The following is a 138,153-nucleotide window of genomic DNA, read 5'->3' as shown; positions in this document are numbered from 1 at the left end:
GACTCTGAACCTTCACCTGAGTTCCCCTTCATGCTTATAAGCCCTGGAGAGATGCTACCATGGCTAAGCCAGAATAAAAATGGAAACTCAAGGTCTCACAGCATTGGAGCAACCTGCAGCCTTCCCCACAGCCCCTTGCAGTAGCACTGCTCACCCTGAGGCGTAGCACTCTCCCTAGACGTCCCCCTTCCCAACATGGACCTGAGGCTGGTGTCCACTGTCTGGGTTCTGCTGTGAGGCATGGGGAGGGGGCCACGTGGCAGAGCTCTCTAACAAGGGGTATCCAGTGCCTGCTGGGCAGGTGTCCAGGCAGCTGGACGGGGCTTGATGGCATCAGCTCTGGTGCTCAGAGGAACAGATGGGATCCATTAGAGAAATTATTTAGATATCTCCAAAAGGCTCCGTCACAACCCATTAAACTTAGACAAGCAGACATAATGAGGGCTTAACACGGCTGTCTTGGCAACATGCCTGGCACAGCTTGCTACTGGTGGAGATGTTCAAGGACAGTGGTGTGCATGGAGAGCCCCTTCGGACCCTGGGGTCTTGGCACATCTGGACAGCGGTGAGCAACCAGCCCCAGCCCTGGGCTGCGTGTCTTGTTCTGTTCCCCAACATGCACCTCTGTTCCCCATGCAGCTTGGGTGCCTGGCAGCACTGAGGATGGGGGGACATGAGCTCTGGATATGCTTTCCTGCCCCATCCTCCACCCTTCCTCCCTTCTGGCATCACCCTTCTGTAGAGAAATGGGAGAATACTGCTGTCCCAGTACTCTGGGACACTGGTACACTGGTCTTGTTCTTGGGCCCCATACTGGGCTGACACACACACACAAGGTGTGTGTGATCCCTGTGCTGGACCTGGGAGCTGCCAGCCACCCTGATAGCTCAGCCTCTGGTTTGCCCAGGCTGGCTCTCAGAAACACAGTGGCTGGACAGGATCCCTCCACCCTCCGCCATGGCCCGGGAGACCCCCTCCCCATCACCTCCTTGACAAGCCCAGACACCTCTGACTGATGGGCAAAGGAAGAAGCAGCCAGGAAAAGCAGCTGCCTCCAGCATGTCACCACGTGGTACCATTTCACAACACCTCTAGCCCAGTGGGGTGGCTGGAGCCTGCCCTGCTCCTGCTGGGCTTCCCAGCATAGCCAGGATGGTGCTGCAGCATGCCAAACCCTTGCAGCCCCAGTGCTGCTCAGCTGCACCCTCGCCAGGTCCCTGCTGCCGCTGTCCCTGTTTAAGGGACTACTTTTTCCCTATTCTTTGCTTTCTTAGAGCATGCCCTGTGCTCTGGGAATGCTGTACTTCAGAGGGAGGTCTCCATGGCAGAGAGGGCTCATTGCTGTCCTTCATGGGGGGTTTGGGGAATGTGTTGTCCCAGGAGACTGGAAGGAGGGCAGGACATTCCCCAGGGATCTCTGCAGAGGAGTGGACATGTCTCTTCATTAACAGCTGCCCTGCACTGGATCTTAGGCAGTCTTTAATCTAACAGCAGTTAGCAAACATTAGAGGGAAAAGGCTGGGAGGGGTTGGCTGGAGATCCACCACACCACCAGGAAAATTTCCGATGAGCAATGTATCCTTTGAACCAGGATGCTACATGATTTGGTGCATGCTTAGTCCATCCTCATGGCTTTCCTAGTCCTAGGGGTGCAGCAGAAAGTCCTGGGATACCCTGACCCATGAGGACCCATGATCATGTCTCCCAAGTGTTGTAGGGAGTCAGCTCCACAATGTCCTGCCTGTTTCTTCCCATCGTGTCTGCAAAGCCTGAGGGAGCTGTCTCCCATGAGCATGTGCCTTCTTCTGGCTTTCCCCATGGGGTGCATGAGGCTCCCTGGGTTTCAGCTGTGTTGGTTTTTGTAACCAGATCATCTGTTTCTCAGCCTCTGTGGATGATGGCTGCAGTTTCAAGCCAGTTCTCCAGGAATTTAGCAACACTGAATGGGATCCGGATGGGATGGCTCAGGTATCTGAAGGTACATCAAGCCTCCACTCAAGCATTTGACAGTGTTTTCCATGACCTCATTAGGCTGAGGGCCATTAGCCTGGTCTCTACAGAAACTTGAGCTCCTAACAGGGAATTATGGTTCATTATTTGTCGCCAGCACAGTAAGTATGTCATGTCTAGTGAGTGCAGCTTTTATATATGCCATTACATGACTGGGCGCCGTAGTCTCTAATAATGCTATTTCTGGATTGCAATAATGATAATTGAGAACTAGTGTGTCATTAATTATACAAATGACTTGATGCCAGTGCTGGATTATGTCTAATTTCTGGAACTACTGTCCTAATTTGTTTTGTTTGACAGCTTCTGGCATTTGGTGTCTTGCATTATCTGATGTTTTATTCTACAGCTACAGTGAGCTCAGGCCAGTGGGTCCCTGGACGTTCCTGTCCTTCCCAAGGGTCATCCTGCTTCCAGGCAGAGACAATCTAGGATCTCAGCAAGAACTCTTGCCTGTTAAGTGCTCTCCTCCCACGCTGCCATACATATGCTGCCAGGACATGCAGTGTTAACAGGTTGGAGTTTCACCTCATGCACGGTCTCTGCTGCAACAGGGCATCTCTGCCCATGCCAGGGAATGTGCCCTACTCTGTGTTTGCAGTTCCTTTCTCTCTTGTCTCTCCTTACAGCTCTGAAGAGAGGGTCAGCCAGCAGAGACTTTCCCAGGTCTCTCTCTTAGCCTGAAAGGACAGCCTGTGCCCTCTGGCTAGCTTAAGTAGCCCAAAGCTCAAAGCTGCCAGTGTGGCTCCAGGCAGAGGGGGTGGGAAGGATGGCTGTGCCACTTGTGCACAGAGCCCTGGTTCTCTTGCAGAGGTGCACCCCAGAACTGTGCTGGCGACATGTCCCCAGTGAGTGACATCATCCATTTTTGTACATTTCCCAATGAGAATGAGCTGAATTTGGTCTGGGAATAGCCAGCTGGTTCAGAAAGCATTGCTGGCTTGGACGGTGCGCGGGTGGGAGACTAAGCGAAGCCACGTGCATGAACACTGGGGCAGCAGGCATGGTCTGTGTGGGCAGCTCAGGCAGCTCCTGGGGTGGCTGAGGGCTAACCTTTGTTCAACCACTTTTTGTCATATTATTTCTTTAACCTGTAGTATTTTCCTGTTTTAAGTCTCTTCCAGGCTTTTCAGGACTCTGGTTCTGTTCTGGCATTTTTCCCTGTAGTATAATACAACTCCTGTGAACTCCACTGCTTTCAGTATCTCAAATATTTGCAGTATCTTTTTGTGAAATATTTTGGATGGACAGCATAGTCCCAGGGAGTCCCGGGAAGCACCTCCCAGATAAGGCATTAAGAGCACACATGCAGGAAGGCTTGGGCTTCGTTCAGGGGAACCGGTGAGGATCCAGATGAAACATCCCCCTACATGGGAACATCTGACCCCTGCCACTTGCTCCAAATTGTCTCCCCTGCCAGGCATAGCAGAGCATGCCATTTTCACACCAAATGTAATCACAGACTAAAGAGCTGCTTCTTTTTCCATGTTGCACAGACCTGCTCTGCAGTGCTTTGCTATCTAGAGTCTCCCTTTTGCCAGCTGGTTGCTCTGTCGGATAGCCTGGAGTGCCAGAGCGACATTTTTAGATGCTTTTATGAAAGGACAATGTTGTTTTCTAAAATTACATGTTACAGATAATTTCCTAAGCTTCTACAGGCCTGTCTCTCTCCTCCCAAAGAGGACACTGAAGACAGGTCCAGGCATCGCCCCCAATCCTCCTCTCTCCCTGAGGGCCAGCAGGGAGGCTGGGTGCCCAGCACAGATGTGCGGGGCCCTGCTGTACCCATCTGAAGGTCAGCATGGTCCCACGCTGCCATCTGGCATATTCCACTCTGAAAAATGTTTCCCAAAACAACCTCCAGCATGATCTTTTCCGTGCTCCCTCTGTCTTCCATGCCGCCGCTGCAGGATCACCCCCCCATCCAGCTGTGATGTGGTTGTGTTCAATGTGATGTGTTTTTTCCAACAAGCTCCTCTCCGCAGCTTTACAAAATCTGACTTACAGGCAGGCAGTTCACTGGTGACCAAGGGGATTTTCCAGTCCCTACATGTACCATCGCTCGACAGTGCCCACAATAAATCCCTCACTGTGAGATTTTCCTCTCTCCAAGGAGTCCTTGTTTGGGGGTTTATTTTTCCCCTTCCCTTCCCCTTCCCCTTCCCCTTCCCCTTCCCCTTCCCCTTCCCCTTCCCCTTCCCCTTTTTCTTTTTCTTTTTTTTTTCTTTTTCTTTTTCTTTTTCTTTTTCTTTTTCTTTTTCTTTTTCTTTTTCTTTTTCTTTTTCTTTTTCTTTTTCTTTTTCTTTTTCTTTTTCTTTTTCTTTTTCTTTTTCTTTTTCTTTTTCTTTTTCTTTTTTTTTTTCTTCTTTCCATTCCTTGCCTTGCCTTGCCTTGCCTTGCCTTCCCTTCCCTTCTCTTTCTCTCTTTACTATCTTTTTATTTTGTTTTATTTTCCCCCTGTTTTTCACAATTCAGCCTTGAGAGATGGCTGTCTCGTACAAGCAGAGCAGCAATGTCCAAGAGCAAAGCAGTGCATTTAGGTTTGCGTGTGCTGCCAGATACACACAATCCTTCACACTGCATCCTGCATTTGCTGCACAAACACACTTGGCTGGATGCCTGCACTCCTGATGCTGCTGCCTGACATTCACCAGCCTGCTCTGCTGTGCCATGGTTGTGTTTTACCCAAGACTGGCAGTGCCAACCAGATGCATTCTCCAGACTGGCAAAATCAAATTGGTTTTGTAAGTGTAAGCTGGGATTCCCCAGCTGTCTCTCTCAGCTTTGGTTTTGGGATCCTCATTAATTTCTGGACTCAGCCAGAGACTGAATACCCTCCAGTACTCCCTTTGATCACTCAAGGGATCAAGCTTCCAGTTTGCAGTACATGTATCTAAAATTCCATCCTCTCTGGGCTATTTCTCCCTCACTCCCAGCACCCCAGTACTCTCTGGATTCCTGTGGTGCTGCCTCAGCGTCTTCCTCTTCCCCCTCTTCCCCTTCCAGCAGAGGCAGGCAAACAGCTCTGTGACTCCATCTTCACACAGTTAGCCTGGCAGAGGGACCAGTGAAGGGGTCTCAGGAGACCCATGGGTGCGTGTCCGGAGTGGTGGGACCTTGCCTGGAGGCTGCAGTCTCTGCTCCATCTCAAGACCTCGCTGCACTTTCTACCCACATGCAGGATGCACAGGGGTGATGAGCAGGAGCTGATAACTACCAGTCTGTAATAAAACACCAAGGACACTGAGAAACACCAGTGAGTAGGGTTTAGGAGTGAGTTAGCTCTCCCTCTGCCCAAAGCTGATCCCAAATCTCCAGCCAAAGCCTCATGCACAACTGGCCTAGGAGGTCTATAGTATCAGGGGCATCTCACTGGGAAGGGACAGTCCCCTTTGCTGAGAAGGAAAGCCACCTCTGTGCCCAGAGGGAAGATGAGGAGCCTGCTGTGCCTTCTGGAAAGCACATCAGGATGCTGGCATGATCCGTAGGGAAATTTTAGAGCTCTCGCTTGCAGGTTAGCAAGCTCTTACAAGGTCCAGCTTAAAGATCAACATGAAGATTGTGCATGCTTGAGGCTTCTACCCATCAGAGAGTTTCGAAGTCTAAATATTGTATGGACTTCAGTCTTGCTGAGAAATTTTAAGGGCATGGACTGAAGACAGTGATGGATTTGAACAAGGTGCTCAGAAATCTTAGGCTGTCTTGTTGGATCTCGCCTTACAGGCAATGCTGTTTCTGAGTCAGAGGACCTCAGCAGTCAGCTCCAAGTGCCATGACCTTTGGTGACAACTCTTCAGGCATCCAGAAAATATAAGGTAAGAGAAAGAAGTGGTTTCCATTGCATTTTCTTGGGATATGGACTATGAATCAGAAATAACTGTGCTGATGCAATACCAGTTGACTGTCTAGGCTGGGTCTTTGGTGGCTACAGATGTCCTCAGAGGGTGGTATTGTGTCCCCACCTCAGATGGATGATATGAAAGGTATCACCCACCTCTCCAACCTCTACACCTTTCTGTAACCTCTACATAACTATGCCAGTGATCCCGTTTTTACTGTGAAGTGCTGTCTCTTACTGTATTGACTCAAGTACCAGCACTGCTTTCATGGACTTGGTGCAGTATAATTCAAAATCCTTAGTCCAAGAAATCTGTTTGCTGTCCCAGTGGGATACCCATAATCCAACAGTTTTAAACTCTAGGCTAGTCATGATCAGGACCACCACTGTTTTGAAACTAGTTTGTGCAACATCTGTCCAGAACAGTTTGAGATTGCACTGAAATACTCTCAAAAGCCTTACAGCTGAGGCTTAAGCAGGAATAAAATGTGCATACCCATGATGTAAGATGAAAGAGAAAGCCCTTCTTCTATGGAAGGGAGGTGTGTAATTGCAGAGACGTGAACTGGATCTGGTTTTAATCCCATTGGACAGATTGAACACTGTCAAGTGCAATTTCTAATCTCAGTTGTGCTCTGCTGTGTTGGAGTATGGCTGAAGGTGTTTTTCAAGTGTTTAGGAGCCTTTCCAAAGACAACAGTATCATCTAGATAACATCAGCCTCCAGGCTGGTTACTTCGAATGGGACGTTCTTTGAAAAGCCCTCAGTGCTGATGCAAGCCCATATGGCGCATGTTTAACCTGGGACGTGTCCATCTGTAGTACATGCCATGAGGTTCCTGTGGCTCTCGCGCCCTGGCTCGACCACATTCAGCCTGTAAGTGCAGCACAGAAGTACTGTCCCCTTTCCAAAGTCCCACAGGACTTCTCTGACCTGTGGATGTGGCCAATGTGTCGCAGAGGTCTCCTGCTGTGCTGAGTCTCCAGGTGCAGCCTGCACCCCTCCAGGTCTCCCCAACTCTATGTGCAAATGGACCTACTCAGCTTTTCTGTGTGTGCAGCACAGGGCTGGTCTCTGCCCTGTAGCACAGCACCAGCACCCCCAGGAAGGAAGAGGCACTGTGGGCATGGGCTAGCCCTGGCTCAGCACAGGAACGGGCTCCTCCGGGGACACCCTTGAGGGAGCCTGGTCTCGAGGGGTGGCAGAGTGTGGATTCAGGGAGTGCCAAGGTGGTGCTCGGTGTCAACTCAGAGCCCAGGGAAGATGGGCAGTGCTCTCTGTCCACTTCACCTTTTCAGTCTTCAGTTTCAGGCATGCAGAGGCTCTCCCTGCCTCTCCCTCCACCTTCACCCCCATGACACTACAGTGTCAGCCTGGAGTGGATCTTATCCATCCCCAAGCAGGTTCTTCTCCTCAGGCAGCACTGTTCCTGTCCATACCAGTCCTGATGGGTACATGGCTGGGAATCTCTTCCTTGGGATGGACTCAGCAGTCACTCCTTCATCCCCTAAAAAACAGTGGATGATACCACTGAAGCAAAGGCACAGGCAGGTCAGCATCCTCAAGCTGTGGGGCCAAGGGCTTGATCTGGCTGCAAGTCAGAACCACACAGCTGATTCTTGTGGGGAAGAGTATCTACTTCTCTCCAAACAACTCTGAAGGGGCTTTTTCCTCTGTCCTGCTGACACTTTGAAAGTCCTCAGGTTTGGCACAGCTGCACAGTGGTGCGTTCCTGGGTTTCAGTTTTCCTTTTGCTGCTTCTGTAGCTCTTCCAAAGGTGAAGAGGCTTGGAAAAGCTGTGAGTAGAAATGGAAAAATGCAATGAATATATATCCTAGACAGTCCTGATTTTTATGGCCATGAGCAGTAGAGGAAGAAGAAAAGAAGAATAGGTGTACGTTCCTGGCTGGAAACTTCCTTTCAAGCTGCAAGTAAAAAGGAGGTGTTTGAGGAGACCAGGAAAATCACCATGGTGGTTTGCAAAGTTGTTTTCTGACTTGCTCTAGTGCACAGCCTATCACTTCAGACAGCTCAGCCTCTGGGTCTCACCAAGAGCAAACAGGATCAGCTATACAGTGCCTGGCATTAACCATGGAGGAGCAGAGTTTTGCTTTCCAACCAAGAATGAGCATTTGAAGCACAGTGTGCTGGGGGAGGTATAGAATGGGGCTTAGATCAAACATTCAGACTTCCCTGTACTGTGCTGGGCTGGATATTGGCACACCAGCAATGTTTGGTGGCAGTGCAACAAGCCTCCAGCTAGGATTAACTACGTGTCATCAGAATATCAACCCACATTTAGGCACCTGAAATAAATCACATCCCTATAGAGCAGCTGAGTGAGAGACAGATCTTTGCAGCTTTTCTTCATGTTCATATTTATTCTGGTGTCTCTCCTTTACAGGTGTCTGATCCACATTTGCAGAGGGAGGACAAGCCTTAGAGGAGCACACACATGGGCAGCAAATGCTGCAGCTGCACAATGGATGGTCAAGCTCCTGTGGAAAGGGCTTTCCACATGCAGGTGCCAGCATTGCTGTCCCAGGGAAAGGCAGAAAGAGGGTGCTCTGGAGCCTTTGACCTTTCTGATCTACCCAGGCTGGGTGCACAAAGCTGGGCTGGGATCCCCAGCACCCCTACTGAATCCCATCAGCCTCAGGAAGGGATGTTTCCCTTGAGGCCTCCCAGGAGCAGCACTGGGAAGGGACCATTGCCAGCGGCTGGCCAGGAAGCTCCCCCCTCCCCAGACCTGCTCCTGCACCCGGGTATGGGTATGACTAGCGGTCCTGGCAGCCAACATTCACTGCCTCCAAGCAGCACGCAGAGCTCCCTGTACCCATCCTCATGCCATGGCACCATTGCTGGGAGGGAAATGCTTGGCCATTGCCATTGCACTTCAGGTTGCTCCAGCTCCCTCTCCCAGCAGAGAAGATCTGGCTGTATCCAAATCCAGCCATTCCTGCAGGCTTGCAGCAGCAGTGGGTGGAGGAGCTGGATGCAAGGACATACAGAACAGGCAAAGGCAGGGTTGCTCATGCACTGGCAGCTCAGTGGCCTCTGATCATTTGTTTGAGTCTGGGCTGAAACAGATTCTGCTTTTGGAGAAATCAGTCTGACAGCATCTCTTTAGGGATCTGAACTCTTCTCAACTCCTTTCTTTTATTTTAATATCTTGATAGAAATTAATTTAATGAGAAAAAAACTTATATTGCCTTGGCAAAGTTAAGATATTCGGGCTTTTTCCTAATGAAACAAATATTTCTGACAAAGCTAATGAATGATTTTCTAAGTTGCACAGGCTCTTCCTGGCACAGCCACTCTGCCCAGGGGCTGCAACTGGGTCCCCACTGGCATCATGCTGCTCCTGCCTCTACCAAGCTCTGGGCAACCCAGAGCTGTCTCATACAGGTAGCAGGTGTAGGAATGAAGTGCAGAGAGGTTTCATCTTCCCTGGTGCCCACTGCAGCTTCTGTACCATGTACCATAGCGGTACCCGGATGCTGCTCCATGGCCCAGCTGGGTGTGGGCGAGCTGACTCTCCACCACATCCCCAGGGTTGGGGTCTTTGCTAGTTTTCCTTCCAGAATATGGTGCTGAGAGCTAAAAATTTATCTTTTCCCCTCTGGCACAGGATGTCAGTTTGCTGTATTTGTGTCTTCACTCACAGATTAGTCTGCTCCCTTTGGGTGATGTTGCACCTGCACACCCATCGCACCAGTGTCAGGGATCTCCCTGCCATGGTGGGGCTGGGCTGTCTACAAAAGTGACACCAGGTGGCTGCCAAGTGTCCCTGGGAACAGATGAGCTCTGCTGGGAACTGCTTGGCCAGGTGGGACACGCTGGGCAGTCCTGGTCCAGTGCTGTGCTGTCCCAGAGCTGTCCCTGCTCAAGCTGCCTGCGGGGCCCTAGTCTCTGGGGGCTCTCCAGAAGGTGGGGGCTGTGCAAACGGGAGCACAGACAGACCATGCAGATGAGAAAAGATGATGGCAAAACACAAGAGAAAACATCCCCTGCTGTGGCTGTTTCTCCTAATGAAGAGCAGGGCTTTGCTTGAGCCTGGGGGCATGGAAGAAGGGCTGAGCAAAACTCCACTGGGGAAGCACTCTCTGTGACACAGAGCTAGTTCCAGTGCAGAAAGCAGGGAAGGGGGTCCACTGACAATTTTAGTGAGCCTGGGGGCAAAGACCTGCTGGCTGTTGCTCCTCTGAGCCATTTTTCCTAGAAAGCAGACAGCGATCCAGATGGGCACCATCTGAGGAGAGCTGCCAAGGTCTCTGGCCAGCAGAGAGAGGGATGTGCTGCCAGTCCAGGGAGGTCTGATGGGTCTCGCAGTTGTTCGAGCTCTGCACCACTGCCTCCGGCCAACATTTGGGCTCTTCGGAAAGTATTTCTGAATGATTCCCAGCCATGGTTCCCATTTTGTTCTGTTTAAATTTTTCCTCCAAGGCAATCTTGCTCGTAATTGTTCTCAGATTTAGGAAACTGGCTCTTCCTGAGACCCAGCAAAGACAGTTGCTTGTTGGGACAGTATTCCTCCCTCTCACAGTGAGCTCCCTTGAGCCAGGCTTGTGCCTTGGGCTACTGCAGCATCTCAGGCCAGACAGTGACCTTGTTTTTTGCTGTCGGTGTGAAGTCCATGCTACCACCACCCTATACTGGGCAGAAACATTTTGGCTTCAGAAATCAGCTCTGGATTTTGGAGAGCCACAGACATTTTGTAGTAGCGGGGAGACCCTCCAGTGCACTTCTGAACATGGCACGATGGTGCTCCAGCCTGTGCTTTGGGGCTGTCTGTCCCTCTCCCTGGGGACAATAAGATCTCTGCCATGTGGCTTCCCTGGCAGGAGAGCAAAGCAGTAGCGTGCGATATCCTGAACCTTCAGCAGTGACAAACTAAGCTTCCTGGACTCTAATTATTGTCAGGAGCATCTTTCCTTTAAACATGCATCATGCTGCTATCTGGCTTGAGGATCTGGGCTAGAACAGCTGATAAATGCACTGCCTAAGCCCTGAGGAGTATTTTACCACTGCCTATGGTCTCTGCTTCACCATACCAAACCAGCCCACTCTTCCCTTGGCAGCACCCACGCTCGAGGATGGGGACTGCTGCGAGGGGAAGTTGGACCAGAGGCATCAGTCTCCTTCCAGGCAACACTTGCCACTGGATACTGGGAATCAGTCCCCCACTGTTGGGATCTCAGTGTCTGCATTAGTGACCGGGAGTTAGACCTCTCTCATGAGGCAAGACACAGGCCTGCTCTGCCTTTGAGCCTCCAGGACAGCCCAATCCAGGAGGCTGCCCAGGCTCCCATGTAGTGCTGCAGCGACATGGTTGCTGCATCTGCCTGAGGTTGCTGCTGATTTGTCCATCTGCCCTTCATTTGGCAAAGTGCATGGGAAAGAGCTGCATGGAAATAGAGCAGAGAGGTGGGGAAATGGGGATAGACATTGGACTGTTGAATGGGGAGGAACCAAATGAGGGAGGGTGGCAAGAGGGTGTGCTGGAAGATGATCTATGGCTTGAAGGCAGATGCTGGAGCTGGTCCTGACAGTATGTCCTTGTGAATGAAGTTTGCTGGGGTGCCAAATGGAAAAGCATCATGGACACAAAGAAGAAGCAAAATAGCTTTCTGGAAAGGCTGGGCTGGGAGAAATGTGAGGGGGAAGGTCAAGTGTCTGCACAGCACCCTCAAAATTGTCCATGAAAATTGAAACAAAAATGGAAGAGCAGTCTGAGAACACGGGAGCCACCAGTGTGGCCTTGGAAAGAACAAATCCTGTTGGCAGGGTGCTCGCAGCAGGCACTGGCTTGTGCCCATGCCGTCGAGTGGGCACTGCTGACAGATGCCCCCAGTCCTGGCTCTGCTTCCCCACAAGTGTGATGAAGGGCTCAGCATGGGAAGAGGTGCGCCAGCTGGGTGGAAGGAAAGCTGGTTTTATGAGAGAATCCTGAAAGCGCTTGGCTTGTTTAGTCTAGGAAAATGAAGGCCTGGAGAGAGTTGGTCTATAAATACATCTGGGAGTAAACAGCAGGAGGGTAAGAGCTATTTAGGCTAGAGGACAGTGCTGGCAGAGAAGCAGATGGCTATCAGCTGGCCGTGAACATGGTTACGCTGTGAGGGAGAGGAACAATTCCCTCTTTGCAAAAGGCAACCCTCCAACAGCCTCTCCTGGGGTCAAGTAGGGGCAAACCCACAGCTCAGCAGAAACCTTCAGCCCAACAGCCTTGTCAAAAATCACATTGCATCTTCATAGCCTCAAATGTCTCCATGCCATCAGGGCAGCGATGGAAGGGGAACCCCTTGACAGGGTACCTAGGAGCATCACTGGGATGATGCTCAGAGCCCCAGATGCCATCACAGCTGAGATCTCACCACACTTGTCACTGATGTGAGCCGTGAAGCTGACAGGCATGACAATTCACTGAGCAGCTGTGGGGCTGGGAAGCTTGTGGTTCACCGGAAACTTCAAAAAAACCCCAGGCTGGTGCGGATCCAGTTTGGCCCTGGCCCAGATTAAAAAAACAAACACGACATTTCTGGTGAACTAGAAACCCTGGCACCTGGCCAGTGCTGCAAATAGCCTGACTAGTTTCAAGATGGAGCTTGAAAAATTTATGAGCAGGATTACCCGAGAGGTTGCCTGTGGTAGCAGGGGATGGGAATGGGTCCCTCAGGAGTGCTTCACGGGCCAGTGTTTGACCTGCAGCTGCAGTCCAGTGCATGAGGACATGGACACCCTGCCACAGCCGGGCCTGGCCACTCTCCTATAGGATCACTCTCCTCCCTCCTGTGCCGCCTAGCCCTGCTCCATGGCCACCGAGACTGCCCTTGGGAAATCACCCTTTGGAAAGCAGAGAGCAAAAGTACAGGTGTGTGAGTCCCGACTGCACTGCCTGGGAAGGTGATGCTGCAGGCGGATGTCATAGCTGACGTAGCTGATGCTCAGGAGAGGCTCAAGGCTGGTATCTGCAGAGCCATGTGAGCATGATGCTCAAGGGACCTCACACATCGCTCCTACTCTCCTTGGTCCTGTTTTGTCCTCCAGCTCCCTCCTCCCATCATTGTTTTGCTGTGACCAGAACCTCTGCTACCCCATTTCCCTTTCCCCATGTGATCTGGGATCAAATCTCCCTTCACCATTCCTTGACATGCTGACTCAGGGGCTTCCACAGCCTTTTGCCACCTGATACCCCCTTGCCACGGCACTGCCTGCATGCTGGGGGTGCACGGCGCTACCCACTCACTCCCACCCTGTATCCCCCCCCCTCCAAGCCCTTTTCCCAGGACTGCTGTTCCTTTTTTCCACATGCTCCTTTCCTGTCCTCCCACCACAGCCATGTTCTGGTGGGACATTGATAAAAGCCTCAGAGTGAGGGCAGCCCCCGCCAAGTTCCACTGCTCCCATGCTGGGCTGCCTCGTAGCCATTCCCTGTCTATGGTGCAGTTCAGGGTGGTGGGTGTTGCACTGCATTCATGGCTCCCAGCAGGTTTTTGGTGGGGATGCCACAGTCCCAGGTACTGATTTGTCCTCAAGGGGGTCAGTACCAGCACTGCTGTCTTTCTCAGCCAGCATCAGTGATGCAGAGGTGGGGTGAGAGTCATGCATGCTGACAGAGAGACCCTGCACCCGTTCCTCACCCTGCCTGTCTTGGGTCAGGCTCATGGAGCTACCACTCACTTATTCTGGGCCATCATTACCCCCTTCCAGCTTTTTGATGCTTTTCGAACTTCCCATAATCACTCTTCCCCATTGCAAGAGCTCCCCAGGCACAGCGGGTAGACATCTCACTTTGGTCGCTGCTGCTCACCCCCTCCAGATGTGTGGTGGGAGTGGAGAGCAGGTCATTACTGCCTGTGGCGGCTGATGCATGATGTGTAACATGACATGTGTGCCCAGTGCAACTGCAGCCAGCTTTCACCTGCAAGCCCCAAGGAAGGAGCTGCACATTCCCAGGTGCTGCCAGTTGCACCCTCTCCTGTCACTGAGGGGATTCCCACCCAGCTTTGCCATTCACAGCTTTCTCCATGTGACCCTGTTGATTCACATTTCTTATCAATTTCCTCTTTCCTCCCAGCTGATTCAGATGCTTTGTTTTATTTTAATGTCTTGCCCTTTCCCCATCCCTTGAAACCCAGGGGAAGCAGGAACAAGTTCCGCCAATGCTCTCAGCTGGGCAGTTGCAATGGCTGTAGTAAAGTGTTTTAAAAGAGATTAGAAGTATTGCTCACACTTGGGGAACTCAGGGCCTCCTTCCAGCTGGTAGGGCTTAAAGCAGGTTACAGTTCTGGGAAATGAGGCCTTTTTAAAGTGTCAAATATATGGTGCTTTGGCATTCCCAGAACACAGAAGATGTAAACCTGCTACCCTAGCACAGCACACTCACGTGCCCATAACGTCATTGCTTGCAGGTGCCCCAGGGACCCCTCTTTAGGATGGGCTCTGCTTGTCTTGCATTCACTGCTCTGCAGAGTTCCCAGGCACAGTGACACACAGGCAGATTTAATGTCCTATGTGAAAATAAAGATTTTACCTCCTGCCAGTGCTCAAGCTGCCAGCAACCTGTGACTGTGTCCTTCCTTCCCTGGAGGACCTTCAAACATCCCTGTCCCATGCCTACATGAGGTACTACAGCTCACGTCCATCCCAGGCAGTGGAGAACAGGGTGGGAGAGGCTCGCAGTTGGATTTTTGAGTCACCAGCCACTCCTGTCCCTTGCACCAGCCTGCCAGTGGGTTCCACAAGCCCTGTCAGGGTGCAGGAGTCCTGACCCTCCAAGCAGCGGGACACAGTCACCCTTGAGGGCATCCAACCATCCTGCCGCAGGCTGCTCAGGCACCCTTGGCTTCATGGCCCAGGTTCAAGCCTGTGCTGGCTTTGTGCAGCACTGTGCACCATGTGGCTTTGGCAACTTGTGGGTGTCTTGCTCCACAGCACCTGTTGCCCAAGTGCTAAGTAGCTAAGTAGCACCCCCAGCTTCCTCAAGCTCCTGTACACCCAAAAGAACCCTGGACATCCCAGGCCCAGGGCTTGCCCCAACAGTTCTTGCACACAAGGGTCCTCTATCCTCCACGGCCTGAGGGCCCATGGGGAAGTATTTGGCTGGGTGACCCCCCACCCCAGGGTGCTAGCCCATCTCCCTGGGTGCTGGGAGGGTTGTGTCTGCACAGACTGGTGCTCTGAGTCACTGCTGTGTTTTGTCTGTCTGAGGCAGCTCTGCTGGATTCAATTAGGGGGCTGTGCTGCCTCTCACCTGCTTGTGAAAGCAGCTGGGTCTTGGCCCACTTGGTGTCTGCTGCTTCACCTCAGTGCTTTGCTGCCAGGCTTTCTGCACTGGGGCTGAGCAAGTGGTTTAAACTGCCCTCGAAGCCATGCAGCCATGGAAAACACTGGCCAGGGCACTGCTAGGGGAAGCTCGTGATGCTGGGGCCAGGTGTGGTCTGTGCAGTGGGTCACCTCAGGCAAGGTCAAGGGTGCAGCCCTACCCCTGCCCCAGCAGCACCCTGCTCTCCTACAACAGCCTCAGCCTTGCTCTTGGGTCAACATCTAACCCCGTGAACCGCTGCTGGCCTGTACTGCTGCCCCAAGCACTGGTGGACTGTGCAATGGGGACGTGAAAGGCAGTAAGTAGTGCTCAGTGCTTGTCTTTGTGCGCACTCGAGGACTGTGTCATCCCCTGCCACAGCTCTCACCCTGGAGCAGGGCAGCTGCTGTTCTCACACCCTGCGGTCGGCCATGGGTGCCAATGAGGTGCCAGCTCTCACAGCACCTGAACCTGCTGGTGCCTGGGCTGGCAATGCAACACCTCTCCACTCGGGGAAGTCGTCTGGCTGCTCAGTGCCAACCCCACTTTGTTAATGTGCTAAGATGCAAAATATTTTAATCCACGTTTCTCTTTTGTGTTTCTTTTCTTTCCCATGCTAGATTCCTAGAAGACAGGGAATTTATGGAGTAAGTCTGCTCCAGCCACAGAGAAAGCCCAGCCAAGGTCAACACCACGAGACAGGCAGCTCCTGCCAAGGGGGGAAAGAGCGATCGCTTAGTGCTTGGCAGAGGAGGAAATCAAACCAAAACCCTTCCAAAAAATCTAGATACAAAACACCCCCCGCCCCAAAACCCTTTGGTGGAAAAAGACCAAAAGCCTTAAGGACTGTGCCTGCACAGTTCCCCCTGCCTGGCCCTAGCTGGCCCTGCTTTGCCTCCACCCCAGCCCTCTCCCCTGGCACCATGGCAGGGAAGCCAGTGAGCAGGGATGCAGCCGGTGGCACTGGGTTGTCCCTGCTACTGTGCCCAGCTCCACCACTTGCCTGGGGGTCAGCTTTTGACACCCAGTTTCCAGGCTACCTTTTTTATTTAGGGGCCATTCCTGCATGGCTGTTGGGTTTAGCATTGCTCTCTAGAATCCTTCCCTGCATCCCACTGCAGTGGCACTGCCTGGCACCACCAGATGCCACTCTGAGACCTGACCTGTGTGCAGGGGACAGAGATTTTGACTTCTCATGGCAAGCATGCTTCCAGCCTGGTCTTGGCAGCTGTGGGGAATTCAAGCCATTTCATCGCATTAGATGACGTGCTTTGGGGTGTTCTCCAGCAAATGCCCTCTGTGCCCTTCCTGGAGTGTGTGTGCGTCTGTGAGCACCCATGCCAACCTCTGTTGCATGGATCCGAGCGCGTGTCTGTGAGGCTGCATGGCAGGACAGATGCCAGGGCACAGCCTGTGCTGGCTGTGCTGCCCGCTGCCAGCTGCTCGTGGTGTGCCGAGGAAGAGAGGGGAGAGAGCATCGTTCTGTGGGGTGAGCAACTCTGGGGACTGGGATGGGGCTCACAGAGCCTTGGCAAGGGCAGATGTGCTGGTTTGTTCAAAGACATAAAACAGCTACAGAGGGGAATGGAACAGTCTGTTCTCCCTGCTCGTGGCAGACAGGATATCAAATGGGCTTAATTCATAGCGGGGGAAAGTCAGGTTAAACGCCGGGAAAAGCTATCGGAGCAAAGAGGCCGGCTCAGCTCTGCCAGTGTGGAAGTGTCCAGCCCCAGAGCTGGGGCAGGGTGGGATGGCAGAGCACCCAGGGGCCCTCCTGAACCCTGTGCCTGTTAGATCCCATGGGAATCCCTGCGCATTGGCATGAACACCAGCTCTGACCCCTTCCCAACCTGGGCTAGGCTGCCTGTTCCCCCTTCTTCTCCTCTGCTCTGTCCACACTTTTCTTCTGTCACCCCTTCTGCTCTCCCTGGGAGCTGTGACGGCACCCCTGTCCCAGATAGGGAGCTGTTGGAGATGCTATTGCCCATAGGAGGGGAGGGGGTGTGGGATGAGGTGGGCTGGGAAAGCAGAGAGGTCCCATGGCCAGACAAGCAGTGGCTGATTCTGTGTGGTAAGGGTCACTCCCTGGCATCGCACACCATTCCCAGCTCCCCTGCCTGCCTTCCTGCCTTTACCCCTTTGCTGATGGCAAAGCCTGGATTTCCATCCTGGTCCCAGGCATGACCTATGCAGTGGCCAAGGCCATGCTCCAGCTCATGGGAGCTTGTTGGGAAGGCAAAGCTTTGCCAAGGCATGGTCAGCCCCAGCTGAGCCCCGTGTGCTGTGGTGTCTGGGACATTTCTGTGCCACCCACATCTGCTCACTCAGGACCCTTATCATAACCAGGAGGGACTTGGCCAGGAAGTGTCCATAGCTGGCTGGCCCCCTGTGTGTCCCCAGCCCTCCGAGGCTGTCCCTCCAGGGCAGAGGGGCTGAAGAGCCCTGATAAGCAGCATGTCCTGCTCTCCTTCCACATCAAAACTGCCTGTGTGCCATTCTCCAGGACTTCTTTGAAGACAAGCCTCGGGTGACCCACTTGGCAGGATTTCCACAACCTGCTCTGAGACACTAGCTCCATCATTTTCTAGATGTTTTCTGGAAGTCAGAAGACGCTGTCCTTTCCCCATCTCTGTTGGGACATCACCATAGCCTTCCTGCCTGCCCAAAGCAGGCTCACATGGGAAGAGCCCTGGGCTGCCTAGACTCCTTGTGTGCAAGCTGCACCAGGTCAATGACTGGTGCTGGAAGTGTCCTCTGGCCATGGGTCTGTTGGGAACTTTGGGGATGCTGTGCGGACATCTGCACACATATAAGCAGATGAAGTTTCAGAAGATGAGCAAAGCCATGGTCTGGGCCAGCACTCATGGTGCCAGGTGTACTGGCCTTCTGTGTGAGTCTTGCAGGGAGGAGGAGGAGTAGGATTCCCATCATCTTGCCTGGGGTGGTGGGGTTGGTGGACCAGCCGTGATATATTCCTTCCAAATGGGCAGCTGAGCAGTGCACCAAATCCAGCTCAGCACAAGATGTCTGTTGTAAGAGGGGTCCCATGGCAGAGGGGAACCCACAACCTCTGGTGGAGCACATCAGGACCAACGGTGCTGGGCAAAAATCTGCCACCTTCTCCATCAGCTCTGCCAATCTTACATGTGTCCTGCACCCAGCAGTGCCAGGACAACTTGTGCCCACGGGCTGGTGCCACCTTGTCCTCTGCACCTTATCCAGGGGAAAAGGCATTTCCTGCCCATCAGCTGCCGGCCACTGTGGTGACTCATGCAGCTGGTTTCCTCTCCCACCCCCTTGCACCTCCTGGCTTCCTCCTCCCACTTCTACCCTTCCATGTCAGGGAAGGGTGTGAAATACCCATCTTATCATGGTCCTGCTCCCTAGTGATTGCTGTGATTCTCTTGTGCAGGCACCTTCCTGCTCCACACCACCCATACCACAGAGCTGGGGGGACCGCAAGCAGGCAATGGTTCTCCAGCTTGGACACAGCCCTCCTGATGCTCCCTGAGCAGTACCTGAGCACCCTGGGCACCCTGAGCACTGGCATTTGCCTCCAGAGAATGACCTCTTGGAAAATCCTTGATCCTAGAGTTTCCCTTGGCCATCCCCTTAGAGAAAGCCCCCTGGCACAGCCCCACATCTGGAGGTGTTCCATGCCCCTGGGGTGGGGATGGAGACTGACCCCCACAGCTAACAGCTTGGGTACAAAAGAGCAGGTCTGGTGGCAACCACACACCACCCATATGGACAGGCGTGCTCATTTGTCCCAGGAGCTACCCTTGGTGTCTTGCATTAACTGCTCATCCCATGCCCAGCAACTGCCTTGGAGAGCTGAGGAGGGGAAGACAGAAATTTCCAGCAGCAAGATTCATGTGGTCTTGACACAATTCATTAAGGGAAGAAAGAAGGGTTTTGTGGTTAAAAGTTTGGTGTCTAAGACATTGGCTTCTGTTCCTTCCTCTGCCACGCTTCAGTCCTGGGCAAGTCAAGCAAAACCCTTGGGGCTGCCCTGGAGCAAATGCCACAGAGCAAACTGCTCTCCACTGCCTTGGTCTGCAATGGGAATCGTTAGACCAACGCCGTCCAAGCTGCTTGGCTGTTTGGGGTGACAGAATTCCCCTACATTTGTCCTAGACCAAGGAAGGGACTATCGTCTGTGTTTACTCCATTTGACTTCTGAAGCTAACTGATGTCTCCCTGTTCGAGGCCCCCTCAGCTCGGCTCCATTTAAGGGGCTTAGGAAGAATTGAACATTGCTGGAATTCTTCACTTGCTAACTTTAAACATTCATTACTTTAAATGTTAATCCCCTGGGATTATCCCATTGGAGAAAGCAATGTAAAGCAAGGGGCAGGGGGGGGCGAGGAGAGAACGGCGTGTCTTCTTGCCCATTGCACACCAGTTGATGGCTCTTTTGGGGAGGGAAGTCTGAAAATGCCAATATGAGTTTCTCCAACTCTGGCTTGATTTTTACACCTCAGTGTGGACTCTCAAACAAGCCAAGTCTGAAGTCTCTTGCTCCAGCTGGTTTTGAGTTGTACATGTCCAAAGTGTCTCCGTGGAGCATGAGAGGGAAATGTGTATTTTTCCATGTGTGTGACTCAGAAATGACTGAACCCAGTCGGTTCCAATTTCTTGAAAAATCCACTTTTGGCTTGAGCCCAAGAGTGGAAACTTTCAACCAAAAAAGAGTTGATTTGAGCTCTAAATAACATTAAAACAAGCTTAGAAGGGAAACTAGGTTTCAACCATCATTATGGCAATCACTTCTCATGGCCTTCTGACAGCAACAGCAGAGCAAGTAGTGAAAGTAATTCCCAAGGAAAATTCACTTGGATTCCATGGGCAGATCAGGGTTCGGCTGCAGACGCTTTGTACCGGCCTTTCATGAGCAGGAGAGCGATCAGCCCTTGGAACAGCAAAGGAACAGGAGTGCTCAGCTCCAAAGCGCACAGAGAATGGAGGTCAGCCCCAGGCCTTGGCACTGACCGAGAGCCCGGCAAGTGCTTTCGGACAAAGAGACAACCCTGCCCAGGGAGACGTTTCTCTCCCCCTCTGGGTTGTGCCTTTGCTGCAGTACGCCCTGTTCATCAGGGAAGATTTATTTCCTGAGAAGTGCCTGAATAATTTCAAGCCACAATTAATTAAAGACTGCTGCAATCTGCTTGCAAACAGGATGCGAGGCAGAGAAAAAGACACAATCTCTAGAAACCCGGTGTGTTGTGAATTAGCTCTAATCAGGCTAACAATGATGGATGCACTCCCCCAGTGGCTTTCATCTGAAAGCTTATTATGCTGAGCATTGCAAAGGCCCTGTGCTGGATTAGGATGAGATGGACCAGCTGATAGACTGGGTTTCTCCTGCATTTCAAGGATGCTGGATCTCGGCACAGAGATGCTGTCCAACTTGGCCGTAGTCACACAGTAAATCAATGGCCAGGCTATAACCAGCAATGTGGCTCCCTGGCTCTGAAGAGAGGCCGGCAGATTTTCCTGAAAAGAGCAGACTGTTTATATTTGGGGAAAAAAGCTCCATTAATTGGAATGAAAGCTGAGACTGTGCGTTGTTCACCAAAGTATGCAGGACACCATAGTATGGCACAGAGCTGCAGGCAGGGAGAGATCTCTGGTGCCTTCTGTCCAGCCTCCTCCTCAAAGCAGGTCTAGCTCTGAGGAGAGACCAGGTGGCTTTGGGCTTCATCCAGGCCAGTTGTGATCATCTCCAAGGAGGATTTTCACCCCTGCTATGAAAAGCTTTTTCTTCATGTCATGCTGGATTTTCCCTTGCCACAACTTGTGCCTGTTGCCCCTGGATCCTTCAGCACACACCTCTGAGAAGCTCTGTCTGTCTTCATAACTCATTAGGCAGTTGAAGGCAGCAATTAGATAGTCCCTTACCTGAAGAAACCCACTTCCCTCAGCCTCCCCTCATGCACCGCATGCTCCAGCCCCTTACAATCTTGGTGAGCACTGGACTCACTCCAACATGTCACTTTTTTATAGTCTTCCTAACCCAAATCCAACCCTAAGCCCCACCAAGAGCTAATCTGGACATGGCACAAATTAGTGAAGGTACAAAACACTGTGACTCTGTCCCACTGGTGTCACCATCTGATGCCCACAGGTTTCTGCTCACAGCAAGCGTGGTCAACCAAGCACCCAGATCAAGGGGAGGAGAGGCTGGGCAGGCACTCAGGTTAAGAGGAAGACAATGCTGGGCTCATCAAGCAATATGACTGAGGCCAAAACCATGGAGAGATGCGTGTGCTGTGACAGTAGCCCATGTAGCTTATCACAGGACATCTGGTGTGGGACATGGCTATGGTGAAGGAAGAGGTGAGGGGGGCACAGGGGATGAGTGAGGGACACGGGATGATCCCCATGATGGGGAATGCCATGCAGAAACGTAATACATCAGTGTGAATATGCCAGAAACCTGCTCAGATGAAAGGGCTTTGAGGGTTGATGTGATTGAGGTTTGACTGGCTTTGGCTGCAGGCTCCGCTTTGGGGGAAGGAGAAATATCTCCAGGACTGTGTAGAGAAACAGGCACCTCCAGAGCACTATGGCTGCCTCCAGACTGGGATCTACAGCTCATAAAAGGGAGGCTGAGGACCAAAGCATTGTATGATCATGGTGGTGCTCAGGTATTTCTGCATTAACTCGGAGGCTTCCTGTGCTGGAGTCACTGCAATCACCGTGGAGGAAACATCATGGGTGGAATGCAGTCCTTGTGTCCATCTCCTGGGGAGCTGGGGCAGAGATGCCCTGTGGAGGCTGAGCTGTGCTTCTCCTAACATGGGTCCGTGGAGCAGGAGCCCAGCGTGGCCTGGGGGGCTATTCACATCGATTGTGCTCAAGTCCTTTTTAGGCACCGGAGCAAGCAGTCTGCATATGTCCCTTAATAATGACTGCTCATAAATCCTTCTGTCACAGTGGGAGCCTTTCACTTCCAGATATAGATTGGAAAGCAAATGCTACCAACTATTCTGGGACGTGGCAGCTGATAGATGGCTCCAGAATTTACTATTTTAGACTTGGTCTTTGCTGTTAAGGAGACACAATAAAAAAGCTGGTTTCAGAACATGCACGTTGACCACATAGGTTTCATCTAAAACAAGCTGAAGAATAACTTTTGCCAGATTAGCGGTTTGGGTGGAGTATTTCTCCTTTCTGTACTGGGAGAAGTTTAGAGACCCAGCCACTGAACCCAACTGAACTGAAGAGTTCAGAGAACAACAGGGTTTTCAAGGCAAAGGTACAAAACTGTTTGATACCCCTTCCAATAGTGGCTTGCCCACCAAAATCACGGTGAGAATGAACAGAGCTTAAAAAGAGCAGGCAGATCTTCAGGGAAAAGTGGGTCTGAGCACCTGGAAATGCCCAACATAAATGAGAATTGCCAGAAGTCAGGCTGAGCTGGACCTTGCAAAGGCAGTTCAAACAAATAGCGACAGAGTGTCTAGCTAAGTCAATAAAGAGAAGGGGTCAGTATGTAGGGAGAAGAGTGGAGATGAAAGGCAGTCTCAGGATGGCCCCCATCCTAAGTGCATTGCATTTCTTGTGAGGTCAATGGTGCACCCGTCATAAAGTGGCTCATGGCAATGGCCCCAGGAAACACAACCCAGTGGTGTCTCAGCCCAGGAGAAAGAAGAATTGGCTCCAGCTCAATGCAGCACCCATGGGAATAGGTCAGTGTGGGCTGCGGAGGGTCAGCAAGGGCAGGAGGATTACCAGCCACCCCCAGTCCTGAGACAGGTCTCCCTGGAGCCCTGGGAGCCTTCCATCCCTGTCCCTGTGAGAAGGCTTTCTCAAGGCAGCAGCTTCTGGAGGTGGAGTGGTACTACATGGTGCAAAGGACAAAATCCTGTGCTGTGGGACTAGCAGGGAGGATTCTGAATATAGGCTATTTTCTCAGTTGTAAAAAAATTAAAGGAAAGGCTGGGAGCAGCATCATGGGATGTTGGCTAAGTGCACATGACTATGAGACAGCAAGAGGTACAGGAAGAGTCAGGACAGAGGGAAACAGCTATGAATTGTACCAGGGGGTTGTGTGAGCTCTTCAAGAAGGTGTTATGTCTGACTTAAGACAACAGTTCTGTACTCCAGAAGACATGGATGAGGCCACCAGGAAGGAGATTGCTCCCCTCCAAGACTCAGGGGAGTGGAGGAGCCTGGCTTATTGAAGAGGCTGGAGGGCTCTGCAGCAGCTGGAGGATGCTGCTGGAAGGGGCACAGAAGGATTCAAACTGGTGCAGGACACCTCTCTGCTGCCTCAGGCCTAGGTGAAGGTAAAGCTGGAACAGACTTTCCAGGAGAGCAATAGGAACAGGGAGGACCATAAGACAGAGCGTGCTTGGTTTAATGAGATACTGATGCTGCTGGGAGGCAGCAAGGTCTGGTCCATGAGATTGTGGTCTTTATAGTGTGAATACTAAATTCATAGATACTATAGATACTAGTAGTGTAGATTTTCCCCATGGCACTCATGGAGCACATGGAAACACTGACCTGGAGGAGCCATTCTGGAGGAGCCACCAGTAATGATTTTAATTGTTAAGGCAATAAACAGGGATACTTGCACATCCTTGGGAAACTCAGGCACTGCCAGGAGTTAGCATTTTATAGATGCTGTGAGGAGGAAATTTCTTTTCAGTGTGCAGCAGGAGGCTGAATTCTTGTTCTAGTTATAAAGGAGGAGGACTAGGACATGCAATCTGCCCCCTCTCCCCTTGGACCAGGCTCAGCTTAGCTGTGTCCCCTGTGCTCAGCTCGATCCCTTCCAGCACCCCAGCAGGGCCCTGCAGTTTAACAAGACCCTCACTACTCTCCCACCACAGCTCTGTTGTGAGACTGGGCCCTGCAGCCTCTACCCCTTCATGAAGCGGAGCTTGCACCAGGGTCCAGGCTTGGTCCCATGTGGCCCCTGTGCACATGCACATCGCCTCCAAGGAATGTGCTTTCTGGGTGGAAACTGTGTCATCGGAGAAATATTTCATATCTTTGTTCGTTCACATTCCCCAAATGAAAAATGAATCGTGAAGCCTCATAAATAAGGGGCTGAGTTTCCCATTTACATATTTCTGTGGTTGTTGGAGCAGGGGTGGCCGCAGCCCTGCCAACCATGTCCTAAGCCTTCCCCTTGTGCACCTTCGCTCCTGCTGGCAGCTGCCTGCACTCTCTGGAACATGCTGACCTGCGACCTGTGTGCTCAGATGGGTTCTGCATCTCTTAGGTCACCCTGCCTCCTGCCAAGCATTTCATGCAGTCACAGGCTGCTGGCACAAGCATGGCAGGGAAAGCATGGATAGCTGGGAATCTCAGAGAAATCCCAGCTCCAAGAAGGTTTTTGTGATTCTAAGAGAGGTTTCACAAACCAAGCGGGTATGCTGGAGAGGAACCCCATGGCGTGGTCCCAGCTTGGCTCTGGAGACAGGGCATTGGGGTGATGACATGTGGTATCTGGGGAAGGGGTGACTGGAGAAGCATATGAGAGATGGAGCAAGAGGAATGGAAGAGGGGAGGGAACCATAGGGAAGGAGGTGAGTGAAGCGGAGAAGGAAGGAAGCACAGGCAGGCACAGCCCAAGGCAGCAGGCAGATGTGTACAGGCTGATATGGCTCTGCCTTTGCACTGGAAACACTTGGTTGTCCCATGGCTCCCTTCTTAGCCTCAGCCAACCACTCTGCCCTTGCTCACCACAGCCCAGCTGCACCACTTCTCCATCTCCCCTCCTCCCCCCAACCCGCTCCCCTTGCTCCATGGCCAGGACTGCTTTGCCTTGTCCATCCTGCTCCCCCTCCCTGTGGGGACTCTGCATTCTTGGGGTTGAATGCATCACTGCCGCTGAGTGCCTCCTCTGACATCCAGTACGTAACACCAGCAGTTTGGAGAGAGGAGCAGGGTCTCTGGGCATCCCCTGTGGATCCCCCAAAAGTGTCAGTAGCAAGGCCTGTCAGGACTTCTACCTGGGGCATATGTTTTCCTCCCAGTTTCCCCAAAGAGGTCTGTGGGACTCCAGTGGGTGCAGGGCAGCTGTGGGCCCTTCTGGGTGCACAGCAACACCATCCCAAGGCATGCACAGGGCTGGGGAATACATCTCCCTTTTGGGACGCTGCTGAGCCCAAGCTGTGCACACCAGCAGCCTGACCTTGTTCTGGTGCACGCCTGGATTTGGTCACAGGGCTTGGCAGGTGGAGGTGCAGCACGGGTGCCAACTGTGGCCACAGATGGCCTCTGGACATTCTTCTCCCCGAACCATACTTGGAGTTTCAGGTGGGCCACCTTTCCTTGGCATTGCAGGGAGGTCCAGTTTGTGTCACCCAAGAGTTAATGGCTATAAACTGTGCTGCTAAAGCCATCTTCTGGTTTCAATTTAACTTTGCATTTATGTGTGGATTAGATGCAAGGACGTTCATATTCACTTAATAATCTCCCCACTTAGGCACCGCAGAGATGAGCGCTCAGCTGCCAGAGCCAGAGGAGGAAGGGGAACATTTAGTACTTGTCTCCCTGAAAGGTGACCCCGCTTGCCCAGACCTCAGCAAGCAAGGAGAGCCAGATACCTGTCTGTGAAGCATTAATGATGTTCAAGGGGCAGACGTGAGCTTAGCCCAGCCCCCCATGCAAGGGCTTGGGAAGAGATGCACTTCTGAGTTCTCCACCTTACTCTTCCAAGGGTGCACTAAGGGCAAGGGATGCAGGTGGCCAGGGTATCCCTGCCCTCCTGCACAGCTCCATCCAGCAGATCATGATAGGATACCCTGAGCCTTGGCAATGCCATGTGTGAGATGATTATCCACCCAAATCCACTGAGAGAGGATCAAGCCAATCCTGCTAAGCCCAGGGAAGCCCAATGCCAGCATCGCTCATGCTGTCTGCCTGACCCAGGCACACAGGCCCCAGGACCTTGCCTTGGCTTTCGCCTGCTCCTCTCTTGTCAAGCTTCAGAGCTGTGCAGAAAAAAAGGTGGTTTTGGAGCAGAAGCAAGTGTGTACTGCAAAGTTCTCTAAACATAGCACAAGGAAACAAGAATGCGGGGCAAGGCTCCGAGCACAGCAAAAATAACAAAGGGTTCACTGCTCACAGCTCAGCATCCTTGCCATCTCTACAGCCAGGTCCCAGGGATGCTGGCAGGCAGAGCAAGCCAGGGCTGTCCTGGAGCCAAGGAGCATGCCAGGTGCCTGACTGGGCAGGATCATAGTGTACAGCTCTCCCCAAGCCTCCCTTGCTGTGCCGGGGCTGGGAACACCACTGCCCCTGAGGATTCTGAAATCCTTGTCAAAAGGGGTTGCAACAGCACCAGAAGTGTACTGGGGCTCTGCTTGGCTATTCGTCTCTCTCCACATCTTCCCAGCAGGACTGGTGCTGTCATTCACCCTGTCCCTGGAGGAGGGCAAGGGGTGAGGCCCTCCCAGAGTCCTCCCCAGCATACCAGTACTGGGGATGTTCTTCTAGACAATGATCATGGTCTTGGTGCTACAGCAAAGGGAAGTCACAGTGCCATGGGCTTGCAGGCAAGAAAACTACTGGGAGGACCACACCGGAGCAGGAGGATTAACTCCACCAGAGAATGTTGTCCTGGATTTTCTGAAGTGTCCCAGGCTACAGCTGCTTTTCATTATTCATCTTAGCAATGGGACCTGGACATGTTCCAAGTCATCAACGCAGTCCAATGGACATGGTCTGCAGGCAACTTGCTCTAGGTGATCCTGCTTGAGCAGTGGGTTGGACAAGATGACAGGGACAGAGGCCCCTGCCAACCTCAACCAGCCTGTGATTCAGTGACTTTCCCTCTCTTCAGCCACTGACCATGCTCTTCTCAGTGCTATCTCCATCCTCCAAGTGCGGATTCCTGGTGTATAGACCAGCAGGTAGTTCCTATCTCCCCATCCCTCAGTTCTTGCTCAGAGGACACAGGGGCCACATGGTCTGTGGTGGACCCTTGCCAAGGTGGCCCCGCTGTTCAGCCTGGTGCAACTGGGCTGGCACACACGTTTCCTTAGGGAGCAGCAGACACACCACTGGGAAGATTTTTCCCAATTCAGAACCCTGTGCAGGTCTCCATCCCCAGTGACCTCTTTGGGTCTCACAGCCTCACAGTACCAGTGATTCTCCACAAGTTTGGGCTTCTTGGGGCAGCCACATTGGCTTGCAGGATGCTGCAGGCTCTCTGCAGTTCTATAGCTCTGCTGCACATCAGACATGTACAGCCCCCACAGTTCTTTACTGAGGAATGTACCCCATCTCAGATTCAAATTTTGGGTTGATGGCAGCCTGGATATGCCTTGTGCCAAAATGGACCTGATCAGATTAGGTGGTCCTCACCTCCCCATCCGAGACTCTTTAAAGGAAGTGGAAAGGAGAAAAAGGGAACTTTTAACATAAAACATCTGGCATGTTATTCTGCCTTGCACACTAGGATGGGAGAGAAATGTCTCTCCAGGCAGAGGGAAGGAAAAAGGAGATCTCTGGATATATACAGTGACTGGCCCAAGAGCAACTGGACCAGCTGTCTCCATGTGCTTGCTGCCCCATGCTCCCACATCCCCCCAGGATGTGCTCAAACCCATGGCTCAGGGACATGCCCCGCACCCTGTGTGCGCCAGGGGAGAGCAGGGTGCAGGGTCCACAGCCATCTGGAAGAGCCTGAAGCCATCTGAAGACCAAAACCGGGGACAAGCTGATGTCAGGTGAGGTCCCAAGTTTCCTTTGGGAGATGGAAACTCAGCACCCGGAGTGGGAGGGAGCCAGGAGAGTTAAGCAGGGACAGGCAGGCTGTAAGAGGAGGGTATTAGAGAACAAATCGTGCCTGGGAGAGAGTTGTAAAATACTTGGTAGTCTCTCAAGCAAGCTGGCAGGAAAGTGAGTTCAGATGGACTCAAACATTGTTTCCACCTGGTCTGAGAGCAGTCCAGAAGAGCAAGGCAGTGTGCGGAGCCGAGCTGAGATCAGAGCCTTGCAGTGACCCAGACTAATGCTCCCTTTTATCACCCGGCTTTAAACATGTGCTTTTATGATGTGCGAGAAAGGGGCATATGGTTCTCTAATTAACTCAAGAGTGCTGAGTTGTGAAGTGCTGCAAGGAAAAGCAGCTACAGCAGAGATGGCAGGGCACTTCATCAGCGCAGCCCGCTCCCGCTGCCAAGCAGCCCCCACTCAGCATGGGGGGAAGGGGGGAAGGTGCCTTTGCCCGAGGGCACTGCCTGCTCCTGGCACTGCGTCTGCAGGTGCTTGGCCAGCCATTCCCTGTGTGAAATATTTGCCCTCAAAAGTGCCACCTGAAAGCCTCTATCTGATGAAAATGATGTTACGGAGGATGTTCTCATGCAGTAGTCCCCAGGGAAGTTAGCAGTGTGGCTGTTGCTTTAGTCTCATTTTGCTGGGACTTTGCTCTTCACTTTTGAATTTGGATGCTCTTTGCATTCAACTGGATTAACCCACAGCAGCACTGGGGTGGCCTTGGCCCTGAGGTGTCTGCTGTGAGTGGCCTCTCACTCATCACATCTGCACATATGGGGCTGGCGGCGACCTTCCTGAACCCACCACAGAACTTACCATCCTTTTACCTGCTCAGGCTGGGGCTCCCCAGACCCAGCACTGGGGCACCTCTGGGACTGGGAAACACCTTCGGCATTTCCAATGGAACTAAAAGCCTGATGTTTATCTGTTTTTCCTAAACCCAGTATTTCTGTGATTTCTATCCCTGAAATCAAAACTAAATCCCTAATAATTTGTATTCAAAGTGAAACACCTGTTTCAGTCTGAAGTGCAATGGCTGAGTTTGCTTTATTTGCTCAGCTATAAAATATAACCCAGTCCCATGCCAGAATGAAAAATCCCCCCAGTTTTACTTTGAAATGGTGAAATATTTCATCAATAATCTTTTTGTCTGAAGCCTTTTCAGTGAGCAGCTCACCTGGCCCAAGGCAACATTCTGCAGTAAAAGAAGTATTAATTAAATTGAAATACTTATCCATGTGCTAGTCACAAATAACATCTTAATTGGCTGAGTCAAGCCAAAGCATTACTGTGGGCAATAGGATCTGGGTGGCAGAGCAAACTTTAAAGCCATTCAAGAGCTTCGTCCATGCATGTCCCCAAGGCAAATGTCTCCTGTTTTCAGCACATGGCTGATGCCAGGGGACTCACACCATGGGGAGCAGGAGTTTCAACCACCAGCTTACAGGAGCACGTGGAAGGAAGAATTATCTCTGTTCAGACCATGCTCCTGGGAATAAAAGAGACAAGGACAATGAAACCTCTGTTATCTCAGCAGGAATAAAGGTCTTGAGGGGTGAGGACACCATTGCTTGTAGTGACAGGTGAAACTTTGAGGCTGGGAGGAAAATTTAGTGATGGTTGTGACCCTGAGCAGCGGGAGAACTTGGAGGCAATAGGTGATTTCTATCTGAAAGTGAGGAAGTTCTGGCCCTAGAGAAAAGCCCCAAGTACCAGGGGCTGCTGATAGACCCTAGAGAAGGATTGAACCAGAGACATCACAAAACCTGGAGGAGAAGATGAGCCATGCAGCTGGCAATAGGACCCACCGGTATCAATTCCCACTCCTGTTTGTTGAGGCTTATCCCTGGCACTGTCCACTCGTCAAATCCAGCCCAGTGCCCTTTGTTACCCCCAGCTTCCCCTACACTGCCTGCACTCCCAGCTCCTCTCATGTCCTCATCTGACTCCTTTTGGCCAGCCTGCCGGGAGGAAACAGCGTGCGTTGGTGGAGGGCCAGGGCTTCGCTTGTGCTGGAGCTCACTGCCAGATTGCACGGCAAACGGCTGATCCCTCCTGGGGGGCTGTGTTTTGGGGCTCGCTTCTTGGCCCAGACAGGCCGATGGGAACCAGAGGACAATGAGACCTGCCAGGTTTGGGCAGCAGCTTGCAGGGCTTTTTGGGAGGGGAGCCAAACTCCAACAGATGCACAAAGTCATGGTTTCCCCTGGGAAGCTGAGACCTATAGTGGGGCTTGGTGGAAAGAGAGAAGCAATTCAATTAAACAGGCCCAAAAATGCATTGTGTGCTTCCCAAGGGCTCTTGCCATCCTTCCTACCCATCACCCCAAATGGGGGGTCTAGCAGTGTTTCTTGCCTCCATCTCCAGGAGAAGGTAGCAAGAAGAGGCCCTGAATTAGCCCTCACACATCCCTCAGGGGTAGGTCCTCAACATGATCCCACATGACTGTGCCAGGCACTGGCAGTGGTCTGGAGATGTGGGGGTCTGCAGGCTGATGGTAAACTGGCTGGGGTCCCCCTTCCCTTGCCATCCCACAGAGGACACTCAGGGAAACATGGGTTGGGGATGTGTTGGGAGAGATGTTTCCAGCATGGTCACTGGCAGGAGAAGAGCAGGACCATTGCTGGCCAACTGCCCCACAGCAATGGGGAAAGGCAACCAGGCTGGGCTGAGCAGAGCCTGTTTGCAGGAGGATCTGGTGGCTGCTGCTGCTGCTCCTCAGGGAAAAAGACTGAAGAACTGCATTAACTCTAGAAGAATGGGCCAGAGATGGCCAGCAACGCTCTGGAAGAGTCTTGCAGGGACATAGCTTTGGAGGAGCCCCAGGAGGTGTGGGGAAGTCCTGGAAGGTGCTGGGATGAAGCTTGCCCCTGATCCCACCAGGGACCTCCATGCCTTCTCTGCCCTGTCACAGTTCCCATCCCTGATGTCTCTAACCCCAGGTCAGCTCATGCAGGAACTTGTGGGCTCCCTTCCCACCATCATCTCTGCTTTGGTGTCACCAGGCCTCACCTTGACCCCTCTGCTGTCTTTGGTGCAGTCTCCCTGTCACAAGGCCTCAGCCCTTCTTGTTCCCTCAGCTCTCGGCTCCGAGAGCTGGACGCTTTCACCCTGCATAGTGTTTGACTTTTCTTCTTTCCCATCTTGGACCAGACCAGTATCTCTTTGGTCACTGGCCTGCAACACTGGGCCTCCCGTGTCTCTCCTCATCCCTCCATGGTGCTCTCCTTTTCCATCTTTCCCCTGATTTTGGTGCCTGGTTCCCCCACCCTCCTTGGCTCCCTAAATCTCTCCTGCATCAATGATCTCTTTGCTGCTGCAGACACCCCAACTGGCAGTGCTGGCTGGGTCCCCCTCGCTGCAGGTCATGCCAGTTGGCTGCCAGCTGCAAGCCCTGCTCCAGCTCCCCTTGCCTTGGTCCAGCCACCTTAGCCCACCCTTGGTCCCCTCTGCCTTTTCCTCCTGTCCCCACACCAGCATCACTGTGGAAACTCCCCCAACACAGCTGTCCCACAAAACCACGACCTCTGCCATCACTTCTCTATGTTCCTCACCATGTTACTTTGTTAGAACCATTAAACCTCGCAGTCACATTTCCAGTTTCCTGGGCGGAGCTGGACCAGCTGTGGGCAACCACCCTGCACAGCAGTGGGTGCTTTCCCAAGAGGAAAAATAAGGGAGAAACCTTCCTCAGGGGAACTGCAGGTCCCTGGGCAGCCCAGGGAGGATGGGAGAGGGACCGAGCCACCAGTCTACCACATATGTAGCCAGCTGCAGCCCTGCTGTAAAGCACATTTTTAGCTTTTTGGAGGATTTCTGTCCTTTCTCAGCAAGGAGATCACAAAATGCCAGATCTCAGGTTTGCAGAGTTTTTAATCACACATGTGGTGCCTCTTTGGGAGTCAGGCAAGAATGCTGGAGATTACTGCTGAATCAAGTCCTCCCCTTGACAACCATTTTGGCATGGGGAATTTATCTTAAGGTCACCCCACAGCTGAGACGGTCCCTCCCAGCCTCCAGGTCACCTCAAAACAGGACAGGCTAGTGTCCTGCAGCCTCTCTGAGGAGTTACAGTTCCCTGCCAGGGACTTTTGGGGAAAGATGTTGTCCCCAGGGCACTGCTTCTGCAGATCCACATCCCTGTGGCCATTAGCAAATGCATCACTTGCTTTGCAGGTTTTTTAATCCCCATCTCCTGGAGTCATGTGCCTGGGGGAGACTCAGATTTTACTTGGCTGAGAGGAAAACTTTAAGCCCTTCTGGATGCATAGAAAAGCTGGAGGCATAAACCTTATGGCTGAAAAAGCAGAACAAAAAACCATACCCAGTATATGCTTTTTTTTTTTTTTAAATAATTCTTAATTTGAAGCTCTGCTCTTGATTGTTAGGCTCTGACTCATGCTTGGGATTATCAGGGCTCTGGGAGCCATCGACTGGCATTTGCAGGGTGCATTGGGAGGGGATGGAGGCAGCCCAGCCCTGCCTGCTATATATTTCCCCTCAACACCACAAGGACCTGGCTGTGAGATAATAGAGCTCCACCGCCTTTTCCTTAGGGCCCCTCTGTGCTACAGACACAAACTGGAGCACAGGCAGTGTCTAAAGTTCATGTTCTGGCTGAGTGTTACCAGCTACATCTCTGTGCTCAGTTGCCCACAACTCGCTTCAGTTTTCCCCTTCTGGGTTGATATTTTCCAGCCTCGGTCTCTGCATAAAGGCAATTTGAAAGTCTCTTTGAACATGCTTTGGCCATTTCAGAGTATGCAGGCAGTGAAAAGAAATATCTCCATAATAAACATACCCTTTTTTTTTTGCTTTTGAGAATACAAAACAATCTTCCAATTTTTAAGCGGCTCTACTGCTGAAACTGCTGGGGGTCGGAGCTGACATCTGGCAAGGAATCAGTCCTGACTGAGAACGACTGTGGTGCGTTCCAGTAAACACTGTGTTTCAGTTGCTGAAAGCTATATCCACCCAGGCACAGCACGTTTTGCAGTGATGGTACCTTTTAATCAACACTTGGAAAGCTCACAAGCAGTCCAGAGGATGAAAACAGCCACTTGAAAGGTCTGACTGAAGGTCTGCAGCAGTAGGGATGGAGGCAGGCAAGCAGAAGTCTCATGTCTGAGCTGGGAGCCGGGCTACACCATGGCCTGGAGTTACCTATCGGCAGCAGATGTTCCAATGTCCTTGAGAAGGACAATGTGAATGAGATGTATGGATCCAGGACCACTAAATCCCTCCTTGGCCAGCATCGGATTATAACGGTTCAATGATACATCACTGAAGGCTTCCCAGAACTACATAATTACAAAAGAGAATTTGATATAAATCATGGAAGGATTTAGGTTGGAAGGGATGTCTGGAGGTCTCCAGCCCAGCCCATGAGCAAGTTAACACTCCAAAGCTGGGTCAGGCTGCTCAGGGCCTTGTCCAGGCATGTTTTGAACATGTCCAAGGATGGAGATCCCACCACCACTGTCCCAGGGCTGCACCACTCACAACACAATCCGAGCCTCACAGGTGCTGCACATCCACTTCTCCACACAAGAAGAGCTGTTTACCCACAGAGGAAATGAAGAGGAGAGGATGAGAAAGGGAGGCAAAGCCCTCAGAGAAGGCACCGTTACAAACATCACCTGGTTTTTCATGGATGGCAGAAAACAGGAACATGGGTTACACATCCAGACTAGGGGCTGGGGATGGTGTCTCCCCTTCTCTCCTCAATGGGACTCTGATGACAAACATTCCTGAGAAATCTCGAAGTCCCTCTGTGGCCGTGGGAGAACAATGCTGTTTCTGGTGGTCATGCCAAGGAAAAGCATCCCACCACCGCATGTGGCTGCAGCTCCAGCACTGGTCCCACTGAGCAGCATCCTTGTGTTGGCAAAACCTCTTCCTATAACAACTGTGGGAAGTGACTGCCAGAGAAAGAAAAGCTAGTAGAAAATTAAGATTGGGAGGGGTACAGTTGGACTCACACAAGCCTCATTAGTAACTCAATCAAACCCAACAGTGTTATGTACAGCAGGACATGCCAGTGGTTGGCCGTTAGCAGGGAGAGGCTGCCTAAGCCCCTGTGGTCCCCAGACAGCCCCTGCAGTGCTGGCAATGCCTCTTGTGCTTTGGGAAACACCCCAGCACAGAGGGTACACAGGGATAGCTGAGAAGATCCTACCTGTAATGCTGAAACAGGTCTCTGCAGTGGCTTCCAGCCTTGTACTGGGGATGGGATGGCTTCCTTGGCTGCACTGGGCAGGTGCCAGGTGGATGCCCTGTGGTGGTGTGGTGTGGGCTGCATGAGCAGTAGTTGAATTTTCTCCCCTCAGAGAACATGCAGGGCTGATGCAATGGGGTGCACAGGGGAGGGAGAGATGGAGACCCCATCCCCAAAACACGCTTGGAGTATCCAGTGGTCCTCAAAAGGGGTGTCAATGTCTTAACAGCCATCCATCTGACCTGGTCTCAAGACCAAAGCTGTGACTCTTGGATGGCTGATGCAAGTGGGGGGATGATGTTCCCCTGCTCCAGAACCCCCACCATGCACCAACCCAAGCACATGCTCCACCCTGGCCTCCCATGGGTGCCCTCCTGCCTGGCTGCCCCCAGCGTGCTCACCGATGGGCAGAGTGTATCCAGGTTTCTGGCCACAAAACACTGGAGCTACAGCCGCAAGCACATGCTGGGGTGTTGGCTGGTCACATCCCTACAGACCACCACTGGGACCTGGCTGCAAATGTCAGAGCTGGTTCAGGAGAGAGCCATGGAGATAACTGTGGGCTGGTGAAAATACCTCTGAATGTGGGACTTGACAAGCCTGTAGGTTTCCCCTGCCAAAAATAAGACTGAGCAGAGACTTGTCTTGATTCCCAGGTACTACAGATCCCTGTCTGTGCCTCATAACCTGCCTCCCCCTCCTGCCCTGATCCCTGGGAGGCATTTCTCTAGGATGCTGTAGCAGGCAGATTTACAGAGATCTCCAGAAGGCAGCCTCTTTAGTTTGAAGCTTTCTTTCTGCAGTATCTACAGGAGTGATAATCTGTTAGTTAACAATTAACAGCTGGTGAACCAAGGCAGGAAAACATAAGGATGCTCAGCCATGGGAAGAGGCAGCTTCCCTGTCCCCTGGTGCTTTAGATGAAGATTTCACCACCTTTCTGAAGACACAGTGTGGCCAAACAGGAGGCACTTGCTCAGCAGAGCGGTGGGCAGGTGAAACGAAAATTTTGGCCCACATGATGCCAGTCAGGTCATCAGTGTCAGTGTCTGTGCATAGCAGCAGTGAGGACCTGCAGTGGCTCCGCTGCATCCCCAACCTCTCCCTGTCCCTCATCCCCTGCAGCTGCATCTCTCCCAGCACCGGCTGCCATGGCTGCTTCCTTGCAGAAATGCAGCTGCTGGACACAAGTGTGATGTGTCCTGCTCACAGCCATCCACTCTGGGGAGAGCAATCCTCTCTTTTCCAGCTCACCAGGATATCTGCATCCAAATGCAGAGCACAGGGCCCATTCTCCATGATCACTCTCATGCCATGTCTCCCCTCCACCTCTTCCCCCAAGAGCTGATGCAGGGCAGGGCTTCCCATGGGTGCTGCCCTGGTCATTGCAGGATATCTCCAGCAGCTATCTTGTGTCTATATCAGGAAAATTTCTTCCCTAAGGGGGTGGTGCAGGCCCATGACAGGTCCCCGGAGAGCTGGGGTATCCCCATCCTTGGAGGATTTGCAGCTGAGACTGAAGACTGCTGCTGGGAGCCAGCACTGGGGCTGGACACCTCAGAGGGCCTCTTCCACTGGTGTTTCTGTGATCTGCCCCTCACACATACCTTTCCTTTGAGCGCATCCCGTGGGCTCCCGCACAGGCACCATAAAGCCCCGTCACACCCCGTTAGTGAGTGCTGTTTCCTATGACAACGCTGTCAACAGCACGTGGAGCAGGATTGGGGTCCCAGGGCAGGCAGGTGCGGGGCTCCTCCGTAGCTATGGCAAAGGGGTGTTTACTTCTGTGTTTTGCCTGTCAGTGTTACCCCTGGGACAGCTCTCTGTGTGTGCAACAGCAGGGTAAGGCTCTTTGGCATCTCCCCCAACAACCATGTCAGCATTTAGGGGAACCATGTGTGATGTACACCTGCCACTCACAGCGATGGGACCTGCACCAGGGACCGGCCACAGGAAGCATCCTCCCCGGGGCTGCCACAGCTCCCAGCAGAACCCCCCAGCACTCCACCTGCCTCCACGCTGGTACAGGCAGGCCCTGGATGTGGTCTCAGGTACTCTTGCTCCAGTCGTTGCATTGGCTTTTCTCACCCAGATATTGCACTACGCAGCAGACCCCTTTTTTCCATGTGGGCCCCCCCCGGAAGAAACATTTTCTGCCTTCCTCCTTTCTCGTCAGACCATACCCATATCCATGCCTTCCTGGCGTGTGCCAAATTACACAGCTTTTCCCTGACACTTTGAAAACTTTGGGGAATACTCCCAACCATTCCCTGTGGGCAGCTTGTGAAGCGCTCAGCTCTGCCCTGGCCAAATCACAAAGGGCTTGGATCCTGTTCCCTGGTGCGAGTGCCAGGGGCGGGGAGATCTTGCCTCACATCTATTCTTTCTAGGTACAAATCACGCTTTCAAAAATCAGAGCTGTTTCACTGGCAAGGGATGGAAGCTGCTAGAGACAGCCAGCTGCCCCAGTTATGATTCCTAGCAAGGCCATTTTCCCAGCCCTGCTCTCTGCATGTTTTGCAGACACACGCATTGACAATGTGCTGCCCAGAGCCCTGGCCAGCCCTGACCAGGAATCTGCATCCCATGGGCCACATTGCAGCCCTGAGGCCACTGGAACCACTGCAAAGCTGCTTATTCCCGCATCCATCCACTTCTGTGTCACTCCTCTGGAGTAGACAGCTAGTGTTTAACGACTGCGTGTGTTTTTGCTCAACCATTATGTCATTCGGCAATGCCAGCTTGGCAGATGGTGCTCACCTCTTCTCCGCGTTGTGGGGTGTTCTGTGTCCACCAGCCCTCAACCTTTTGCAAGGATGCAGATGAACAGAAAATCATCATCCATGCAAAGCCCCCTGAATGGCCAGTGACTCATGCACGGTCGCCCCCCCCCGCTGTGTCCCCGTCCCATCCCGTCTCCCCCCCCTCCTCGCCCCCCCCTCCCCGTTCCCCCCGATCTCCTTGACGTGTTCCAATGCTGGGTGTGGAGGGCAAAATGCTCAGTAATTTCCACCCCCTGGATTTCCTGCAGCCACAGCCATCAGCTCTTTCTCTAAAATAAAGTGGGAACTGAGATAAGCCAGACAGCCAGGCTCCAGAGGGGCCGTCCAGTGCATAGATTTAGCTCACACTTCTTTAAGTGGGCGTCCAGGTTTGGGGCTTCGTACCTCTCACAGGCGAAGAGGAACTGGGTGGATTTGCTGATAATTTGCTGCCAATTTCCACAGCCACGGAAGGAGCATGGGGAATGGGGGGGGGGGGGCTGCTCACGGGGGCCCCGTGGGAAGGGGGTGCAGACAGGGCATTTCCTTGCACGTGCTCTCACTCCCTGGGAAGTGGATTGGGGCTCACGGGGGGGTCAGGTACTGGGATGAGCAGCATCTCAGCACCTGGCAAAGAGAAGAAGACCCTGTGTTGGACCTGCAGCGACGGCATCCCACGCTTGAGTGTGGCCAGTGCTGCAGGCTGTAGGGAGAGGGGGATTTTGCGCTCCTTGCTTTTCATCCCTTCTCCAAATTTAACTCGCTGCCTGCCCCGGCTGCTCCCCGACACTTGCCCAGAGACACCCCGTGAGAAGGCTGGGCGAGGTGGCCAGCACGGACACTCAGTGCCTAGGTTCGCAGGAGCATCTCAGAGCTGGTGGGGGGGTCGGAGCCCGGGTGGCCGCGAATGAACCGGGGCTGGAGAGAGGGGGGAGCAGCCCAACTCAGCGGCAAGAGCCGCCCCGTGGCACCGGGCTCTGGAGGTGGCTGGGGGGACGCGGTGGCCACCACTTGCCACGGCCGGGCTGGGCGCGGCGTGTCCCCAGGCTACCCCGGGGCCAGGGTACCGCTCCGGGGCTGCCAGGTGCCCCGGTTCCCGCTGCTGCCGGCGGCCGGACACCCCGCGCCCGCCACCTAACGGCCACCTCCGGTGGTGCCCCGCCGCAGCCCGGCACAGGCACCGGGCCCGGGCCCCCCACCCCGCACCCCGCGCCTGGGGGCGGCTCCTCGCACGACACCCCCCGGACCCTCCATCCCTTCACCCAGCCGGCTCTCGCCTCTGCCCGGTGCCACCCGGGATGCCAGCCCCCTCCCCGTGCCAGCCTGGGCACCGACCCCCTCCCCGCTGCCAGGCGGGGGGTGGGGGGTGGGAGCGGCCCATTCGCGGGGGCGCCGCCCGCCCCTGCACCCGCCGCAGCCCGCCTTGGCAGCTCCCCTGCTCCCGGCTGCTTTGGCAGGGGCGCGCCCGGATTGGAAAGAGCAGCAAAGGAGAGGAATTAAAAAAAAAAAAAAAAGCAAAAAAAAGCGGGGGATTGGGGGTGGGAAGGGGAAAAAAAAAATAACCACTGAGCCAGCCCAATCGGCTGGAGAGGCTTGTGTGTGCTTGCCCTTTCCTCATGACGTAGTGTCCTGAGCCTCTCTCCCCGCTTCTCCCTCCTCTTTTCCCCTCCCTCCTTCCAACGCCCCCCGCCCCCCCCCCCCCCCCCCCTTCCCCTCGCATCCTTGGAAGCAACAATTAAGCAGCTCTGGGATAAAACACACTGCCTGCAGGAGCACGGGGGCATTGCTTCAAGAGATGGCAAGGCAGGCAGCTGCACCCCTCCTTCCCGGAGTCCTCCTCCTCTTCTCCATCCTCCCGGCTACTCAGCAAGGAGGTAAGGAAAGAAAAGGCTCCTTCCCCCTTAGCCCCGGCCCGTGCTTTCCCCCTGCTTGCGAGGACCCTCCACGAGCGCCACGGATCGGCCGCTGCCCCCCTCGCAGCCCCCCGGGCAGCCCCACGCCTGCCGCGGCTGTATGTCCCCGAGTAGGGACAGGCAACCCCCCTGCCCTGCCTTGGGGACGTCCCTGAGGGTGGGAGGGCAGTCCCCAGGGTGCCACCACCCCGGAGGGTTCTTTGCCCCCCAGCCGCGTGTACCGTGCCCGGGTGGGAGGGAATGTCACCGAGGAGGGTGACACTGGGCAGCCCGGGACTGGCACCGCTTGCATGAAGCACTTGTCAGGGGGAGGCTAATGAGGTGCTGCATCCTGGCGAGAGGCTCGGGGACGTGCAGGACTCTAGGGGCTTGGGGATATGAGAGGCTCAGGGACACGCAAAGCTTGAGGACACAAGAGGGTCAGGGCCATGAGAAGCTCAGGGACACAAGGGGCTTGGGGACATGCAGGCAGAGCACATGCAGCTGGGGGTAGCTGCCAAGCTGCCATGGGGAACATAAGTGTGAGGGGCCAGGGGACCTGACACCTGTCACCCCCTCTCTGTGATGGCGGTGTGAGCTGGAGGGGCAGTGGGGGGGTGTGTGCGTCCCGCAGTCAATGTGTGCAAGCTGCTGCGCAGTGTGTGGCCAAGACACAGCCTGCCGGGCTGGTGCAGCTGCAGAGCAGCTCGACCCACCCAAATCGCTCTGGGTGCCTGGGGTGGCCCCTGCACCATCCTCCCTGCACTGATGTCACCATTGTCAGGTCCATCCACCAGTGCATGGCACAGGTCATGGCTCACTGGCGGGCAGTGACAGGGGCTGTGTCACACCCCAGCACATGCACATGCAGCAAACTCGCTGCTGGGGCGGGGAGGCAAAAGCCAGCACAGTGGTGCACATCCCACGGCACCGCGTGACAAAGCTGGAGCCGCCAGCGCAGCAGGTGCCTGCCCACCAGACGGCTTGCGTCTTGTGGTCAGGACATGAGCATGCACAGAGGTGGGGAGAGCAGCTCTGAGAACAGATTTATGGCCTGCTGCGCTGGCCAAACAGGGCAAGGGTCTGCGAGATGGGGACAGCATGGTCAGGGATGGGACAGCCACCTCCAGAGAGCCAGGCAGTGCTCGCCCTGTGTCATGCCGTGGAGAGTGTGTGATGGGCAGAGCCACCATCAGTGATGGGGTCGGTGCCAGAGCTGTTGTGTGAGGCTTGTCAGCCAGAGAGGACCAAGGACCAGAGGAGGGGAGGGGGCAGGACCCTGTGGACAGGGGAGGGCAGTGCCAGGGCTGCGTGTGGCATCAGGCAGCTTCAGGCTGGGCTACTCCTTGCCCAGGGCAGAGCCCTTAGGGCTCTGCAGCCAGCAGCTCCATCTGCCAGTGCCCTGCAGCTCCCTGCTCTGTCCTGCTGTGGTGGGCTCCAATGACCCTTACCACGGGCTGGTCTGACCCTGGCTGTGCAGGCAGTGTGACCTCAGAGTGGTGCCAGGCCAGGCAGCTGCCTGTAAAGCCAAGCTGCTGTTCAGTGCCTGATCTTGGGTAGCTACAGCTCAGGGTCAAGGTGCTTGGTGGAGTGCATCTTAGTCCTGGGCACTCTCCATCTCAGGCAGTGATGTTCTCTGTTGGCTTCCTGAACCACGGTGGCTTTGCTCCCCAGCACTCAAGCAGCGGCCAGCTGGGACAGTCTCATGAGGACTTCGGCCTCTGGGCGAGATCCTGCAGCAGTTTTTGAGCAGTTTGGGACTGGCGGCCCCACTCCATTCCCTGGCTCAGTCTCCAGGGGTGTTTGCTGGTTTGGGAAGCGGCTCACAGAGGAGGTGGCCCTGGCCCTGGAAATGCTGCCAGTGCTGATGGGGACACCAGAAAATGCTTCCCCAATGGAGAAATGACTAGTATCTCTTCAGCCTGATGTATTGCACGGCATTGGGCAGGCTGAGCCATGCTCCTTGCCCTGCCAACCCTCAGGGACTGAGATGGGACAGAGGCACAGCCAGGGGCACAGTGTGTGGGGGATGCCAAGGTGCTGTGGGGTGCACCCAACCTGGAGAGGGCTCAGGGCAGCATCCTCCGGCACCTGCTGCCAGTGCAGCTGCAAACCAGCCTGGCAGGAAGGGGACCCTTGAGACATCCCAGGGTCGAAGGGGAAAAAGGACCCCTGCACACACAGACTGTCCCCCTGAGAGCAGTGTCAAGGGGCTGAGCCCCAGACTTGCAGCAGTTGGCAGTAGTCGGTAAGCTCCCAGCAGCAAGTCAGGATCATCCCATGCTGCTCAGCAGAGTTGTACTGGGCACTGTGGGATGTGCATGGCTGGATCCAGGCTGCTGCCTGGGAAAGCTGCTGTGTGTTTCTAAGTGCAGCATGTCCCCGCATTTGTAGCGGGACATCTGTCCCTCAGTGCTTCCATCCATCCCTCAGTGCTTCCTGTGCTGGAGCACAGGGGTTCCTGCAGGAGCAACACTCCCAGGGGGTACAAGAGGGACACAGGTCCCAGCCCTGCAGGCTCTGGGACCACAGCAGGCAGCTTGAGTGGGTGCAAAGAGGCTGGCACCAGGTGTGCTGGCATCCCAGCCTGGGTACCGTGAAGACCCTCTGAGGACACCCAGAGTCCCCTGTGTGCCCCAGGGCCAGTAGTGCCAGTTGTGGGGCTGGGATGGCATCTCCCCTTCCCAGCTGAGTACCTCCCCACGGCACTGGCCTGCTGGGGTTGCTCCCTCTGCAAACAACTTGCAGGGTGCAGCTTGTCCGCCAGCACTCAGAGATGAAAGCTGAATGCTTGAGGGGGCTGGAGAGGAGCCAGGCTCTCGACAGCAGCCCCTCCTGCTTCCCCCTGAGCTGCTACCAGAGAGCTCGGGCTGGGATGCAACACAGCTTCAAAGTTGCTTGGAGACTGCTGTTTCCAGAACTGATTCTCCCAAGAAAGAAAAACACCAGTGGTGTGAGGGAAGAGGGGAAATATCTGTGGTGGTTACATAATAAACCTCCTCCAGGAGTGGTTGCCCACAAGTGCAGGGAGGATGGTGAGGTACAAGGTTTGGCTGCCTGGTGAGGGTGTGAGCTCATGTCCTGCAGTGGATTCTCCAGCCTGGTCTTCGTCTTGAAAGCTGTTGAATAGAGAAAACATGTATTTCTGGCTTGTAAAGGAAGCTGCAAGCAGTGGTGCAGGTAGAAATGATGCTGATGATGCAAACAGTGGTCAATCTGAAGCAGCACAAGTAGTGCAGACACAACAGTGCAGAGTGACCTGTGGTACAGAGCTATGTGAAAAAAAGTCTAGTTCCTATAAACACCGGATCCTATTCCACACCAGGACCTGAGTATCTCCAAGTGCCAAACTCTACCACAGCTGGCACACCCTACCACATATGGGTTGCAAATTCTCCTGCCTCTGGCTTGAGAAGACATCCCCAGGGGGGGGTGCTGGGGTGCTGGGGGCCAGCCCTGTGCTCTGCAGTCTTACAGCCCAGGAGAAAAGCTGGGAGACAGGAGAAACCCCCCTTCCTGGAGTCCTGCAGGCTTGGAGCAGGGACAGAGGCAGCACAGAGCTCCTTCAGTGCTGGGAGGCTCGTGGCTCAGTTTCCCCTTCCTTGATGTGCCAAAGGAATGCGAGATGGAGAGGCTGAAGGGGGTATGCCTCACCGGGTAGCAGAGCGGAGCTAGGCTATGGGCTCCGGCCCCAAGGAAGGAGAGGGCTGGGTGATGAATGATGAGGCTGAGGAAGGACAGGGACTGGCTGGAGAGCAATGGCCACAGCCCAGTGTGACCTCAGGGAGCTCGTGGTGTAGCTGCTGCCGAGTGCGTGGGCTGCTGTCAGCACCTGAGCTGTGGTGGTGCTGCCGATGGGTGGGACTGGTGGTGCTGGGGTGAATTTGGCTGCTGGTCCTCAGCTGGAGAGCAGAGCAGGTCAGAGAGCCCTGTGCCCCCTGGCAGTGCCCACACCGGGGAGCAGACCCCAAGGTGAGATACGGGCACTCCCTCCCCACTGGGATGAGTCCGGCTTTGCCAGCACCACAGCAGTTTGTAAAAGAGCTTCAAGGGAAGTCCAGAGCTGGCCATGTTTGGCAGCAGAGCTGGTCAGGGAGAGTGGCAAGGGAGGGAACAGCCTCCTGCAATGCTCCTGAGAGAAAACCTCAGCTCCCCAGAGACGCATGGCATCTGCAGCCCAGCTATCCCGCTGCCCCCAGCCATCCCGGCTCCTGCCAGGACTTGCTGACCGCCTCTGCCTCCTGATCTGGGCATGGAGATGGTTGATGAACCAGCACATCCCCTGTGATCCTCCAAAAGGTGCAGATGAGCACAGCACCTTGGCCCTGGGATGGTGTTTGAGGGATGCCGAGGGAGGGGGAAGTAACAGTGGCACCACAGGGGGAGCCCCCTGCCAGGGTCTACAGTGTCCAGGAGGGTGACAACAATGAAGGGCAGCTGTGGCTGCAGGCATATGTCACCTGGAGTGTCACTTGGACCTTTCTAGGGTCCCCACACAGCCCAGGAAGGCTAAAAGCCATCATGCCTTGTCCCAGCTTCCCCAGGGGTCTCTGCCAGGCAGCACTGGCACAGCAGGACAGAGGGATAGGGGACCTCAGCCTGGGTCCCCAGCTGCCTGGTGTCACCCCAGCACTAGGGACCTGGCCTGGCTAAGCACAGCAGGGGCCCTCCTGCTCGGTGGGGGAAAGTCACTGGCCCTGGGCATGGGGGTTCCTAGCCGGATCCTGGCCATCCTGCCGGCTCTCACTCCGAGCAGCAGTGGGGCATCCCCTCCCAGCAGGGTGGGTTGGGGAGGGCAGGCGATATGTGGACGCTTGCTCAGAGTTTGTTTGGAAACAGGCAAGAAGTTGGGATTTGTGTTTCCAAGCTGGGGGTGGTGGGGTGGGTGTGGGGTGGGTGGGGGAATGTGCGGGGAAAATGAGCTGCTCCATAAACCCCTGGCTGGCAGCCGGGCTGGGCTGTGCTGTGCCAGAGGGGTGAGCTGGCTGGCCTGAGTGATGACCGAGCACATGTCCCCTCCACTGCAGGGGATATCAGCTGCTTCAGGGCTGGATTCGACCTCCAGCCCCAACAAGGCCCCGGGAGGTGTTTTTTTGGGGCACAGGGCTGAGCCCCACTCTTTGGCATCACTGGGGCATATGGGGGCTGTGTGATGTGTCCCGGCATAGGTCCTCTGCCGATGGGTTTGTGGGTGTGTGTCCTGCCAATGCATGTGTCCCAACTTCTCCTGTGCATGCAGAGCCAGACATCCCCCTTGTATGTGTCCTGACACACGTGTGGGTGCATCCTGGCACTGAGTCTTCTGTGCGGCTGGGCTGGGGGTCCGTCACAGGTGCCCTGGGTGGTGGGGGACACAGGTGAGCAGGGCTGAGGGGACAGCCTCATCCCTGGCATGTTGCAGCGGGCAAATGTTGGGGTGAAGCAGGGTGCTAAGGAGCACAGCAAGAGGGGACTCCAGAGTTTGCACCACATCTGAGATGGAGATGTGCAGCACAATGTGCCCCCCTCCCTGGCATGCCAGCTCTGCCACCTGTCTGGCACCTGCCTGCACTGGCTGCCCTGCTCAGTCCCAGGGCACCACACAGGCTGTGATGGTGTGGCCAGGGCTGTGCCACTGCACGCACCCAGCTCTTGGGGGTGTGTTGGGTCCCCCAACCCTCACTGAGGTGCTAAGCCTCAGAGCAGGGCAGCAGGTTCTCAGGTCCCAGCCATGTCACCACAGGGTCCCCAGTGCCTGTCCACCCTGAACTCCATCCCCTCTGCCCAGAGCAGGCAGGAGAGCTGGGTGCAGCTTGCCTTGGGGTTGCTGGCTATGGCAGTGCTGCACTTGCCTCTGGCAACCCCCAAATCTACTTGCCAGCCTCACTGCCAGCTGTCCTGCAAATCCCACTGCAAACCCCATGGCAACTCCCCCAGTGTCAAAAACATGCTCCAGCGGGGATTGGAGCATCCCTCTGCCTTGCAGCCTCCTTGTGCTGCCAACCCTCCTGTAAGCTGCCACCCCATCCATAGCCCTGATGGAGCAGGGGCGACCACTGAGGAGATGGCTGCCTGGTGGTCTGCAGAAGACATACCTTTGCCAGGGTCCAAATGAGCCAAAAAACATTGCTGTGGTGTCTGAGCATGAGCTCCAGATGTCCTGGAAATTGGTGGGATCTGGGCAGTTAGCTTTGCAGAGATGGGCAGAGGCATGCAGGTGGTTGGGTGTCAGCACTGTCCTCCCAGTCCAACAGCAGTCCTGCTGGCCTGATCTGGCTCTTCCAGCTGGCAGCTCAGCAGGTAAGGCAAGGCAGGGCAGGCAGCATGGGCATGGGGCAGCCACAGCCAAGCATGCTCAGGATTGACTGGGACCAGTGAGGTCTGTGGGCATGAACTGGGACAGCCTCACCCTGTCATGCATGACCATGCCTGGACCTGTCCCTCCAGAGCCATGTGAAGCTGGAGGTGATGGAGATGGCACTGGTGGTACAGGACAGGTTTTGGGAAGCAGAGCTGGACACCAGCTAGCCTCACTCCATACCAGCCCTGTGTCCCTCTGTCCCATGCAGGACCAAATCCTGCTGACATCTCCACCAAGATGTCCTCTCCGGCTCCCAGTTGGGGCACCTCTAAGCCCTGTCACCACTGTCATACTGGGAAAACTGTGGTGTGCAAGAAAAGGCAGGAACCTGCCTTTGAGCCCTGCCCAGGGCTCTGCATCCCACCCCCACCTGCAGAGAGCAGCTCCCTATCCCAGGGAACGTTCCCCCACCCTGACCTGCTGGATAGACTTGGATCCCTGGGGAGATTTTAATGATTATTGTCTCTTCTTGCAGGGGTCCCTGGTGCTATCCCTGGAGGGGGAGTGCCAGGAGCAGGCTTTTTCCCAGGTAAAGGGGTCCAGGCAGTGTTGGGGGGACATCACCTGGCTTGCGGGGATGGGGCAGATGCCTGGGTGGTCCCTGGGTGCCTCTGAGCCAGCATGGAGGGCTGGGGACCTGCCAGCCAGGATCAGGGGCCATGGGGACACACTGTTTGGCTGCTCAGCCCTGGGTGGCTGCACTAATGCCAGCCTCATGGCATGGGGACAGAACTGGTGGCAGTGCCAGGCTTACACTGGGTGTCACTAGCCCAGGGCTGGCACCTACACCTTTCCCAGCCCTCGCCATGGGAGGTGCTCAGAGGTCACAGCCTGTCCCCGATGTTTCAGCCAAAAGCTTGGGGGCATCCTGGGGCGGGGAGGTGCCCCATCCCCTTGTGACCCTCTCTGCCTCCCCATGGACCCCTGGGAGCCTGGCATGGGTGGTGGGTGCTCACGGGGATGGGTGCTAAGACTGTGCTGTTGCTTGCAGGTGCTGGGGTTGGAGGTTTGGGAGCAGGTGAGTGCTGATACCCCTTTGCCCAAGGTGTGCAAGGATGGGGAGGGGGGCAGCACCCCCCGAAGAGCTGCCTTGTGGTGAGCAGGGGGTCTGCCACGAGGCTGGCCCCATCTTGCGGGATGCTCAGAGGAAGGGTGGCTCTGACCCCTCTCCACATGTTCTCCCTTAGGACTTGGGGCTGGAGGAAAACCTCTCAAACCAGGTAAAAAGCCTTTCCTTGGTGCTCTTGCCATCTCTGGCCATGCCAGTGGACAGGATATTTCCTGACCCCTGTTGCCCTCATGTTTCTCCCACACGGCCAAGGGGTACCCCCCACCACTTTCTGCACTGCCTGGCCACACTAACCCCTGCCAAGCCCCCATAGCCACAGGGGAGCCTTCCTCCCTCATGCCCTGCTTTGGCGCACTCCCTTCTTCCCTTCAGCCCCCACAGACTTCCCTTTTGGGGTGCTTGCTGCCTGCAAACCTGTGCCAAAGCTCCTCAGGACGATGCAAAGCCAGGCAACACTCACTCAGCCCCACTGGGAGCCCATGTCTGTGGGAAGCTGGCAGCACCTCTGCCTGCCTGTGTTCGTGGCTGAGCAGCTTTTGCTGGGGCTCCTGCAGCCGACGCTGGGGTTTGTCTGGCCTAGAAATGAGGGGGTGAGAGGGGCCGTCACCGGGAGAGAGACGAGATGCTTAGCAGGAGGATGCACAGCCCAAGGGCACTGAGCCTGGGGCATGGTGGGGAGGTGCTGGGGCAGCAGGGACTGAATGTACAGGGGGGCAAATCTGATACCAACAGAGATGCCTCATGCCTACCAAGGCCCAGGGACAGATGCTCTTTTAGGTGGAGACCAGGGTCTCCCCTCCCTGCCCAGCCCAGGGGTACCCGCGGCGCCCCAGGGTAGGGGCACGCTGCATCCCCCCGGCCCCCCGAGCCGGCTTGTCTGCGCGGCGGGAGCGCCAGCCCGAGGCGGGGGCCGGCAACCTCCGTTTACTCAGATTTCAGCTCGTGGAAAGAAAAACAAGGCCCTTTATTTCGGCATAATTAAAACCAACCGCGGCGCGGCTGTGAAGCCCCAGCCGGAGCAGTGTCTGTGCCCCGAGCCAAAGGCACTGGAATTTGCGCCTGGAGGGAGCCAGGACTGATTAGCCCCAGATGTTGGAAGGCAGCGCTGGCCCGAGCCAGAGGGGCTCATTCCTCAGCCATAAACATTTCGGCTCGTCCCCTCGTGGCCAGGCAGGGTGGGGGGATGGGTGAGGCAGAAAGGGATGGGATGGGGGACCTGGATGCTGGCACCGGATGCTGGCAGGCATGTTTGTCACCCTTCCCGGTGCCCAGCCCGGAGGCATGCTCCTGTCCCAGGGGGACCTGGTGCAACAGGATGCTCCTGCTCGTCTGGCCCTGGCTGTCCCCCCCACCGTACCTCATCCCACTTCTCTTTCCAGGGGTCGGAGGCCTCGGGGGACTCGGCCCACTTGGCCTGCAGCCAGGTGAGCACAGACCACTGGCTGCCCCTGCTCTGGGCTGTCCTCAGGGTGATGTCCCCAGAGAAATACCTTGGGGACAGCATGTGGCTTGTCTCCATTGGGTGCTCTTTGTAGCCTGCCTGGTGGGTCCCTTCTGGGCTGGGCACCCTTCCCAGACCCGAGGGACTGGCAGCTGCCAACAGGAAGCCCTGTGGTCTCCCACCATCATGTCAACTGTGGCTGGGTGACCCCAACCAGCAATAGGCAAGGAGGGACCTGGGGTCCCCGCGGGGTCTGCAAGCAGAGGGACAGTGCCTGCACACAGCTGGTCAGCCTGCCACGTGAACCAGTTGGCAGGGACCCGGGAGTCTGCAGCAGCTGATGACACCACAGGGTGCCCTGGGTGGTGCTAGCACAGCTGGTGACGGGTAGGATGTGGATCAGAGCAGGTATTTGAGGGGATGCAGGGAGAAGCTGGTGCAGGACAGGGCAGTGCCTGCTAACCCCTGCCTTGCCCAGCTCAATGCCAGCCCTGGCACTGCCGCGCAGCCCCCCATGGCTCACCATTCCCTGCACCCACTATGGCCAGCATGGAGGGCAGGTTACCTTCTTGCCAGCTGCTTTTTGGGGATGCTCATGCTGGTTATTCTTCCCACAGGTGCTGCGGGTCTCTTTCCTGGAGGTGCCTTTCCTGGGGGCGTCTTCCCAGGCGCTGCCTCTGCTGCTGCGCTCAAGGCTGCTGCAAAAGCTGGTGAGTGCTGGGGGTGTCTGATGCAATGCTGGGCCAGGCAACGCTGGGGCTCGGGCAGCCCCCAGGGAATCCTGGTGTTTCCTGGAAGCCTGGTTTAGGAGAGCTTTCCCCATGGAACTGGGGGGCTGTAAGTGGGAGGGTCTGCTTTTGTGGGGATTCCCACCAATTTAGAGGGACCCTAGCACATCTTGGTATGCCAGGAAAGTGACATTGGCCAAACCTGAGCCCTCAGGAGCAGAGAGCACCGAGCTGCCTGGTCTCTGTGCCCAGGTCTGGGGGACTTATCCTTGGTACTGCCTCAGGGTGTCCCCTTTGCCCCCAAGAGCTGCCCTGAGCTTGTCCCTTCCTTTGGCATCACTCCGGCCACCCATAGCCCAGCAGTGGCATCTCACACTGGTGCACTCCTCTTCCCAATGCCTCCAGGTGCTGGCATTGGTGGCGTGGGTGGAGTTGGTGGTCCTGGTGGCCTCGGGGTCTCCACAGGTAGGAAATACCCCTTGTCCAGCATAGCCAGTCCTGGGGCAGACTTGTCCCCATGCCTGCCAGGGTGGGCAGGAGCCGGTGCCTGGGGCTCAGGGGGTCTCTGCTGCCTGCAGGTGCAGTGGTACCGGGCGGGGTGCAGCCCGGGGTTGGTGCAGCAGGGAAACCCCCCAAAGTACCAGGTAGGTGCACGGCCCCAAAGCTGGGGCCAGGGCGGGGAATGGCTCTGGCTGGGTGCTCATCCCTGTCTTTCTCTTGCCTGGCAGGTGCTGGGATTCCTGGAGCTTTCCCAGGTGGCGTGCTCCCTGGTGCAGGTGAGCTGGGGGTCCCCACCCCACTGGCAGCACCTCGACCTCTGAGGGTGTCCTCATCTGGTGCCAGCACCCCGGTTTGAGTTTGATAGCCTCGTGGCCAGCTGCACCCTGGGCATTAAAACACCACTCCTGCCTGCCCTGCCCACACAGGCAGAGCACCCTGTCCTGCAGAAGGCTGCAAGCAGCCCCATGCTGCCCGCCTGCCTAACGCCCTGCCTGCCCCATCACTGCTGCACCCTGCAGTTTCCAAACCCCTTCCCTGGGGCCATAGTGACATTTCCACCACGCCAAAGGCAGGGGGACCCGGCATCTCTAGGGGCCTTATGCCAAGCTCCACGGGAGCAGGCGGCATCAGCTCTGGGAGAGGAGCTGGCACAGACCAGTGGGGCTGGCTTGCCCAGCCAAAGGCAGCATGGGAAGGAGGGGGAGGAGGTGGCAGAGGGGGGAGAGGAATTCCTCACTGCAAAGTAATTTGGGGGAGGAAAACTTGTGAAAAAAAGATGTTTCGACATCGTCAGAAGGAGAAGTGTGTTGCTGGTCAGGAATGTCTTTTCCGTGTCTGAAAACATGTGAGTTATAATGAAAGACATTTGTAAAAAGTAAAAAAAAAAAAACCCAAACAAAAAAACCCCACCCCAAACTCAAAAACCCAACCCAAATGACTGCAAGGCCAAAGCACTGCCTGTTGCCCCTGGAGGGTCAGGGCTCAGCGGACAGGACCCTCCCACTCCCCAAAGAGCCCCAGCATGCACGAAGCAGTGCACATCACTGGGGCAGAGAGCAATGCCTGGGCTTGGCTATACCATGGCATGGGCTGGTGCTTTGTGGTCACGAGTGGGACTCACTCATGGGTGCCGTATACCCTGCAGGCACCTTGGGCTCCTGTGTCGGCAGCCTGCCCCCTGTCTTGTAAAGCACAGGCAGTCCCAGGAGCAAACCCTTCTCCAGCAGCTCTGCCCGGGGAGTGCGGGGAGGCTGGCATAGGGGGGACCCAGCAAGCCCCTGGGGGATGAGGGTACCTTGTCCCAGGGTACAAGGGTTAGTGCTGAGCCAGAGATGGGTGACAAGGGTTTGGGAGCTGGGTGCAGGGGGCTTGGGTACCAGCAACCCCACAATGTCCCACTGTGCTCACCTGGCCTCTCCGGTCTCTGCTGCAGGTGTCCGCTTCCCTGGTGTAGGGGTGCTGCCTGGAGTACCCACAGGTGCTGGAGTCAAGCCAAAAGGTCCAGGTAGGTCCCCTCGATCGCCTGGAGACACTGGGGTGGAGGGCACATGCAGGACTGGCTCCAGCTCTGCCCTCATCCCCATCCTGCTGGGGCTGGCCCCAGCCCATCCTTTGGGGTTGCAGCCCCACAGGGCACATGGGTGAGCAAAGCTGACCTCCAGCTGAGCCCATGCAGCCCACTCAGATTAGTTTGGACCCCAGAAACCAGCCTTGGCTCATGTGGGTGCCTTTGTGTTTCTGCCTAGGAGCAGGAGCCTTCGCAGGAATCCCTGGTGAGTGTCCTGTCTCTCTTGCCCGTCCTTCTCTTCCTTTCCAAGCCTGTTCATCACAGCCATGGCCTCCACACACCAGAAGATGCCTCAGGGCTTCCCAAGCCACCTGCTGTCCTCTCCCGGGGTGCCCTGGGGCGCTCCCCTCTCGCAAGGACTGGTGGCAGCCTGGGTGCGGGCTCCAGGTGAGAGTCTGCTGTTGGCTTTGCAGGACTGGGAGGTTTTGGAGGTCAGCAGCCTGGTGTCCCTCTGGGGTATCCCATCAAAGCTCCTAAGCTCCCAGGTAAGCTGCCACAGCCAACGGGGCTAGGGGTGAAGGACCCCCAGCAATGCCAGGAGATGGACCTGCTGTTCCCCAGGGCTAAGACGTGGTGCCCCCGGGTCCCCTGGACCTGGCAGTGCCAGTGCTTGCCCTGGGACCACAGGACAGGGCAAGGGACACTGGGCAGGTGTGTTCAGCAGCAGCCCTGCCTATCGCAGCCCTGTGGGCAGCTGCCTGGATGCTGCTGCTGGCCTTGCTCCCAGCCTGTGAGGATGATGCTATGCCTCTCTCCAGCTGTTGTAAGGTAGGAAAGAGTGTGTTCTGGGGACATGCTTTGGGCCAGGCAACCCCAGGCTGTCCCTGCCAGCTCCACCTGGCATGAGGCACAGCCCTTGCAGGGACTGTTTGCTTTCTGTGGCTCCAGAAGTTGTGCCAGGCATTGCTGGGCATTCACCTGGGCCAAAAGTCCTGGCTCAGGGAGGTCTAGCCAAGGCTACCAACAGCAGGCAGGCAGTGGGGATGAAGATCCAGACAGGTGTCTCTCCCCACCGCCTGCCCAGGGAAGCCTGGGGGTGCTCAGCACCCTTTCCTAGGCTGGGCTGCTCCAGGGACATCCATCTCCCAGCCCTGTGCTGGATGCCAGCTCTGCCCATTCCCCAGCCAGCCGTGCCCACACAGGGACAGTGCCAGGATGGACAGTGCCAGGCAGCCAGAACCGGGTGCTGTGCCCTCCAAGGGCCATGCTGCCAGCTTGCTGGTCCCAAGAGCATCCCCAAAGAGGAGGGCAGCCAGGTCTCGGCAGGGGCCTCCATCCCACACTCCTGGGGTGCTGGGAAGTGATTAGATCCACGAGTATTTTCCCACTTGCCGAAACAAATTGCTGCAGGCAGAAAAGCCTTGGCAGTGGGAGCCCACCCCCAGGGAGCAGGTCCCACGCCGTCATGGGCGCTGGCCCCAGCAGCTCTGCTGGCTTCCCCCTGCCGGGGCCCGTGGCCACAAATGACAGCAGAAATGCTTGGCCCACATCAGCTTCCTTCCATGGAGGCAGAGTTGCACTCGTTAGGGCGACTCAGCCCCGCTGCCATCGGATACTGTCTGGCCTCCCTGCTGCAGCCTAACCCCAGACTGCCTTTCATGCGGTGCCTGGTGCGGAGAGCTAACTGCCGGCACATGGCACGGCCGTGCCTGGCTTCATCCCGTGGCGGCCCCACCAGTGGCCTGCAGCCCGGACAGGACGCTGCTGCTGGCTGACCCACTTTATGGGGAACCTTCGTTAAATAAATCCCTTGGCCAGGGACCACCATCGGTACGTTACAGCTCTTGTGGGGAACAGCAGGACAGTGGTATCTCCAGCTGTGGTTTCAGCTGCTGGGTGCTTCCTGGCACCCTGGTTCTTCCCAGGGTGCTGGGAGATGGCAGTTTGTCACCTCTGAGGGCTTGGAGCTGGCAGTGTGGGGACATACTGGGCTGGCTTTGATGCTGTGGATGGACCCAGGGGCTGTCACACAGTCCTGCATCCTCTGCACTGTAGCCACAGTAAGACTGGGCTGAGAGGGGACGAGGGGACAGCAGGGAAAATAACATTTTCAGGAAAGTCTCCTTTTTGGATGATTTGCTCCAGATGCCCCAGCCATCTCCTGCTCTGTGCTCAGGAGGTGGCCCTGGGGCCACCCCAGTTGCTGGGGCCACAGCCTGAAGCTGTGGCTGAAATCAGGGTCCCACCCAATGCCATGGGGATGGGGACTGCTCCCCACTGCCTGGCTGTGCTGGGTGGCATCAGTCTGTGTGAAGCCCTTTCCACGCCAGCCAGTGTCCCCATCAGCCCTGAGCCCCTCCAGGAGTGCTGGTGGCATCCTGTGCCAGCGCAGGATGGTGGCACAGCCCTGGGGCGGAGGCTGCTCTCTCCTCCATCTGGAGCTGCTGGGGAGCTGGGCTTGGACTTGGCAGAACCCTTGGAGACCCAAGGGCTTGGCTTTTGACCCCTGGAGTCACCTCCACAGTGTCACCCAGTGCTGCAGCTTTGGGGTGAGCAAGGAGCTGATGAGGTGCTGCAACAAGGGGGGTCCCCAAGGCAGGGGATACCCGGCACAGTTCAAGGCTACTGCAGCCTGGAAAGCCCCCATCTTCCAGCAATGCTGTGCTGGTGTGGGACATGGTGGGTCAGGCTGGCAGGGTGAAGGGAAATCTGGTCCCCACGTGCTGGCTGGTGGGTGGGGATAGTGTCCCTTGCCCAAAGAGATGCTTTGCCATGAGCAATCCCGTCCTGGCCACAGGCAGTTGCATCCCTGCCCTGCGTGCAACCCCCTCCAGTGGGAGGGCTTGCTCTACGTGCTGCTCAAGCTGTCCCCATCAGGGATGTGGCAGCCCATCACTCCTCCTCATACTACTGCCAGCAGTGATGGGAGCTCGATGCTGCTGGCTCCCAAGTGCATGGTCCCTGCCATGTCATGAGCATCTCCATGTTGTCCTGAGTGGTGGGATCCTGCTCTTTCACAAGGAGACATTTATTTCCCTGGCTGCGATGTTCCCACTTGTAATCCCTCCCCGTCCCTTCGTGCAGACCTCCTAATGAGGTCACGTTTCAGCAGAGGCTCCCAAGCCCTGATTCCAATTAAAACCTTTAATTTGGAGCTGGCGATGGTGCAGACAGCTGGGTACAGCTCTTGCCGCAGGGCTCCCAGGGGACCCCCTGCTGAAGCAGGGTCACGAGAGGCTGCTGCAAAACTGGCTTTGGGCACCACAGCCCTCGGCACGGGGCTGGGAGTGTGTAGCTCTTTATGGAGACGCTGCTTCCGAGGTGATGGAGAAGAGCACCCCCTGGCTTGGCTCCATCATGGGGGTTTGTATCTGGGAGCATTTACTATCCCAACGGAAGGAGCCTTGAGGGCTGGTGCTGCACAGACAGCTGGCAGAGAGGGGCTACACCGCAGGGCAGAGGGGGCACGACCACCGGCAGCCAAGTGCTAACCCGCCACCTTCTCTCCTCTCCAGGTGGCTATGGATTGCCCTACAGCACTGGTAAGCTGCCCTACGGTGAGTGCTTGTAGCCCTTGCTCCACGGTTGTAGCTCCTCATGGCTCTGCTGACTGCTGCCGTGTATGAGGGGCATCCCGCTCCTAGGGTGAGGTGGTCCCTCAGGGATGCCTGTGATGCCTGTGGACCTGGCTGGGAGCGATTGGCTCTGCCGGCACCCTGCGCCAGGGGGCTGGGAGCTGTTAACCCGCAGGCATGCTGTGGCACCAGCAGCAGCTGGCTGGCTGGCTGGCTTTCTGCTGGGACACGTCCTGAGCTGTGGCCAACTCCAGGCAGGGATGTTTGAACTGACATCTCAACTAGGGGGGAGCTGGCATCCCCCTCCACACCTCTTGATGCCAGAGACAGAGGAGATCCTTTTGGGCTGAGAGTGGCTCCATCTGCCTCATCCCCCTGCCTCAGGCCAGTGCCTGACCTGTCTTTGCCTTTCTGTTTGTGATTGCAGGCTTCGGGCCCGGTGGGATAGGAGCCGGCATCGGGGCAGGAGGAAAGGCAGGGTACCCCACTGGAACAGGTACGCTCCTAGGGAGGAGACTGGCACAGGCGTGGCGGGGGGACTGAGCACCATTGGTCACTTTGCCAGTCCTTGGATGGGATGTTGGGCACTGCCCAGCTGTCTGGTGGCCCAGGGTGGCAGTGTCACCCCAGGGACAGCCTGGAGGGGGCATCACCTCCTAAAGGAAAGGGGGTGGATGCTGACAGGAGGGGCCAGGCCCCAGGGTCCCTGTGGGATGGGGGAGCTGAGGTGGGAACGGTCTCAGGACCTCAGTGGCTGCCCATATCCCTCCCCAGGAGTCGGAGCACAGGCAGCAGCAGCAAAAGCAGCAGCGAAGTATGGTAAGTCACCCTCCGTGGGCACATCCATCCCCCATCTCTCCAGAAGGGCATCTGCTCCCTCCCTCCCTCCCAGGCTGTGGGGATGCTGCTCATGTCCCCACATCACCGAGCTGATGATTATGATTTCCACTGCTGCAGGAGCCGGTGTCCTACCTGGGGCTGGCATCCCGGGAGTCGGTGGAGTGGTACCTGGTGTCGGTGTGGTCCCAGGAGCTGGAGGTGAGGCGATAGCAGGGCTTGACCCTTGACCCTGGGGATGAGGGAGGGTCATCTCCCCCTTCCCACACCTCTGACTCTCTCCCACTACCCTGGCAGTTGGAGGGCCAGCAGCAGCAGCAGCAGCGGCAAAGGCAGCAGCAAAGGCAGGAGCGTTTGGTGAGTTCCCTGCTGTCTCAGATACATGCTGCAGCTGCCTGAGGGGCCAAGCTTGCTTTCAGGGCACGGAAGAGCTGTACATTGGTGCTGGGCCTGCACAGCTTCGCCACCTGCCCCTCTACCCTCTGCCCTATCTCCTGGGCTGCTGTCCCAGTCCCAGCCCTCAGCCCCAGCATCATCAGCTACTTGCTGGAGCTTGGGGCAATGGAAAGCCACTCTTCTGGAAGGCAGCAAGGTGCAAAACCTCTCCAGGACTGCAGAGAGGCTTTAACCCCTTGGGGGCAGCTTCCAGCAGCCTGTTGGAAGAGCAAAAGCCTGGTTTGCAAAAAGCAGTTTTTTCAGTGATGTCTGTGGGGCTGGCTGGGCCACCTTGCAATGCAGCAGCCTGACACGGGGGCAGTACGTCCCCATCGTGCATGGTTTCTCCATAAGAGATGTGATTTTTCTGTGCTGGGCTCTGGCAGGGAGTCCAGGGAAATGGCCTCTGTGACGACCCATCATTTGTTAGTGGAGGGATGCACTTGGTGATGCAGACCTTGCATTTGCTGCTCCCCTCATTGGCTGTTTTGCAGGAGGAAAACAAATATCAAATAACCACTTATTGGAGCATCGAAAGGAAATGTGTCAGTCGCAGGAGCAGCTGGGATTTACAACCATGGCCTTGGGAGACCTTGGGGTCCTCAAGCTCCTGGGTGACTGGGTGGGCTCCAGACCCCTGGGTTGGGTGTAGGGAGCTGAGAAGCCCAATCCTGGGCACATCCCAGGTCCCCTGCACAGCTGGTTTGGGAGGTGTGGGGAGCCCACCTCAAAGCCAGATGCCTGGGAGCCTCCCATGACACCAGGGGAGACCATGTCCTCACCAGTGGCATGGGGTGTTCTGGGGTGTGTGTGTCTCACTGCTCTGCTTCCCTCCAGGACCAGGGGTGGTGCCTGGGGTTGGCGGTGTCCCAGGCCTCATACCCGGCGTTGGCGGTGTCCCCGGCTTGGTGCCTGGTGTTGGAGGTGTCCCTGGGGTGGCAGGTAACTGTTCCCAGGAGCCCTGTCCCCACTGCCTGGCTTTGCAACAGGCACAGGGACTGGTGGCTGAGGGTCTGTCTCTCCCTTGTCCATAGGAGTCGGAACGCCGGCAGCAGCGGCAGCAGCAGCAAAGGCAGCTAAGTACGGTATGTGCTGTGCTCAGGGAGCTCCCAAACAGCTCCCCAGGGACCCTTGCTGACCCTCTCCACCCGTGGCACCCAGGGTGCCCCAGGCAGGCAGGTGTCCCCTGGGGATCACTCCTGATGGCTCATTATGGGGAGGTATCTGGGGACTGGGTGCACACAGCCCAGCTCCCAGCTGCTGCACCCAGGCTTGGCTTCACCCCCAGAGCAGTACCTTCTCCCTCCATGGGGTTTTTGCAGGCTGCTTCATGGAGGTGAATGGACGAGACCAAACTTGTGTCTTGGGACTTTGTCTGAATTCTTGGGTTTTGTATGAAATCCCTTTTCCTGGCAGCACACCTGACCCAGGGTCTGGTACTTGCAGGCTCAGCCTTGCTGCCCAAGTGGGCAGAGATCCCTGGCAGAGGGATCCCTGCCCAGGGTCACTGCCTTCCAAAAACCTGGTGGGATCCACGAAGTGCATCTGACTTGGGTCTAGCAAGACCCAGATGCCCAGCAGGCATAAGCACACCCAAGGGAGCTCCAGTATCCAGCAGAGTGAGGGATGTGGCCAAGCAGAAACGAAGCTGGGAGCCCTGGCACAGAGAGGAGGAAGGGCCCTGAGGCTCCATGCAGGGCTGGAGGATCCATGTGCTGCTCCAAAAGGCAGTGCCAGAGGTTACATGCCAGGTTCCAGGCATGTATGATGATATTGCATCAATACTGCAGAGGCTTGAGAGTCCCCTGGGAGCAGCCATGCTTGATGGCTACTTTCCTTCGGGGGCTAAGCTGTTGCCGGCCATTTCTTCTATTTCTCTTATACATCATGTATAAAAAACCCCCACTACGTGCCCAGGAAAGGATGGGATTTAGGGAGAAACTTGGCAGTGACAAGTTAATGAGTGTGTGTCTGTGGTGGGGTGCCAGGCACCTGCTGAGCAGGAGGCCATGAGGACAATGCCTCTGGCACTCAGCCCTTCCAAAAGTGACCTGATGCTTGTCCCTGTGGCAATAACAAGTGCCAGCAGGTCAAGGCTGTCACTTCCTGGGCAGCTTCCCAGTCTGGCCAGTACCCAGGGCACTCAGCTGTTCCAGGCAGCTACTGGAGACCATCAGCCATTTCTTCTCTATGGCCTGTCTGGCTGCAAGGCTTGATGTCCCCATGATAAGGACCATCTGGAGCCCTCTGTGATGATGAGGATCATCATGGTCCACTGTGCTGGTGACTTCCCAGCCTCTCTTTTACAACAGCAGATTTCCCATCCTTGCTGGGGCCTCTTGGGAGACGTGGGACCAGTCCCTCCCTTGCACCACTGTGCATTTCTCCTGTGATAAGGTGGTGGGGTGCTCTTCTCACCATGCCATGGTGACAAGAGCAGACTATGATGAGGTCTCACCTTTCAGCTGTTGCTGTGACGAGATCTAACTTCTTCCCTCTTGTTGCCTGCAGGAGCTGGTGTCGGTGTCCCTGGCATCGGTGGCGTCCCTGGTGTTCCTGGCATCCCTGGTGTCCCCGGTGTGCCTGGCGTACCCGGTGTGCCTGGTGTGGCTGGGGTTCCTGGCGTGGTGCCTGGTGTTGGAGGTGAGTGGATAGGCTGGCATGAGCCGATGGGGTGGTGGTGGCCTCGCCGCTCCCCTGACTCTCTTCCTTCTGTCCCCATAGTGGGTGGCCCAGAAGCAGCTGCGGCGAAGGCTGCAGCAAAAGCCGCAGCATACGGTGAGTCACTGTCATCCTTTCCCAGGGAGGGATGCTTGCAGGGTGCGGGGCACCCCTGGCTCTGTGGATGGCGGGGTGGTCAGCAGGGCCCCTGCCTACAGAGCCTGCCTGCTTGGCCACATCCCTGAACCTCCCTGCAGGTGCAGGGCGTGTGCCCGGTGTCGGTGTGCCCGGTGTCGGTGTGCCTGGAGTTGGCGTGCCCGGAGTTGGTGTGCCTGGTGTCGGCGTGCCTGGTCTGGTGCCTGGAGTCGGAGGCATACCAGGTGAGATGGTGTCTAAGGGATGCTTGGGATGTCCCCAGATGTGCTGATTGAAGGGTACTGACATGGCCATCATGATCCATCACTGCCCCTCATGCTCTCCCTCTCCCACAGGTGTCGGAGGTCCAGCAGCTGCTGCTGCTGCCAAAGCAGCTGCCAAAGCAGCCAAGTACGGTAAGCCAGGGTCTCTCCGGGTTATCCCATATGTCCTGTCTCCTACTGCCTCCTCACCCCAGGCTGCTCCCCTTGCCAGGGATGAGGCCCGGCACTGCATGGGATCCCGGTGGGCTGGGGCGAGGGGTGAGCTCTCCACAGGGCTCTATGTGGAGTGAGGCCCTGGCTGTGTCAGGGGGTGCTCTCCAGAGAGCTGGTCTGCATGGAGAATCCTAAGTTCACTCTCCATATAACTTCTCATACATTACTCCATCTACCTTCCCATAGAAGACCCACCCATCCCATCGCCAAATGGTTACATCAATATCCATCGGTCCACTCAGCTGTCCATCCATCCATACCTGAATCCATCCATCCATCTCACCATCCACCCATCCATCCACTCACCTATCCACTCCACATCCAGCCAGCCACCCCAGCATCCATCTACCTCATTGTTTATCCATCCATCCATCCATCCATCCACCCACCCATCCATCCCATCCTATCCATCCACCCAACCCAGCCTGCCATGCCTTTTCAGCAGGCTCCTTCCACCATCTTTCTTCCTGAGCTGAAGCCCAAATCCTTCCCTCTCTCCTTGCAGGAGCAGGTGGCCTGGCTCCCGGCGTGGGTGGCCTGGCTCCCGGCGTGGGTGGCCTGGCTCCCGGCGTGGGTGGCCTGGCTCCTGGTGTAGGTGGCCTGGCACCTGGAGTGGGTGGCCTGGCACCTGGTGTTGGAGGTGTCCCAGGTGAGGAGGAGGAGGAAGGTGGGTGGTGGTGGCAGGCTGGCTGGGGCAGGGGCAGATCTGGGGCAGGACAGGCATGAGGAGGATCTTGGTGGTCTCCAGTAACTCGTGGCCATCCCTTGGGGAATGCAGACAAGGTGGGAGGGATGGGGTCTGTCCAACGTTGCTGGAGAGGACCCACCGAGAAACACTGAACCCCTCTTGCTGTGTCTGTTCAGGGGTCGGAGGTCCAGCCGCAGCAGCAAAAGCAGCAGCAAAGGCAGCCAAATTTGGTGAGTTGGCCAGAGAAGCCCGTTGCTCACGGCTCAGCCCACAGCAGGCAGCCCTACCTGCCCAGTAGGCATCTGGGGTCTCCCTGTGAGCCCTGCTGTGGCACAGACTGGTCCAGGGGGAGTTGGGGGCCTTCAGTGGTGGGCACTCCACAACAGACAGATCATGCCACAGGAATATGAACATCACACAGGGATCACCCCCATGCTGCCTCACACCCTCTCTCCACAGGTGCTGGGGTTGGAGGGGTGCCAGGTGCGGTGCCTGGCGTTGCTGGAGTGCCAGGAGTGACGCCTGGCGTTGGTGTTGTGCCCGGGCTGGCGCCGGGTGTGGGGGTACCCGGCACTGGCATCCTCCCCGGGGCAGGTAGGTGCTTCATCACACCCTAGTCGGGGACCTGCTTGGGGACAGTGATCGCTGGGGATGCTAAAAGTCACCAAGCTATGTGGAGGGATGCAGGTGGGATGGGGGGTAGTGGCACATGGAAGGGGTGCAGGGGTGACTGTCCTAACCGTGGTGTCCCCATTTGCTTTGCAGGCATCCCCCAAGTAGGAGTGCAGCCTGGTGCTAAACCTCCCAAATTTGGTACGTAGCTCTGTCATGCTGCCCCACGTCCATGTGGGTAGTCACTGGCCAATTTCCTCCATGTGGCTGTTGGGGTGCTGGCCTTGCTTCATGTCCCCGTGTGCCCCCTGGTGCCCTGGTGGAGGGTGGGCCAAGTGTGGGAGGTGGCGTGTTGTCACCCATGGGTGCAAAGTACCACCAGGGCCCCCTCCTGTGGACTTGCTGAGGACATTTTTCTCCCACTGTGCATTCCCTGCAGCAATGCATCGTGCAGGGGGGTGAGTCCCCTCTGGGTCTCCTTGATCTGGATGATGTGAGATGGATGCCAGCAACACCCAGGATGGGTGTCAGGGCCACCCCAGCTGGTTGAGAACTGGCTGAGGGTGCCCCGAGCTGTTGGTGCCAGGCTGTGGGGGGATGGGGGTTAATGGGCTCTCTCTGGCAGGTGTTCCCGGGGCTGGAGTCCCAGGAGTCGGCGGCATCCCAGGTAGGTGCTGGTGGGAGCTGAGCCCAGGCAGTGGGGATGTGCAGGCAGAGGGATGCTCTGCCAAAGCGGGGGGGAGTGAGGCTGCCCGAGGAAGGACAGCCACACGTAGCGCTGGGTGAGGAGTAGATCACAGATCTATAGATGATGCTGCCTGTCCTCACTGGTGCTCACCCAGGATCCCCCTCATAGGTGGCCTTGGAGTTGGTGGGCTTGGAGCTGGTGGCCTTGGAGTCGGTGGGCTCGGTGCTGGTGAGTGATGCTGGCCCTTAGCATCAGGACTTCCAAGGGCTGGGGTGCAGGGAGCAGAGTGGCAGTAGCATGCTAGCAGAGTGCCAAAAAGGAGAGAGGATGTAGGGGATGCAGGGTTGCTTTTGTCTGCTCCAGTGGCGGCGCAGTCCCACCCCACACTGTCACTGTGCCCTGTGCCCCATCTTGTGTCCGCTGCCTGCCCTGCTCCCGGGGTATGATCAGAAAGGAATGCCATCACCCAGCAGGTACTGAGGGCCATAGCACCAGCATTGCCCATGCCATGGGGACAGGGCACGGTACTGTACATTGTCCCCAACATGTGGAGATGCTGGTTCCTGCCTGGGGACCCTCTGGGCTCATAGCAGAGTCTGGCTGCAGCCCAGGGGGCAGCGAGCCCCAGTGGGGTCTGCACTGATGCCCCTCTCTGACACAGGGATCTTGTATCCAGGAGCTGTTGGGAAACCTCCCAAGCCAGGTAAGGAGCAGGGGCTGTTCTGGCTGGGGATCTGGAGCGGTGACCCCCATCCCTGTCCCCAAACTCCCTGTCCTTATCAGGGCTCTCCCATTCCACAGGTTTTGGTGCTGGGGGGCTGCAGCCAGGTGAGTGCAGCAGTTTGGGGCTGGGGTGGGAGCATGTCCCTTACCATGCTGTGCTCATCCCCGCTTGCTGTCCCCACTCTGCTGCCATCCCCTGCTGGGCACCACACTGTCCGGGAGGGCACCCTGAAGCCAGACAGGTGCCATGGTGCAGACAGGGGCTTTTGCAGGAGCTGTCCCTGCAGTGAGGAAGGGTCCTCAGCCAGAATGTCCCCAGCTAGGCAGGGCTAGGGTAGCACTGCTGTCACAGGCTGTCACTGGCTGTTGCTTTTTCCCCAGGAGCTGGAGTTCCCGGCTTCGGCGTATCACCGATATTTCCAGGTACCATACCCAGCTCGGCACCTTGGCACACACCCGGGGCGCATCTTGCTCCCTGGCTGATTCACGGAGACATGCACAGCCCATGGAACACGGGGACATGGCCGTGGCCTGGGGGGGACCCAGGGAGCTGATCCGGGGGTGCTTGGCTGGGGGTTGCGGGGCAGAGCAATGTGGGTCCCGGCTGAGTGCTGAGGGCTTTGCTCTCCTTTCAGGTGGGGTCGCTGGCCAGCTGGGATTCGGTGGTGAGTGTCCATCCCCCAAGTGGGGCATTTTTGGGGGTGGGGGATGCATATCTCCCCAGCACCCAGCAGCCAAGTGGGGTGGGGGTCCCACTCATCCTGCTCTGCCTCCCCCCTACAGGGAAGCCCCCCAAGCCCTTCGGAGGAGCTCTTGGTGCCCTGGGCTTTAGAGGTAAGTGCTGCCGCCTAGTGACTCCCACCTCCTGGGGCCGGCTCCTGCACCCCGCCCCCCACCCAGAGGTTCGGGGGGTGCAGGGGGGGGCTCACCCTGTGCATCCCCCCCAGGTGGCGTGGGCTGCGCACAAGGGAAGTACTGCGGGAGGAAGCGGAAGTAACCACTCACCATCACTGATGACCTCATGAACTTTGGTGCTACTGCATGGTCCAGAATGTACATCCCAAGCAAAGCTGAGACACCCCCCCTCCCCAAAACCCTGGACCCCCGCTCCCATCGCGGGGCCATTCCCGGTCCCACATTCCAGGAGGGACCCTGTGCCTCTAGCAGCACCTGTCCCCCTGCCAGCCCCTCTGTCCCGGCAGGGAGTGCGGAATAAACTGCGGGGAGCAGCTGTCCCCCTTGGTGCTATCGCTCCCTGCGGGATTTGGGAGGGTCGTGGGGTGTCACAGCCCCGCCCCCCCCCAGCCCAAGAGTTGACCCCACAGGGGGAGGGGGCAGGATGAGGGGTACCTCACATTGGAGGGAGGGAGGGAAGGGGGTCCCAGCGGCAGGGAGGGATGTCCCCATCGGCCTGGCCTCCCCCCACCCCAGCCAGTCCCCACACTCCCCCCAGCCTGGGGGGGCCACAGGCAGGAGGGGCTCTGTCCTGTCATGTTACTCACTTTGCTATAACTGGGTAGGACGCCCTATATGGAGGGACTCGCTTCCAACAGACTAATAAAGGACAAGTTTTTAAAGGACTCTGGCTCTTTTCTGTGTCCCTGACCCCTCTGTGGTGGTGGCAGTGACAGGTGACCCAGGCCAGTGGGTGGCACTGCCCCATGTCCTGTGCCCATGGGTCTGCCTGAGCCTGGGGATGCACTGGGTCCTTGGTCCAGGGATGTGGTGTGGCCCACTGCATGGTCACAGCCCTGGGACACAGTGGGTGGGCGAGGGGACAGGTTGGGGACCCAGGAGAAGGTCTGTGCCCTGTCCCATGGTGATGGCCTGGGGGTAAGGACGACAGCCATGTCCTGTCCCACAGTGACAGCCTGGGGGTGCAGGGAGTTGTCCATGCCCTGCCCTTGCTGACAGCCCAGGGAACAAGGGATACATCCATGCACTGTCCCACGGTGACATGGGGGACATCTATCCCCTCCCCATGGTGACAGACCACAGGATGATGGGTATGTCCATGCCCTGTCCCACAGTGTCATCCCAGGGACCCAGGGGAACGGCTGTGCCCTGTCCCATGGTGACAACTCAGGAAGTAAGAGGGATACTCATGTCGTGCCACACGGTGGCAGCCCAGATGGACAGGGACACAAGTGCCCTACCCATGGTGACAGCCGGGTGCACAGGGACAACCTACCCACGGGGGCAGCCTGGGTGGACAGGGAGACCCTACCCATGGTGACACCCCGGGTGAATGAGGACACCCGTGCCCTACCCACGGTGGCAGCCTCGGCGCCCCTCGCGCCCCGCGTTGCCCTGGCCCTGCCCCCTCCACACAGACCACGCCCCCTCCGGCCCGGGCCCGGCCCTCCTCCCGGCCCCGCCCCTAGCCCCTCGCGGCCCCGCCCCCTGGCGGCCGCGCCGGCGCCGTGCTCCCCCCCGGCCGTCCCCGCCCGCCCGCCGGAGCCGCAGCGGCAGGGCCGGGGCCGGGCCGGGCCGGGGCCGGGGCCGGGGCCGGGGCGAGGGCAGGGCCTGGCGCGGGGCCGGGCAGCGCGGCTGCATGAGGTTGATGCTGCTGTGCTGCACCTGGAGGGACGAGCCTATGGGAGAGGACGAAGGTGCGTGACCCCCCCGGGCCCCCCGCCTGACTCAGCGCTTCCGCCGCCGCCACTGGGGCCTCGCGACCCCCCGCCCGGCTCACCCGCACCCCCAGCCAGCCTGCAGCCCCCAAGCATCCCTCCCGCACCCCCATATCTCCTCCCACACCCCTGCAGCCTCCTCTGCACCCCCCATCCAGCTTGCATCCCCGCCACATTCCCCCCACGCAACCCACCCCCTGCACCCCTCATCCAGGCCACATCACCCTCTGCAGCCCCCACTGCATCCCACTTCCATCCTGTGTCCCCCACATCCACCGTGTGCATCCCCAAATCCCTCTGTGCACCCCCCATCCAGCCTGTATCCTTCCTGCACCCCTACATCACCCCTGAACCCCCCTTCCAGCATGCACTCTCTCTGCACCCCTAGATCTGCTGCATCCCCTGTCCAGCCTGCATCCCCACCCCTCTGTACCCCAACCCCCCCTCTAGCCTGCATCCCTGCATGCACTCCACAAACACCCTGCATCCTCCCCTGCACTCACACATCCCTCTTTGCACCCCGCAAACCCTGTACACCTCCTTCCCTGCACCCTGATATCCCCCTGCACCCCCTGTCCCTCCTGCCTCTTTCTCTGCACCCCCACATCCCTACTGTGCCTCCCATCCACTCTGCACCCCTCATCCCTCCCTGCACCCCCACTAAACTTGCACACCTGCAGCCCCTCTACATCACTCACCTCCCCCCTGCACCCCTTTACCCCCTCTGCCCCCTCTGTGCGCCCCTGCACCCCTTCCCATCCTGCAGCCCCCCATCCAGCACCCATCCTATACCTCTCTGTATCCTTGCACTGCTCAGTACCCCATCTATGCCGCATCCCGCGCACCTTCTGTGTCTCTGCACCCTGCTGGGTCCCCCTGCATCCCCCAGCACCCATCCTGCATCTCTCTGTATCCCCCCCATGCTCCCTGTATCCCCCACCACCAATCCTGTATCTCTCTTGAGTACCCCCATGCCCCCTGTATCCCCCAGAACCCATCCTGCACCCCTCTGAGTACCCCCTACATCCCCCAGCACCCATCCTGCACCCCTCTGTGTCCCCCTATGCCCTCTGCATTCTCCAGCACCTGTCCTGCACCTCTCTGGGTACCCCTGCATCCCCCAGCACCCATCTTGCGCCCCACTGTGTGTCCTTACAACCTCTGCATCCCCTCCTGCACCCTTCTGAGTCCCGCCATGCCCCCTGCGTCCCCCCGCACCTATCCTGCACCCCTGTGGGTTCCCCTACGTCCCCTGCATCCCACAGCACCTGTCCTGCAACCCCTGCACCCTCTTATACCCTCTGCGTCCCCCAGCACCCATCCTGCACCCCACAGGGTCCCCCCATGCACTTTTGTGTCCCACTACATCCCTCCTTTACACTCCTTCCATCCTGTCCCCTCCATCTCCCCCCACACCCACCCTGCACCCCTTCATCTCACCTGCACTCTCTGCACCCATCCTGCACCCCTATGTCCCTTCCTGCACCCATCCTTCACTCCTTCCTCATCCCCCCTGCACCCTTTCCCCCATCCTGCACCCTTGCATCCCCCCTATCCTCCCTGCACCAATCCTGTAGCCCTGTATCCCTCACTTCCCCATCCTGCACCTCATTATAACTCCCACACCCATCCTGCACCTCAGCCTGTGTCCCCCATTCTGCCCCTCCTGAACACCCAGCCGCAAGCACCGGGCACCCCTCCATCCCTGACACCTCCATGCACCCCAAACATCTGTTCTGCACTCAGCACCTTACTGTGTTGTCATCCCCCCGTCACCCTTGTGCCCCCTGGCCTGCCTGTGCCCTGTGCTGGCTGAACCCAGCGCCTCCATGGGACACCCCTGGGACCCCAACGCTACCCCATGCACCCCAGGCTCCCTGTGTCCCCCCACCACCATGGGCACCCAGCACCCCCAGTGACAGGGGCACCCAGGGTCAGGGCAGTGCCTCTGGAGGCAGGGGCTCTCTGAAGGTGGCTTGGTGCTGAGCCCCTGTCCCCAGCCCTGGGGACATCAGTGCCACGACCTTGTCCCCATTATGGGATGGCTGGGGGTGGAATTTTTCACCCCAGACAGAGGGACATAACTCAGGGGCACGCGCCTGGGTACTGCTGCGGGTGGGTGGGGACAGCTGGCAGAGTGACAGCCCTGTCCCCCTTTTGTGTGTCGTCGTCCGTGTCCCGTTCCCCCCCCCCCTCTATCCAGGGACCGACCTGCCAGTGTGTTCTAGCTGCGGGCAGGGCATCTACGACGGGCAGTACCTGCAGGCGCTGAACGCCAACTGGCATGCCGACTGCTTCAGGTAGGAGCCTGGGGACAGCGGGATGCTCCGTGGGGACAACAGGATGGGGACAGTGGGACCCCCAGCTCTGGCCATGGCGGGGGCACGTGTGAGGCTGTCACTCACACCTGGATGCTCGCTGGGGCAGCGGGGGGTGGGCAGCGCTCACCAGGTGATGCTGAGCCTGACAGAGGGCTCTGCTGCCGGCGCCCCGCGGCCGCCTTGCACTGTCCCTTCCTGCTGGGTAACGGGTGACAGGGTGTGAGGCTGATGTCACCTGGCCCCCTCCCGCCCCGTTTCCTCTTTCTCTGCACCCTCCCGGCAGTTCGAGTGGTGGGAGCCCCGAGCAGGAGGAGAAAGGTCCTGGGTCGAGGGGTGCAAGGGGTGACCAGGGCCTGGTGGGGTCCCTGTGGGGCTGGGAGGGTGCTGAGCACGGCAGGGCACCGGGGTGGCCTCCCCGTCCCACGGAGGATGCTGGCAGCTGTGCTGAGGAAGAACTGCGTCCTGCGCGCTGGAGCCAAGTGAGTGGGAGCGGGTCGGGCTGGACTCTGCAACCCCACGGACCCCGGGGGGGCTCCGCCTGCTCCCCCCCCCAGCCCCCTGCTTGCCCCGTCTGTGTGTCACCCCCTCCGCCCCACTCGGCTCCCCCCTCCCTCGGCCCCAGCGGAACCGCTGCGAAACCTCCTCCCGGCTCCCCCCCCCCCCCAGCTTGCAGCCGTGGAAGGGAGCGCGGGCCTCAGCCCAGGCACGGGGGGTGGGGGTGGGGGGTGTAGGGGCGCCGTGGGGGAAAGGGGGTTAAGGGGCGGGGCGGCACAGCCGCCCCCCATTGGCCACCGCCGCCCCCCACCCCCCCTCAGCCCTGCGTAGGCTTTGGGCTGCGCAGGCGGTGGTGGAGTCCTCGCGCGGTGACGTCATGGGGTGGGGAAATTCCGCGCCGTGACGTCACGCCTGGTTGGTATTCCACTTGCGTTCGGTGCCGGCGACTGCGGCAGCCCCCGTGCAGCTTCCTATAGCCCCCCAGCCCCGCCCCCCCCCCGGGAACTCCCCACTAGCACCCCCCTGCACCCCTGCAGCACCCTTCATATGTATCCCCCTGCACCCCTCTACAGGAAATCCCCTGTAGCACCCCCCTGCAACCCCCCTGCATAATCTGATGCAGCACCCCATCACACAGCACCCCTGCACCTGCCTGTGCACCCCCAGAATCCACAGCACCCTCTGCGCCCCTGGGTGCACCCTCCTATTGTACACTCTCTGCACCCCCCTGCACCCCCATCCCCTGCGCCCTCCTCCCCAGGGCCAGAGCAGAACCCTGCAATGTAGGTGTGTCCCCCTGCACCCTGTTTGCAGCAGACAGGGTGTTGCATCCCCAAGGCTGGCATGTCCATGGCCAGAGTGGCACGTCCCTTTGTGTGTCTGTGACCAGGGTGGCACATCCATCCCTGCATCTGTGACCAAGTTGGCATGTCCCTCTGTGCCAGGGTGGTGTGTCCGTGACCAGGCTGACATGTCCTTTCATGTGTCCATGACCAGGCTGGCATGTCCCTCTGTCCATGACCAGGCTGGCACATCTGTGACCAGGGTGGCACAGCCCTCTGTGTGTCTGTGATCCATGGTGGCCTGTCTGTGAGCCAGCTGGCATGTCTCTCTGTCTGTGAGCAGGCTGGCACATCCCTCACTATGTCCATGACCAGGCTGGCACATCCATGCAGGGCGGGCACCACCCTCCCCATGCCTGTCTCTGTCCCTCCCCCCACCATGTCCCCACATGTCCTCACACTGCCAGCCTGCACAGGCACCCCTGGAGCCACCCACTGCCGCCCTGGGGACAGTGGCACACAGATGCAGTGGCCCTGCAGCAGGGTAGGAAACGGGGGAAGCAGCTTGCCCAGAGAGCCATGGGGCAGACTGGCACTGGCTGCCCCCCAGGGTGACAATGGGGACAGGGTGATGATGGGGACATGGTAGCAAGAGAGTCCCCATCCTCTGCCACAGGTGCTGTGAGTGCGGGACCTCCCTGTCCCACCAGTACTATGAGAAGGATGGGCGCCTGTACTGCAAGAAGGATTACTGGGTGCGCTTTGGGGAGCTCTGCCATGGCTGCTCGGAGCAGATCACCAAGGGGCTCGTCATGGTGAGCACTGGGGGGGCCTGGGCGGGACATGGAGCCCTGACCCATGGCTGCACTCCCTGGAGAGTGGGTGAGATGGGGAGGGGGTGCAGACCCCCAGCATGGCTTGGGCTCTGGCGGTGTCAGGGGTGTCCTCTGCATTTTAGGGGCACCCTGGGAGGGGCATGCACCCATGTTGGGGCTGGGGATGCTCAGGGTGGTGGGGAGATGTCCCTCCAGCTGTCCTCAGCCTAGCGGCACAGCTGTCCCTACCACTTCACAGCTCAGCCTGCCCTTCCCTTGGCCTTGGTGCACCCATGGGTGCTCACAACACCATCTGAGCCCTGGCACCTGTGCTCAGTGCCCTGGCCATCTGGGTTCCCATGGCTGATGGCATCTGTCCGCAGGTGGCCGGGGAGCAGAAGTACCACCCCGAGTGCTTCAGCTGCCTCAACTGCCACACATTCATCGGGGATGGGGACACCTATGCGCTGGTGGAGCGCTCCAAGCTCTACTGGTATGTCCTAGCCTGGGTGAGTGGCTGGGGGGTACACGTCCTCTGGCAGCCCCTCAACCACCTGCCTCCTCTTGGCCCTGCAGCGGGCACTGCTATTACCAGATGGTGGTGACACCGGTCATTGAGCAGATCCTGCCGGATTCGCCAGCTTCCCGCATCCCGCACACTGTCACGCTCGTCTCCATCCCTGCCTGCTCCGATGGCAAACGTGGCTTCTCAGTCTCCATTGACCAGGGCTGTGGCACCGAGCACTCCCGCACCGTCCGCGTCCGAGAGTGCGTCTGTGTCCCCTCTGCCACCGTCCCCTCCCCGGGGCTGGGGGCATCCCACATCCCTTCTGCTGGTGGGATGCACCCCACAGACTTTTTGGGGTGGGAGGTTGAGGGATGAGGCTGATATGTCCCACTCAGCCAGGGATGGCCAGTGCTGGCATGTCCCTGGCCATCAGGGTGGCTTGGAGGGTGACATCTGGCATTGTGATCACTTGGGGTGATGACAGCCTCACCTGGGGTGAGGCTGGCGTTGCCTCATCTGCCAGGGTGGGTTCTGGGAACCAGGCAGGCATGTCCCCAAATGCTTGGGATGGCTTGTGGGTACTGTGCCAGCATGTCCCCATCCAGGAGCAGCTCATGGGAAACATGTTTGTGTGTCCCCACCTGCTAGGGGTGACCCATGGGCAACATGCCTGCATGTCCCCAACTAGCAAGGATGACTCGCAGGTACCGTGACTGTGTGTCCCCATCCTGGAGGGGTGACTCACAGTTACCATGACAGTGTGTCCCCAAGAAGTAAGGGTGGCTTGTGGGCAGTGTCTGTGTCCCCAGCCAACACGGGTGGCTTGCCTGCCTGTTCCCAACTAGCAGGGGTGACCTGCGGGCAGCTTGTTTCCATGTCCCCATCTGGTAGGGGTGACCCGTGGGCAGCTCGCCTGCACATCCCCATCTTGCTGGGGTGACTTGTGGGTACCGTGGCGGCATGTTGCCATCTCAGAGGTGACTCACAGGGGACATGACAGCCTGTCCCCATTGGCTGGGGGTGGAGCGTGGGCTGTGTCCCAGCACATCCCCACCTCTGAGGGTGTTGTGGCTGGGGGGGCTGACCCCCGCTGCCTGCTGGCCCTGCAGGGTGGATCCAGACTGCATCAGCCCTGACATGAAGAACTCCATCCACGTTGGCGATCGCATCCTGGAGATCAACGGCACCCCCATTGGCCATGTCCCCCTGGATGAGGTACACTCCCCCAGGTCACCCCAAACCAACACCTTCCCCGAGTTGCCCCCTAAACCATCCACCATCCCCACCATTGTTTTCTGCCCCCAGATTGACCTGCTGATCCAGGAGACCAGTCGCCTGCTCCAGCTGACCATCGAGCATGACCCCCACGAGCCCCTTGCCTGCGAGTCAGGGCTTGCCTGCAGCCCCCTGTGCTCCCCTGCCCCCCCACCCTGTGGGGAGCCTGGTGCCATGCGCCAGCGGACTGTCACGTAAGGCCACCAGCTTGCCCACCTCTTCCATTGGAATCCCTCCTTGGAGTTGACCCTCTGTCTGTCCGTCAATCCCGCAGGAGGAGCTGCAGCACGGACAAGTCTCCGGGCTCTGGCTCAGTGGGCTCACCCGCGTCCCAGCGCAAGGACATCGGTCGCTCTGAGTCGTTGCGCATTGTCTCCCGTGCCCATCGCATCTTTCGCCCTTCTGACCTCATCCACGGCGAGGTGCTGGGCAAGGGCTGCTTTGGCCAGGCCATCAAGGTGGGGCTGGGTGACCACCAAGTGTCACGGGCATGAGGGTCTCAACTCCCAGGGGTGGGGGTATCATCTCTCTTGGGCTGTCCCGAAGGGTGGGGATGGTATCTGGGAGCTGGTGATTCAGCCTCTGCCCTCCCTGCCAGGTGACACACCGGGAGACAGGTGAGGTGATGGTCATGAAGGAGCTGATCCGCTTTGATGAGGAGACACAGAGGACCTTCCTCAAAGAGGTGAATATCCTTGTCTTTAATACCCCTGGCTTGGAGGGGGACATGAGGGATGGGGCTGTCCAATCCTGTCCCCCACCATGATATGGGATGCTGGGCATGACACCTGGACTGGGGATGGCCAGCCACCACAGGATGCAGGCAGCCCCTGCCTGTTTAATGGAGAAGACATGAGCAGTGGGTCGTCCGGGTGGGTGCTGAGTGTGTGGGGGTGTCACAGGCACGGGGGGGTCCTGCAGGTGAAGGTGATGCGCTGCCTGGAGCACCCCAATGTGCTGAAGTTCATCGGGGTGCTGTACAAGGAGAAGAGGCTCAACTTCATCACGGAGTACATCAAAGGGGGCACCTTGAGGGGCCTCATCAAGAGCATGGTGAGCTCTGGGGGGCAGGTCAGGACCCCCCAACCCCACAGGCCTGGTGGGGCTGGGGGAACCCTCTCCTCTGCTCTGACAAATCCCTCCTCCTGCCCCCAGGACAGCCACTACCCCTGGAGCCAGCGGGTCAGCTTTGCCAAGGACATCGCTGCTGGCATGGTGGGTGCCACCCAGGGCTGGCTGGGTGGGATGAGTGCTGGTGGGCTGGGGACCACCAGCTAGGGGTGCCCCCCTTTTCTCAGCCTATCCTTCCCCCAGGCCTACCTCCACTCCATGAACATCATCCACCGTGACCTCAACTCTCACAACTGTCTCGTGCGGGAGGTGAGTTCTCCCACCTTGATGGTGTCCTCCCCCAGCCCGGTTGGGGGTCTCAGCCCCCTACATGGCTCTGCCCACCATTCCTTTCTACCCACCCAGAACAAGAGCGTGGTGGTGGCTGATTTTGGGCTGGCACGGCTGATGGTGGATGAGAAGAACCAGCCTGAACATCTCAAGAACCTGAAGAAACCGGACCGCAAGAAGCGGTACACGGTGGTGGGGAACCCGTACTGGATGGCCCCTGAGATGATCAATGGTGAGCCTGGCCGTGATGCTGTGAGTGGGGATGTGGCCAGCTAGGGCTTTGTCCCCAGGCAGAGGATGCTTGGTGGGGCAGGGACGGGCTGTGCAGCATGGCTTGACCCATCTCTCCTGGCAGGGAGGAGCTATGATGAGAAGGTGGACATCTTCTCCTTCGGTATCGTCCTGTGCGAGGCAAGTACCACCGGGATTGGGGTCTCCCTGTGGGGTTGGGGTCCTCACTGAGGTTGGGGTCTGCCCGTGGGGCTTAGCCCACTCCTCCCTCCCACTGTCCTCCAGATCATTGGTCGGGTGAGTGCTGACCCCGACTACCTGCCCCGTACCACTGACTTCGGCCTCAACGTCAGGGGCTTCCTGGACCGCTACTGCCCCCCTGCCTGCCCCCCCAGCTTCTTCCCCATCGCTGTCTGCTGCTGTGACCTGGACCCTGAGAAGCGGTGAGTGGTTGGGACCCCCCATTCTGGGGGATCACTGGGGCTGGTGGCACAGGGAGGATGGGGCCAGTGCAGTGGAGCTGCCACGTGTCCCCCCTCTTCTTGCTCAGGCCATCCTTCAGCAAGCTGGAGCAGTGGCTGGAAACCCTCCGCATGCACCTGGAGATCCACCTGCCGCTGAGCTCCCAGCTGGAGCAGCTGGACCGAGCTTTCGGGGAGACACACCGGCAGGGCGAGGGCGGGTTGCCTGCGCCCCCACACCTGCACACCCTCTGAAGCCACAGGAGAAGGAGCTGCACCCACCGCCAGCATCTCCTCCGGCTGCCACCACCCCAGGGGCTGGATCCCTGGGGCTCTCCAGATGAGCCCCCCACTCAGTCTCCTCTGCACGGGCTGCTCATGCTGCTGCCCGCACCGTCCCAGGGAGCTGGCTCTCCCCGGGGCTGCACGGCCCCTATGCATCCCCCCCACGGAGTAGCGGTTGCCCCCAGGACAAGCCCAGCTGGCCACACGGTGGGGACCTTCCCCGTGTGTGTGTCCCCTCCCCTGGCTTGCTTTGCTTTTGCACTCCTGGGGGCTGTGTGGCCACTGCACCCGCAAAAGCCTGTGGGCTCCCCCGTACAGAGCCGCAGCCTCGCGGCGGTGCCTTGGCTTTCCATGAACTTGCACTGCGACACAGGAGGGACTGCCCGGTTCCTTTGGTCGGGGGTGGGGTACACAGCCCCTGGCCCCTTGAGGGAGCATAGGTCATGGGGCAGCCTCACAGCAATGCCCTCGTCCTCGGCCAGACCCTCTCATGCTACTTCTACTGGCACCCTGGGCTCAGGGGGCTGCCAGCACCCCTGGCCGAGTGAGGGGTTCATGGTGGGGACACACACTCTTGTGGTGTGGGGACAGGCATGTAGTGGTCCCCCCCCACTGCCCCCATGTCCCTGCTGCCCATGCTAATCCGTGACCACGCATCCCTGAGAGCAGCACCAAGTGGTACAGAGGGGTGCGGGGATGCAGCTCGTCTTGGTCCCCTTGGCCTGGGGTGGTTGTGGGGGGTTGCGCCGCACGGTGCTTTTCATGCTCTTTATTCAGGTTCATTTTTCTGTAAGATATTTAAAGAGAAGAGTTTGTATTATTTTTTCATACAACGTAGCGTTTGCCATTTGTCACTGCCTCGGTTCTGCTTTCCCGAAGGGATGAAACTGTGAAGCCTCTCCGTGCACTTTTGCCCGGGAAGTCCAAGGAGATGTCCTCTCTGGAGGCGGGAAGGGAGCTCAAACTGTGATGTACCCTGAGCCGTGAGTCAATAAATCCTTCCCCGCTCGCTGCCCGGCCTGCTTGGGAATTGCTCGCCTCCCCCGGGGGGCTGGAAGCTCTTGGGGAAACTGAGGCATGAGGTCCCTGTGCTCAGGGTGGTGTGGTGGTACTGGGCTTGGTGGCATCTCCCAGGCACCCTGTGGTAGCAGCACTCTTGTGTTCCCCCCAACCCATCATGGGTGTCCTCCCTGGCCCTGAGGCTGATGCTGTTCCTGCCTGTGCCACCTGGCCAGGACCTCAAAGCCCTGGGTCCCCTCCCCAGGCAGACGTGCCCACTGTCACCCCATGTGATGGCAAGAGCCCATGGTGGTGACAGGCAGGTTACGGAGCTGTGTGACTGGGCGCCATGGAGCAGCTTTGCCTTTGATGTAAAACAAGCCCCAAGGGACAGTGAGGTAGCCTGTGCCCATGGCCATCCCATGCTATCCCTGTGTCCTTGTCACCTTCCTAAACAGAATTAAGGTCCCCAAGGTGGAGGATCTCCATCCTTGGGTGGGGTGGTTGAGCTTTGGCTAGAGAAAACCGAGACCCAAAGGAGCTCATGGGGGAGTGACAGGGAAGGGACTGGGGGATGTGCCCAAGGATGCTACAGCTGGGCAAGCGGGGGAGGCAGCAGCACAGCCCCAAGGTCCCAGGATCCAGGCTGGATCCCCCTTCCCATCAGGAAAACCTCATGGTTTATTGCTCAGGCAATGCTCAGCCTCAACATGGGAGGGCCCAGGGAGGGGTGTTGGGGAGGTGACAGTGGCTCTGTCCCCCCTGGGGTGATTCCTTGTCTAACTGCCTGTCCCATGTTATCTTGGGTGAAGGGATGGGCAAGCACTGCCAGCATCATGGTGACATCACAGTGCCCTTGGTGACATTGTGCCACATGGTTTCTTTGCTCCGGGAGCAGGACGCCATTGCTCCCCAGGAATATCAGGACTATGGGGGACCCACTGCAGCTGTCACACCTGGGAGACACCATGGTCCCCAATTCCCTGCCACCACAGGAGACCAGGACCCTGGGGGACCCCCAGCCCTTCAGTGAGAGCTCCCCATCCCCATGGGACCCCCAGGCCACCCCCAGCCTCTTGCCCAGCTGGATGGAGCTGCAGAGTGAGCTGTGCCTGGTGTGGTTGGTGCCATTGGACTCCTTGCTGGTGACCCTGCAGAGGATCCTCAGCACCAGGCAGAGGGAGAGTGAAGTGAGAGCCAGCAGCCAGTCATGGCAAGGCCAAAGCGGTGGCTGCTCGGTTGCCCCCATGACCAGCAACTCATCCCAGACTGAGTCACCAGCCAGGAGCTGCCCCTTGGCAGGCAGGGAGATGACCCTGACACAGCCCTGGTGGCCCCATGCCACAGCTGTCATCTACCCAAAGCCACCCCCCAGAGATGTGCCACACACCATGCCCAAATCCAGCCACCGGTGTGTGTGGCACCCGGTCCCCCCCCCAGCCCCCTGCCCAGTTGGTGGCAGCCTGGCAGGGCTCCTTGCCCCTGCAGCCCCCCCCAACCTGGCCCGATGCTGGTGTGAGGGGCTCAGCCCCTCTGCTCCTGGCAGCTGGCTGTTCCCCCCCAGCCATCACCTCCCAGGAGGGACAAGGGCACCCAGACCAAGCTGCAGACCACCGAGAGCTGCCTCTGTGCCCCCTGTCCCCTGCGGGGTCCTGCTCTGTCCCCACCCAAGGTGGTCCCCAGGGACATCCCTAGCAGGGCTGTGCCTAAGCTCGACCACAGCTCAGGATGGTGGCCCTTGCTGCATGCAGGGAGCTGGGCATCCCCACATCCCACATCCCTGCTGACAGGCCAGCAGCCGAGTGTCACTGAGGTGGTGGCCAAAAGCTCTGGTGGCTCTGGCAAGGACATGGCCAAGTCGGTGCTGCTTGGTACAGCCTCCCCCACTGACCTGCATGAGGCCCAGACTGAGACCTCTGTCTCTGGCCCCAGTGATGGGGAGGATGTATTGGCCACGGTGTTTATCACCTTTATGGGTAAGTCTGGTGGACCAGCTGGGAGGAGGAGTGTGATTTCTCCCAGCATCTCAGCAGGGTGGGCACCAGTGCTGTGAGGACCCTCCCCAGGGGACAGCAGCTGTTTGTGGGGGGTGATGGGCAGCGGGGTCCTCATGAGGCTTGAGGAGATGTGCCAAGAGAAGAGGTGCTGGAGTCTGATCAGGCCACGCAGCTCCACAGGGATGTCCAGAGCTGGAGAAGGGCTGCTGGGACCCCAACAGGGCGCTCAGCTCCATAGAGACATGGGGAGCTGAAGGGGTCATTGGCATCCAGCCAGGGTGCACAGATCCATAGGAACGTGGGGACAGGTCCCCATCTTCAACCGCAGGAAGGCTCACCCACACTGGAGGATTTTCTGGCAGCGAACAGGTGGTGGCAGTGGGGACCACGGGAGCCCTTTCCACCAGTGTTTCTGTGGACCTGCCCATTTCTGCTTTGAGCTGGAGGCTGGACTAGCGGTGTCCTGAGCTCTGTCCTGTCCTACACTCCTGTGATCCACCATCCTGTGCCTGGTGCCTGTTTCTGCAGGGGCTTGGTCACGGTTGGCACTGCCCACAGAGCCACTCTTTGTCCCCTGGGCACAGCATCCACCCTTCCAGCTCAGGACTGAGGACTCTGCACAGTCCAGAAGTAGCCTGAGCCCTCCCTCCATGATGTGGGCAGAGAACTGTCACTGTCACAGTCCCATGTCCCCTGCAGCAGCCTGGGCTGGGGCACCTCCTTGGGTCATAGATAACACCTGGGTCACTGGAACCTGGTGACTCCATGGGGCAAATTCAGACCCCAGAAAGTCCTGCGGGGCACCAAAGCCAATGGTGGTTCACTACCTGCCTGCCTCAGTTTCCCCTCTTGCCGGTGCATGGGCTGGGGGTGCAGGATGTGAGGATGGGAAGAAGGGGCCAGTTGCTCCAGTTCCCTGTCCCCCCCCCTAGACAAGGCTGATGAGTGGCATGCCATCTTCCGGTCCCTGAACGATGAGGCTCACCCTGGGCACCAGCCAGGCAGGAAAATTCCATGGGCCACGTGTTGCCACCTCGCTTGCTGGTGGTTTTTGTAGGGTCTACATAAACGTGGCATTTTTAAATGCAGCATAGGGGATACGACGCTCTTGCGCTTCCCTGCAGCATCACTGCTTTCCCTGATCACCTGCCTGTCTCTGCCCCTCTCTGCTGACTTGGGACATGTGGGTTCCATCCCTGACCTGGCTAGTGGTTCTGTGGGAGACAGAGGGACCTGGAGGTGGGAGGTGATTGGAACAGTCAGGGCTTAGCAAGGGGCCCTGTGAAACCTCAGCTGCTTCTAATGAGAAAACTTGTTTCTCTTCCGTCCTGCTGCTCTCCACTGGCCCTGGTACAAACCCCTTCCTGGTGTGGCTCCAGGGGAGGAGGTAAGTGGTGGGCTGGGGCTGCAGGGTGGGAGCTCAGGGTGACACCGGAGCACTCCTAATTCCTCAGCGCCACCACGTCCCCAGTCCCCAGTCCTGGCACTGGAGACCGGCAGCACTGGTTGCTGATTCCTTTGAAAGGGGGTTGTGGGGGCTGGTAACATGTGATGAGTTGTGGGAAGACTCAGCTGGGGGGGATGATGACAGGCAGGAGGCCTGTGTGGCCGGGGCTTGGGGTGGGACAGCCTGGCTTGTGGCTTTGAATGGCTATGACTTTCTGCCCTTGCTGCTGTGCCACTGTCCCACGGAGCTCACCCCATACCTGAGCCCTCTGAGGGGCAGGCACCAGCCAGACATAGGGAAGCATGGCCCCCTTCCTGGCCCCCCTCCCAGCCCCCCTACCCTGACAGGGGACCAGCGCTACCTGCAGAGACAGTGCAAGGGTGGAGAGCCTCTGGTGCATGGATCTGGGGGCTTGGGAGACCCTGGTGCATCGGTTTAGGGGGTTGGGAGACCCTGGTGAGTGGGTTTAGGATTTGGGGAACCCCAGCACATGGGTTTGGGGGCTATTTGCTGCCCTGCAGGGATCAAGCATGGGGAGTGACCCAGGCACGGGCAGCCCTTACAGGCTCAGATCAAGGGAAAGAAGACAAAAGGCAGGAGTCAAACCCCAGGTTTTTGGGGTCTACCCTGAGTACAGACCCTCAGCCCACCTCGACCCTGTGCTTGGGATGGCTGGAGCAGGTCTTGGGGCGGGGGGCACTGTGGGGTGCACAATGCAGTTCATCCTCTTCCATGCTGCAAAAAATGAGTTCATCCCCAGCTTGGAGGCTGTTTGGCTGCTTCGGAGGCTGCAAAGCACAGCCTCCCTGCCCAGCTGTTGCCTCTGCCGGTCTTTCAGGGTGTCTTTTGGGATGGACCCTTTGGGGCTTTGTCCCCTAGAACACTTCATTTGGGGCAGCAGTGAGGTGCTCCTCTCCGCCTGGCATTCTTTGGCCCAGCCACTGCACTGGGAAGGCCCCAGAACTGGACCTGTTGCAACAGAAAGAGCTAAAAATAGCAGTTCCCACGGCAGAGGCAGAAAAGCATTCGAACATGCGGCCTCTGAACCTGCCAGAAGCTGAGGACAGGGATGAGCCCCCCAGCTCTGTCCCGTGCCCAGCAGACACCCTGTGGCCTCTATGACCCCAAAGGGTCAAAACAGGGGGGCTTGATGCTGGGGCAACGCCGGGTGCAGGCTGGGGGGAGCAGACAGCCCCTGTGGGTGCAGGCAGTGAGGAGGCAAGGGGTTAACCTCCCCACGCCTGCCGGATGCAGCATCCTGGGCTGGGCTCTTTCCATCTTGTTTTGGTTTGGAGGAATAAAAGCTTTGGCAGCAGCGTAGCCGCTTCCCAAAATAACGCAGCCTCCCATGGTAATTATAGAGCTCTGGTCCCTAGTAGTGGCTCGCGATGGCTTCCCAGCCCTGCCGAGCCGGGACCTGATAAAGCTTCTGCCACAGGGAGACCAGGGCGCCTCAGGGACCTCTCAAGGTGCGCCAGCCTCCCTCCGCGTCACCATCGCTCCTCTTGCATCACCCGCCCCCCTCCCCCCCCCCCCCATCATCAAGAAAAATGCAACCCCTTGCATCCCCCCCCCCCCCTCCCCCTTCGCACTCTGCAGCTGATCCCTTCAGCTTTTAATGCTCTAGTTAAAGCCTGGGCTGTAGCTCGCCAGCCTCTCTGAGCACCAGGCTTCTGGAGCGAGCCACGGCAAACCAGCGGCTGTCCCAGGCAGTGCCAGTCGCCATGGCTGAGAATGCCCAGCTCATCACAGCAGTGCTCAGCCTGCCTTTCCACCCCCTGCAGGGCTCAGCGCTGCTCCTTGAAGGGCAGGGAGAGATGCGGCTGAGCTCCTGGAGCACTCGAGCCTGTAATCCCCAGTAATCTCGGAGGAAAGCACTCGCTTCGGGGATTAGAGATGCAAACAGCCACCCTCACCTACCTGCCCCTGCCCTGCGGTGCTGCCTGCAGCCCCCTGGCCGACCGCGGGTGAGGAAGGGCTGCCAGGAGAGCGGGCTCACTGCCCAGCCGCCCCAGATGGATGGGCTCCAGGCAGTCGCTGGGGCTCCCCAAGGCCATGTTGAGCCTTCATTGGTTATTTATGGGAATAAAGGGAATGCGAAGCCATCTGGTCAAAGCCTGGCCCTGTAACACACTGTGGTGGGGTGGTGGGGTGGGGGGTGGGGTGGGGAACAAGGCTCTGGGCAGTGACAAGGTTGGGGACAAAGCTGAGATGGTCCCTGTGGAGCTACCCAACCTCGGTGGGAGTCTGTGTGCAGGGCTGGATCCAGCTTTTCCTGCTGAGACCACTGGATTTTTATTGTGGGTAGGGAAACTGAGACAGGGAGAAGCTGCCCATGAGAGGGATGTGCTGGGGAAGCATGTGGCCTTGCCCTCCCCTTCACCCCTTACATGGGATGCATTTATGGGGGACAAGGACAGGCTCTGGGGGGGTAGCTGGACTGGGAGGCTGAAATTTGGGGATGGTTGAGCCTCTGGAGCTGCTCACTGCAGGGAATGGTCGCCACCAGCCAAGCCTGCCCCAGCCCCTATGAAAGACCAGGAACACAAGCACCCCATGTCGCCCTGGCTGGTTGTGCCAGTGTCCTCCCCTGCCCTCGGCGAGGATGGGGCGGATACAGCCACGTGCCACTGGCACCCACCCGCTGCCTTTGGGAGCATGGGCCTGAGGCCAGGGGCATCCTGGGAAGGGGCCGCAACCCCTGGCATAGGATGAGGATGGGGACAGGGACACAGCCTGCAGGGTTGCTGGTTCCTCTTGCCAGATTTCCAGCCCCCCAGCCAGTCGCAGCCGAGCCAAGGCAGGGTGGAAGGCAGCATCGCCAGGCGTTAGGGAGGGGGAGGCAGGCTGGGATTTTGCAGAAGGAGCACTTGGGAAAGACAGGGATCCAGTGCTCCACGCCCACTGCAGTCCCAAATCCCTGGTACTCGGCATGTGGTGCATGATGTGTGGTGCCAGCACAATTGTCTGGTGCTCAGTACCTGGTGTGTGGCTCCCAGTACCCAATACCCACTAACTGGTATCTATTGCCCCCAATACCCAGTAGCTGGCGTGCAGTAGCTAGTGCCCAGTGCCTCCTGCCCGATATGTGGTACCTGCCGAGCAATGCATGGTGCTGGTGCCCATTATCAGAAGGTCACTCCCTGGTGCTGGGACTGTTCCTTCTCACCTGTACCAGCACCCAGTGCTGGGGCCTTGGGCCTTGTACCCGCTGCCTGATCCCTGCGCTGGGACCCTGGACCTGGTGCATGGTGCACTGTGCTGGTGCCCCGTACCTGGTACCCAGTCCCAGTGCCCTGTACCCGGTGCAGGTGTCTGGTTCCCAGTACCCAGTGCCCTGTACTAAGTCACTGGCACTGGTGCCCTGGTGCCAGTGCTGGAGCCCCATGCCTGGTGCTGCTGCCTTGTACCGCTGCCTGGTGTGCAGTGCCCAGTGCCCCGGTGCTGGTGCCTAGTGTGCAGTGCTCAGTGCTGGTGCCAGGTGTTGGTGACCAGTGCTGATGCTAGTGCTGGGTGCTGATGCCGGTGTGCGGTGTGCAGTGCCTGGTACCAGTGCCCGGTGCTGATGCTGGTGCCCGGTGCCGGGCGCTGATACCGGTGCCCGATGCCGGTGCCCGGTGCTGATGCTGGTGCCGGGTGCTGATGCCAGTGCCAGGGGTGCCGAGAGGCCGCCCCCGCCCCGCCCGCCGCCCGCCCCGCCCCGGGTCGCCCCCGCCCCCGCCGGCTGCTATTTCTGCTAATCCCGGCGGCAGGGCCCGGCCGTGCCGCTCGGCAGCCCCGCTCACGGACGGCGCCCGGCGCCGCAGCCATGGTAAGGCCGGCGGCGGGGGGGGGGCCCGGGCTGGGCTGCACCGCACCGCACCGGGGGCTGGGCCCGCTCCCGCATCCCGGTGCCCTCCGTGAAGGTGACGGTGCGGCGGGGGCGGAGCGGGCCGGGGCCGCTGGTGCCGCAGCAGGGGGAAGGGGGCATGGGCAGCGAGGCGGCACCTGCCGGGTCCCGGCGATGGGGAGATGGAGTAGGGGGGACACACCACGGGACTGCCTGCACGCCGCCCTTCACCGTGTCATCGGGGCGGGCGCTCCCGGAAAGGCGACGCTGGCTCCAAGCGGCACCTGCGCGTCCCCGCGGCGTGTCCTTGCGTGGGCAGCGGGGGCCGCTCCCGAGTGGCCCCGAGCGGTCCCGTGGGTGACCCAACCGTGCCTTTGGCAGGTCCCCGGGCTGCGGTCCCGGCGGCGCTGCCAGGCTGGCTGGGCCCTCCCGCGGGGACGGCCGTGTATGCCCGCAGCCCGGCTGCGCTTCGGAGACGTTCCCGCGGTTACCGGCAAGGTCCGGGGCCGCCAAAGGCCTCCGCGGCTCGGCAGGAGCCTGCCCTGCGCCACTCGTCCTGCCTCACCCCTTTTCGGTGGTGGCAGGTCCCCAGGAGCCACCATCAGGGCCACGTCCCCGCAGAGACCTGGAGGCATTTGCCATGCCCAGGGTGGAGATGGAGGGTTGTGGCCGTGGCTCGCATGATGCTGGGGTTGCAACTGCTGGGACAACTGCCCTTGGTGGGGACTGTTGTGGCTGTCCTTCCCCAGCAGCCGCCGTGGGAACGGGACCGGCACATTCCTCCAGAGCAGGACACAGTGAAATCAGATAGGAGGGTGACTGGTGGAAGGTCACAACTGGCTCCTTCAAGCACTTTCCTGAAAGGCTCCAAACCACGGCTTTGGGGCTGGCCAGATCCAGGCTTGGAAGCATCTAGGGGGGAGGACGACAGCACAGCAGGGTACTGGAGGGGAGCTGGGCTCCCTTGTCTGTACACATGGGGTGAGCTGGTGGGTGTGGGTGCATCCAGGAAGACCTGCAGAGCTGGACCTGGTGCCCCCCGACACTAGTGCCACATCCCTCTGTCTCCAAAGCTCACCTAGAGAAGGGATGAGCAGCTGTCCCCCTTAACTGCTGCTCCCTACTCTTAGTGGACTGGATCTTCTTGCCTGTCCCCATGTGCTGAGACGCTGCCTTGTTTCCAGCCCAGACTGGCTCCGCTGTCACTTCCCAGCTCGTGGGGAGCCACCATGCATGGTGCCATCCCAGGGTCCCTGCTCAGATGCTCGTAGGTCCTTCAAGCTGGAGGATTCCCTGCAGGAAAGGGGCTGGGACTGCTGGACCAAGGGATGTGTTGGCGAGGCTTTGAGTCCACGTGCTCACCTGCCTAGTGCTGCCCCCCTGCCCAGACTGGGGACCCATGCCGCTGCCTGCCCCTGCATCCACAGGGTGCCCAGCACCCTGCTCCTGTTAAAGCTGTTGGTAGACTCAGTTTCCCAACTGGGATGCTGCTGTGGTGGGAGGGGAGAGCTGGAAGTGAGAAGCTTCGACTGCAGCAAGCATGCCAACGGGAGCCTCCCCTGCATCTGGCAGCAGTTGGAGCAGGCACAGTGCAGGTGCTGGCTACCCCCGGAAGGACCCAGGCTGGTCCTGGCAGAGCTGGGCTTTGGCAGGGGCCACCATGCCCTTGTCCCATGTAGGGTTTGTACCTTTGGGACAGGGTGTTTGTGCCTGGGGTGCTCAGCCGTTGTGCTGCAGTGGAGTGGCACATACTGTGCCATGGGTAGCACATATGGATGTCACTTTAAGTGGGCTGGGGATGCCTCAGCCAGCCTGGCTTCGGGGACAGCACCTTGCTGGGATATTCCTTTCCTTTCCCTACTGGGAAAACACATCCCATGGGAATGTAGTGCCAGGTGGAAATATGCAGTTGGTGGCTTTCCTGGCTCAGAATGTTTCTGTGACCCCTCCCCCTCCCCCCGCCTCCTCCACCCTGCCACAGCCCTAGGGCTGTCACCACACGGGGAAGGTGTGATGCAGTGTGACAGGTGGGGACAAGGCAGCTCGAGTGCCACCTCACTGGAGCTGCTGGGCCGGTGACAGCCGTGCCTCTGAGTGCCCGCTTGTGCGCAGCCGGGTGTGTAATCCGCTTATGGGGGCACCGGCACAGCCCCAGGCTCTCGCTGCATTAAATCCCTGCTCCTGCTGGGAGTGTGTGGTGGGACACTTGGAAAGCAATGGGTGCTGTCGGAGAGCTGTGCTACACTGGGCAGGGTGGATTTTGGGGGTCGAGAGTCACTGCTGATGGGGTGCAGAGCCTGGCTAGGCTCTTGGGATGATGGTGGGGTGCTGCAGCCTGTAAGGGGGGGGGGGGGGAAAGGGGCTGCAAAGCCATCAGGGAGCTCCCTTAGAGAGGTGTGGTGTCAGCTGGGGATGGTGGCATTACTCCCCTAGGACCAGGCCAAGCAGGGATGGCTGAAGCCAGGTGGGCATGGCAGGGTCTCTGCCGCTGGCACTGGGTGGCCTTGAAGCTGCAGCAGGGAGATCCAATGCTGGGGTTAGGAGTATGGCTGGGACCCAGGGATGCTGGGGACTGGCACAGAAGCATCCAGGCCCCTCTCTGTGTCTGACAGGCTCACGGTTCATCGCACCCATACCGGCACCAGCCGACGCTTCAGGGCTTTTTAGTGCTTTCCTGGCGAACGCAGCCCTTCTGTGGCCAAGTGACCCCGGCTCCGCACCTGAGCTGCTTTGATGCATTTTGACACTTATCAAGGTGAATCACTGTCCCTGGTGACCCCTGACAGTGACAGCTCGGGCACCCTGGCTGCCATCCAGGGCTCCTCCTGGCACACTGTTAACTCTTTGCCTCCCCAAGAATGAGCCAGGGAAGTGGAAGTAGGACCACTGGAGCTTCTGCCAGGAATCCCTGTGGTGGGCATCATCCCTGCTTCTCCCAGCCCAGGGTTAAGTCCTTCCCAGCCAGACCCATCAGGCCCAGCTAGAGCAGCAACTTTGAGCTGTGCAGAGAAACTTTTATTTCCTGGAACAAAAGTGCTGAGTTTTCAAAGAGTCTTCCATGGAAAACTGGTTTTCTCCCCTCAAAGAGGCTGTGGGGCCCTGCTGGGGCAGCTGCAGGGAGCTCCAGGGTGGGAAGCAGGAGAGGACCTGGTGTGCATCGGAGTGGAAGAGGTTTTTGTCCTGGGATAGAGGTGTTTCCAAGAGCTGAATGTCATCCTGGGCTGTAGCCAAGCTGTGTGCTCAGCCCAGGGGGGCTGCTGGTGGGGGTAGTGGTGATGACAGTGGTGGCCATGCAGCCCCCCAGGACCTGGTTGACCACCTCCTTGGCCAAGGGTGCTTTGCTGGTCCTTGACATCTCAACAACTGGGCAGGAGCTGGGCTTGACTGCCCTGGGGCTCCCTCTGCCCTCCAGTCTCAGGGCAGAGCCTGGCTGCTGGGTGCTGTGGGCGCCCAGGCTGCCGTGCCTGCCCAGGGAGGAGTTATGCTAATGCTGCTCCCCATCCCTCAGCACAGCCGGGGCCATTTGACATCCTCTCCTGGCCACGGGTGCTGCTGGCTCTGCCATGGCCACCTGCCCTGAGCTGCAGCCTGGAAAAGAGGTATGGGGACAGAATCCTTCCTGTCAGGGTGAGAGAGGGGGCAGGTGGGGATGGGGGACCTGGAGCACCCTGGTGCTGAGGGAAGGTGCCACAGCCAATGCTCCATCCCCAGGACAGCCTTGCTGGGATATGCACCTGCTGCAGGACCCCCAGGGCTGCAGTGCAGACCTGGCCCATGCCACAGCATTGCTGAGGCTTTGGCTTCTCTAGGGGTGGGGGGCAAGGGGGAGCCATGAAGGGATGGAGCCATGAGGGATAGAGTGGCAGCAGGGCTGGGGTGCTGGTGGCATTGTCTCCCATCCCTGTGTGGCCCCTGGCCAGGCTGTGGTGAGGTGGGAAATTCTGCTGAGCCCCCCAAGGTCAAGGTCGGTGAGGAAGAGGGTGCTGTGGTCACACCTGCTGAGCACTGTAACCTGCTGGGGGAGAGGGGAGCATGGGGGGGCCCTGTAGCTCCTGCCATGGGGGCACCTGCTACCCCCCCAAGACTGGCACTGTGGCCCCCCTATGCCAGTGGCCGTGGGGCCACCAGGGAGCAGGCGTGCAAGCACACAGCCCGGCAGCGCTGTGACCTTGTTTCCAGCCCACTAATTCAGTGCATCTCGCCTTGCCGGCGGCGTGACTGCCTGTCCCTCCGATGGAGCGGGGACAATGTTCCCGTGGAGGGCTCTCGCCTTGAGGCTCTGAAATGATGGGGCACTCGCTCCCAGATGTGAGCCTGAAGGGTCAGGAGCTTCCCCATACCCTGTGTGCCCCACATTTGGGGGTCCCACTGCATGTGGGGCTGGGGTCTTCTGGCAGTTGCTGTGGAAGGGCATTGGGGACCCTGGTGCCTGCTGGCAGGAGGGCTCAGTCCTGCAGGAGCCACTGTCGGACATGCCCTTGGGAATGTACCTCCTCCCACCAGAGCCTGTAAACAGGATCCCAGTCCTGCCACCCTACGGGGCCACCAGCTTGGGGGCTGCTGTGACTGGCCCCTGCCTGGGGTTGCTGCCTGCACCAGCTCCAGGACAGGCAGAGCCAGGGCAAGGGGGTGTGGGTGTCCTGGTGCTTGCGAGGACACAGCCTGAGCATGGCTGTGGGGTTTGTAACCCCTTTGCATGACAGGTTTTGTTGCCCTGAGCCCATTGTGCATGTTGTTGGTGTCTCTATGGGTCAGGTCCTCTGTCCTGGCTGTCCGCTGGGACTGCAGGGATGGAAGACCCTTGTGATATTGCCTGTGCTGAGACCCTGTGAGTGGGCAGACCCCTGCCTGCCATCTGCCTCCCCATTGGGTCCAGCCCCACTGCCAACACTGCCGCCACTGCTGTTCATCTCTCCTTGGTGTCTCTCCTTCCTGGCACCCCCTCCCTGTCCTCCTGGCAGGACATGGGGTGCGCAGGTTTCCTGGCTACCCCAGAAGACCCCGAGGAGCAGCAGGGTGCCCAGGGGGAAGGTCCTCATCCCTGTCCCCTGGAGTGCCAGGAGCTGGCTGCCGTCCCTGCATGGCAAGCTGTAAGCACCCGGGGTGCATGGGACCATGGCTGTCTCCACTGCTGTTCCCATGGCTGTCCCCAGGTTGGTGGCTGGTCCCCTGGGGTGGCCATGTCCCCCCTCTCCTCCCATCCCTGCCATCCTTAAAGTGCATGTATCTGGCTGCTATGGCCTGGGGTCTTGTGATGCTGGGTTGGGTGATGTCACCTTGTACTGGCATTGCCACCGTCGATGTCACCTCCTCCCTTCATCCACAGATAAAGCGTTTCCTGGAGGAGGACTCAGAGGAGGCTGAGCTGACCCAGCTTCTGAGAGATTGCCCACCGGCTGACAGCCCCAGGAAGGTGGAGCCCACAGAGAGCCGTCGGGAGCCTGGCCACCCCCTCTGCGGTGTGGGCAGGGTCCCCCCTGATGAACCTGCTGACGAGAGGGACCCCAAGATCTTCTCCCGGTCTCGGCCCTTGGATTTTCACCAGCACATTGCCGCCCCCCCACCCCCCAGCCCCAACCGTCCCAGGAGCCCCTGGGGGCAGCTGGACCCCTACGACTCCTCTGAGGTGCAGGATGTGTCTGTGGGGAGGGGGGGGCATGGGGTGAGGGGCTGCAGCAGTCTCACCCTCTGAACCCAAAGGGTTTGGGCAGGCATGGCCTCATCACATGGTGCTCCAACCCTGGGGGACCCCTTGGTGGAGAAGGGGGTGGCCTGTGAGGGTGAGGGTGGGATGGTGGTGTCCCCTGTCCCATGTCCCCTTTGCCCACAGGATGACAAGGAGTATGTGGGCTTTGCCACACTGCCCAACCAGGTCCATCGGAAGTCAGTGAAGAAGGGCTTTGACTTCACCCTCATGGTGGCAGGTACAGGGGGGCCAGGCCTGGCACAGGGGATGCTGACCCCACTCTGGATCCCAGAAGCCATGTGGTGGGGGGGTGGTACCAGCTTCCACCCCTCACCCTTGTCCTCCTGTCCCAGGGGAATCTGGGCTAGGCAAGTCCACCCTGGTCAACAGCCTCTTCCTGACGGACATGTACAGAGACCGAAAGCTGCTGAATGCTGAAGGTGAGGGTAGATGGTCCCAGAGATGGGGTGTCCCGGGGGGTGGCAGAGCCCTGTGACACTCCCAGAGGGCTGCAACCCCTCTCCCTGCCCAATCGGGCTCCTCTGGGTCTCTGAAGCTGCATGTGGCATGTTGCTGGCACTGAGGACTGCCCCAAGGCAGCAAGACACCACCCCCAGCCCCCCTCCCTCTCCCCCCACCCCCACCCCCCTTCCGGCATGGGGACCCCTGCGGGACCATTGTCCCTGCTGGGAAAACAAGACCCAGCTTGTTGGGGATTGGCTGGAGCCGCAGCAAATCTGGGAGGCTGGGGACAGTCGGGGTCCAGGGCACCGTGCCGCTTCAGCTGCAGCCAGTTTTTGAATTAAAATCGCCCAAAGTTGCCCAAATCCCCAGGGGCTTGAGACAGTTGTTTGATTTGTTTCTATTGCTTGAAACAAAAGTTAAAACGTGTGTGGCCGCATGCCCTCCCATGCAATGGGAGTCCTTGGGGATGCAGGGACATGAGGGGGTCCTGAGGGTAAAGGGGCATGTGCAGTCCTGGATCTGTGGGGTCACAAGTGGGGGTGCGGGGAGCTAAAAATGCTCCCACAGTGATGCCTGGCCCCAGCAGATCCCCGTGCTGCTGGAACAAGGCTGTCAGAGGCTGGTGGCAGCACAGCCACTGAGGGATGGGTGTGCATCCATGTGGATGCAGGGAGCCACGACATCAAGCATTATCTCTTGGCACTGGACCCTGGCATGTGTCGGGGCTGATCCTACAAAGCCACCCCAGCCCCCAGGATGGGGTGTGATACCTGGGGGCTGTAATATCTCCCTGTGTTACCTCCATAATCTCTTATCTGGGGTGCCTCCCCTGTCAACATGTCTCCTGCCACCACAGAGCGCATCACACAGACAGTGGAGATCACCAAGCACATGGTGGACATCGAGGAGAAGGGTGTCAAGCTGCGCCTGACCATTGTGGACACGCCAGGCTTTGGTGATGCTGTCAACAACACAGAGTGGTGTGTCCCATGGTGGGGGGGTCTCACTGGGGCTGGGCAGCACCACTGTGAGTGGCTCTGAGCATGGGATGCCCATGGCTCATTGGGCTGTGATGCTGCGCCATGGGAGGTGTTGAGCTGAGGGCTCAGGGAAAGCCTGGGGGTCCCACAGGGGAGAGAGTCACCTTCCTGTCCCCGCAGCTGGAAGCCAGTGGCTGACTACATTGACCAGCAGTTTGAGCAGTATTTCCGTGATGAAAGTGGCCTCAACCGGAAGAACATCCAGGACAACCGTGTCCACTGCTGCATCTACTTCATCTCACCCTTTGGCCACGGGTATGGGCAGCCCCTGCCTATGCTGCTGGGATGTTGGGGGTTGGGGAAAGGGCTTGGTGGGGTGGTGCTCACCAGGCTCCCCTCACAGACTCCGGCCCTTGGATGTGGAGTTCATGAAAGCCCTGCACCAGCGGGTAAACATCGTGCCTGTGCTGGCCAAGGCTGACACCCTGACCCCCACTGAGGTGGAGCGCATGAAGAACAAGGTAAGGAGAGGTTGGCCCAGCCTGGAGCTGTCCCTGGGGCTGGGGGTGCCCTGGGGGCTGGGGTCCCTGCTTGGCTGGGGGCTCTCTTCATTCCCTGCCTGGACTTTGCCATGGAGCATCCTCTATGCTTGCAGCACTGTAGAAGACCATGTTGCCCACATGGCCACCAAGGACACGTCTCCCTGGTGCTCAGCTGGAAGGTGGAAGGGTCTGGGGCTGTTGTCCATGACATCTAGTCTGGGGAGGAAAAGGCTTTTGTGGGTCCTTTGGGGACACCAATGCTGTGTGGTGCTTCCCACCTTCTTTCCAAGGGCCAGAGCCCTGCCCTCAGTGGGTCTGTCTGCCTCCAGATTCGGGAGGAGATCGACCACTACGGCATCCGCATCTACCAGTTCCCCGAGTGTGACTCAGATGAAGATGAAGAGTTCAAGCTGCAGGACCAGGCACTGAAGGTGGGTCTGGCTCCTCCAGCTCCATCTTTGGAGGGGCAGAGCCCCATGCTGGGAAGACATGTCATCCTGGGGTACACTTAAGACTCTTTGGGGCCACACAAACTCTCCAGAAGCCCCAGCATGATGGGGTTGGTACATATCACACTACCCAGATGTGTCACCAAGACCCCATGGGTGCCACCTACAGGTTGGTGGGATGGGGCTGGGGTGGAGAAACCCATACCGTGACTGCTGCTGTCCCATCTGGGGCTCTCCGAAGCTGGGGCTCTGGAATATCATGGCAAATGGGTGCTGGACATGGCTGAGGAGATGCATGTGGAGTGATGTGGGCCGCAGCAGACAGGACCAAGCCCTGCTGACTCCCACTATCTTCTTGCAGGAGAGCATCCCCTTTGCTGTCATTGGCAGCAACACAGTTGTGGAGGCCAAAGGCCGGCGCATCCGTGGGCGCCTCTACCCCTGGGGCATTGTGGAAGGTAACACTGGGCTGTGTCCCTGGCATCCCACTCGCCTTTTGGGGACAGGGAGACCACAAACCCCATCTCTGTGCTGCTTGGCTTTGTGGGGTTAGGGGGATGCAGGGGGCTGGCTGTGGCCCCCTGACCTTGGGCTCCCCTGCAGTGGAGAATCCTTCCCACTGTGACTTTGTGAAGCTGCGGACAATGCTGGTGAGGACCCACATGCAGGACCTCAAGGACGTGACACGGGAAACCCACTACGAGAACTACCGCACACAGTGCATCCAGAGCATGACCCGCATGGTTGTGAAGGAGAGGAACCGCAAGTATGGGGCTGGGAGTGGAATGCCAGGCTGGGGCGGGGGGGGGAGGCTTCTTTTCTCTTTGGGGTGACCCCAGCCCATTGCAAGTGGTGATCTTGGGGGGCTTCGGGTTGTGTGCGGGTCCATGCTGGGCAGCATGGTGGGCTGGGGAAGGAAGCTTCAGGGGCATGGTGGGGAGACCCAATGAAGTGGGGGGCCCTTCCCATGCCATTGGACTGGGGCTAGCTGGCGGAAGTAGTGAGGGGGACCCTGTGTATCCCCAGGGCTGGGTCTGTCTTAAAGGGGATACTCCAGCAGTGAAGGAGAGACTCTTTTCCCCTAGAACTGGCTGTTGGGGGATGCCCCAGAAGTGGTGGGGGTGCTCTGCATCCCTCAGAGCTGGGGCTGGTTTTCTGGGGGTGTGTGTGTGTGCGGGAGGATGTTGCAGCAGCGAGGGGTACCCTGCAGTCACCAGGGCTGGAGCAGGTGCCAAGCAAGCACTGGTGCTGGGGCTCTGCTGCTAGTACCAGCTAGATTCATGGCACTCACATCCCCTTTAGCCAATCCAAGTTGCTGGGGGGAGCCCCCCAAAGCAGGTTCCCTGGTGGGACCCTCTAGCCAGGGGGCTGTGGAGGCTCTGTGGGTCATGGGGGACCAAAACAACAGCACCAGTGGAGGGGTGGTTGTGACTGTAGGTGCCTCTAAGCTGGTCTCTCCATACATGCTGCTGGAGAAGGCGGCATCCCTCTGTGCTGAGGCTGTGCTGTGTCGACTGCTCCGCTGACTGAGCCAGGATCTGGCCGGGGCCACGCTGGGCCCCTGCCACCCTCCACCCCATGCCCATCCCCCTGGCCTGTATATAAAGTACTTGCTGGTACCCAATGCTGTCTTGGTCATTCTGTGCCCACACAAGGGCCAGGCAGCCACTCTCAAGGAGATCTGGCCCTGTGGCCATCCACCTGTTGCACAAATGGCCCTTGTGGTGCCAGCACCACTGGCGGTGCTGGGAGGACACTGTGTGCCGGTGGCGTCGCCCTGGCTCACCCAGGCAAGGAGGGGCTGGGGGGATGGGTCTGTTTGGTGGCACCTAGCTTTCCCCAGCCAAAGGCTGCCCAAGGGAAGGGTTGCAGGGTGGGCATCCCCCATTGTACTTCCCTGCCAGGGGGATGTGATTTTGGGGTACAGGAGGCAGTGGCAGACAGTCTTCTCTGGGCTGGTTTAGCTGCTTGCCTTGCTGGCTCAGGCCTTGTCTTGCTGCCAGGGATGGAAGGAGCTCAATGTCCCCTCTCAGCCTCAGGTCCCCTACAGTGAGGAGCCGTGACAACAGGCAGCAACTTCCAAAGCGGTTCAAAATGCGGCCAAAACCCATTCCACACACTGGCACAGCCCCACGGCACAGCAGGACCCTGCAGGGCAGAGGTGGCCCAGCCTGCCCATGTAACATCCGCTGTGCCCATCACCCCTTTGCATGCAGAGGGAGTGCACTGGTAGTGGCACATGGTGGTGGCACGTGGTGGCATGCGTGACCCCTGCCAGCCACTGTGGCTGTGTCCCAGCCATGTCCGTTACCCACTGGGGTAGCACGTGGCATCCACAGGGACCCGGCCAGGAAAGCTAGTCCCTCCCTGTTGCTGCTGGCCATGGGAGAAACCATCGACTTGGCTGGCTGTGACTGTGTGGTGGGATGGCCCCAGGGGGATACTTGCTGCTCCCTCCAGCAGGGATGGGCTTGAATGGGAACTCGTGCTCAGGAGAAGCATTGCAGAGCATCCGTCCTGGGGCTCGCTGGGAAGTGGGGTGCCTGGGAGCCCACTCTGCAGTGGGTCTGTGGCTGTGAGAGAGAAGGGAGATGCCAAGTTTAAGATGTTTTAAAGCAGCAGAGAAAATAATGGGCAAGGAGAGCCCAACCCCAGCTTGAAGAACCTGGTGGGATGCTTCCCAAAATGGGAGAGCATCGAGAAAGCCAGGTAGGGCTCCCTGTCCTGGGAGGGTCCCTGGCACCCCTTACTGTGGTGGTGCTTCCCTGGATCTCCCCAGACTGCTGTGTGGCAGGTCAATGAGTGCTGAGGTTTTGGGGAATGCCAGGAGCTGCCACTTATACCCTCCCTCCCCGGAAAAAGGCCCAGTGCAATGCTGGCCGGGATGCTTAGGGTCTGTGCAGGTGGGTGTTGGGTACGTGGCAAGGTTTGGGGTCTTTGGGCTGCAGCACCCTTGGGGAATGTCCCCCATGGGGGGCCAGCAGGGCTGTGGCAGCATCCTCACCTCCTCTCTCTGCCCACAGCAAGCTGACACGGGAAAGTGGGACAGATTTCCCCATCCCTGTTATCCCCCCGGTACCTGATGCGGAGACAGAGAAGCTTATCCGGGAGAAGGATGAGGAGGTGAGTACAGGGGAGGGCTGAGCCCCCCCAGTCCCCCCCCCTCCATGTCCCCAGCCCCGGTGATGGCACGGCTGCAAGGGACCACCCTTCCTGCAGCATCCCAGCAGCTGTTGCTCCTCAGGCCAGGGTGAGGAGGTGTTGGAGGGGCATCAGAGGGCTTCCCCCACAAGTCCCACAGCACACAGATCTTGGTGATCCCAATCTGCTTGGGATGCTTGATCCAAATATGTTTGCAAGTGAGCTGGCATGCCTGTGGGTGTCAGCACCCCACTATGATCCCCCACTCTGCTCCCTTCCAGCTGCGACGGATGCAGGAGATGCTCCAGAAGATCCAGAAGCAGATGAAGGACTCGCACTAGCCCCTTTTTTCTCCTCCTCCTCACCCCCCCCCAGATCAGAAATGTTTACATCATGCTCCATCCTGCCCCGGCCCTGCTGCGAGACTCAATACCAACACTGCACCCACCACCTTAAGCTGCTGCGGTATCGCCTTATCCAACTGACCAGTGCCCATCTCATGGGGACAGCGAGGGGACAGGGCATCCAGCCTTGGGAACACCTGTCCTGGCCAGATTGCTGCCCCTCTCCCTCTCCTCGAGGCTGGGGACAGCTTTGTCCCCTGAGCTTTGGCTTTTCTTGTTTCCCTTGCAGCTCTGGGGAGGGCCACCATCCAGCCTACTCCCCACGTCGTGTCCTTTGTCCCCATGTCACCTCAGGCTGCCTGCTTACAGCCTTTATGCTCAGCTTGGCCCTGGCTTAAGGGAAGAGGAAAGGGGACCAGAGGAAACTGTACCCAACCTCCCCAACACTGCAGCTGCCCTGCAGTGGGGAGCAGGGCTGCTCCCCACTGGCCTCTGCTGACACAGATAGACAGCAGACCCTGGGGACCAAGGGGACAGAGGGGCAGCCCCCATCCTGGCCCGGGTGGCAGCTGGCACTTAGACCCTTAGCCACCTCTGTGCCAGCACCCATGCAAGGAGTGACTGAAGCATGGCTGTGTCCAGCCCTGTGTCCTCAGCAGGGACCCTATCCCCAAGGTACTCCTTGGGAGTACCCTTGGTCCCCAGGTGGTGGTGAGGGCTGTGGCAGGGAGACCACTGGGGAATCACAGTCCCTGGAGAAAGTTCCTTGAACATCAGAGGCTGGGTGCCCAGCCCAGTACCCCCTTGATGTTGGCCCTGTAAAGCAATAACGACTATCCCATGCCTGTGGTGCTTCCTGACCCATGGCAGCAGGAGTATCCCTCGCTGGCATTTTGGCCCCTGGTGCCACTTGCTTGTCTGTGGTATCCCTCTGTGTCCCCAGGATGTCCCGGTCCCTGCTGCTTCCTGGCAGAGCATCACTGTGTGTCCCTCAAGGATGTCCCTGTCCATGTTGCTTCCTGGCAAAACACTGCTCTCTGTGTCCCCTGTGATGTCCCTATCTGTGTTGCTGCCCTGCAGAGCACTGTATTGTGTCCCCCCAGGATGTCCCCATATTCTTTGCTTCCCAGCAAAGCACTGCTGCGTGTCCCTGGGGCAAGCCATGGCCTGCACCTTCTGGCCAGCAGCCACAGGGCATTCCAGGGGAGATGGATGCAATCCTCCACACACCTCCCTGCTCTGCCCTGGCTATGGAGAAAGACAAAAGGGGACAGTGAGGCTGCACAGTGGAGGCAGAACTGGGAGCAGGTGGGATCACTGGGAGCTTGCTGGCATGGGGATGCATCCCCTCCTTGGCAGGACTACCTGAGCTGGGGTCCCCTGGGTAGGTTCACACCTGGGCAAGGGGTTTGCATCCAGGTGGCTTGGCTGATGGGGGCTGTGTTCAGCTGGGGCTGGGAGGGGGTGCTGGGGCAGCATCTGGCATGTGCCACCCGTGTCCCTGTGCCAGCTGGAGGGTCCCTTGGCCCCTGCAGGCAGGGACCCCACGGGCAAGGCCATGCAGAGTGTATTAGTGCTTTCCTGTTTTTTAATCTTGCTATTTTCTTACAGAAGTACCTACCTTTGCATGATGGTTATAGAGGCATTTATGAAAGAATAAGCAGAGTATAGGTTTATAAATTCTTATAAAGCTAGTGGAAATATTTTTATCCCTCCACAACTGTTCTCAATAAATACCACTGACCTGGCTTGTCTGCAACCCTGAGTCACTTCTGCACAGGCAGTGGGCACCCCAAGTCCCCGGGCAAGCAAGGACAGGGCTGATGGTGGCCAGCCCTGTGGCCTCTTACTCCTGGCTCCTGTTTTGCTGACAAAGGCTCAAAATGGATATTTTGCAGGGGGGGTGGTTATGCTGCACCCACAGGGGTACCCACCTTGGCGTGGGAGACCCCCATGGAACCCAGATCTGGGGATGAGGTCCCCCCTGCCTGCTGCTGGCTTGGGGTCCCATGGCCCTGGGCGATGCTGGTGTTGGGGCCATGATGGGAACTGGGGGTAAAATTCCAGGGGATGAAATTACCCTCCATATGCTGCCCCCAGGCATCTTCATGCCCCCCACAGTGGGGTGACTCCAGCTGGGAGACACCACGGGCACTTGTATGGCTGGGCCTCTCTTGTGAGTACCAATGCCTGGTTACCACAGCTTGGCTTCACCAGGAGCTTATGGGGTGAGCAGAGTGGCCCCAGGATGGGTGAGCTATGTTTCTATCTGCCTTCCAGTGGGCATCATCCACCTACACCCTGTTATCCCTCCCAAGGCAGGGTGTTGGGGTGATCCTGCGCCCCACACTGTGACACTCTGCAGCAGCCATCATGCACATGGCACAGGGCTGTACCTGTCCCCCTGCACCCTTCAGGGCTGGGCTGTGGGAAGCACATCCCCAGGCACCCCTAAACTCCCCACCCCTCCATGGGCATCCCTGCCCCTGATGCCTTAATCACCCTGAACATCCTCACCTGGCTCCCACCCACACCCTTGACACCCTATTTAAGCTCAGCAGCCTATGTGCTTGGCTTAGCCCTGTCCTCACTTGCTTGCTTATGGTATTTCCTGGCTTCCCCAGGTGTTTTACTTCCATCCAATGGATGCTGGACATGCAGTGGGGTCTGATGCTACCACCATGACTCTGCTTGCTGCCCTGGGTTGGTGGGTGCTGGGGTGACCCACAGTCCCCAGCTCGTTTGCTGTGCAAAGCACCCTGCAATCCCTGCTGTTGACCTCGTGGATGGGAAGCCTGTGGATGCAGGGAGGGGAGCATGACTGGAAAACCAGCCTTCCCCTCACCCTGAGGGCATTCCCATTGCCCAGTGCCCCCTCTCTGTGCACTGTAGGCTCTCCCCATCTCTCTTCCCCTGCACATCCTCCCTCCAGTCCCTCTGGTGCTAAATACCATCAGTTCCTGTGGTGCCTTGTGCTGACACTCACTCCTGCCCCACAACCTCACATCCCTGTCTGGCCTGCCCATGTCACCCCGTTCCTTTTTGCCCCCGTACCCCAATCAGCTCTGATCCCTTCTGCAGGGATGGGTCCTCTCTGGTCCCATCCTGCTTCCTGTGCTCGAGCACCTTCAGCTTGGCTCTGGTCCTTTCTGTGCTCACTCACACCCCTGTGTGACAACCCTACACTCTCCAACCCCCTTCCCCCTCCCCATATATGCCTGCATCCCCTCCAGACCTCTCTGCTTGCTGCCTCTAAGACCCTTCCTGGGTTTCTGTGCCCGCTGCTCTGGTCTGCTCCAAGCCCCTCTGGGTCCATTCAGACCTCTCTGCCCCTTCCTCCACTCCCTGTGTGACAGAGCTGCCTGCAAGGGCAGTGAGAGCTTGGGCAGGCCCTGTGTCCCCTGTGGATGGGATCTTGCCCCATGGTCTCACAGGGAATGGAGCCCAGAAAGAGGGTCTGCTTTTGGCTGCTCCCTTGGCTGCTTTTGGTTGCCTGTGGCATGGCCAGGCTGGGACAAGCACCAGCTGCCTCCTTCCCAAGGTAAGATTGAGCTGCTCAGGTCAGTGTGGATGTTTTGGCAGTTGCTCTCCTTGCTTGTGCTCTTTAGATGACCTAAATCACAGAGCACAAAATACTTCCCATGAGGATTTCTCCCAGACAGACACTCACGTCAGAGCCAGGGAGCTCCCGAGTGAGAGCCATGCCATTGCCATCACTGACCCCTGCATGGATGGCAAAAGTCTGTTGAGTGTATGGTTATATTATTTTTCTCTGCTAACATGGCCAAAGCATTTCCAAGGGGTTCCCCAGAGGTCCTTGGCAGAGAGCTAAGGCCAGACTCTGCATTTCTGTGGTCTCTGCCTCACCAAAGACGCACCAGGTTTGGTCTTCCAGCAAGCTGAGTGATGCTGATGATATGCTGGAGGGAAGGGATAGCATCCAGGGGGACCTGTAGAGTCCGGTACAGTGGGTCCATAAGAACCTCATGAAGTTCAACCAGGCCAAGTGCAAGGTCATGCACCTGGGTCAGGGCAATCCCCAGGACCAGACAGGGTGGGGTGGGTGGGTGGACTGATGGAGAGCAGCCCTGTGGAGAAGGACGGGGGGATACTGCATCCAGCTCTGGGGTCCCCAGCACGAGACAGGCATACAGCCCTGGTAAAATGGGTGCAGAGGAAGCAACCAAAATGGTCCAAGGGCTGGAACACCTCCACTATGGAGGGAAGTTACCTTGTGGGGAGCTGCCAGCCGCACCCACTGCCTGCTATACCTTCTCCCCTTGCTTTGGGTCAGAGCTGGGGCAAGACCTCTGGGGTCCTTCCCTCCTTTATGCTTGCTGCCTCAGTCCCACCTTGCTCCCTTCCTCATTTTACATAGATGCTGAAACACACCGGTGGCTACTGATGTCAATGCAGTCTATTTACTGGACCAAAAATCACCATCACAAACATCAACCCTCTTAATAGCAACATGGAAATGGGAAATGTTTGTGTTTCTTTGGGTGGAAGCGGCTCTTGCCCCAAAGGCTGGAATGTGTGAACCTGTCTCCTCCCACATCCTAACCTTGCAGCTCCCAGCACACCAAGATAGATCCCCACAATGGTGGCCCTGCCTGCATGTCCCTTCCCAGAACAGCCAACACAGTCTCCTTTTTTGGCCCCAAACTGGATGATTTAGTGATTTAGCCTGGTTCCCTTTCTCCCCAGAGGACAAAACCTAGTGCTGAAGCTCCAGTGACAGTCCCAGCCTGTGCCTACCTTTTGTTGCACTTCCATGTGATGTCAATCACATCTTTAAAATCAAAACAAACCTCAAACCCACTCAAACCCAGCCTTCCCAAGGCAGAGATATTTCCATGCAGTGAACACTCCAATGCAAATTCTCCAATGTCCTATTTCAGTTTTCTCACCAGTGCCAGCTCTGGCTGCAGCCATCCGTGCCAGAGCTCCCTGCGAGCCTTTGGCAGGAAATCCAGGGGAAGGAAATAAGGGTTTCTCAAGGCAGGAAAGGAAATCTCTCCCCTCTTTCCCTGGGCTGTCCCACCCCAGGCCTGCGACCTCATGGCACTCCCACTGGCACCTCACCTCCCCTGCCCTCCGCCCCTTCTCATTCATTTCTTCCTTATATTACTCATTATATGTTCCCATATTGGAGAGCCCTGTGCAGCCTCACTTCTTTTCCAGCATGTGGGGCTGTCTGCATGGGGTGAAGCCCAGCCTGGGGACTCCACTGCGTAGCTCTCCTGCCCCAGGGTCTCTGTGGGGTGGCGGTAGCGCCCCACCATGCCCCATGCGGCTCCCCTGCCAGTTGCAGGCAGGTGGCCCCAGTCAGGGAGGTCCCGTGTGCCTCAGGGTGTCAGCTGGGCAGGGGGATGCCTGGCTGCTGCTGCTAACTCTGCTGCTGCCTGCCTGGTGCAACCAGGGCTGGGTTGTTTGGTTGGTTTTTTTTATGATTGTTTGTTTGTTTTAAATCTTTATTAATCCAGAAACCAAGGCACTGCCTCTGGTTTCTTCCCACTCTCTCTTGTGCCACTCTGACACTTGCCACATCCATTTCCATCGCTGCCTCTCCCAGGTCCGGATAAGGCAGCAGCAGCCAGTCTGATTGCACCCAGTGCCACCTGCCCAGTCAGGAGCATGCTGCGTGGCTGTAAGCTGCTGGCTGGCAGGATGACATGCCTTCCCCTTGCCTTGCAGAGATGATGAGGATTTGGGATGCCATGTCTGAATGCATTTGATGAATGCTCACAATGAAGCAGGAAGCCTTTGTATTCTGCACTCACAACTCTATGAGTGCAGTAGACCTGGAAGCCCTATAATATCATGTGCCATTGCTCTTTCCTTCCTTTCAAGGCAGCCAAAACATCCCCAAATTACCTTGCAGCTGGCAAATGGGCTGCAGACTGGGTTCTCCATCCAGCTTTAGCAGAGAGAAGGCTTCATCATGTTTTGTGGCTTCTCTGTTTCCCACAGCCAGAAGGCAAAGAGCAGACCAAGGGCTTGAAAGATTTGTCAGGGTTCATCTCTAGTGATAGGACTCCCTGGTCTAGCTGAGGGATGCTGGCTCTGCTCCTCACCAAATACCTTTTAGAAGCTGAAGAGGAAGGAGAGGAAACACCTCAGCATATGGAGGCCTTCCCCAAAGTTTTCCAGTGTCTCTTCTTGCTTTACCGTACATCAGGGCAGGGCACAAGGGACAAAGCACCACCACCATGCTCTAAAACGTCATCCTTCATTTCTACCAGCCACAAAATGTGTATGATTTGCTCCTTCTCTTCTCCTCAGCCTTCATACTATCAGATTACCTGGACTGGGACCTTCTCAACTGTTGACCAACAGATGTTGGATTTTGGACTGGGTGATGTCACCATAGAGAGGTGGCTTTCTCAGCTACCCGAGCCTTTGGCAGATGTTGGTGGGCTCCTCTCTGCCCAAGGCAGAATTCTTGTGAGAGCTGAAAACCTTTCCTCCCCCGTGCAGCACCCGTGGGGTGTACCCTTGTTTCTGCATTGCCAAGGGAGGAAGGGAAGCCCTTTCAGAAGGTGCGAGGTGTATGAAGCTAGCATGGTTTTATCAGCTGGATTCCAAGCATTCGTATTTATCCAGTGGTGTGGTGACTGTTGTCTAATAGACATGTCCTGGAGCTGCTGCTTCTAAGCTGATGGGCACAAAACCTGGTGCTCCGTGGTTCTGCTGTACTAGACCTTGTAAAGGCAAACACCAGCGTTCATGCTGGCTCCTATAGCCTCGTCGTAGTTCAGACTGTTTTGGCAGCAGCTGTAGAGCGCTGTGAAAGAGAGAAGGGATGGATGGTTTGCACAAAGGCGTGTGGATGGGCAGATTTTCCATGGTTTCTGGCCAATAGTGACATGCCTGCAGCTGCGCTGCCCCAGGATGCCAGCAGTGCAGCGAGAGCCGGGGGTGCATCAATCTCACCATCAGCTGGTGGCCCACTGCAGCAAGAGCAGAGATGCCCAGTCAGCAGGACGGGTGGTGCTGTGCAGCTGTTTTGCTTCCTAATGACATCTCTTTCAGCACAGGCTACCCAAGGTGGCCTGGCTGAGTTTCTTCAAAGCCTGGGTGCGTTGGACGTGGGCAGAGTGGCCCAGCGCTGTCCACCCACGCTCCCTGCTTGGCTCCCTGCTTGGCAGAGTATGTTCAGATCTTTGCTGCATGGCTAGGCAGCTGCTCGCAGGGCAGGACTCCCTGACCCAGACCCCAGCACAGCCCCCCTGGTGTGCTGGGCATGTGGGAACAGCACAGGGACAGGAGATGGATGGGTGTCATTAGAGCGTGGTTTTCAATTGCAGAAGAGCCTGTCTACAGCCATAGACGCGCTCTCAGTTCTGGGAAGCTCCATTAGATGCATACTTTGGCACGTTCACCTATTTCTGGAGCTTCCTTTGAAAAACACAAGTTGTGCTGTATTTTGGCAATATCATCCCTGTACCAGTAGTCACACAAAACCCACCAGGAACACTTGGCGTGATGTGCCCGCCTGCTAGTGGCTGGGCAGAAAGAGCCCTTCCTTCCCCCTAGGGATGATGTTACAAGTGCTGTTGGCATGAAGTACAGGGACCGAGCAGAGAGGACAGTGAAAGCCTGGTCTGGTGTTGATGTCCCCTGGCTGAAGGGGACGAGGTGCCACTCTCCCGCGCGGGTCTCCCTGTCAGTGCTGGCTGTACTTGGGGAAACAGCACCATCCCTTTGCAGCCATGTTTTAGGAGTGCCTTTGCAGCGAAGGCACCGTGGAGCCCACGGCTGGGTGTCCGTGAGCAGTCAGCAGGGCTGGGGATCCTGTCCGGGAGCCACAGGCTCGCTGTAGCATCCTCTGCTGTCCTGGGTCATGCTGCGTTAGCCCTTACCTGCAGGCACTGCCCCGCAGCCCAGAGGTAGCGCCCGACGTGTGCTCTGAGGTCAGGGTTATCAGTACGAGTTGCACAACGTGTGTGCGGGGGCCAGGGGAGGGCAGAAGCTGGAAGGGTCCCCAGCCAGGTCAGGTCAGGCAGCCCCAGACTGGGGGCTCCAGCTCAGACTTGGCTCTCCCTTCCCAAGGCAGGGTCTGCCCTTGTGCTCCCACGCATGCACATGAAGACCCCCACCCTGAGGTCCAATGCCTGGACAGGTCTCAGCCCCTGCCCCACGTTTCCCCAGAGCTGCCTTGGACAGGCAACAGCCCTTTGAGGTCCCACAGTGGTCTGGGGCCGCAGAGGTCCCGCGAAGGTGATTGCCCCACGGGAGCAAGGGGGAGAGAGCCACCCTGACCCCAGCTTTGCTTTGGCCACGAAAGCGGTTCCCCCCCCGGTCCATCCCCACCTCTGCAGAGAGCGCAACGGGGTGAGGGGCGGCGGGGATGGGGGTGCTTCCAAAGCCAGCTCAGCACCCAGGCGTCCCAGGTGCCAGAAGCGACCCCCCCATTCCAGGTGTACCACAGGCCTGTGAGGAGCGCAAAACATCTACTTTATTAAAGCTGCTGGCCAAAGAGCACAGCGGGTGGCGCTGGGGCATGCCCAGCACAGCGGGTGGCTGTGGGGCATGCAAAGGTCTGCTGGAGAAACTGCTACTTCTTGCCACGCTTCTTGCTTTTCATGAGGAGCAGCCCCTGCTTCTTGATGCCCTCCCGGGTGAGGACAAGGCCACAGGATTCGTCATCAGAATCCAAGGACTCTGGAGGAGAGAGTGGAGAGGAGTGGGCTGTGGAGGCTCTGTGTGCTTGTGTCCCTGGGCAGAGCCGGCACCTTTTGCAGGGCTGGTGGCATCCCAGAGAGCCCTCGTGCGGAGCCCTGAGGCACAGGCACTGCCGACTGGCTCTGCCAGCCCCGCATCCCAGGGGGACCTGCAGAGCCTGGGGCTGCCACCGCTGTGGCCCCTCTTCAACACTGCTGGGGCTTCCCAGAAAGGCCTGGAGCCGGGGGGTGGTGGGTACAGCTCCCGCTTTGTTCAAAACACAGTAGTGAGCTGCCAAAAGCTCGTGGTCTCCCCCAAGAACATCCAACAGGAGGAGGCCACAACCAGGTGATTTTGAAGCCAAGGCTCTCCCTCCTTGTCCCACAGCACCTGGGACAAGCAGCTCGTGGGTTGGGCTCTGCTGGGACAGTGGAAGACAGGCAAGGATGCCCAGGAATCCCCATGGGCAGGGGCTGGGACGGTTGCTGTGGCACGTGTCCTCGCTGTGCTCTCCTACCTTGGCTGCTGTCCGCATCCTCCAAGGAAACCCTCAGGTTCTGTGGATGATCTCTGGTGGTTTTCTCTAGTACGTTACAGACCTTGGCAAAAATCTGTGGAAGACACTCCGGGTTACTTGCTGAAGGGGAGGTGGGTGTTCCAAGCCAAGGGCTGCCCCACCTCGAGGTCCCCGCGCGGGGCACACCCTGCAGTGCCCCGTGCCACCGGGGGCTGAGCTGCTCCATGGCTCTCCCCTGGCGCCACCTCCATCCTGCCAGCTGGGAGGACGCTTGGGATGGGCCGTATGGGAAAGCCCTGTGCGGGTGCCCAAAGGCCACAGCAGGGGTGGAGCCCCCGCGCACCTTGTTGTCCTTGTTGGGGCTGCGCCAGTCGTGGGGCAGGCTGGCCACCCGCTGCACCAGGTAGCGCAGCTTCTGCTCACAGTGCTGCAGCTTCCCCTCCACCGCCATGGCCTTGACAGGATCCTCCTGGAGTCAGAGAGAGAACCACCACCTTGGTGGGGAAAACGAGCCACGGGGTGGGGGGGGTGGGCAGTGGCTGCACCAAGCGTCACCACGCCGTGCTGCTGCACCAGCGGGCAGTGGCCGGGGCCAAGCTCATGCCAGCGCCATGTGGGTACCTGGCCGGGCACGGTGATGCCCTGCAGGTGGACGAAAAGGCTGTCGATGTCGTCTTCACATTTGAGCAGATCATCCTTGCTCCTCATCATCTGGGCCCGCATGTCCTCCAGCCGAGCCTCTTGGCACTGCAGTTTCAGCCGCAGCTCCTCCTCCAGCACCCTGGAGCCAAGCACATTCACATCCATACAAGTGCACAGGGGGGGCAGGAACACCCTAGAGCTGTTGCAAAAGCTGCTCAGGTTGCCAATGCAGAGCAGAGGTGCTGCCTGCAACCCAGCTCCACGCTGCTGGTACCACTTCCCACGCCAGGCCAGAAGCGGGGGTCCTCCTGCCGCCACAGCGGGAGCTTTGGGTGCTCTGCCAGGCCCAGAGTTGGGGGAGCCCCCTGCTCAGAAAACCTGGCGGCACAGGAGGGGTGGGCGGCTGCAGTGGGACGTGGGAAGGGGTGCCCTGCTGTGTCGGGACGCCTGGCACACACGTGTCCCCCCCGCCAAGGGCCGTGGCCCGGTGGACACGACTGCACACCTGCTTGTGTTCGAGGGCCGGTGAAACTTCAGCTTAGCTAGGTTCAGCTCCAGCTCGTGCAGCCTCTCCGCCAGTGCCTGCTTCTTCTCCTCGCCCTCCTTGATGCACTGCTCCAGGTCCGCCGAGGACTTCTGCTGTTCCAGGAGCCTGCCGGGTATGTCCTGGCCGGGGGAGAGCGCGAGGACTCAGCCCCCGGTGCTCCTGCAGGGTACAGGACCCAGGCCGTGGCCTCGGGGAGCCGTGTGCACCGTGGACGGCTGCAAGCTCATGTCACGGAGAAGTGTGGTGCCATCCCTGCCCGCCCCAGAGGGCCTCTGGGGGTCTCCCGAGGCAGAGGAGGGCAGAGAAGCCCACAATGCAACAAGGCAAGCAGAGGGCTCTCAGCTCCCCGGGCCCTGAGCAGCCGTGGGTTTTACCAGAGGGGGGGTTCACGTTACCCAGGTCCTGGAGCACTGCAGCGCAGCCTTGGCCTGCTCCAACTTCTGCGTGACCCTGGCCTCGTGCTCCATCTGGGACCTGACGGCCTCCAGACTGGTGCCTGGGGTGGGAGGGAAGCGTCAGGGAAGGATGCCTGCGGCTGTGCCCGCGTCCCACCCCCCTGCACCCCGCCAGGCACTCACCCACGAGCTGGTCCTGTGAGGCCGGGGTCGGGGAGTCCACGGTGAGCTCGTGCCTCTCCTGCTGCAAGGATGTGCATTGTCACCCCCCCTGCTGCTGACACGCGGGGGCAGCTGGCCCTGCAGGCCCCCAACCCGTGTGGGGCCCGGCACCGATGCCTGCCATCTGCCCACAGCCTGGCCTGTGCCAGGACCCCCAGCTCACCGCTCTCAGGTGCCTTTGGTACACGTCCTCCCGCCACCCTGTGTCTACAGAGACCTCCTGGGTGGCCCGGGAGCGGTACATGCGCGCTCTCTCCGCAAGGATCTGGCTGCGCGTCCTGTTTGCGTCCTTCTGGAGCGTGTCAGAGAAGGGAGAAGTGGCTGTCAGAGCTGGAACGGACCTTTGGCAGCCAGCTGAACTTGTGGGATGGCCAGGGTCAGCAATGACCAGCCCCCCCGCCAAGTAGACAGGCTGGGAAGGATAGTGGGCAAGGAGGGCTGGCGGGTGGAGCGTGCTGCCTTCGCCGTAGCTGGGACTTCGGGCAGGCTGTCCCCAGCCCCAGGGCAGCCCGGCCCAAGAGCGACACCCGGGAGGAGCTATGGAGCTATCGGGGCACTGTGGGCAAGCCCAGCTCCGGCTCTTTTGCTCTTGGTTGAAGGCACACTCAGCAGCTCCGGGGCACATGGTGCCGTCGGTGGGCTCTGGAGGGTGGAAAAGGGCCCCGAGGTGCCCCTGGCCATCTCACCTTGGCTCTGTCAGCGGCTTTGCAGGCCTCCAAGGCCATGAGATCCATGTCCTGGAGCTCCCTACCATACAGCTCGGCCATCTTGCACAGGAGGTCCAGGTGTGGAGGCAGGTGGGCCAGCTCCTGGGACACAGGGAGCCACAGCACGTCACCCCAGTGAGCCCCAGGGGTCCCCCGTGCTGTGACAGCAGATGGAGGGGAGCAGGAGGACCTCTTTGATCTGGGAGGGGGGCGTCCCACCAGCGTTGCCCCTGGGGCACCTCCTTGTCTCTGCTGGGGGAGCAGGTGGCACGATGGCACGGTGGGGAGGAGCTCACCTTCCTCAGGACATCCCGCACCGCCAGGTACAGGGCGGTCACCTTCTGTCCAGTGTGGACTTTGAGGAGCACCTTCTCAATGTTTTTCTCCAGCTGGCGAATGGCCTGGGGCAGAGGTGGGGGGGTACAGGGGGTGACCCCGCATGCCGAGCCCAGAGGCCAGCCGGGGGGTGCAGGGGCTGGATTAGAGCCCTCTGCAGGTGCTGCCAGCCCAGGAGGGGGTCCCAGGTACCTGCGCCTGTGCCTGCTGCCGCTTGTCAGGCATCGCAGCATCCTGCAGCTGCTGCAGCCGCCTCTGCAGCTCCTCCCGCACTTGTCTCCGCTGCCTCACCTGGTGCAGCAGCATGTTGCAGGTGTTCACCCGTTCATAGATGTCGGCCTGGAGCTTCTCCTGGGCCACCTGGATGGGCATGCGAGCATTCAGCAGGCTGGAGGCAGAGCTTGCTGGGCGCCCGCGGCACAAGGGGGTCCTGCCTGCAAAACCGCCCCCAGGGTGGAGCTGGGGACACCGGCCTTAGGGGCGCTGCCTAACTGAGACCCAGGGCTGGGCGTCAATCGAATCCGTCAGTGCCCCAGCTGCGGGGGTGCCGGAGAGCAGCAGCAGCAGCACCACCACCCCCCCCACCCGCCCGCCGCTGGCCCTGCAAGAGGCCCCCGGGCAAAGGCAGCTCTGCGGGGCCAGGGTCTCTGTCACCGCAGCGGGGCTTATAACCGGGTTGTACCCTCGGGACGGGCAGTGAAGGGCAGGGCAGGGCAGGGCCAGCATCTCTCTCTCAGGGATGCGGCTGGAGCTGCAGGAACCCGGGCAGCCCTGGGCACACACAGGCTGGGACAGCCGGGAGCACTGCCGGGACAACAGATCTGCTCAGGGAGCTCAAGGAGGATCTGCACGGGTGGGTCCCGCAGTGGAAAGGGACCCGTGGGACCACACACAAACACCCCCCGTTGCACCACACCAGCCCTGGGGGGCTGTCCTTGTGCCGGCACCAGGTCACTCTACCGCCCACCCTGTCCTTCTGAGCCTTCCCACAGCCCCAGCCCCCTGCAAGCAGCCCGGGCGTGCTGGGCCCTGTCTTGTTGGCCAAAGCGGCCCCCAAGGACTTCAGCGCTCTGCAGGTCTCAGAGACGGTGTGTCTGTTGTGCTGCGGGCACGAGAGGGGCAGAGAGAACAATCACCACCAGCCTGGGGCCAGTCCCAGCCTAGTGCTGCCCTGTGGAGCCCGCTCCCGACAGGGCCAGCGCCAGGCAGGGGCAGAGCAGGAGGGACCCGACGGTACCTGCTGGCTATGGCCCCGGGCACGGACGTCCTCCTGCACAGCCTCACACAGGCGGGGCAGCCGCTCTCCGGTCCCACTGCGCTTTTCCTCACGCGGCTGCACGCAAAACTTCCTGCCTTGCTCTGGGGGACACAAAGGCGCTGTTGGTACCGTGCAGGACAACGCGGGGACCGAGAGCCACCCGCCCGCCCCAGGCCGTCCACAACGCGGGGACCGAGAGCCACCCGCCCGCCCCAGGCCGTCCACAACGTGGGGACCGAGAGCCACCTGCCCACCCCAGGCCGTCCATAACGAGGGGACCGAGAGCCACCCGCTCGCCCCAGGCCGTCCACAACGAGGGGACCGAGAGCCACCCGCCCGCCCCAGGCCGTCCACAACGAGGGGACCGAGAGCCACCCGCCCGCCCCAGGCCGTCCATAACGAGGGGACCGAGAGCCACCCGCCCGCCCCAGGCCGTCCATAACGAGGGGACCGAGAGCCACCCGCCCGCCCCAGGCCGTCCACAACGCGGGGACCGAGAGCCACCCGCCCGCCCCAGGCCGTCCCCACAAGAAGCCCAAGGGGCAGCACCCTGCAAGGCGACGGCGGCACACAGCTCCTGGGCGCGCTGGCTGAGGTTTGCCTTGCGGCCCCGCATGGTGCCGCTGCTCCTGCCTCGGCCCTCCAGCCTGGCTGCGCACGTGGCAGCCGTCGTGGCTCTACTGCCCGGTGGAGACGTTGCCGGGCTGTTAGGACGTTGGCAGGCTGTGACATGGGCTGTGACACGGGCTGTGACATCACAGAGCTGAGCTCACTCCCTGCACTGGCGGAACTGTCACGGTGGCACCTCCCAGTGCCACATGGCACACACCTCCTGCTCGGCCAGCGCCTCCTGCTCAGCCATCGCCACCCATGGCCCCCTCCTCTCCGCTTCTGCGGGCCACAGGCGAATGAATAACCAGTTACTGAGGCAGCCCAAGGCAGGGCGGGCAGCGCGGTCCCAGCAGCGTGGCTGCAGCAGTTGCAGCCCGCCCAGCTGGGGGACCTCTCCAAGCCCCACCAGACGCGGGCCAGGACACTTGCAGGGAAAACATCTTGGCACCGTGGACCCAAACAGCCCCCCGTGCTCTGGCAGCTGCTGGCTGGTTTCACATGGCACCAGGAGCCCGTTCCTGCCTCACCACGCGCCTCTGCAACATCAGTGCCTCAGGCAGGGAATGGCTACGCTGGGAGGTCTAGCTCTAGTTCTATAGACCAGCTGCTGAGACTGGGTTTTGGTCTTGTCCTTCCCGTGTGTTCTGGCTCAGCTACGGACACGGCAAGGAATGCAAGCATGTACATTTATTTGTTAAGAAATAAAACCAAGCTCCCTCTACCAGAGAGGAGGATAACCCTCAATCTTTGATTTGCAGAAAAAGACTCCTTATAGAGGGAAACTGCCTTCCTAGCACCAAGCTTTTAGATCAGCTCTGATGAAGTTTCTGTAACTCGAGATCTTTAATGTGTAGCCATCCTATGGTGCTCTAGCTGCTGAAAATAGGAAGCAAAGAAATTAGAGGATTCTGAAATCCAGTGTTACCGACACAGGATCATCCCAGGCTCTTACTCAGCACCTCATTTGCAGACTGATGGATTGCATGTTAACGCCAATGGCCCATGACAGGCTACACACAGACATTACCATCTTTTGTGCTTCATAAAAATGTGCATAAAGAGATGGCCCTTTGAAAGACAAGCAGTGAAGGCTTTGTGCCCACAAGGAACCTGGCCAGTCTGTCCATGCACGTAGAGATCTCCACACTGAGGCGGGGCCCACGTGGCAAACAGAGTCATTATGCCACTACACTGTCCTAGGCAGCATTTAAACATCATGGCAGGTTACCGGGCGGGGGGGGGGGGGGGGGGGGGGGGCGGGCAAGAAAGAGCTTTTTAGAAGAATGGCTAAAATGCCTCAAGGATGTCCATTTCAGTGGCCCTCAGCAAAACTCAGACTCTCGAGTGGACGACTCTTCCAAAATATTGCTCAAGAAACGTGAGCCAGGCTTGTACAAGCTCGTGTCAACAGGCGCCTGCAGAAATCAGCTTCCAGGAGGAAGCCTTTGACTAAGGGTCTAGTCCCACAGGCCCCCTGCACCTCACACATCAAACCTCTCCGCTTTCAGTTGTCTTCAGCCCTCCCTGCCTAAATTCTAGAGACTTCCCATGCTGTTCATGCTACAAAGGAAAAGGTCACGTAAGCAGCACAAGCCAGAGCTCCCTTCAGTTCTCATGTAGCAGGCAGTTGGGCGCGCTAAGAGTGAACAGCCAATCATGAACACACCACTTGCCTGGGAGAGACATCGAGGCGTTGGCTAGCCTGCAGCTCCTGACCTGCTGCCTGCTGTTAGCATGGGAAGGGGTACGTCACGCTGAAGGCTCCGTAAATCCCTGCTGGCTGAGCTTTCGGTCACCCAAGCACAGGGGCTTTGCCTGGTGGTTTGCATTTTCCGTCTCTCCTCCTCCACTTGCTGTCCTCTCTTCCCCTCTTTGAAACACACCAGTTCCACTAAAAAGCATTTGTTTAACACAGCTGAGACAAGATCTCATGGAACTATCACCAACTAGATCCTGTGCCTCAGGAGCTGCCTGGAAATGCTGGGCAGGTATTAGAAAGCAGCATAAACAGCGAGAGGAGAAAGGACAGCTGCCAGGATTGCTCTGTGTCGCACTAAAACGGGGCACAACCAAACCGCTCCTGCTGGGGAATGGCGGCCCAACAAAAGCCTGTCCAGCTCGATGGGCAGAGGCCACCCATGCCTGTCGGAGATTCTCACTGATGCCGTGGAATGAACAGCTCACAAGCGCAGGCCACCCCTTCGGCCCACTAAAAGCATAGCTGTGGCCAGAGGCACCTCCTATACCATTCACAAAAATACTGTCTTTCTGTATCTATAATATATAAATAGGTGATAATTCGTTTTCCTTAGGGTAGCTAAATATGTGTCACAAATAAGTTATTTGGAGGAGAACATTTTTTCTAAGTCAGCAAGTAGTCCTCTATCCAGCATAGGAAATCTTTAAGAATGGTCCTTTACTCGAATTATCAAGCAGCTAACTGCAGAAGCCCAAGTCAGTGATCGTGCTGCCAGCAGATCAATTTTTAGGCACGATCCATGCTTTGCAACTGCTCAGAAGTGAAAATGCAGCTCTCTTCTGAAGGTTCCTCTCCTCACAAACTCACCCCGTAGCGATCTATGCAACCTGCCGCTCAGCACTGACAGCTCCAGATAGCAACGATGGGCACCGTATCGGCCCAACACTCTTCAACAGCAACCTTTAAAGTAAACCAAAGTGAGAGTCACTTTTCTACCACATCTTAACTCAGGCCTCATTAGTGCAACTGACACAAAATGTTCCTGCAGACAAACACATTTGTAAACCAAGCAAGTGTAGAAGGATAAAAAAACCTACACTGCATGGGAAAATCCCAGAGGACTAGTGTCAGGAAATACCTAGCAGCAGGAGATTGGAAAAAACATGAAGGCCGAACAGAAGAGCATGGCTACCACCAGTCATTTCATAGAATGTTGTTGCAAGTAGAACTGCTGTGGGAAGGCTTTCATTCAAGCTTTTGTCTCCTTCCTCCACGTCTTTCAGACTCATCATTTCCAGGGTTCCTTTCCCTTTTGTCTCACTCCGTATCAGCTCATCAATCTCTCTGAAGCAGCCTGGGTCAATAAGGCACACCTGAAATTTTTCACGTCATCAGTCAAGCCATAGTATTTGATTGTCATTAGACCCTTTTCAAGGTCTCACATTAATTTTCATTAAAAATAAAAATGCTTTAGTGACTAAGAAGGAATTTGCAGAATTGATAAGCAATTTCTATCAAGTAGTCTTTCCACAGAGGCTCTGCAGTTCCATTTACCCATGCTGGGCATATCTTTTGACAGCTGGGGTTGCTAGATTCTAATCTGGTCTCGGAAAGACACTTGCTAATACCAAATTCTGCTTTGCCATAGACTATTTTTTCAAAACCTAATTAACTGCTGTCAAATACAGGCCTGACCCACTAAATGAAGAGTAACATTCCATACATGCAGAGAAATTTATCTGTGCTGTAGGATAATCACTGCTAAGAGGAGTAACACTGCTCCTCCGCAGCTTGAAGCAGCAACCTCTGTACAATAAAGGCTACTTGCACGCTGACCTCACTAGGATTAGGTGACATTAAAACCACAAAGCACACCTCTGATTTAGAACCTCTGGTAAACCTGCAGTTTATCTCAACATCTTCCACATATTCATTCATCATCTAGTCAAAGGTACAGGTGGTAGTCAAATCAAGTATGACACCCAAGGACTGCTTTATTACTCCCAGTTTCCAGCTGTTTGTGCAAATCTTCACTCTCAATAACTTTAATCAGGGGCTTGAGCTTCTCTCTCAGTTTCTTCCTCTCCTTTGCTGAAAGGATAAATCGCAGCCTCATGTGAGCACGTTCGATCTGCATCGTTTCCTTTAACTGTCTGATCACTTCCAGTGCCTGTCACGACATGAAGAGGAAAGAGCATTGACACACATGCTTACAAACCCTCGCACAGACCAAAATCCAAATCCTTTGCATTAGCTCCAGGCACAGTTCTCAGCACTGATCATTGTCACCCTGCTGCAGGGAGTATGGTTTACACTCCCTTGGTAGAGCAGCAAGAAAAGGCAGAGGTATGGCTGTTTGTGACCACTTCAAATACTTAACAAGCCTGTCCAAAATCATGTTCAATAGCAGCCATACTGCAAAACAACAGAAACCCACGTGGCTCAGATGCAAAGCCTGATTCACCACCTTAATTAAAATAAACGATAAAACTTCCTTCTGTTCCAGGCATACCACTGCTGCTTCTTGCTGCTTTAATTGGTTTCTTTCTTTCTTTCTCCCTTCCCCACATTGTTAGAAAACAAACTGCGTGAGTTTCAGAAGCTGCTTGTACCCAGCATGCAGCTGCCAGCCAGCTGAGTAACCGCTCTGCAGGCTTCAGACCGCAGTGCTCTGCTCACCCCTCGGTGGCTGCGCAGGGAGAAATCAGGCTTGAAGAGCCACCTCTGAGCAGCAGCTCATGTCGTGAGAAAACCAACCTGCTGCTTTGTGCTCCTGTGCGGCTTGACAGAGTAGTGAATATCTTTCATGGCTCTTTCTATACTGATCACTGTCTATGGCCTCTTTGTTTAAGGATTCACACACTTGTCAGCCACAATAGTTGTGATGCCTCTAAACATCTGCTCCAGCTGTGTCTGTCGTTCTTTGTCCAATCCTTGCAGCTCCCTTTTTGATAAAATCTGTACAGTAAAAATCAAGACATTAGTTAATAAACATCACAGATTTGACCTAAGAATGAAAATGTTAGTAACTCTGTTAAATTTAAAGTTAAATGGTTTGGTTAGACAGGAAGCGGAGCAAAATAACAACCGTATTAGTAATGTACACCATTATGGCAGGCACCATTGGAAAGTCTGCAGACAAAAACCCACCACAGACACACCCAACTACAAAAAGAGAAGTGAAGTTTTACTGAAATTCTCATCACCACAAGTCCACTGTTCATACTGTACTGAGGACTAAGAAAGTGGATCTGTTCCTTATTTTTTTATATATATTTATGCATGTGTATATATATACATATATACACACACACACACATATATAATATACAGCACTTCATTGAAGTGTCCAAAGTAAGCAACTGTCCCCTTCCTTTCCCTGCATCCAAAGTTCTGCTACCTGCTTTCTGGAGTAAGAAACAAACCCGCTGACTTTTGCACTCATCTGGAGCCAAAATGCTAAATGGCACCACCCATGCACAGCTCCACCAGAGAAGGTGCCAGGAAGCACTTCTCTTGGTTCTCACGTTGCCCTGGTAGCCATGTGAAGGACACCACAAGAGTTCTGCTACCTGCTTTCTGGGGTGAGAAAACTAACCCAACACTTTTGCAGTTGTGCAGAGCCTAAACTCACCTTGGGAAAGTGCAGCACTGCTCCCCTGGAGCAGGTGCCAGGAAGGAATTCTCTTGGTGTTTCTCACCTTGCCCTGGTAGCCATGTGATACCATAAAAGTTCTGCTTTCTGTGGCGAGAACAATGACCCCTCACATTTGTACTCTTTAGAGAGCCCAAAAACGCCTTGGGAAAGTGCAGCACTGCTCCCCTGGAGAAGGTATTTAGCGGCTTGCTTTTGCTATAGAAAGGAGGTGATATAGGTGCTGCTGGTAAAGGAGAAATCCAACAACTTAAAACAGGCAGGGGAAGGCAGGGCAGTTAGGACTGCCTTTATGGAGTTCGGCATTGTTCATGTAGGCACATACACCTTCTGGCACATCAGTGAGTAGGCTTATGACACTGGCTGCATCAGCACAAACTCGTGCTCTCCGTTATCCATGGTTTGCTTTTATAGCGCATAGAAACTAGGTTACAAAATTGAGCCTTGGAGTCCAGAATGAGGCAGCACTGTATCTGCTGGAATCCAAGCAGTGTCTTCTCTCCCGAGAGCCACACCTCACTTGTCCCCCTTCAAACCCTGCAGCCAGTCACTTGGTTCACATGTTATCAGAGAATACCAAACAGGTGCAAGAACATGCCGGTACCTACTCCCTGTGAGAGCTTGTTCAACACTGCTGTCTTTCTCAGCTGCTAGTTAGCCAAGACGACTGCATCTGTGTGTGACAGCTGGGATTCCAGCGGGACCTCAGCACGCTGCACCAGCTCCAGTAGTGCCATCTCACTGGCAGCTGGCTGTAGCCCGTCCAGCTGTGTCAACAGCAAAGTGCCACTACACAAATAGTCAAATCCTAAGAAGCAGTCAGCCAAGAGCAGAGCTGACAGCAAGCGCCAGCCCTGCCAGGCAGCCATGGATGGGAAGAAGCCCAGATAGAACGACCTGTGAATGCCCTGAAAAGCAAGCGAGGCTCCTGGTAGTGCCGCAGGCTGGGCGGGTCTCTCCTAGGGAACCTGTGTCCCCCCAGAGCCTGCCAGGGGGAGAGGCTGCGAGTGGGGGTTAAAACCACCACAGCCCCCACAAGGCAGGGCCACAGGCTGTACCCTGCAGCACAGCTGGCGGGGCCACCCTGCCACGGGGAACGCCTGCAGGTTTCCCTGAAGAAGTGACCCCACAATGTGAGACACATCCCAGCTGGGGCCGCTTCTCCCACAGGCAGCTGCCCTTGGGCAGGCGGCTGTGCCAGGGCTGCCTCCCCCAGCCTGGAGAGCTTTCCCCAGCTCTCAGCAGCACAGGGGTATGGGGGCCAGGAGAGGAGAGGAGGGTATCCCTGAAACCCCTATCTCAGCTGCTTGCCTCGCCCTGGCCTTCAGGACAGCAGGCTCTGGCTCCTTTGGGGACCTACTGGCAAGAGTCCCAGGGCAACTCTCCCTTCCCCTTCTGGGGATGCATCCCATCCCCGCAGCAATGAGCAAAGCAGCAGAGAAGCAACCAGTAGTGGCCCCTCTCCCCCAGTTGTGACACCCACATTCCTCCCTCTCTACCAGTTCTTGAGCCATATGCCAGCTTCTCCCCCAGTTCCCAGGGCCATACCCCTTGACGTGCGGAATTGTACTCTACAATCCAAGGAGAGTAATAAAGCAGGTGTGTTTACTGTGGCACTGGGTGCAAGGGGGATCACTCCTCCCAACTTGCACACTTAATTGTACTCATAATACATATATATACAGTGAAGTTGGTTAGTTCTGCCCAAAGTCTACACCTAATAATTATGGGTTAGCTGCTTTCTCGCTTCAATTTAAAGGTACAGTTCATTCTACATTCACTACGCACACTCCCCAAGAGGGGGATCCACCCTCTTTGGGGGGGGGCATTTGAGTAGGTGGTCACAATCTCCCACTACCACAATTATTTTACCTGAGTATCCTTGAGTCTTATCACTTCAGTAGTTTGTTTTCTTTTAGCAGTTAGCAGGTCCTTATCAGAAGGCTCCTTATTTACATTCTTGTGGGGCTCACCTACATCTTACTAACTGTCCCTTGAAGTGCTGAGCAGGCCAAGCCCCAGAGCGTCTCTACAGGCAGTGAGGCTCCAGCTTGTGTGTTGATGTTTCTGTTATCTATGCAGCTCCTGCCTGCAGCAGTTTCAAGTTTTTCACTATATTTTCTTGCATCAGGGGCACCCAAGGATTTCTATTGGAGGGAGGGCAGGAGTGCCCACTGACACGGCTACTAGGCAGCCAGCAGGTGGGGGTTCTGGGATGACCCAACAGTCCTTAGGACAGCTCTTTAGGGCTCCCAGGGCTGGGGCATGGGAGCTCCGTGGTTACCTTCCCAATAGTGGGGCTGCAGGAGCAGATGGAACAGTTTGGTCTAGCACCTTCCCAGTAACCAGGCTGTCCACTTGTGGATTAACCCATAATTTCCATTAAATGGGCCTGCAGAGTGTTTCTGACAGGCCAGTCAGAAACCCCATGCATCAGCCCAAGAACGTCCCCATTCCAGATCTCGCTACACTCTGTTCAGGGTCAGTTTGTCCTTTTCATGCTCCATACCCCAGTTTTCACAGTCAGCAGGTCCCGTGGCCATCTCCCAGCATGCCCCAGTATGAAGTACAGCCCAGAACTGGCAAAATTCCTGGGTTTGCTGCTGTTAGGACCCAGACAATTGTGCTACTGCTCTGTATTTATTCTTGTGCTGTTCTTCAGCAATAAATGGTTGACCACTTGTCCTGGTTTCAGCTGGAATAGTTAATTTTCTTCTTAGTAGTTAGTACAGTGCTGTGTTTTGGTTGTGATGCGAGAACAATGTTGATAGGACACTGATGCTTTTAGTTGTTGCTGGGTGATGTTTATACTAAATCAAGGGCTTTTCAGTTCCTTGGGCCCTGCCAGCAAGGGGGCTGGAGGAGGACAGGAAATTGGGAGGGGACACAGCCAGGACAGGTGACCCAAGCTAGCCAAAGAGGTATTCCATGTCATATGCCGACATGCTAAGTATATAAACTGGGGGAGGAAGAAGGAAGGGGGGGACATTTGGCATTATGGCGTTTGTCTTCCCAAGTAACCATTATACATGATGGAGCCCGGCTGTCCTGGCGATGGCTGAACACCTGCCTGCCCATGGGAAGTGGTGGATGAATTCCTTGCATGCATGGCTTTTGCTTTACCTATAAAATAATAAAATAGTTATCTCAACCCTGGAGTTTTACATTTATTTCTGATGCTTCTTCCCATCCCTCTGGGTGGGGGGGAGTGAGCAAGTAGCTGCATGGTGCCTGGTTGCTGGCCAGGGTTAAACCATGACATCACTGAAGCCCAGCAGCTGGCCTGGCTGGTAGGAAGCCAGTTCCCTGGTACTCTGTGGCAGATGGGCCAGTTTTCCAGGCACAGATGGTGGCTGCTGGTGTTGGGTCTGGCTCTCAGTGGGTGCTGGGATGTGCAGGATGGCTATCTGGGTGCGAGGGGCAGCTCTGCTGTTGGGCCAGTTTCTCAAACTGAGGTGCCTGTGGAGAGAGAAGGTTGCCAAGGCCGCATCACAGTTGTGGTGCTGGGTGGGGGTGAGGGTGCAGGTCAGTACCTGGTGCACTGTGGGGTGCAGACACCTGGCTGCACATGGGAATTGTGGGCACAGAGAGCTCTGTCCAAAAACTAGGCACCCCGCACCCCTCGGCTGGGCTCTGCTTGGCTGCCCATGGCTCGTCTCCTCTTGGCCCTGACCTGCCTGCTCTGCATATGCTGGAAAGCAGACCCAACTCTGGCAGACCAAAGGGACCAAAACTGGGCATGGCACTGCAGGGCCAGGAGAGCCTCCTGTCCTCCTCTCTCAGCATGTCTGGCAGGGACCAGCACTGGGCTCTCCTGCCCATCCCTGCCCAGGGAAGGGGACAGTCTTGGTGCTCTGTTTGGTGCTGAATACATATCCAGAGCCCTGACAGGCAAAACTCCTGCCCGTGCTGACAACACGCACGCTGGCAGTGCCAGAGAGCAGATGGGACAGATTGACCTCTTTCTCCAAAGAAAGCTCAGTAGGTTCCTCACCACGGTCTGAGTTGCTGGGACACCTTGGCCAAGGTGAACATCTGGGATCTATGGCATCACCTAGCAGGGTGATTTCTTCTCCTCGGCTCACTGGTAGGGAGAGAGATGTCACTCTTGCAGTTCTCCCTTTTTGTGACAATCTGATCCCTCGGCATTTTCACTTTCTGACTTGCTCTTCCCATATCTGTTGCTGGGTCTGCTCTTTTGAGGCAGGGTCACTTTTAGCTTAGCAAGTTAGCAATGTAACACTTAGCTAACCCATGAATTGAGAGGCCAAGTCAAACATCTTACAGCAGAAATCTCAGAGGAGTCTGGCCAGTAACTAACTCTGCACTACAGAATAACCTACCTCGAAAAGCTTCATGGCTTAGAGCAGCCAGCTAATACAGAAGTTTGGGAAAAAATGCTCCCAACAACTCACCATTTTCTCTTCCTCCACACAAGCATCACATAGCATAACACCATCCCAAGCATGTGGAGCCCAAGATTGCCACAGCACCTTCTACGCAGTACTTCTGGAAACATTTAGGATCCACAGCATTTGTGCTTCTCTGTGCTGGAGTAAAAAAACTGCACATTAGTGAGTCCTGGAATCTCACAGGTCTGACATGGCCAGAAAATGTTTTTTCTCACTTTGTTAGCAGCTCTGAACCAGTAAACATCCTGAGGCTATGTTTCCTTGGTTTTCGGTAGAAAACCAAAACCATTGCAAATCAATGCATTCTTTACCTCTCTTTCTCTGATCAGCTTTGCTTGGCCTCTGAAATGGCCATAATCCAATTTTCCCAGTGTCATGGCTTTGCTCCCCTTTCTCAGCCACTTTGAGCAACACAGACAAACGCCACCCCTATGTCAGGGAGTGCCACCCACGGGTCCCCCTGCCCAGCCCAGCACCCACAACCCGAGGGGACAGAGTCAGGCCCACCCACTCTGCCTTTTCACCAGGATGGGCACTGCCTGATGCCTCCCATTTTCAAGACACGCCTCCCACTTGTGGCACCCTGCAAGACTGCTCAGTACCTGGATCCTTTCAAAAGAATTGTATATCCCAGTGTGGTGGGCTTCCTTGGGGTTGGACAGCACCGTCAAGAATCAGAGAAAGATAAATCCTCAGCATGGCTCAGGGACAGAGAATGCAGAAGGAGGGTGCAGGTTCTCACTAAGCCTGTGCCTGATCCCTCAGTGAATCCCTTTGAACCTCAGTTCAGAGCAGCAGTCCCCCTCTCTTGGGCCTAGGGCCTCTAGAGACTCACAGAGAGATCTGGGATGCAGCTACTGAGGGGGTTACATTACTTTAAGAGTCATATTTCCATCATCTATTGAACATGGTTCAGATGGCCTCATTCCTGAAATGGCACAGGTCTGAAATTCCTGTGAATGGATTGTGGTGACAAGTGAGCATCTCACTGCATCCACAGAGGGTTACCAGCACCTCTCTGGTACACTGATGGCAATAACCTCCACAACCCAGAGAGGACAGTCATCCGCAGAGAGACATTCCTGGCTTCTTTTACAACACTCGCTCTGTACTAAGTCTGGGTGCTGATGTGATGTGCAGGAGCAGGCACCAGAGCCTGCAGACACACACTGATTTTGATCTATGACACTGCATGACCCAGGGACAGCAATTACCTGGCACACCTGCTAATTGCATTGCTTCCGTTTTTTCACTGGAGACTGGCACTGCCTGACTGCCTCCTTCCTGAGGCTCCTCCACCTCCACAGTCTCTTTCTTCATCCCTTTAAAAAGAAAGTGGGTCACTTTAGATAGAAGTAACCATTCCTCATGAGGAACACAGTCTCTTCAGGAGGCAAAATACTTTCATAGCGCTTAGAAACAAAGCCTGGATATTTGAGGGGGATGCTTTGTCATTACTCCAAACAATGTGTCACTCATGCAGAAAACCTAAGGAGCTAGACACATTCCAGTGGACAGGAAAACCTGACCCAGAGAGCCTAGGAGACTGCATGTCATTTTCTTGTTCAAACTTAGTGCATGTTTGGCAAGCTGCAAGATGATGGCAAATTACTTCCTTCAGAGAGGACAGGAAGACACCTGTAGCCAGCTCAGCTGGGTAAAAAGACCTTTTTAAGAAGCATGTCCCAACATGCCAACTCCATCATACACAGTTCAGGGTAACAGACACACACAGTGGACTGAGTCCCAAGCTCCTGCAGCCGTATTCTGGGCACTTTCATGGTCCCCCCAAACAAGAGGAAAACCAAAACCAAGGTACCAAAACCACAACTAGAAACAGCTAAACCACCTGAGACTGAATGCACAGCCCTCCATTTTAGCTGCCTTCAAGTTAGGTGTCCTGCCTGAAACTGGGTGTCCAGCTCTCACCTTTCGCTGTCCCCAAGGTGTCATGGACAGTCTTCTACCCATCAAGGAGAACAACGGGGATGAACCAGGCTGTGAAGCTGCGGCTGCTCTGATCCTGGCCAGGGCACGCCTACAGCCCCAGCAAAGGCTGACAGGCTCAGTGACCCCAAGCTGCCTGCGCATCCTCCCTGCCTCCCAGGGGCACTCTCCCCTCGGGCGACTGGCAGCAAGGCACAAACACCTCCAGTTCCTGCCAGCTGGGTACCCACAGCTGCCCACAACAGCTCTGGCCAGTAATGGTGTCACCAGGGCCACAGCTGTCCCTGGGACTCAGCTTGAACCACAACCAGCAGCAGAGACTCTGGACCATCTCTGCAGCTCACCAGTACTTGCAAGGCATGAAATCGAGCATCAGTGCAGTGAGGCTCTGATTGATCCCTTTCTGCTTGTGTAGGCTACAGCTTGTCCGTACATGTCTCAAACCTGAACTTCCCAAGTTTTCTGGTTCAGAAGGATATATACCCAACCTGTGCTTCTTTATCCAGGTTTCCAGGATCTCCTCTAGGCCCTGGAATGACCACAGGGAGATTTCTCTGTATTGTCCATATGCTTTCCTCTTTGAAGCACTTGAAAGAAAGTATCAAGCAAAATCTCTCACTAATAGGATAGTGATCAGGAGTGCTTAGTCTATGAGCTCAGTCAGGACAGATGATGCACCCCTGGAATGTCAGATGAGCTCCAGCACATGATCCAGACCAGAAGCTGGAGACACACCTGCAAGCAAAGACCCATGAGAAGTTTGCATCATACATTGTGATATACACCATCATAACTGAATAGCAGAACCTTTGAGGGGATCATGCCATGACACAGCACACACAGTGATGAAGGTCTGTAGTCTCACATCAAGAGATGCATTGCTCACATTTGGGCTTTGAGCTGGCCAAAGTAAAAAGCCATCACGTACCCGTGCCGTCTCCCTGCCCATCAGCCCTGGCACCCAGCTGGAAAGCTGGATATCCATCGCCTACAGCCACGCCTGTAGACAAACAGAATAAAGCAGCTCCCAGGAAATATTTTAATAGACTTCTTCAGACCTGAAGAGCAGCGAATGCAGCTCAAATGCAGGATTGACTCCAAGACACTTGCCTCTCTGCCCAGGAGCCCTGTGTGGAAAGTTACCTAGTGCCTGGACAAACAATGCTGAGCCAAAAAAAGCCCTGCACAGAGAGGTTGGGTGAAGGGACTCCCTGGAGCTCCCACCAGCCCTAAACTCTACTCCAACAAGCCCACTGGCTTTGCAGCTGCCACTGCAAGCAGCACAGGGTGGGACTGGCTGGCAAAGACAGTTTCCCAAGGCAAAGTGCCCCAGGGCACACCACTGAGCCTGGCCCACTATGCTCTGCCACATGTCTTCTGCATTGGCCAAGAAAATGCTAAGTTGAGTTTCACGTGAACAAAATAATAAAACCTAGGTGCACATTCACTCAAGCAACATACCTGTGGGATCACCCTGAGGCTCCCAGACAACGTCTGGCTGAGAAGTAGGGTGGCCATCACCTACAGGGTCTGCTGCAATCAAGCACGTTTCCATTAGAGGTTGTGATCTACTTTTCCACAACCTGCAGTGACTGAAGCGGGGTCACATAATGACATGGGACCCAGATGCGGGTGGGTATTTCCAAAGCTGCAGAGGGGCCTGAGTGACCTTGTGGGAAGATTACTTGGGGGCGGGGGGGAGTGGAATTAAGAGCAAAATGGGACCTAAGAGAAGCATAGTATTACAGGAAGCTTTTTAGGGTAAAAGACAGCCATCACTTTCAGGATGGCTGGCATGCACGGAATCGAATTTACCATGGCTCCTAAGCAACACACCCTGCCATCTCAGCACATGCACAGGGTGGAACAGAGTGGAGACCCCGCGGCCAGACTTTGTTGTACTCCCTGCAGGAAGGGGAACTTGACAGTACCACGCAGCTGATAAGATGAGATGTCTGCTGCTGAGCCAACAGCTGTGGTGAAACTCCTCTCTTCAGATGAGAAAATCTCACTGTAATATGAACGCACACCTCCATCCCGAAGTCACCCGCCTCCAAAGTACTACCACACCTCCCTGGGCATGCGATACCAATCTGTAACAATGTGTATGACTGGAGTCACTCAGGCTCCACCTGAGTGTCAAAGAAGTGGACAGGCCCTGGACTGAAATAAGCCCCAAAGGGGCGAATTGCTGTCTAAACTCCTGAATTACCACACTCTGATTTAGAGTTTAACTATAGGTTAAACAAATCTGTGCACAAAGTTTAGGTCAAGCTGACCCACTCTCTAAAGTAGTTACAAATGAAGGGACGTCTCAACGAGGGAGGCAGCCTTAGGAATGACGGGAAGCAAAGAGCAGATAGCAAAAAGAACACCACTGTCTAAGTTATGCAGAAAGAAGCCTTCAAGTGAGGAAAGTTCTGGCTGCAAGAGAATACAAGCTGATCAGGTCTTGAGATCCACTGTCATCAACAGAAAATTAGGTGGAAATTCCCCTTTGACATGAAATTCAACTCCCAAAACAAAACATAGTTCATTGGGCAACCACAGTGGGGATGGGAAATCAGCATGGAGAACAGGAAACCATCAGCACGATGGGAAACCATTGAGATGGGAAATTGTTTGGCATTAAAAGTCAAACCGTCACATGCTGGCGGAATGACAGCCATGGGGACAGAACCCCTGAACACTGTTTGCCCCAACAAACGCCACACTGGCCAGCTGCCACGGCACATAAAGCAGCACGCTCCTTGTGGTGCTTCTGCCCTTTGGGTAACCCCCAAGCAGCTCTGCCGGCCAGCATCTCACCCCATCACCCCCTTTGCTTGCCCCAACAGAGATGTTCCCCTCCAGCTGCCAATGGCATCAGAGGTGCCCGGCTATGAGCTTCACCACCCTGACCATGCCACCACCAGTCACTGCTGGTGTGCTGCCCTCTGTCCCGGGGCTGCTGATCACCGTTCAGCCTTCCCAGCTCCCCACTGTCACCCCCCAGCCCGCCCAGGCAACCTGGCAGGGAGTGCAGGGGCCCCTGGGGGACTTGGGGCAGGTTGTGCAGCTGCCACACGTGCTGCAGCTCCCCGGCGGTGTGCAGCTGCCCCCTCTGCCTATGGCTGGGGACAGCAAGTGGTGACAGGGACACTTGTGTCTCACCAGCCAGCAGGGCTGGGCCCATGGGACATGGGCCTGGGGCAGCCCCTCTACCCTACGGGCTGCACTGTGCTGAATGTCCCTGCCCATGCTGGTCCCCTGCCACCCCACCATCCTGCAGCTCAGCATTGCATGCAGGTCCTCCCTGTGCTCTGCACCCATTCCTGGCAGTGCCCAGAAGCCACTGAAGGCCTTTAAGAAGGATGCAGTGGCCAGCGAGGACGGCATCCCTGCTGCCACCCCCTGTCAGCGTGACCTGGCTATGCTCTCTGGCAGAACCAGGACAAAGCCCCAAGGTGAGGTCTGCAGGGTGGAAGAGCCTCCAGGTGGGTGACTACACCAAGGAAAGCTTGCATTGCCCTGGGGGTGGCTTGGCTTTGTTTGCTTTTTCAGAAGCGGTGACCACCCCACCAAGCCCAGAAAAGCCCCTAGACCTACCCAAGCTGTGGCCAGATGCCTTCAATGAGGCCTTTCCTGAGGTGGCAGAGGACAACCTGCAGTTTCAGGATGAGCATTCATCCACCATGAACAGCAGTGACCTGCTCACCTGGCTCGACAGCATCCTGTTGCTCCCTGAAGTTCTCAGCAGCTCCTGCTTGACCACCCTCCCCAACAAGCTTCCAGAGCTCTCAGAGTACATGGCAAAGGGTGGCTGTTCCAAGGAGCAAGCAGTGGCAGCAGGGCTGGGGGACAGCGAGGACACCAACTGCAGTGTTCCTGATGTCCCTGTCTTGACCACCACCCTCAACAGGATCCCTGACCTCCTGGAGTACATGATTGAGGGTGACTGTCCAAACAACCAAGTGGCGGCCACAAAGCAGGAGGACACCAGCCCCTCCTGGGAGAGGGTGGCAACATCCCCCTTGCTGGACCCCAAGGGGAAGCAGGATGAGCTGGCAGCAGTCCTCCCCATCTGGCTGCCAAAGAGTCCCATGGAGCCCTCTCAGGAGGGTCCTATGGACACTTCAGAGGACAGCTCCTTGAAGGGATACCCAGACAGTCCCCAGCGGATCCTGCTGCAGAGTCTCCAGCTGTTGGCCAGCCCCCCAACTGCACCCCAGCATCATACACCCTGCATGGCCCAACTGGTGGAGGAGGTGCTGTGGACAGCCCCAGGTTGTTTTGATCCTCTTGCCACCACCACTGGGTACCCTCTCCTGCCAGGTCGTGCCCAGATCAGGCAAGGCTGCTGGCAAACAGGCCAAGCGCCCTGCACTGGCTGGCACCCTCAGGATGCCAGAGACCTCCTCACAGGGCAGCATGTCACCCAAGAAGAGGAAGAAGATGGTGGTATGCCAGGTGGCAAAAAGCTCCAAAACCCTCTGGGAGGGAAAGCACACAGGGATGCCATGGCGGCGGGCTGTAGTGGGCAGCAGCAAGCAGAGGGCATCCAATGGCGATGACGCGCCCACCAAGGGAGCCAGAATCCTGAGGGACTCCAGGAGACAAAGCGCCCCACACCACCCCAACCGCTGTTGATATATTGATAGAGAAGGTGTGGAGCACAGATCCCTCTGACTTGTGACCTGCAACCACCCACTCTACTGCCGGCCCTCTGCCATATCTCTCTTTCTGTCTTAATTCATTAAAGGTTTTCTCTTCTCACAGTGCCTCTGCCTGCGGTCATTCACGCAGTGGGAGATGGGGGTTAATGCAGCCCCTGCTGCATGCAGAGATCTGACCCTCCACCCTCCCTTCTGTCTAGGTGACACCTCCACCGAGATGACCCACTCTCTAAAGTAGTTACAAATGAAGGGACTTCTCACCAAGGGAGGCAGCCTTGGCAAGGATGAGAAACAAAGACCAGGTAGTGAAAAGGGCACCGTTATCTAAGTTTCGCAGGAAGAAGAGTTCTGGAAGGAACTGCTGAAGCAGCCCTGGCTGCTGCAAAATAAGATATACCGTAACAGAGGGAGCAATTAAGGACAGCCCAGTGGCAAAAAATAATTTATGGTGGCCCAGGGAAAAACAAATGGCCCATGCAAAACCTTGTTGGAGCAGCTGATACTAACATTTTGGGATTTGACCTATCATATGGTCAGCATTGGGAAATGCCTGATGGGACTGTATAGAGTTTTGCCACTCTGGGGACAGGAGATGAGGAAGACAATGGGGATCCCCACATAATTTCAGGGAGGATGTGGGAGAAAAATGGACCAGTGAAACTAATTTGCCTGTTACAACCATCCATACCTCCTCCTCACTCACGAGTTACCAACATAAAACAATGCCCCTTGCCAGCTGCAGCAAACTCCACTATGGATGAGGTGGTGGCATGTTTAGAAAAGAGAAGTATCATCACTCGAGCCCACTCTCCACACAGTTTTCTGCTTTGGCCAGTCAGAAAGCCTTACAGGCAATGGCACCTAACTTTCGATAACTGCAAATTCAATGCTAACCCCCTTTGACTGTGGCAATGCCCAACTGGTAACACAAATACAGGGAGCCTCCCATACTTGGATGGCTCCTCAAGATGTTAAGAGATATATTCCTTGTGATTCTGCTCCCCATGCAAGATAAAGCCCAGTTTGCCTTTGCCTGGAGTGGGACTTTACATTTTCAAATAGTTTTCCACAAGGATACAACCATTGCCCCACTATCGCTTACATTGCTCTGGCCACAGTCTTAGCACAGATCACCATTCCACCTGGCACCACAGTGTATTGATACGTTGATGGAATCCTCAGCAAGGCAGAAGGGCCAGAAAGCATTATAGATGCAACAAAGACCATTTGGGCAACGCTAATCAATTTGGGACTGGAAGTCCCAGAATCAAAGTTCCAAGGGCCAGCACAATAAGTTAAATTCCAAAGAGTCTGGTGGGTTACAGGAGCTGCCTCTGTTCCACCAGACACACTGGAAAAGAAAGAATCTGGGCAGAATCCACCCAGTATGCTAGAACTACAACAAGTTCTAGGGACTTTGAATTACTGGCATAACCATATTCCTGCGTTTTCTGTCATTGCTTGTCCCTGGTAGAATTTGTTTAAAAAAAAAGAAAAAAAAAAAAAAGGGGAAATCATGGCAGTGGACATCTCATCAGCTCTGTGGTACTGTCAAGTTCCCCTTCCTGCAGGGAGCACAACAGAGCCTGGCCACGGGGTCTCCACTCCGCTCCAGCCTCCATTATTCCTGTCAGCAGGTGCTGAGGTTGCAGGCTGCATTGCTTAGGGAGCCATGGCAACAGATTTAGGATGGTGAATGCCAGCCATCCTGAAATCGACAGCTGTCTTTTACCCTAAAAAGCTTCCTGTAATACTATGCTTCTTTTAGGTCCCAGTTTTCTCTAATTGGCCCCAACCCAAATTTCCCCACAGGGTCCCTAAGTAAGGCAGTGGCAGACTGGCTCTCTCAGACCCCCTGCCAGCCCTGCCCTATAGGCCAGGCTCCCTCCCTCTCCACTGCATTTGCAAAGGGAATGGCTGGCTCACCCTTTGCTGCCCAAGCAGCCAGCCCTCACCTTTAGCTGCTGTCATTCCCAGGGGCGCAGGCTCTCTCCCAGCACCCTCACACCTTCTCCCTGCAACACTGCAAGAGAAGCGTTTGCCAGGCACATTGGTGCTGTCACTGCCCTGCGCAGCTGGGCACCCCCAGACTGGCACTGCCTGACTGCCTCCTTCATGAAGCACCTCCATCTCCACAGTCTCATGGCCCATCCCTTCAGAAGGAAAACAGGTCATATTAACTAGAAGTAACTGCTCCTCACGAGGAACATAGTCTCTTCAAGAGCCAAAATACTTTAATAGCACTTAGAAACAAAGCCTGGGCATTTGGGGGGCCTCCTCGTCACTACCCCAAACAACATGTCATTCGTGGAGAAAAACTGAAGAGCTAGACTCCAGTGGACAGCAGAACCTGGCCTGCTGAGAGCTTAAGAGAGTGCATGTCATGTTCTTTATCACACTTGCTGCATGTTTGGCAAGCTGCAAGATGATGGTAAATTACTTCCTTCAGAGAGGACAGCAAGACACTGTTGCCACCTCAGCTTTTTTTGGTTTGGTTTTTTTTTTTTTTTCCTGGTCGGCCAAGCAAAGAACCTGAGGATGTTTCTCAGTGCGCAGAAGCACAGCTGCAGACATAATTCCTGCTTCATGCAGGCAGGAGGAGCGAACTTCATCCATTTGGGTCCCTTTGAGAACACCAAGCACCCAGATTGTGCTGAAGGATGCTTTTTACATAGGGAACCCTCGGAAAGAATCAGCCAAGTGCAGTTTTATTCCCTGGGAAAGTGCCCTAGCACTGTCCTGCCTCTCAGATGGCATAAGATAATTAAAATACAGGAACTTATTAGTAAGCATGGGCTGATTCCTGACCCACCATGATTTGAACAGCAGCCCACAAATCCCTCAACTTTTTTTTTCTGCCTGCACTTATGACAGATTGCTCTATGTTGTGGGGGAAAGCAGGTGACAGCTTGCCCCTTTGATGGGCAGGGTCGCATTTCAAAGGACTACTACAAGCCCAGAAGAGCAGAGCACAGTATGGCTTACGAATCAAGTAAATATTGCATCACAAACCATAATGCATGTGTCTATCTGAGAAACTGGAGTTGATGTAGGCACATGGGAGGTGGGTCTGTTGCTCAAAACCCAGCAAATCCTGTTTAGAAAAGTTCATATACTGAAACGATAAGACAACATACTTTTGGATTTGTCTCTAAATCCCCACGTAGATGTAATTCCTTCACTGCCATCTGAAATTGTACAGCTTGAGGCACTTTTCGTGTAAAACCAAGAAAGCTCAACTCAGAAGGCAAAGAACCTTCTTAAGGGAACAGATAATTTGTAACTACCAGACACCTTCCTTCTCATTTAAACATAACAGCATAGTTAAAAGCAGTTTTTAAATTCCATATGGAGAGATTAAAAGTTTGTGCTTAAAAGAGAATGTCCTGTAGTCTTCAAAGTAATCAATTTCTGTCCACTTCTCTGCCAAACTTACCCTAGCGTTTCCTATTTTTCACGCTGCAGCACAGAAAGCCAGTACCCACAGCTGCACAAGGACTTCCACTGCTCAAAGCAGTGGCCAAAGCATTGAGAAGCCCGGGCTCAGCCTTGGCAGTACAGGAGTGATCCACCTCAAATGCACTACACAGTCTGCATCTGGGGGTATCACAGAACTATAGTTAATCACTGCTTTTCCTCCCAGTAAAAATGAAAAGAGAAAAAAAAGAAACCCTCCTTACTTCCACAGCTCTTCTTTCCAGGTTTATGGAAGAGACAACCTATTTCACCCAGCATACAAGCCACTTTTTCAACAATTTTCAGACCTGTCCCAAAAACCACAGATCGTACACATCAGTCCAAAAAAAGACCAGAGGTCTCTGCACTACTGGACACAGGCAGAAACACTTGTATGTACTGCACACCTTTGTAAAAGCAAAAGGCATTACACCAGTATACCAGATCCTTGCCCAAACCACTTTTCAAACCACTTGTTTGTTAACACACTCACTATACTTCAATCCTTCCACCCATGACAACGTCTTCTCAGGGGGCAGACTTGCCTGCTCTTGATCAGAGAATCAGTCAGCAGAGTTCATATTGAACCAAGCTAAAAACTGGGCCCAACCTCCACATTCACAGTTGGGATACACAGCTCCTATCACAGCACTCACACAGCAGTCCCACCTGAGGTACATACCTGAAGTTGCATTTCCCACAGGTCAAACAGTCCTCTTCAGAGTTCTCTTAAAACTGTGAGCTTGTGGTCAGCGAAAGAAGAGAGTTCCTTGCCTCTTGTGCAGTCAGGGCATGTTCCCCTGCTAAAAGCAGCATGCTCAGGCCTCCCATTTGTGTACAATCTGTTAAAAGAGCAAACCGAAGTCTTAAGGTTATTAATTTGCTTCTTTAAAGATCCTACCATTTGCAGCATTCGGCCCCCAGAAGATGACTTCTGACATAGCAATTTCTCCAAGCAACCTGCCATAAAAGGCAGTTCAACAGAATCACCAACAGCCAGGTCTGTACCCTCGGGGAGAGACTTTCAAAGCTCTTTGGAGGATTGCATTGGATCTGTGTGCTTTAGACCCCATTGTGTGGATGTACTCTTTTACTGGCAAAGGTTTTACATGTGTGGATAGGTTTAAAAAAACCTGCTGTAATGATCTTTTTCATAGACACAACAATTCTCTCATACCACATGTTGAGAACTCAATGGATGCTCCTACCAAGGCAGTGGTTCCCTTCTGTAGCCACTGAACGAGCAAAAGAATGGATCAAAACAACACCATCTGAAGCAAAATTTCTGTCTTCCTTCAGCTGTAATTTACAGCTGCATTTAATGGTGAAGAGTGTCAGCCTGACAGCCCTGAAGCATGAAGCACTTGATCTTCTGTGCTAGAACAACACAGGCACTGGCCATGCAAGCTGCCTGCATACTCGCTGCCCTGCCAAAGCAACAGGTAAGCGAGGAAAGTACAACGGAGACAGAAATGTTCTTTCTCCACATATTTGATGCTGACAGCTTCTTGCCTCCAGCCTGCCTGCACCTCAGGAGCTTGGGAAATGATAACAAGAAATGAAAGTTTCTGAAAATACTTTGCCCGACACACTGCAGCGTAGCACTTCCCTATGCCCACACCACACTTCTGGCTCCCAGCTGCTCTCCTGTGCTTCCCTTTAGTTACCTGGGGAGCATCTTCCCTCTGCAGATTAGGCCAGCTGAAGAACATCCAACTCATGGCTCTAACATTCTTCCCCCTTCTTCTCAACGTCTTCTTGGTGGACCCAGCTTTCTGCCCTCCAAATTAGGAGCTTATCATATAACAGGACAAGGATAGCACTGTGTTTTTTTCCTGTAAGCCAATAAATACTTAAAATTCTTTATTTTTATATTAAAATTAAGAGGAAAGGAAAAAAATGGTAGCTAAGTGGAAGTTTCATTTGGTGCTTAAACGATCCAAATACTTATGCTGCAGCCGAGAGCTGGCCCTTAGATGGCTGATCAGGATAAAGCCCCAAATCCTGCCACTAAGGTTTCAAATTACAAATTAACTTCATCTAAGGGAAGGCAAAATGGATAAACACAAACATCGCCGCATGTTTATTGGACCTTCTCAGCACAATGGCCCTCTTATGGCACCAACATCTTATCGGTACGAAGAATTACAAATTTGAAGTGCTATTTATAAGCAATGTACCCTTAAATCAACACTAGTGACAAAATAGCCAAGAACTTGACTTGCAGACTGGCAGATGATTTGCGACTTTCTCAACAGCTTTTACTACTGACAAAGCTTACAACCACCTCACCATTTGGGAACCACATACTTTGCTAGTGTTGGTCTGGTTGGAAACTCAGCAGGCTGGCGTGTTCATTCAGAGCCAGAAGGAATGTCATTACAGCAATTCTCATGCCACTAAACTGGCAGCAAGGTATACAAGTCTTTTAATCCCTTTTTATTCTTTTACACCTGCTACGTAAAACCACTCTCCAGCTCACCATCCCTGAAAACAGGAAAGTCCCATTTGCCACACACTTTTCACAAACTACACAGGATATGACAGTTTCAAATACATCAGAATGCATCAAAACAGATACAAACCCCAAAATAAAATAAAAGGTGGTAGTGGGAAGTTATTTTCAACCTTGTCTGTTAGATTCTTAAGCTGCCGGTAATTAACATTAATGTCTCTGTATTTCAAGGTCATGATGGCAACAGTTCCACTACTTGTTGATATCAGCGAGAGGTTCTCTGCCTTACCAGTTCAGGGGCTCTACCTATACTTCTTCATGGATTATTTTGTTTTTAAATGCTTATCAGGGTAGAATCCACCCCTCACAAGAGCAGACTTTAAGTGAAATTGCATTATGTTTCTCTTGATTTAAATACATAAAGTTAGCTCCACTGCTACATTCAACCACAACATTAATACCTCCAGTTTCATAGACACCTGTAATTTATTTTTGTAAGGAGCAAATAACTAAACATGGAACAACACTCTAGGAAAGAACAAAAGAATGCACACAACCAGCATTTCCCTATTTGGACCAAAAAATAAAAATCTCTAACAGCAGATAAGCCTGAATTAAAAATCAATCACATCTGGATCCCAAACAGGGGATGGGTTACCTTATGCCACAGACCTGGACTTGACTCTTCAAGGAAATCACGCACTAAGGAAAATCTGAGGTGGTTCTGCTGAAGTTTAACTAGAGTTATGAGGTTACAAGTTCCTCTAGGAGGCCACAAATTCATTAGTACTCTTCCTGTAGTATGAGTCAGGAATGGCCATTCCTCCTGGCACAAAATAATCAGTTTTCATTTCTGCAAAGCCTGTGCCAGGGGAATCTTTTCCCCAATTCTCTAAAACCTCAGCAAGGGGCACCCCCCTTCCCCCTTCCAATGCTGAGCATATTTTCCATTCTTACCAAATTTCTTAACTTCCTTACCAGTATGTAATTTTTTTTTTATTTAAACACAAGAGCACTTTCAGATCTGTGTCTGGAATTACCTGTGTCCAGGTCTCATCAGATGATCTCACCTACTTGCCGGCAGCAGAAGAGATTCCTGACTCCTTCCTCTTGTGTCCCAGTGTTAAAGACAAAATTCACACACGACATGGGTACCACTAGGCTTGCTTTAATCACAACTCAGAGATGAGCCACCACCCCACAACATCTGAAGTTCTTAGGAGTTTCCTTTGGTCTTGTCAGTTCTGCAGATCCATCACCTGACTCTATCCCAGTTGATTCATCTGTTTGGTTCCAGGCTCTGCCTCGGTTACAGGCTCCTCCTTGGATCGTGATCTTCTTTCTGCCAGTTTTAACTCACACACTCCTTCAAGCACACTTAAGTCTTTGTGAATAGCAATTCCTATTCACAAATACTGTTTTTTCTAGAAACACCTGCGTTTCTGCAAGCATCTGTGTACACAAATTCATCATCTGTTGTTTCTCTGTTCTCCCACTGATTAACTGGACTGGGTGTTAAACCAGCCTTGGATTAGGGCTACACTAGGGACAAGGCCTGGTTCTGCCACTTAGCTGCTTCAGCACTTTAAATTTCTTAATTCAAAACACATTTTCTTTAACAAGCAATAACAGAACAATGGAGAACAGTTAACAATAGTTTGGTCAACTGCTGATGACAATTGTAATTTCTGGTGTAGATTGCTATATGTCATATTTATGAAACTAGGATTTGCTGGAAGAAACATGTTCTGTTTCATGCCCACAAATGAGCTCCCTCAGATGAGCATCCACATTTTAACAAGCCTTTACATCAAAGGCTGTAAATGAGCATCAGTCTGCACAACCAGCTGGGAATCTTCTGTTGTTCTAGGCCCATATTTTTGTCCCATTCAATACCTTGATTGTGTGATTTGCCTTTTTGTCTGTCCTGTGATCTCCTGCTAAATACTTCCTAGGCTTCAGTCTTCTGATACTGCTCCAGCTCCCGCTTCTAATGCTCCTTATCTCTTATCTGCTCCACCAAGGTATTGCTGAAAAAAACAGAAGTCCAAGAGTATCAGGGAGTTGCCTCCCCTTCAGGAGGAAGGGAAGAAAAACAACTTGCCAGATGAAGCGCTGATCCATTTCACCTATGAAAACAGGAAAGGAGTGAAGAAACAATGAGAATATATGCGAGATGCAAAGACACAGGATTTCTGGATAATATTACTGTATTCTGGTGTGTGTGTTCCCTTTTTTAAAAAATTCAAATCACTATTCTGTTAACTCTTTTTTTGTTAGACCTAGAAGTAGCCTGCTACTAAGCTACTCAACTGAACTGAGTACAACCTACGCAGGGACTTCAGAATTGCCTTTCTGTGCCAGGATTAAATGCTGCCAAGCAGGAATGCCTGAACAGATCAAGCTTTAACTTTCAGATATGTAACAGCGGGGTTCCAATACACCCTTGTTTTCGTGCCCCACAGACAAAAAAGCACTACCATTCTACAACCACATGCTTCGCCCGTCTGACAGGCGAATGAAACATCACGGCTATTGGAATAGAGTAGCACAAAGGTAAAAGCCTATGTGATACCAATTTAAGCTATCTACATTTAGGTTAAAAGAAAACTTCAGGCTAGAAAAAAAAAATTCACATGTATGAGCTTAACTGGAGAATACTTTAGGGGAACCGATGAGCTGAAAACCATTTAAGGAGTGGTCACAACACTTGCTAAATGGATCCTTTCAAGAAAAATTTGTTTTCCCAAGTTTGTCCCCCAATGAGTTTAAAATTCAATGGAAGTAAGTATTCAGAGTAAACATTAGCCACTGGGTATGCCTCTTATTTTTATTACGTCATCACAACAATACATGTAAATAGTTACAAATTTCATGCATTTGCAAACCATTTTGACCCTGCTGAGGACACAGTTAACATTCTGGATTTGGGTGCAAATTTAGTGATGCTGGGTTTGCATTTCTTTTGGACGGTGTATTCTTCCAGAAGACATTAATTCTTCTCTTCTACCTCCAGCAATGTGCTGCTGAGAGAGTACAGTAACAGACTCAAAAACAGCAGGTTTTCCTCAGCTTGTGTCTTGGATGGATTGTTTTGAATCACCAAGAAAGAGTTCTACTGTACTACCTGTAAAGTACACGTCCTAGGTTTTCTAGCACAGATCTGTACAGTTCTTTAAATATTTCCCCATGCAAGGGAACAACAAGAAGAATGATTTTTAAGGTGTTTGCTCTATGACTACAGTAATGGGTCTTTTTCTAGGGGAGACTTGCTAATTGGTCAGCTCAACCAGTCCTTATTTCAGTCAATTCCAGTCAGCTCAACAGTCCTTATGCTCACCAAACACAAGAAGTAGCAGAACTGAAGGGCTGGAGCAGGGGAAGTGCGAGACTTCCTCTTCAACTGTTATATCAGACAACTAGTTTGCTGTTGCTGGAGCTCAGACACACTTCTCCCCTGGATTACGGGACACTAACCCACACACTATAGTACACTATGACTCCACCTCTTGCTTCAGGAGAATGACTTCATAGTTGTTAGCTAACCAAAACCAAGCTTACTCAGCTTCAACAAGAATGTTGGGCTGTTGTATTAGAGATGGGGGTTCCCAAGCAGCAGTGGCCTTCAGTGCCACAGTCAAAAAAGGGCAGGAGAAACTGAAGGGAAGGAAGTACTCAGCAGCCTTTCTCTGACCTGCTATACGCTTGAGACTCACCATTTTACTCAGAAAAGGACAAATTCCCTGAGACTTTAAAAAACAGCATGCAGAATAGAGATTTGAACTCAATCTTCTTCTTCCTAGGTTAAAAAAAAAAAATCTGTCTCAGACATAAGAATATGTTAAGGGCAAGGGGTAGAGGGGCAGGCCTTACTCTTCCCCTCCTCTCCCAGCAGACAGCAACATCATTCTTACTACAGATGTGTAACCAAATCAACTGCTTTACCCTGACACACATCTTCCATTATGGTTAAGACGCTATGCCTATGCACAATTTTATAATATCTCTGTATAAGTTACATCCTACAAGCTTAGTGAAAAGTGACAAAAGGAACCCTTGTTTTTTGCATCATTCCACTTTTCATCCAGCCATCATAAAAGTTTTTAAGCATTCTGTCCTTGAAGTATTTTCAAGAGCTTAAATGTCCTGATAAATCCATGTGATAGCATCAAGTTGCACTGTGACTTAACTACTGCTTTGCTGTAATCTCCCATTGGCAATGAGGTGCAAATGGCCCATTAGCAGTTACAAAGTGCTCTCCAGAAGGAGTTAAAGAAGACCCAACACTGCCTGGGGTCTTCATTCACCTATCAGACCCTGCAGAAGGCCACAGCAGTCCCAATTAGAAGGCATCACATTATGACTGAAAGGTGGGAAAACCCCTTTTCCTTATGTAATGTGTGTAGAAAACAGAATATGTGACTCACTGTCCTGTCCACCATACAGCTCTCAGCTCGCTTTCTAGGGCTAGCAATGCTTTAAAACACTGTCTAAAAGTTTATTCATGTTAACCATCTCCTCCTTCAGTAACCTGTTCTTTCAGGTCTGCTTGTCTTTAAGAATAAGACACCAGATGTTTATATACATTGATGAGTTTGTAAAATAAACAGATCTCCAAAATCCTTGCAGGAGCTCTGACATCCTGCTGAGTTCTCCCTCAGCCACAGTGAATAAATGCCTGCCCCATCCTTCTGAGGACTTTGGCCTTGGGAACTGGTGGGTCTCAGCTGTGTCAGAGTTAGGTACGACAGTTAATCCCAGATGAATCACATAAACCCTGGGAGGTTACACTAGAGCAATCCCACCTGTTCTGCATATATTCTGGCACTGTCTAGAGGATACAGTTCTCCTCGGGTCACACCTGGATGAAATGCTACAGCCCTACCAGGGTTCTTTATTTGAACTCTGGAGGACCCGCATCCCTTACTTTGAAATATATTCCTAACCACAGCTTTAATCAAAAGCCTATGTTAAATGGGAATATTGTTTTTTAGTGAGGAAGTTAATAGTAGTCCTAATCCAACAACAAAAAGAGTTTAATGGTACCCACTTCTCCTCAGGAGGCAGTTTACTACATTCATTGCCTGGCATACTGGTGATGTCTGGGAAAGGGATTTCAGGCCTCTTTGCTCAAAGCTGCTCCCTGCGCTCATCCATGAATCGCGTATACCCTGTGAGGGGGGACTGGGGAGGCACTGGTGTCCCTAAGGGGTTTCTTCTTTCTTTCTCCCTTTGGCCCAGCCTCCTCATACTTATTTTCTGCTGCAAAATGAAAATTGAAGAAAATTCAGATTGAAGGAAATGGATTACCACCTCTGGAAGGAATAAATACTCATGTCTCAAACACCTGCATCAGGAACAAGTTGCTGCAATACATCTTCTTATGGATGAAAGTTTCAAACCTTACTGTAGAGCAATCCTGACTTTTCTTTAAGAAAAGCCAAAGAAGTTTCATTGTGAAAAGTTGTTTGTAGTATCTCCTGGTCCACAGGGACAGTAAGATAGCATTTCCATCAACTACTGACTGCAAAACCATGAGGATAGATAACCCATGAAATTAATCATCCTAGCTAATGCACCTGCAAATTATTTTTTGTATTTGTTAGTTGTTTAACTTATTCTCACCCTCACATACCCTTCCCCTGGGTCTTTTGCCCCAGTATCATGTTTGGAGAGATTCTGTGTGTTAGTTAATAATTGTTAACTAGTTATTTTGCCCCTTCCGAATCTTTCACTTTTGTGCATTATGTGCCCAAAATGTGGGTGAGTGGACAGGATAGAGGCTTTTCTATTCTAATTTACTTTATAGGCTTTCTTTCCAACTAATCACCATCAACAGAGAGAGGAACAAACTCCAAAGCAGGGAACATCCTGAGATTTGCCTGTGGCACACTGTGAGCTCACAGGGAGTAACATAATTACCACTCATCCCCTTGGCTCCATACTACTATTATAGCAATCTCTGGACAATGCTGTTTTCTTATGGTACATGCAACAGTTCCAGTACTTCTAATCTCTCCCCAGATCAACATGTCCCTGACATCAAGTTAGTTTCAGTTTCCCTTCTGGCATGTGACTACTACTTTAATTAAACAAGGACCTCACAGATGAAGACAAACTACAAGGAAGAATGTCAAATGCATCTATCCAAAAAAACCACCAAGCCACTTTCTTGTCAAACTTCAGTTCCTTCACGTTTTAGTCACCAAGAATCAGTGCGGGACGGCACACAATGTACAGTCTAAAGCAGTAAGCATAACGCATTCAAAGACACCATGTACTCCCAGAGGAGTACAATGTCACTTTCCTGACTCACAACAGAGAAAATGAATTGTGGCAGCTGAACATCCAGCCCTCAGAAAAAGACGGAATGCAGCACCAGCCTGTGGATGGGGCTGGCTGAGCTGGAGGGACGCGTGCTGTTCTCTGTACATGAGGACTGCCAGCTTTCCCTAGCCAGCTGTGTGCAGTTGTGCAACACAGGAGAAAAACAGAGAGAATCAAAAGATGAAAATGGTAAATGGATGACAATTGGTGATCCTCTAAAAAAAAAATATCTGAGTAGGTACGGCATGCTACAAGGACAAAACTCCATGCTTTTGGTTCCTTGAGAACTCAGTTACTTCATCTCACTGCCTCCTCAGGCTTCTGCTCAGTGTTTCCAGCAGTATCAGAGGACTCATTCTGCAGCTGCCAAACCAGGGACAAATCCTCCACCCAATATGGTTTCTTCACTGACTGTGAAGTTCCACGACCGAAAAAAAACCCCTTTTATCATTGATACTCTGCCTGGTAGCCATCCTGAAAGCAGAAACTCTGCTTCACCCTAAGAAAGCTCTCTGTGATACTACGCTTCTACGAGGCGCCGCTTTTCTGTAACCCGCCCCCCGTGCCCGGCCAACCCCCCCCTGCCGCGGGGCTCCGCAGGCGCCGCTCCCTGCCCGCACCGGGGCTACCGGCACCCGCGCTAAGGCAGCGCCCGGCGCACCTGGCCCGGCTGAGCCGTCACGGCAGAGCCGGGGGCGGCTGTGGGCCCGGCTGCAGGGGAGGGGCTGGGGCGGGGGGCTACTGCGCGGGGCGAGCGGGGCCGGGGCAGGTTCAGGGGGGCTCTGGGGAGGCGATCGGCGACCGCCCCCCGGCCCCGATTCTCCTGATACCCGTGCCTCGCCCCCCCGCAAGGCCCGCTCGCCCCCGCCCCCCCCACCGGGCTCACTCCCCGCAGCAAAGTGCCCCCCGCGCCGCGCCGGCAGCCCGGGCCCCGCCGCTCCGGCCCGCAGCGCCGCCAGCCCCCGGCACGGCCCGGGGAGCGCGGCCGCAGCCGAGTGCCGGCAGCCGGCACCGCCCGGCGCACCGCGGCCTCCCCCTGGCAGCGCAGCCCCGCGCCCCCCAGCGCGGCTCCGGCCCCCCCGGCCCCGCTCCCCGCCCCGGGCCCCGCTGCCCTCCCAGCGCTCTCGCCCGCGCCCGCCGCTCGCCATCCCGGTCCCCGCTCACCTGCCCCGGCGCGGCCGCGGCTTGGCAGCGCTCAGCGGCCGCTCCGCTCCCCGCCCCGGCCCCGCCGCCGGCAGCCGCCCCGCTACAGGGAGGGGCCGCCGCCGGCCCCGCTGCCCGCCCCACGGTCCCCCCGCCCCGGCCCTCAGCCGGAGCCAAGCGGGGAAAGAGGCCCTGGCCCGACCCCTCCCCCGGGCTCCCTCGCAGCCCCTCGCCCGGCGCCAAGGGGGTGCGGACACAGCCGGAGGGACAGCGGGGGGTTACTCGGGGCACGGGGAGCGAGCCCCGAGAGCGAGCCTGCTGCGGGGCTGGAGGCCCCCGCGTTCCCCCTTCCCCGAGACGCCTCGGCCACAGGACCCGAGCAGAGAAGAGTGACAGCCCCGGACGGCCAATCAGAGAGAGGATCTCCTCAGGGGAGGACGGGCCCTGTGCCAGGGCGGAGTGACAGCCCCGGATAGCCAATCAGAGAGAGCAAACCCTCAGGGGAGGACGGGCACTACGCCAGGGCGGAGTGACAGCCCCTGATGACCAATCAGAGAGAGCATTCCCTCAAGAGAGGGCGGGCAGTACGCCAGGAAATTCACTGCCGCCGTTCAAGCTGAGGACCCCGTTTCCCATCGCCACCTTCAGCAGCACCTGAGCATCCTCCTCCTCCTGCTGCACTGCCCGGCTCCCCCTGACCCCCTTTGGGGCGGCCAGCTCCCCTGGCAGAGGTCACTGGAGCCAAAAGCGCGACTCGCGGCGGCTGGGGGAGGTCGGGAGGAGCCCGGCAGAACGGGGCCAGAGCAGGCCCTGGGAGCGTTACTGAAAATCATAACCAGGAAAACTCTCCAAATCAAATGATAGTTCACAAAACTGGCCTTGGTTTATGGCAGCACTGGGTGCATGGGGGAGCTTTCATCCTAACATGCACACCAGCATACTTGAGGGTACGTTATATACAGTAGAGTACTTGCACAGTACAGTACTTCATTTAATTCAGGCACAAGATTGGTTGTCAGTTTCTAGCTTCTAGTGCAAATTAGTACCAATTTTTCTTGTTATTTTGCAATTGCAACAATTGCAACATCTTACCAGCTTGTCTCCTCTTGCAGCCAGAACTTTTTCACTTGGAGACTTCTTTCTGCCTCATTTATGTAACGGTGTTCTTACCATTATCTGTTACTTCCCCGGATTGACTCCCTTGGTAAGAAGTCCTTTCAGTCATCAGTTTTGATGACTCGAGATGGTGAGCACTTGAGCACTAACCACATGAGAGGGTGGCCCAGCCTGACCCAAACCGCCAGCATGTCCTTGGTTAATGAGATCAGTTTGGTAATTCGGGAATTTAGGCAACAGGAGAGGATTGCACAGGTGCCATTTCCAGCAGCTCCTCTGGTGACACATGGCTGAAGAATGACAGGTGCTGCCAGCCCCTCCTTGTGCATGATGGGAAGATCCTGACCCAGAGCCACCCCACTCAGGCCACACAGGCGCTTGGCTGCCCATCATCCTTTAGTGCTGAACGGCTGGAGCTGCCTAACCTCCTGCTCAGTGGCCGGGATGGTGGGGGTTTGGCCAGGGACCCCCAGTCATACTTGGCTGCTGGGGTGCTGGATTCACTCTGCAGGGGCTGGAGGAGACCGGGTGCCTGGCAGAGCTGCCTGTGCGATGAGGCTGGCCTCTGCTCCAGTGAGGCAGCGGTGCCTGGGGGCGAGGAGTAGGGCTTAGCCCCCCCTGCAACCCCTGGGCGGGTGCTGGCTGTGGGCAACTCTGCCAGCTCAGGATGGGGTAGGCAGCAGGGGCACCTGCCTGGCCAGAGACACCCCAAAACGGGGTCCTGGCTCCCACCCTGATGCAGACAGGCTGTAGTCCCACACTGACCAGGCCTGCCCCACCATGGCCCCCCACCTCACTCCAGCTCCAACATGGGGACCAGTCGCCCCATCCGCCAGCCCTCCCCCTCCATCCTGCTTTGCCTCTCCCCATCCCACCCTGCCCGGCTGGGGGCACAGGCCCCTACTTGTCCCCACCCACCAGCTGACAGCAGGGTGCCCTCTCCACCACCCACCCCCACCACCCACCCCACCCCCCGTTGACAGGGCCATACCCAGCTGTCTGCAGGACAATCTGGCCCTCCAGGGCTGCAAGAGCAGGAGGCCGGTGTCCCGGGCACCCCTCTGCCTCGGGGACAGCTTGGCTTTGTCCCTCGG

At 56.4% G+C, this 138,153-nt stretch overlaps 4 protein-coding genes across 51 annotated transcripts; 3 read left to right on the top strand and 1 right to left on the bottom strand.

Moving 5' to 3' along the window:
• Positions 1-38,574: 38,574 nt before the first annotated feature.
• ELN (elastin) lies at positions 38,575-62,785 on the top strand. 2 transcript variants are annotated; one of them, XM_080398965.1, is made up of 34 exons: positions 38,577-38,750; positions 45,584-45,637; positions 46,100-46,126; positions 46,296-46,328; positions 47,557-47,601; positions 48,236-48,328; positions 48,752-48,811; positions 48,925-48,990; positions 49,075-49,122; positions 50,280-50,351; positions 50,593-50,619; positions 50,828-50,899; positions 53,870-53,911; positions 54,357-54,425; positions 54,704-54,748; positions 54,887-54,967; positions 55,064-55,123; positions 56,039-56,143; positions 56,236-56,286; positions 57,713-57,844; positions 57,926-57,979; positions 58,120-58,242; positions 58,354-58,413; positions 59,000-59,143; positions 59,359-59,412; positions 59,642-59,776; positions 59,948-59,995; positions 60,420-60,461; positions 60,651-60,710; positions 61,144-61,185; positions 61,587-61,628; positions 61,841-61,870; positions 61,989-62,039; positions 62,153-62,785. In XM_080398965.1, exons 1-34 carry the CDS (start codon positions 38,672-38,674, stop codon positions 62,200-62,202), a joined length of 2,196 nt encoding a protein of 731 aa, XP_080255091.1. In that variant the 5' UTR covers positions 38,577-38,671; the 3' UTR covers positions 62,203-62,785. The 2 variants fall into 2 exon arrangements, with proteins under 2 accessions (XP_080255090.1, XP_080255091.1); XM_080398964.1 differs by lacking the exons at positions 61,587-61,628; positions 61,841-61,870; positions 61,989-62,039; positions 62,153-62,785 and adding an exon at positions 61,284-61,558 and having other exon boundaries at positions 38,575-38,750.
• Positions 62,786-63,599: 814 nt separating this feature from the next.
• LIMK1 (LIM domain kinase 1) lies at positions 63,600-73,424 on the top strand. 3 transcript variants are annotated; one of them, XM_080398927.1, is made up of 16 exons: positions 63,602-63,817; positions 66,042-66,138; positions 68,113-68,251; positions 68,635-68,744; positions 68,828-69,019; positions 69,869-69,974; positions 70,065-70,228; positions 70,309-70,492; positions 70,633-70,719; positions 70,956-71,087; positions 71,190-71,249; positions 71,349-71,414; positions 71,511-71,667; positions 71,791-71,846; positions 71,952-72,109; positions 72,217-73,424. In XM_080398927.1, exons 1-16 carry the CDS (start codon positions 63,760-63,762, stop codon positions 72,380-72,382), a joined length of 1,932 nt encoding a protein of 643 aa, XP_080255053.1. In that variant the 5' UTR covers positions 63,602-63,759; the 3' UTR covers positions 72,383-73,424. The 3 variants fall into 3 exon arrangements, with proteins under 3 accessions (XP_080255052.1, XP_080255053.1, XP_080255054.1); XM_080398926.1 differs by having other exon boundaries at positions 63,600-63,817; positions 70,956-71,249; XM_080398928.1 differs by lacking the exons at positions 63,602-63,817; positions 66,042-66,138 and adding exons at positions 67,604-67,618; positions 67,679-67,980 and having other exon boundaries at positions 70,956-71,249.
• Positions 73,425-73,551: 127 nt separating this feature from the next.
• On the top strand, positions 73,552-99,711 carry SEPTIN4 (septin 4). 2 transcript variants are annotated; one of them, XM_080399381.1, is made up of 13 exons: positions 73,552-76,795; positions 78,640-80,666; positions 86,011-86,310; positions 86,515-86,608; positions 86,724-86,810; positions 87,692-87,815; positions 87,996-88,130; positions 88,219-88,336; positions 88,687-88,788; positions 89,168-89,264; positions 89,410-89,572; positions 91,830-91,929; positions 92,229-99,711. In XM_080399381.1, exons 2-13 carry the CDS (start codon positions 80,664-80,666, stop codon positions 92,286-92,288), a joined length of 1,383 nt encoding a protein of 460 aa, XP_080255507.1. In that variant the 5' UTR covers positions 73,552-76,795; positions 78,640-80,663; the 3' UTR covers positions 92,289-99,711. The 2 variants fall into 2 exon arrangements, with proteins under 2 accessions (XP_080255507.1, XP_080255506.1); XM_080399380.1 differs by lacking the exons at positions 73,552-76,795; positions 78,640-80,666 and adding an exon at positions 83,468-84,283.
• On the bottom strand, positions 94,003-136,367 carry LOC308068419 (coiled-coil domain-containing protein 183-like). Of its 44 annotated transcripts, none has more exons than XM_080398988.1 (17): positions 135,965-136,365; positions 132,190-132,272; positions 126,701-130,602; positions 117,175-117,282; positions 115,964-116,098; positions 110,651-110,851; positions 108,761-110,063; positions 104,517-105,683; positions 104,285-104,389; positions 103,968-104,090; positions 103,445-103,573; positions 103,243-103,303; positions 103,060-103,160; positions 102,623-102,783; positions 102,097-102,256; positions 101,819-101,944; positions 94,003-101,569 (listed from the first exon to the last, which is right to left on the bottom strand). In XM_080398988.1, the coding sequence occupies exons 8-17, from the start codon at positions 104,694-104,696 to the stop codon at positions 101,165-101,167; spliced, it is 1,551 nt and encodes a 516-aa protein (XP_080255114.1). In that variant the 5' UTR covers positions 104,697-105,683; positions 108,761-110,063; positions 110,651-110,851; positions 115,964-116,098; positions 117,175-117,282; positions 126,701-130,602; positions 132,190-132,272; positions 135,965-136,365; the 3' UTR covers positions 94,003-101,164. The 44 variants fall into 44 exon arrangements, 43 of the variants coding, with proteins under 43 accessions (XP_080255114.1, XP_080255121.1, XP_080255150.1 ...); XM_080398995.1 differs by having other exon boundaries at positions 126,701-130,503; XM_080399024.1 differs by lacking the exon at positions 135,965-136,365 and adding exons at positions 113,421-114,671; positions 115,543-115,632 and having other exon boundaries at positions 126,701-133,466.
• Between the last annotated feature and the right edge of the window lie 1,786 nt (positions 136,368-138,153).

The sequence above is a fragment of the Falco punctatus genome, assembly GCF_963210335.1.
Source record: "Falco punctatus genome assembly, chromosome: 1".
In the NCBI taxonomy this organism is placed as follows: domain Eukaryota; kingdom Metazoa; phylum Chordata; class Aves; order Falconiformes; family Falconidae; genus Falco; species Falco punctatus.
The sequence above is the reverse complement of the archived record's forward strand: the minus strand, read 5'-3'. Positions and strand labels throughout refer to the sequence as shown.

Bases quoted from the DNA above. Each gene is read 5' to 3' on its own strand.
- LOC308068419 (XM_080399018.1), bottom strand. From the start codon at position 104,696: ATGCCCATCCAGGTGGCCCAGGAGAAGCTCCAGGCCGACATCTATGAA. The intron at 103,161-103,242 runs GTGAGTGCCTGG...CTCCCACCCCAG, and splicing joins CTCACAGGACCAGCTCGTGG to GCACCAGTCTGGAGGCCGTC. The intron at 102,784-103,059 runs GTAACGTGAACC...TCCCCCGGCCAG, and splicing joins TGCAGTGCTCCAGGACCTGG to GACATACCCGGCAGGCTCCT.
- ELN (XM_080398964.1), top strand. From the start codon at position 38,672: ATGGCAAGGCAGGCAGCTGCACCCCTCCTTCCCGGAGTCCTCCTCCTC. The intron at 53,912-54,356 runs GTGAGTGCTTGT...TTGTGATTGCAG, and splicing joins CACTGGTAAGCTGCCCTACG to GCTTCGGGCCCGGTGGGATA. The intron at 61,186-61,283 runs GTAAGGAGCAGG...CCCATTCCACAG, and splicing joins TGGGAAACCTCCCAAGCCAG to GTTTTGGTGCTGGGGGGCTG.
- SEPTIN4 (XM_080399380.1), top strand. From the start codon at position 84,248: ATGGCCACCTGCCCTGAGCTGCAGCCTGGAAAAGAG. The intron at 87,816-87,995 runs GTGTGTCCCATG...CTGTCCCCGCAG, and splicing joins GCTGTCAACAACACAGAGTG to CTGGAAGCCAGTGGCTGACT. The intron at 91,930-92,228 runs GTGAGTACAGGG...GCTCCCTTCCAG, and splicing joins TCCGGGAGAAGGATGAGGAG to CTGCGACGGATGCAGGAGAT.
- LIMK1 (XM_080398926.1), top strand. From the start codon at position 63,760: ATGAGGTTGATGCTGCTGTGCTGCACCTGGAGGGACGAGCCTATGGGA. The intron at 70,229-70,308 runs GTAAGGCCACCA...TCAATCCCGCAG, and splicing joins ATGCGCCAGCGGACTGTCAC to GAGGAGCTGCAGCACGGACA. The intron at 71,668-71,790 runs GTGAGCCTGGCC...CTCTCCTGGCAG, and splicing joins GGCCCCTGAGATGATCAATG to GGAGGAGCTATGATGAGAAG.